The 138,751-nt window shown below is 41.1% G+C and overlaps 13 protein-coding genes and 1 long non-coding RNA gene across 22 annotated transcripts in view; 9 read left to right on the forward strand and 5 right to left on the reverse strand.

Moving 5' to 3' along the window:
* Positions 1-9,137, forward strand: part of LOC111228851 (G protein-coupled receptor kinase 5-like) — a 24,462-nt gene extending 15,325 nt beyond the window's left edge. Inside the window, exons 2-16 of the mRNA XM_022754946.1 lie at positions 40-135; positions 231-343; positions 4,501-4,578; positions 4,943-5,040; positions 5,235-5,327; positions 6,639-6,702; positions 6,817-6,957; positions 7,089-7,279; positions 7,411-7,448; positions 7,592-7,681; positions 7,775-7,983; positions 8,077-8,214; positions 8,442-8,579; positions 8,689-8,820; positions 8,917-9,137. Coding sequence (XP_022610667.1) covers positions 40-135; positions 231-343; positions 4,501-4,578; positions 4,943-5,040; positions 5,235-5,327; positions 6,639-6,702; positions 6,817-6,957; positions 7,089-7,279; positions 7,411-7,448; positions 7,592-7,681; positions 7,775-7,983; positions 8,077-8,214; positions 8,442-8,579; positions 8,689-8,820; positions 8,917-9,000 — 1,703 coding nt within the window. The 3' untranslated portion in view covers positions 9,001-9,137. The remainder of the gene's footprint in view (positions 1-39; positions 136-230; positions 344-4,500; positions 4,579-4,942; positions 5,041-5,234; positions 5,328-6,638; positions 6,703-6,816; positions 6,958-7,088; positions 7,280-7,410; positions 7,449-7,591; positions 7,682-7,774; positions 7,984-8,076; positions 8,215-8,441; positions 8,580-8,688; positions 8,821-8,916) is intronic.
* A 3,613-nt stretch (positions 9,138-12,750) lies between these two features.
* Positions 12,751-16,792, forward strand: star (steroidogenic acute regulatory protein). Its single transcript, XM_022754985.1, has 8 exons — positions 12,751-12,813; positions 14,841-14,929; positions 15,143-15,250; positions 15,400-15,530; positions 15,751-15,909; positions 16,025-16,209; positions 16,378-16,471; positions 16,655-16,792. The coding sequence occupies exons 2-8, from the start codon at positions 14,866-14,868 to the stop codon at positions 16,772-16,774; spliced, it is 861 nt and encodes a 286-aa protein (XP_022610706.1). The 5' UTR covers positions 12,751-12,813; positions 14,841-14,865; the 3' UTR covers positions 16,775-16,792.
* Positions 16,793-18,744: 1,952 nt separating this feature from the next.
* On the forward strand, positions 18,745-27,685 carry elmod3 (ELMO domain containing 3). The gene is made up of 13 exons (XM_022757405.1): positions 18,745-18,791; positions 20,226-21,035; positions 21,865-21,936; positions 22,040-22,114; positions 22,201-22,270; positions 22,642-22,704; positions 22,808-22,896; positions 23,400-23,523; positions 23,639-23,761; positions 24,031-24,161; positions 24,648-24,724; positions 24,848-24,975; positions 26,029-27,685. Exons 2-13 carry the CDS (start codon positions 21,000-21,002, stop codon positions 26,277-26,279), a joined length of 1,239 nt encoding a protein of 412 aa, XP_022613126.1. The 5' UTR covers positions 18,745-18,791; positions 20,226-20,999; the 3' UTR covers positions 26,280-27,685.
* Positions 27,686-34,653: 6,968 nt separating this feature from the next.
* On the forward strand, positions 34,654-47,738 carry LOC111231937 (inactive carboxypeptidase-like protein X2). Its single transcript, XM_022759227.1, has 22 exons — positions 34,654-35,508; positions 36,581-36,754; positions 36,848-36,910; positions 38,066-38,422; positions 40,326-40,400; positions 40,976-41,041; positions 41,371-41,454; positions 42,620-42,691; positions 42,795-42,904; positions 43,247-43,386; positions 43,495-43,579; positions 43,668-43,812; positions 43,938-44,026; positions 44,305-44,428; positions 44,753-44,949; positions 45,085-45,261; positions 45,522-45,685; positions 45,841-46,268; positions 46,387-46,526; positions 46,846-46,945; positions 47,062-47,228; positions 47,316-47,738. Exons 1-22 carry the CDS (start codon positions 35,259-35,261, stop codon positions 47,718-47,720), a joined length of 3,612 nt encoding a protein of 1,203 aa, XP_022614948.1. The 5' UTR covers positions 34,654-35,258; the 3' UTR covers positions 47,721-47,738.
* An 853-nt stretch (positions 47,739-48,591) lies between these two features.
* pold2 (DNA polymerase delta 2, accessory subunit) lies at positions 48,592-52,210 on the reverse strand. The gene is made up of 11 exons (XM_022759240.1): positions 51,874-52,210; positions 51,447-51,679; positions 51,229-51,350; positions 50,995-51,118; positions 50,789-50,903; positions 50,502-50,700; positions 50,292-50,372; positions 49,364-49,521; positions 49,129-49,256; positions 48,933-49,034; positions 48,592-48,766 (listed from the first exon to the last, which is right to left on the reverse strand). The coding sequence occupies exons 2-11, from the start codon at positions 51,670-51,672 to the stop codon at positions 48,606-48,608; spliced, it is 1,416 nt and encodes a 471-aa protein (XP_022614961.1). The 5' UTR covers positions 51,673-51,679; positions 51,874-52,210; the 3' UTR covers positions 48,592-48,605.
* A 97-nt stretch (positions 52,211-52,307) lies between these two features.
* nono (non-POU domain containing octamer binding) lies at positions 52,308-54,157 on the forward strand. The gene has a single exon (XM_022759252.1). The coding sequence runs from the start codon at positions 52,417-52,419 to the stop codon at positions 53,740-53,742; it is 1,326 nt and encodes a 441-aa protein (XP_022614973.1). The 5' UTR covers positions 52,308-52,416; the 3' UTR covers positions 53,743-54,157.
* A 4,795-nt stretch (positions 54,158-58,952) lies between these two features.
* npc1l1 (NPC1 like intracellular cholesterol transporter 1) lies at positions 58,953-70,067 on the forward strand. The gene is made up of 21 exons (XM_022751735.1): positions 58,953-59,108; positions 60,641-60,802; positions 60,964-61,875; positions 62,200-62,493; positions 62,585-62,808; positions 62,925-63,025; positions 63,125-63,297; positions 63,628-63,756; positions 64,542-64,724; positions 64,825-64,939; positions 65,122-65,387; positions 65,547-65,636; positions 65,729-65,919; positions 67,251-67,378; positions 67,496-67,625; positions 67,710-67,765; positions 67,861-68,011; positions 68,142-68,373; positions 68,811-68,924; positions 69,071-69,233; positions 69,329-70,067. The coding sequence occupies exons 1-21, from the start codon at positions 59,067-59,069 to the stop codon at positions 69,547-69,549; spliced, it is 4,077 nt and encodes a 1,358-aa protein (XP_022607456.1). The 5' UTR covers positions 58,953-59,066; the 3' UTR covers positions 69,550-70,067.
* Positions 70,068-71,502: 1,435 nt separating this feature from the next.
* On the reverse strand, positions 71,503-86,633 carry LOC111226513 (rapamycin-insensitive companion of mTOR-like). 3 transcript variants are annotated; one of them, XM_022751723.1, is made up of 32 exons: positions 86,529-86,633; positions 86,231-86,400; positions 85,806-85,873; positions 85,206-85,273; positions 85,012-85,094; positions 84,078-84,165; positions 83,726-83,816; positions 83,561-83,627; positions 83,219-83,299; positions 82,862-82,962; positions 82,400-82,565; positions 81,752-81,853; positions 81,619-81,665; positions 81,376-81,511; positions 81,060-81,259; positions 80,796-80,922; positions 80,436-80,600; positions 80,016-80,092; positions 79,832-79,910; positions 79,574-79,683; positions 79,377-79,464; positions 79,158-79,250; positions 78,926-79,032; positions 78,026-78,255; positions 76,779-77,886; positions 76,504-76,584; positions 74,982-75,241; positions 74,671-74,877; positions 74,425-74,577; positions 73,585-73,708; positions 73,338-73,476; positions 71,503-73,252 (listed from the first exon to the last, which is right to left on the reverse strand). In XM_022751723.1, exons 1-32 carry the CDS (start codon positions 86,563-86,565, stop codon positions 73,172-73,174), a joined length of 4,734 nt encoding a protein of 1,577 aa, XP_022607444.1. In that variant the 5' UTR covers positions 86,566-86,633; the 3' UTR covers positions 71,503-73,171. The 3 variants fall into 3 exon arrangements, with proteins under 3 accessions (XP_022607444.1, XP_022607436.1, XP_022607429.1); XM_022751715.1 differs by lacking the exon at positions 76,504-76,584; XM_022751708.1 differs by lacking the exon at positions 76,504-76,584 and having other exon boundaries at positions 74,982-75,289.
* Positions 86,634-95,399: 8,766 nt separating this feature from the next.
* LOC111231835 lies at positions 95,400-96,547 on the reverse strand. Its single transcript, XR_002665518.1, has 5 exons — positions 96,436-96,547; positions 96,192-96,282; positions 95,906-95,996; positions 95,680-95,802; positions 95,400-95,485 (listed from the first exon to the last, which is right to left on the reverse strand). It is a non-coding gene; the product is annotated as an uncharacterized LOC111231835 (long non-coding RNA).
* Positions 96,548-98,120: 1,573 nt separating this feature from the next.
* Positions 98,121-101,192, reverse strand: cunh5orf34 (chromosome unknown C5orf34 homolog). 2 transcript variants are annotated; one of them, XM_022757578.1, is made up of 11 exons: positions 100,928-101,192; positions 100,748-100,837; positions 100,285-100,656; positions 99,942-100,204; positions 99,736-99,834; positions 99,245-99,365; positions 98,991-99,082; positions 98,825-98,903; positions 98,636-98,721; positions 98,488-98,534; positions 98,121-98,354 (listed from the first exon to the last, which is right to left on the reverse strand). In XM_022757578.1, the coding sequence occupies exons 1-11, from the start codon at positions 101,132-101,134 to the stop codon at positions 98,173-98,175; spliced, it is 1,638 nt and encodes a 545-aa protein (XP_022613299.1). In that variant the 5' UTR covers positions 101,135-101,192; the 3' UTR covers positions 98,121-98,172. The 2 variants fall into 2 exon arrangements, with proteins under 2 accessions (XP_022613299.1, XP_022613307.1); XM_022757586.1 differs by lacking the exon at positions 100,748-100,837.
* A 1,337-nt stretch (positions 101,193-102,529) lies between these two features.
* Positions 102,530-109,433, forward strand: rnf34 (ring finger protein 34). Of its 3 annotated transcripts, XM_022751680.1 has the most exons (8): positions 102,530-102,673; positions 103,302-103,520; positions 104,501-104,887; positions 105,673-105,735; positions 106,095-106,296; positions 106,501-106,530; positions 106,744-106,785; positions 107,417-109,433. In XM_022751680.1, exons 1-8 carry the CDS (start codon positions 102,668-102,670, stop codon positions 107,602-107,604), a joined length of 1,137 nt encoding a protein of 378 aa, XP_022607401.1. In that variant the 5' UTR covers positions 102,530-102,667; the 3' UTR covers positions 107,605-109,433. The 3 variants fall into 3 exon arrangements, with proteins under 3 accessions (XP_022607401.1, XP_022607409.1, XP_022607417.1); XM_022751688.1 differs by lacking the exon at positions 106,744-106,785 and having other exon boundaries at positions 107,417-109,432; XM_022751696.1 differs by lacking the exon at positions 106,744-106,785 and having other exon boundaries at positions 103,306-103,520; positions 107,417-109,432.
* Positions 109,434-109,822: 389 nt separating this feature from the next.
* On the reverse strand, positions 109,823-120,886 carry LOC111226470 (lysine-specific demethylase 2B-like). Of its 4 annotated transcripts, XR_002665310.1 has the most exons (11): positions 120,772-120,886; positions 116,688-116,912; positions 116,333-116,476; positions 115,394-115,480; positions 114,718-115,002; positions 113,808-114,625; positions 113,447-113,610; positions 113,179-113,340; positions 112,570-112,788; positions 111,310-111,401; positions 111,057-111,140 (listed from the first exon to the last, which is right to left on the reverse strand). XR_002665310.1 is itself a non-coding variant. In XM_022751655.1 (10 exons), exons 1-10 carry the CDS (start codon positions 120,823-120,825, stop codon positions 110,959-110,961), a joined length of 2,337 nt encoding a protein of 778 aa, XP_022607376.1. In that variant the 5' UTR covers positions 120,826-120,886; the 3' UTR covers positions 109,823-110,958. The 4 variants fall into 4 exon arrangements, 3 of the variants coding, with proteins under 3 accessions (XP_022607376.1, XP_022607385.1, XP_022607368.1); XM_022751655.1 differs by lacking the exon at positions 111,310-111,401 and having other exon boundaries at positions 109,823-111,140; positions 116,688-116,909; XM_022751664.1 differs by lacking the exon at positions 111,310-111,401 and having other exon boundaries at positions 109,823-111,140; positions 114,718-114,993.
* Positions 120,887-123,592: 2,706 nt separating this feature from the next.
* On the forward strand, positions 123,593-128,182 carry LOC111230954 (calcium release-activated calcium channel protein 1-like). The gene is made up of 2 exons (XM_022757861.1): positions 123,593-123,980; positions 125,245-128,182. Exons 1-2 carry the CDS (start codon positions 123,867-123,869, stop codon positions 125,791-125,793), a joined length of 663 nt encoding a protein of 220 aa, XP_022613582.1. The 5' UTR covers positions 123,593-123,866; the 3' UTR covers positions 125,794-128,182.
* Positions 128,183-134,288: 6,106 nt separating this feature from the next.
* The window catches only part of LOC111227284 (histone-lysine N-methyltransferase SETD1B-A-like), an 8,437-nt gene continuing 3,974 nt past the window's right edge, over positions 134,289-138,751 (forward strand). The window contains exons 1-8 of the mRNA XM_022752716.1: positions 134,289-134,426; positions 134,570-134,668; positions 134,804-135,074; positions 135,168-135,280; positions 135,422-135,662; positions 136,740-137,317; positions 138,114-138,246; positions 138,340-138,751. The exon at positions 138,340-138,751 is cut by the window's right edge and continues 2 nt beyond it. Coding sequence (XP_022608437.1) covers positions 134,289-134,426; positions 134,570-134,668; positions 134,804-135,074; positions 135,168-135,280; positions 135,422-135,662; positions 136,740-137,317; positions 138,114-138,246; positions 138,340-138,751 — 1,985 coding nt within the window. The remainder of the gene's footprint in view (positions 134,427-134,569; positions 134,669-134,803; positions 135,075-135,167; positions 135,281-135,421; positions 135,663-136,739; positions 137,318-138,113; positions 138,247-138,339) is intronic.

Raw genomic sequence — 138,751 nt, forward strand, 5'->3', positions numbered from 1 at the left:
CACACCATTTTCACCTCTTGTGTTTCTTTGTTGCTACAGGTGGAGGAGGAAAGCGGAAAGGGAGGAGTAAAAAATGGAAGGAGATCCTTCGCTTCCCCCATATAAGCCAGTGCACTGAGCTCGGAAACAGCATCGGTATGTGTTTGTGTGTGCTCACCTGCATCTGAAGTGTGTACGTTTGTCCGCTGGCTGTGTTTTAAAGCATGTGTTCCCTTTTTCCCTTGTTGCAGAGAGGGACTATGTCTGCATCTGTGAGAAACAGCCCATTGGACGGCTTCTCTTCCGTCTTTACTGTGAGACCAGACCCAAACTGCAACGATGCATCCAGCTACTGGACGCAATGGTACACACATGCACGCACATCCACTGAGTGGGTGTCTTTTTACCAGAAGTTTGCCATTAGGAATCCCAGAGTATCCCCAAGAAAATTTTGGGAAAGGCAACAATCAATCATCTTTTTCCCTTTAGTAATCACAAAGTATTTATGAACAGAGCTTTTAACTCTTAATTGACCAATCATAGCTTAGTAACAAGGAACAGCAAGTTTGTTGGTTTTCAATAAGAGAGATACTTGATATTTCAAGCATGGTGGTAGAGCAATGTGTAAGGAATGGATTAAACAGTGACTAATGGTCAAGCCATTACCTAAATACGTTATTTTGTGGTGTTACATTTGAAAAATAACATCCACCCAACCCGAGGAACATCAACCCTCTGGCTGCCAAAATGGTATTAGCCTATATCATAGTGTAGATAAGTAACAGTGGCTCTGCCCTACTTCTTATTTGGTTTGGGGAAGTTTAGACTTCCACTCCAGTAAAACTTGCATCAGACAGTGCTACATTTGCCAAAGTAACACAATCTAATATGTTAGTGTTACCGTTACCATTTGGCAAAGTCATCGGTAATCCTCATCATCAAATAAAGTGAAGTATGCTTCACTTTCCTCTACGATATTATTATCAACTCTATTGTGTTGAAGCATACTGCTTGAAAATACAAACACCAAAGCATAAGTCCAAAGCATTAGTCTTCGACATGGATTATCAGCATGTGATGTTGACCTTCTGTCTGGGACATGTAGCATTAGCCTAAGTTTGTTTTTGTTTTTTTGAATTATACAAACATACAGTATATAGTGACCATGTGCATATATATTTCACATGACACTCATCCTAATGTGAATCATCTGGTAACATTAAAAAAGTTTTTCAACCAACTCGCAAAAGTTTAGTGTTAATGTTAGCTTAAGCTAGCTAGCTTCATCGGATGAAATATCAACTCGCAGCAGTTGTAACTTTGTCCGATAAAATCCACAGCTGTCAGATATTGTTTCAAAAAATGACTGTGAATTTTGAGCGGTAAATCTGCCATTATTGTAAAGTGCATAGGTACCATCATACGATGGAGACCCTGACAGGCGTAGCAGTAGTAACTAACGGGGAGGGGATCAGTGAATCTCCTATGTTCCCAGGTGTGGCAATGTTAAGAGTAGCGCAAAAAAAAAAAAAAAACTTTTTCCAGGACATATGCAGGTCTCTAAAACACACAGCCATCCACTTTTTCAGTGCACTCACTTTGATTACAACTTAGCCTGAAAGTATGCTGGCGCTGGGTCATGCAGCCAGAGGAGACAATTAAACTGAGTAGTGATTATTCAACCGCCCAGATCTCCCCCCCTCCACCCAGCTTGCTGCCCTGACCCCCCTTTCTGCCCTCCAATCTCACTCTCTGTGCGTCTAGACGGAATACCTCGCACATGACACATTTAAGTCTTTATCTATGCCCAGAATATCTTTGCGAGCATGCGACAGGGCAGAAAGGACAGCATTGTTTCCCACACTACCACCATCCAATCCCAGCACCCACCCAATCCCAATCCCCCTGACCCCCCTCTACCCCCCCACCCACCCACTCACCCACCCACACACACACAAACACACACACTCACACACACACTCACAGATCCCCATCCCTCCCTTCTTCTGCCCCCTTTCAACCACCCATCCATAAAAGTGAAAATCACCCACGACGAGGGGGAAACCACTCACAGGCGCTCATCCCAAACACATGTTGGAGCTAATTCTGCAGACCATGTGACGAAATCTGAGTCTGTTCTCAGTGTCGAGCATTATACTCACCACTTTACTGACAATAAACCAGGCCTGAGGGTGATTACAACCAGGCAGGTGCTTGTATTTCAAGTGATTAAATAACATGCGAGCCCTGTGCAGTTATGAGGTTTACTAGAAACAGTTTTATTATGTAACCTAGTCACCATACTTTAAAGACAGTAAGTAAACTAGTTTGATCCAATCAGAGAAATTTGTGAGTTATACAAGAAAAATTTGGGTTGTCTTTCTAAAGAAAACAAAACAAAGCAGAGGACGCCATGAGAAAGCATGGACACGACCATTCAGGAGGAAGAGGGAGATTATGTGAGTGTTGTGGGGACCTAAATCTGTTTACACAGTCACATTATGGGGACTTATATTCCTTATGGGGACAAAAAGCAGGTCCCCATAGTGTCAGTCATGCCAGTCTAAGATGAAGACATGGTTTAAGGTTAGGGTCAGGCAAATAGTAGTTATGTTTAAGTTTAGACCAAGTCTCCAGGAAATGAATGTAAGTAAGTGTGTGTGTGTGTGTGTGTGTGTGTGTGTGTGTGTGTGTGTGCGTGTGTGCATGTGTGTGCAATTTTATGTCTGCTTTTGTGTGTTGGATCCCCTCTGCTTCCAAAAGGCTAAAGGGGTGTCTTCTTTTCCCTTTGGCTGACCCCCCCCCCAACTGACAAAGGGTGGGAGTCAGACAGCTCATTTACACTCTGTGTGTATGTGTCTATGTGTATGTGTGATGTCTCTGGAGCCTCTGATAATAAAGCCTGGGTTAATCAACACTTGGCAGCAATCACAATTTACCTTTTGTCCCCCCCCCCCCCCCCCCCCCCCCCAATCATACTCTTGTATATATTTACCTTTGTATATACATCATGTGTGTATTGCCGGACTTCTTTGTGCTTTGTTCAGAAGTGTCAGTGACGCTGTGGCTTTTTAAAGCCTGTTTTCCTTAAGCCTCAGGCTTATGTGTGTATGTACTGTATATATACGTGTGTGTGTGTGTGTGTGTGTGTGTGTGTTTTGTAGTGGAAAGACGGTGACACTAGTGTGACACACTGTGACACTCCAGGACCTCAAGGAATCCCGCCGTGTTTACTGTGTGGTTGCCAGGCAACACAAGACCCTGTTGGAAAAAAAACACTGATAGAAGGAGTCGGGTCAGCGTGCAGCATGGGAGCCGTGTTGCTTCCTCCCTTTTTGAGAAGTTAAAAGTGCTGGCTACCAAATGCATCAGAGTGATTTTTACGTTGTTGCCTCTGCGATTCCAAAATGTCCAGCGTGTAACGGCCAAACCTGTTTGTGTCAGCGGCTACGTATGTTCAGACACGGGGGCCAAGAGCAGCATATGTTTATCTGAGATTGACAGCGACACACACAGAGTGAGAGGTGTATGTCTGAAGTGGCCTCATCGCCACTAAGCAGCAGCTTTTCTATCATACAAATAAAACAACCAATTTTTCATTTTCTTTTTTTTCTCATTAAAGGCGAGAGAGAATTTGATCCAAATTTGGCTTTTTAGTTTTTTCACAGCTGGAAAGCAGAGAGAGGGGGGAAGTTTAGTGTCTGGTTTTAGTCCTGAGACCTGATCCTAAATCATCATCATCAGTGTAATTGATTGCCCCTCTCTTTTGGGCTCTATATATTTAGTTGACTCTACTTGGCTTTTTATTTGTGGAACTTGGGAGAAGAGACAAGGTTTTTGTTTGTTATTTTATGTTACGTAATTTATGTTTTTCCTAATGAACGCTATTGTACTACTGCAGAAGTAGATTTGGTGTCTTATAAGTCCATCTGGACTTCACTTATCGCAAACTAAGAAGTCCCTCTTTGTAAAGGATTTATAAGTTGTAAAAATCTATTTTACTGTTATTTCTCTTTATCACTGATAAAGGTTAACCGGGCTTTTTAATAAGTAATCTGCAGTTACAAATGTTATTGAAGTCATTAGTGTACGCTGATGCTAGTTAATTAGTCTCCAATAAGGAACAAGTTTTAAAAAAATTAAATAAATCTTGGTCTGGATGCACTGAAGCTCCTTTCCAGAAGTTCAGAAAAACAGTCCATTGTTTGATCTTGAATTCCTGATGAATTAAAGAGATAAAAAAGTGTTGTGGTGGATAAACGCCGCCCCAGAAGTTGATTTTATTAATGTCTGATCTATAAAACAAAACCAATAATGCCCTTAGTTACAACTTATAAAGATTTTATTAAAGGTTATTCATTAGAAAGTGTCAACACATGCACATACTGTAACTACCAGTACAATACATGTGGCTCTTAAGGCATAAAATAAATCCATTACTTTCATTACATCTGTTCAAATTAATGAGACTGTATAATAGGAAGGACATTGTCAGTGACTCTGAGTTATTTTGTTATTTAGGAAGACTATGAGGTGACACCTGATGAAAAAAGAAAAAGCAGAGGAGACCAGATCATCAAGACTTTTCTCTCAAAACAAGTAAGTTTCTTTATCTGATACATTTACAAACCTCTGAACCTCCTGTATCTCACATTTTGTAGTAAAAGTGTATTTAGTGACCTTTCACAGTGATTAATGTTAAAACCTATGGACAGCAGACAATAATGTTGCATTACAAGGGTTCTCATAAGGGTGTAGTAATTCAATGAACACATTAAATGTTCAAAAATAACAATGTAATCTTTGCACAAAGCATTTGTACATAATGTACTGTTACTGCTCTGTGCTCTCTGAGGAGTTATGTATGTTTCTCCCTAGTTTGATTGGTGTGTGTAATAAAAGGTAATGTATTTGTCCATGTGTGCGTGTATGTCACTGTGTGTGTTTACATGTGTTGATGTAGTCACCTCAGCGTGTAGACATAGCAGAGGTTTTTGCAGACCAGTGCAGAGAGAACCTCGAGCTCAGTCCATGTAAGGAGATCTTCAGCAACTGCCGCAAGTGAGTTGCCGCTGTCTTTATTCCCTCTCACCTGTCTGCTGGACTCTCACCTGTTTCCCCTCTGCCCTGTTTTTTCTTTTTTTCTTACCTCATGTTATATATATATAACAAACAGATGAATTGGATCTGAGCTTGCATCTCATTCTCAGCTGTAACTGTGTTGTCTGAGCCTGCGGTGTTGTGTGTCTGACCAGGGCCGTTCATGACTACCTGAGTGGAGCTCCGTTCGAGGACTACCAGAACTCCATGTACTTTGACCGGTTCCTGCAGTGGAAGATGCTGGAGAGGTTGTTTGGAACTTTTTGTCTTTTTTTTTTTATTATTTAACACTAATTTCATGTATTGCCATGTATTCAACGTATCCAAATGCTGAAAGCACAGAGATGTCTTTTTACGGTTTAATTTATTTATACTTCACATCCTCTGATTGGTTCTAACTTCAGTCACTACATTCAAGTCTCAATACTCAACACCAATCATCTCAAGTGCAATTTGTTGAGCCCAAATCAGTCTCATGTACAAATGGAGTATAATATGATTGGGCTTAACAGTGTAGAACACCAATAATTATTTATTTTTCCCAAAAGTAGATATCATCATGCTTTCGTGTGTTTCTCTGTCCAGTGGTGGAATAAGTATAAGGTAAAAGTAGGAATACAAGTGTAAAAAAAAAATTAGGACAAGAATGATATCTCAGATTCTAAAACTTACCAAGTATAAGTAGTAGTATAAGTATTAAAATCAAAAGTAAAAGTCATCAAAAATTACTCCTTTTAAATGTTATGCTGTTATATGTAATATTATTTATTATTACAGGTGAATTTACTGTCGCAGTTACTGTCTAAGCAGCATTTTAATGTTGCGGCTGCTGCAGTTGAAACTAATTTTAACTACTTTTTTATTGTCAGGCAGTTCAACCTGTTACACTGTTTTATGTACTGGTCATATATTTTGTTTGTAAAAATATTAATGTGCAAAATGACTAGTAACTCTAGCTGTCAGAGAAATGTAGTGGAGAAAAAAAAGTACAATATTTACATAATGGAGCTGAAGTATAAAGTAGCATACTCAACTGAAGTACACGTACCTGAATAGTGCAGCACTTCAGTACATGTACTCAGTTACATTCAAGAATAACATTTCTAATACAATTATCAATCAATATTTAATCTTAGAAACAACAAACCCAAGAGCCGTCTAAAACCATAAAAATAACTAAGACCATTCTGCTCTGTGAAGCACAGATAACTCAACATTGTGCAACATTGTTGACATAAAAATATATATTAACACATGTAATAAATGTTGGAATAATTCACTCGTTCACTTCAGAGACTCTTCAGAGGAGTGTGATCTCTCCAGACGGGAAAATATTTTGTGCAAAGTGTATGTCAAAGGCAGTTAGAAGCAAACAGCCGGCTTTCAGAGCTGCCTTGATTGTATCCATGTCTGGAAAGTGAAATTGCGTCCAAGATGCCCCACCCTCTGTACAGGAAGCAGACTCAGGATGGTATTGAGTTCCGCAGATAATATCTCTGTCCTAATCGATAATATATGAGCGTCTATTAATGGATTTCCCTGTGTCTGTGTTCTGTCAGGCAACCAATCACTAAAGACACGTTCAGGCAGTACCGAGTGCTGGGGAAGGGGGGATTCGGAGAGGTAGGAGATACAGTTTATGGTGAAAGTGATACACATTGATGATGATGACGATGATGCTTAATATATTTTGATTTGAACGAACAGTAATATTTGAGATTTGTTTTTTTTTCTCAGGTGTGTGCCTGCCAGGTCAGAGCAACGGGGAAGATGTACGCCTGCAAGAAGCTGGAGAAGAAGAGGATAAAGAAGAGGAAAGGAGAGTCGATGGCACTCAACGAGAAGCAGATTTTAGAGAAAGTCAACAGTAGATTTGTTGTGAGTCAACATAAAAGACGAGTATTTGCAGCACAGTACGCTTCGATTATCTTGCAGTTGCTTCTGTTTTGTTGTCCGTTCCTTTGTCTGGCCACTTTTATACCATTTAACACGTTGCTCTCGTCCTCTAGGTGAGCTTAGCGTACGCATATGAGACCAAAGACGCTCTGTGTCTGGTGCTGACCATCATGAACGGTGGAGACCTGAAGTTTCACATCTACAACATGGGCACGCCGGGCTTTGATAAAGACAGGGTCCAGTTTTATGCTGCTCAAATCTGCTGTGGGCTCGAGCATCTCCACAGGGAATGTATCGTCTACAGGTAGCGCCGTAGTTATTACACAGTCTTAAGCACATGATCAAAAACATTTTTTCTTGAATTGCATTTGTGTGAGAATTGATACTGTTCTCGGACAAATTGCTTAACGCACTCACATGCTTTGTTGATCGTAGGGATCTGAAACCGGAGAATATCCTGTTAGATGACAATGGTGAGTTTTGGAAGCTTAGATTTCTGGTTACAGCAGTTTTTTGTTTCGATGCTGATACACAATTTCAAACTACAGTAACACTTCATAAACTGCTGAACTTTGTATAAATTCAATGTATCATACTCATCACTGTTTTGCTGCAGGACACATCCGTATTTCTGACCTGGGGCTGGCCATCAAAGTGCCTGAAGGAGAGCACATCAGAGGCAGGGTGGGAACTGTGGGTTACATGGGTAAGAAACACTGCAGTCAACATTTCCATGAGTAAACTTACCTGAGTGATTACAAGTTCTTAACCATAACAAACTGCTTCCCTTTCTCTCTAGCTCCGGAGGTGATAAACAATGAAAAGTACGGCATGAGTCCTGATTGGTGGGGGCTGGGCTGTCTTGTTTACGAGATGACCGCCGGACGATCGCCTTTCCGCGCCCGCAAAGAGCGGGTGAAACGGGAGGAGGTGGAGAGGAGGGTGCAGGAGGAAGAGGAGGAGTACAACGACAAGTTTACAGAGGACACTAAGGCCATCTGTAGAATGGTGAGGCTTGATTCGATGGGAAGATGTTTGTATGGAGGAAATGGATGAATGATATAACAGTTTCATGATTCATCTTTGCTTCTACTCACCCAGCTGCTGACCAAAGACCCTAAGCAGAGGCTGGGGTGCCAGGCGGACGGAGCAGCGGGTGTCAAGGCCCACTCGTTCTTCAAAAACATCAACTTCAAGAGGCTGGAGGCTGGGATAGTGGAGCCTCCCTTTGTGCCTGATGTGAGCGGTTCATATTACTGTACACACTGCATGTTTCAGTCAGTCCCACTGCTAAAATCTAGTGTGAAACTCTCAGTAAGGACGTTTACGCTAACCAAAATAATCCAAAATGGCCACTGCAGGAAGTAAACAGCAAGTTCCATGATTAGAAATTATCTATTTAGATAAACTTGTCTCCTGTTTTTTCTCCCAACCCCTTCTTTTCCGTGGTCATTGCCCTCTCCCAGCCTCGAGCAGTGTACTGTAAGGATGTGTTGGACATAGAGCAGTTCTCCACAGTCAAGGGAGTAAATTTGGACCAAACTGACAATGACTTCTACTCCAAATTTGCTACAGGCAGCGTTTCCATCCCATGGCAGAATGAGGTAAGTGTGTGCACTTAATATGACATGTTTAAATGCTCAGTGCAGATTGTATAACTGCTGGAAGAACTCACTTACCAAAGTTCACCAAATTTCCTCTCCTCTCCTCTAGATGATAGAAACTGAATGTTTCAGAGATTTGAATGTGTTTGGGCCTCAAGGGACCAGACCTCCAGATCTGGACTGGAATCAGCCACCAGAGCCGCCCAGACGCAGCCTGCTGGACAGGATCTTCAGGAGGCATGTAAGTGAACGCACACAGGCGTATCATAAACTTGCGCACATTCATACAAATTAACCCACACAAAACTCTCTCTCTCTTGCTTTTCCTCTGCTGCAGCACCAAGACGTGTCTATTTCCCACAGCCGTGTGCAGTCTTCCAGTGTAAACTCTGTGGACTCCATGTCCAACTCTGCCCCCTAGTGGCACATCGACAGTGTGGGAGCCACACACACAGACACACAAAGGGAAGGAGCTCTGAGGGGCTTCCCCGCTGCTGATTGGCCCACAGGCGGGGGCCTGAGCAGCAGCCGGAGACAGCCTGTCTAAAAGCCTAAATGGTCAGCCCATGGGGGGTGGTGGTGGGTGGGGTGGGGGGGGGCGCGGTGACCAGGCCCTGAGACCCTGGGCATTTGTAGTGGGATGGTCAATGTTGCGGAGGCGTTTGGAAATATTCGGACAAACCTAACTCACCCTCAGGATTGTTGGACTATAGAACAGAGCCACTGATGTTGATGAAAACAGAAAAAAAATAGAAAACAAGCTAATATTCAGGGGATCCACTGTATAATAAAGACCACCACAGGGAATAGAAGATGGGGTCTTAGTGAATTTTCTTTTTTTTTGTTTTTCCAGAAACTGAATTTCTTTTTCACTCGCTTTAGGTCCTTTACTTTCTGGCCTGTTATCTTGCACCAGTATCTCTTCATCTAATTACAGCCCTCCGAGCGTCACCATCTGTACAACTCATACTCACTAACTTATTCTTTCTCTGTATTTCCACCTCCCATACCTCAGATCACTCCTTAAACATTCAGAACACATCACCTCAACAACCTCAACACATAATGTACATTGCCTTGCGTACACTCAGGCCAAAGATTACAGTTTAGTTTTGTGATACTGTTGTCATGTCGATTTCCTGGTTTTTGAAGGTTTTTAGCCGTCGTTTAGAACCACAGGAGGATCAGAATGTGTGATCCGTTTTCTACACTTTCTCTAAATATGAGCCTGCAGACATATCATATTGCTTAAAGCACATATACAGTACATACATACGCAGTCAGATTGACGCACACACACGCACACACACACACACACACATACACACACACACGCACACACAGACTGAATTGTGAGAATCGTGTTGTGTTTTCATTGCATGGACAAGTGTAAGTATGGACAGCTGTATCCCTTTCGCTTCTGCATACCTCATTCCACTGATGTTAGCATCGTATACACACAGACGTCTCCCTTGGTTTACAGTGTCACTTTATATTTGACATTATGTGGAGTTTGAAAAACGAATTAATATGCTGTACAGAAACAAAAATATCTGCTTTTTTTTTTCTTCTTTTTTTTTTTTTTTTGCTCAATTTTCTGCACAGTCCCCGTTGAGTGGAGAGCAACACATGCACTCAGCCTGACTTACAATTTGCACAATTTAAAACAATGTCATGCTGTTTTGTCACCAAATGAAAAATGTTTTTACCTCTGATCATTAAGGCACATTATTGTATTGATATTCTTCACACAGGCCGGTTATTTTCTACATCCGAAACTAAAGTGTTCTTGCTCTCCCTTTGCCTTTTTTTTCCATTTAAAAGCTACTGCTGCATAGCCGTTGTTGTCATGTGTACAGGTTTTTTATATTTTTGCCCCCTTACACTTACTCTTAACGTACTCTTCAAATGCCTCACAAATCTAAAGGGTCTTCCTCTTGTGTTGTGTTCAACCATATTCAAAGACACAGGGTATCAACGGCTGCGTGGAACGTTTTATCCTATCTGAATTGTATTTAATCGGTCCAGTTCATTCATGTCCGAGCAGATGAGGAGGGGAGGAAGACACCAGAGGATCCTGCAAACACCACCGCAAAGAAGTGGCCTTCTCGCAGCGGCACAGCCATTTGAAAGGGAGGAAGAGCGCGGCCTCTTCTGCTTATTTTAAGAATGTGGTATTTTCTGTATTTGAGACAGTGAAAGATGGTCCATGCAGTAATTTTAATCATCCTTATAATCTCATGCAAGCCTGTTTTTTTTTTTTTTTTCTGCGTACTTGATATGGGAAAAAAAAAAAAAAAATCTGAATCAGACTGAAGTGCCTCCTTGTTAGCATGATCTCCCAGACAATGCCCACACAGACATCAGCACTTTGTTTATTCTCTGACTGTCATGCTCTGTTTGTTTCACAGGGGAACGCGTCAACACAAACACACACAGACTCACACAGTTTGCTGGAAGTGAAGGGAAGGAGGGGTGTTGAAGGGTGCAGGGAGGAGGGATTGGATGAATGAGGGAGTTTTCTTTCTTATTGTGATGTACAGCAAAGTGCTGAGTGCATGTGAAAGCCAAACCCACTGTGTCCTTCTAGTCCTAATAAACTCTGTGCTATAATTTGAGTACTCCACAGTTCGTCTGTCTCTTCTTTTTCCCCCGTCTCCTCAGTCCGTGTGACCACAGAACACTTCTTCCTTCATAGGCAAATACATCTTATTGATTAGAGATATTATGTTCCCACTCACAATTTTATTAAAGTTCCTCGTGTACATGGAACAGTAGACGCAAAGCTTTTATCTTTATAGGAATACAATAATGCTATAATCCAGTTTTGCAGTGGTATTGTCATACTGTAATAACATGGCCATTTAACTTTTCTTAAACATATTATTTAATTTTCTTCATAATGAGACCATTTGGATGCAGACACCCAGTGTTAAATTATCATTGTCATTGTTATTATTAGTATTAGTAGTAGTAGTAGTAGTATTTTACTTTTACTTTTCAGGGAAAACCATTCCACTTTTACCATAACCATGTTCTCCTACAGCCAAATACACATGAGCTTTGAATCTATAACTATGGTCCTAAGTAAAGGATTGGTTCCTTTGAACCTTTGAAGAGATTCCCTATGTGATTCGAGTGTAAGGGATGTGGTACGAAGTCCACAGTGTGAACCGTGTAAAAAAAAAACTCATCCAAAGCTGACATGAGGCCTCAGCAGTCAGTTAGACAAATCCATCACATTTACACTGTTTTTAGTACCAAATTCCCTCTTTGCCGTTACCATCCCTCCACCACAGCTCCACAAAGGGAATTTTACACTAGAAACGCTTTAACTGTTTATATATACTGCTTGTTTCAGCTGAAGTTCACAATGTACAGAGAGAGGACTGTGGGTCTTGTCCCCTCATCTCTTTCATTGAAATGTTTTGTTTGTTTTTGGTCACTAACGACAGGAGGAACAATTACTGCAACGAAAAGCTGTTTCATCGAACACGTGAGCGTGACAAAATGGTTTTAAGACTATGAGAGTCACTCACTGGTAAATCTATTAACTGAATAACTGAACATGTAGTCCAAGAAAATGATATTTTCATTACTTCATTAACCATGGAATTTGTAGTATATTAGACAGCCTTTGTGCAACCCCATGACATTGCTAAGGAATGCCCTCTCTGCCTGACTCAGATGGAATCATGGGGAAAAAAACAGAGGCGCCATAACAGGGAAATATTTGCAAAGGAGATATACACACAAACATTTGTCCTGAAGCCTTCTCGGTACTGAATAAACCTTTATTTAAATGCAATGCATTTGTCACAAAGCTACTGTGTCCCAGTGTGATCATCAACTCTAACAGGTTGGTAAGACTATAATATACATCAACATTCATGACAAAGTAATGATGACTTTGTCTGGCCATGGACATAACCTTCTTCGGGCTCTTAAACCCTCGCCAGGATCCACATTAGAGTAATACAGTTTGCTCCAGGACTGAAGCTCATTAAAACATAATGCTGCTCATGTCACATAGAGAACCAACAGAAACATATGACCCACTTTGTCTCAAAAAAAAGAGCTTTACAGAACAAGAGCCGTGGCTGAGTAACGGGTCAGATAGTACTAGGCCTGTGTGTTCCCATATTAAATGAGACAACTCACCCTGCAGAAGGCCAAAGGGACTGATGGATAGTTCCTGCCGTCTAGCCAGAGGGATGGGAGGTTGCAGGTTAAGGTGACTTCAGTCATTCTTTGCGATTCATTAATTTGTTCCTGTTTTCTCTGCGCTTCACTAATCAGATGGCCTGCTATACTCTGTTGACTGGTTTCCATTCCTGTGGTCATGTGCACTGTTGACTCTGAGAGCGTGCTTGACGTGCAGCTCGCTGAGGCAATATTGCTGTTAGATAGTTTGGATTTTGCTTAGGTGGAGTGAATAAGGTTGTCAAAACACTTGCCCAGCTTGATAAAACATGTTTGTTACGGATCGCACTGCGTCATTTGACGATTAAGCGAGCCCGTTGGATAAACTTCCAGAGGGTGATTCAGTCTCACTGACAATGAGGCTGAAGCAGAATCATGTAGCTGATGTTTGGATGGCAGCATTATGAAATGTGATGTGTTTGACGAGTCTAACCACCATGGAAAAACTGATAGGGCTGCTTTTGAGAAATATTAACCCCACTGAGAAGAAACTATATTGACTGAGCATATTGTCACAATGCCCTGTTGTCTTTTTGCACATAAGAAAACACGAGCAGTATGTGATGTTTAAGTTAGGGATCCTCAAGGGAAGGTGGCTACCAACACTCACATTGCACCTTACAGTACAGTAGTTTCTAGATTCACTGTGTTAACACCAATGTTTTATTAAAACTGGCTTTACTTCCTCCCACAGACCCCACTGCTGTACTCTATTTGTAATGATGAAAATAAAAATAATGATAATAATTGCAAAATCAATCAATTCTTCCCTTTAAATATTTGGGTTTTTTTCTTCTGATCTCATCAAAACCCAATACATAGGAATCTACTGAAGTAGTAAAACCTTCACTTTGCAACAAACTGGTCAAAAGGTCATACATTACAGAAATTATAAGACATTATTATCACACCAAATAAGTACATATTTAATGTTCTTATATTGGCTATGCAGGAGCAAATATACAGTTTATCACTATTATTTGCCAGAAAGTCATTCACTGACAAGACATGCACAGTATGTTAGGGTAAATTGTAATGTGACCCATGTTTGGGGTCAGTTAGACTCCGAATTACCTGAGCTGACCTAAACTGTTATCAAAGTCCAATGACTGATGAGAAATCCAAAATAACTGAAAGTAATGTCAACACCAATCACTGAAATAAAGCATATAAAAATCCATTGTATCTAAACCTGTTGTTCAGATGATCTGAGACTCTAAATACAATGTCATGCATTCATTTCTGTGGCTGACTTTTGAAACATATGAAAATCATTGTAAGCAACTTTTCAAGGCTAGGGAAATACAATATCAAGGCGATAAAACAATGTTAAGTTGTTATTTGTTTGGGTCTTTTTGAGATGCTAACAAGAGCCTACAGTCCCCAGGATGCTAAACAGAACATTATGATTAATGACTGGTCATTTCCACTCAGTGATAATGACAATTGAGATGCATACCTCATACCAAGATATCAATCATTAAGGGGGAAGAAACAAGCCAAACTGGATGGAATTTTTTTTTTGCCCTTAAATTCCACAGTGAGTGTTTAGGCTGCAATGGACCATGAAGGGATGGATGAGTCACTCAGGGTCTCTCCCTATGACCTTTGTTTTGGACTCTCTCATCACTGTAGAGAGGCTGTTTCTGTCGCCCACTGCTACGGGAATGTGTGTGTGTGTGTGTGTGTGTGTGTGTGTGTGTGTGTGTGTGTGTGTGTGTGTGAGTGAGGCAGTGGGCCTGGGCACTGGACGTTATCTGACACAGTGTTTGTGAGATTCTGAGACAGGCTCGTCATGTCCGTGAAGCAACCTTGGTGACATGGCCGTTGGTACAGTGAGGTGATGTGTGTGTTTATCTACGTGGTGATAGCACGGCGGCCTTGTGTGCAGTGCTCTTATATATACAGACACTCTGAAGCGGCTACAGACAGAAATCCAAATTCCTCTCTACAGCACTCTCAGCCGTTCGGCCACTTCTTTCAAGAACATTTACAGCTCAGCCAGATTTTGAATCTTTGTGATCTACTTGATTTCATAGTTTCTCTGTTCTCTTAAAGCTGCTATAAACTCCTGTAAAAGAAAATGCTGCCTGCAACCTTCAAACTGTGCGCTGGCATCTCCTACCGGCATATGAGAAACATGACAGGTGAGTGAGAGAATCTGGTTTGGACAAACATTTAAACCTGTTGCCTTGGCCTAGTTTTCTCCCTGTTTTACATTATGCTCAAAAATGCACATTTCCCTCACGGAGTTGTGCATGGGGCTGAATGAATGGATAAAGACGGAGCCTTATGCTCTCTTATTATTTTCTTCTCTTGTGATTTCCTTTCTTTTGATGCATTTTTCCTGCATCTTCCAGGTTTGAGGAAGAATGCCATGGTGGCCATTCACCATGAACTCAACAGACTGGCAGGCCCAGGCCCCAGTAACTGGATCAGCCAAGTTCGCAGACGAAGCTCCCTTCTCAGTGAGTTGTCACACACGGTTATACACACAGATACACATAATGCAAGACTCTATATGACATGTAACACTAGTATTTCATCCTAGAAATACAGTAACATAATTGTGGGAAGTTAACAGACATGATTCACTGAGTCGCCGCTCTGTTTTAAGGCTCTCGGATTAAAGAGGAGGATGGATACAGCGAGGAGGAGATGTCTTATGTGAAGCAAGGTGAGAATGCACTGCAGAAGGCCATCGGCATCCTCAGCGAGCAGGACGGCTGGACCATAGAAACTGTAGCTGTGAGTATTGAGACAGCACCCACATAGTAGAATAACAGTTCAGTGAAGTATGAAGTAATTTCAAAAGACATGGCTGTTGCTACTTTGCCAGGTTGATTAAAGGTGTGCATCTCATGATTTACAGTTTGAGTGGGATGTGACACATCTGAATCTGTATGTTGTTTCAAATTTGAAAGAAGACACTTGAAGACTTCCTGTGCTTGTTTCCACCCTCCCACAGGCAAACGGAGACAAAGTCCTGAGTAAGGTGTTGCCTGACATTGGGAAGGTGTTCAAGCTGGAGGTGATGCTGGAGCAACATCCTGAAAATCTTTATGAAGAGCTTGTGGGGAACATGGAGCAAATGGGCGAGTGGAACCCTAATGTCAAACAGGTCAAGGTAAGAGAGTTGCAGCCCCAGGAGTTGGAAAATGAATGGGGATTACTTTTTTGAAACATAAACTGACAGCGTCTATCCGAGACCATTTGTATAATTTCACAATGGGATCCCGCAGATCCTTCAAAAGATCGGCCAGGACACAATGGTGACCCACGAGGTTTCGGCAGAGACACCCGGCAATGTGGTGGGACCGAGGGATTTTGTCAGCGTCCGTTGCGCCAAACGCAGAGGCTCCACCTGCTTCCTGGCTGGAATGTCCACCCAGCACCCAAGAATGCCCGAGCAGAGGGGTGTAGTCAGGTGAGTGCAGGGGAGTCACCAGTAGGGGAAAGTAATTTACCTTTTATGATATGTGTGAGCATCGATGTGTCTGTATGGAGAAATGAATGGATATAGAGCAATCAGGCTACTTGTGTGCAGTAGATGGATGGATATACTGCACCTCATACTGATCTTTGCATTTTTCAGGGCGGAGAATGGGCCTACCTGTATAGTTATGAAGCCGTGTGCTGAAGACCCAAATAAGACCAAGTTCACCTGGTTACTAAGTATAGATCTGAAGGTACATTACTCCCATGACTTTATTTCCTACTGTAACCACAGTGGGATTTGCAATGAAATTTATTCAAGAGCTAAAAGTCAAAACTGTATATATATATATATATATATATATAAAAAACAGCACCTAAATATTATGGCATCCAATCTAACACTTGCTTTGTCTATGTCTCTTTGTCGTACACAGGGCTGGATCCCAAAGACAATCATACACAAAGTGCTCTCTCAGACGCAGGTGGACTTTGCCAACCACCTCAGGCAAAGGATGGCTAATAATGTTTCTATGGAGATGGCTCATGCCTGCTGACACAAGATGCCTCTTGAGCTTTGGCACAGTGCACTCAACAGTGGCAGAAAAGCAACCACTGCTCATTAAAAAATCATATAAATCTGCTTGTAACTGCTGAAAAAAACCCCAAGAAAATCCAGAGAGTATTAAGGAGGTCAGATGAAGATGATGCTTGTGTGAGATCTTAGGAAAATCTGAGCACAAATGTTGGTTTAATTTTGCAAATCTGTGTTTTTCTTGCCCCTATGAATAGAAACTCTGTCATGAGATTTTGCATCGCCAACACCAATCTTACACATTGTGTGCCTTGATTGTTTCTGACACATTCATCCACATCACTCCTCTCCACCTTGGCCATAAAACATGTAACACAAATGGCACATTGTTTCCTTCTGATAACACCTCAGTTATTGTCCCCTCCCTGTGCTGTGAAATTGAACTTTTATGTCAGTGTTTTATTTATTTATTGATGTTGCACTGACACGTTACTTTACAGTGACTGCCATGTGAATAAATGATTGCAATGTCACTGATATTTATGTTTTTATGTTTCTATTATGCTGTTGGATATAGAGAGAAGCAGTTTGGCGAATGATTACTCTGTCCTATCCTGATGTATAACAACTTAAATAAAAGCTCATAAAATATTTCAGTGCTTGCTTAACTGCAAAGATAAAGACTGAAAACACAGTCCATATGCACACTTTGAATATGACATCTATTCTATCCCCATAGGAAAAAAATACACAAAAGCAAAACAAAAAACTGAACAGAAAACATAAAACTCACCTTGGAAACTACACAGCAGTTGCACAATGATTCCACTTCAACAGGGAGGAGATGGATGAATTTGAAGGTTATTTTTTAAACCGTGAAAAATTTAGTTCATAAAAAAATGTCTTTTTGTTGCTTGATGGGTTTTCAGACTGACAGTCTGCCAGAATGAGCAGGTGTTTGGCCATTCAGATGTGTGAGGAGTCCAGCAGCGAGCAGTCCAGTGCGAGCCAGCAGCACATTCCCCGAGATCAAGTAACGGCGGATCTCATCCCAAACAGGAAATCTGTCCTCCATTATTGCCAGTTGTGTAACATTTTTCCTATTTTGTGAAGCCTTAATCGATCCAAAATGTTTTGCAACAGCTTGGATGCATTGCAGACTGCAGGGGCCAAGATTAGTTAAGCTGACGAGTTGAGGCCTCACTCTCCGTCTCACATGATTTAGTTGGCCGCAATATTTTCACCAGCACTATTTCAGATTAATGTCGCCCAATTATGTCATACCATTAAGGCCTGAAGGAAATTTCTGAGGTGAAATAGGAAGTTATGGCTGGCTGTAACCTGTGAACTGTGGTAGCTCTGTTTTTCACTTTTTACCATAGGCTTTTAGAGAGCAAAACAAAAAAACAAAACACAAACTTCAGCAGAATAGTTCCAAGAGCTGGCCTGCATAATGCAAAACAAACATTTTTTTCCTTGAAAGAATGTTCCAGAGGGTAATAATTGACATCTGCTTGAAATCCCTCAAAATCTGAACATAAGCAGATGTGAGGAGAGTTGTAGCCACTCAGAGATCTTGTTTCGTTATTTATGTAATGAGAGGAGTGGAGAAACTCTGGGGTAGGAAAGGGAAGATTATCCAGTGCAGATAAGTTTACCAGGAAGACAAAACAAACTATCAGGCAGTCTTATTGAATCCTTGGAACTGATGGGAGCCTTGATTAAATTTTTCTATTATTGGTCTTTTCATAATTATCATATTCATAATTTGTATCAAAGAGAAAAAAAAGAGACTTTTTACAGTATTTTGAGCAAAGGAGAGTATCTGTGCTGATAGGAGGTGTAGACAGAAAAGGAGGTCACAGGCAGCTTGCTCTACAATAGTCTACAATACGAGGAGAGAGAGAGCAAAAGCAATGACGTAATGAGGCTAGAGTCCGACAGGAAACCACAATTCCCAAGATGCACTTGAAATTACCGTGGCCACTGGACGGGGGAAGGGAAGCTGAGATTGGAGGGAGAAACAATCAGAAACTGAGGTACTTTTAAAATGCTTCATATCGCATAATATTCTCGGACAGGCCGCAGCATGTAATGTTTTGTAGCGTATTTGATATACCTTAAAGCCAAAAGTAGATTTATCCGTATGTTGCTGTCGTATTTGGGGACAGACTCCATCCCCGTTACAGTTCAATAGAGCTACGGCTAGCCCGTTAGTTAGCCTGACAGCTGGCTTTTCTTGTGCTAGCCAGGTCTCAACTACTTAACTGCACTTGAAATTCAAGACATGAATCTTTTAGCTCTGTGCTGCAAATGTAGGTCGGCTTGCACGCAGTATGTGCGGGCGTTGCATTGTCGGTTTGAGACGAAGCTGTAGCTGCGTCTTTGTGCCTGCGGGGTTGCTATCTGACATATTGCTAGCTTGTTGGTTGCTACAGATAATGTTAGCTAGCTGACGTTAGGCTGCTGCTGTAGCTGTCAAAGCGGCGATGTGTAACAGTAAACTGTCAACTGACAAAGAAAAGACTTGGTCCCTTCATTTTGCGATTTCGTCTCGACACTGTGCTCGTACTCTGCAGAGCTTTACTTTAACACTCGCGTGCAACGAATTTATGGCATTTTACTTGGGTAAAAGTAGCAATACCACTTATAGAAATACTGTTTTACAAGTAAAAGTCATGCATTGAAAGTGTCGCTTAAATGACAGTACCAAAGCTTGAAAAAAAAAAGGTACTCTATTCAGAAAAAATTACCCTGTTAATTATTATTATCGCGTTTATTGTTGGAGCTATTATTTGACTATTTGATGTAGCCTACTGTTTGGTTGAATCTACAACAATGCATCCATAAGCTCATTATAAATTATGTAAGTGAAATAAAAATCATAAAAAGTGAATTGTGGTGTATTAGAAGTATAAAGTAGCATGGTTACAGTAGAGTACGAGTACCTCAAATTTGTATTTAAGGACAGTATTGGATAAATGTACTTATTTACTCTACAACAGTGAGTTTAGGTTGCTGTGCCAAGAAATAACTTACAAAAACAATATTACAAGACAACACTTTGAGGCAATAAAGCTTATAGACCTTTTTCACAGCAGACATTTTAGCTTGCTGTAGTAGGAAAACCACAGGTGTAACTGATAACATGAAACACGACTGCATTCCATTTAAATAAACCAGTTCCAGGGTCCTGATATTGTGCATGCTGGCTCACTGGCATGATTTACAGGGACACTTGATGGAGCAGAGCCATAGTAACACAATTTGGTTTAGCTTTTCCTACTATGACAAGTCAGAGTGTGTGAAAAAGGTCTATAGTTGCATATTTAGAAATTTTGAGATTATACCCATATTTTGCTCCACATTTTATGTTTTATGTCCCCATGTAGGTGCTATTTCATTTTTGTTGACCATTTACATATGTTTATTAACTTTGTATCGTTGATAATCGTTTTTGTTCTAATTTTCAGATATTGTGTACACATGACAGCCCCTCCTCAGGACTCTGGTCATACAGGAAGTCTATCCATGATCCACATCTCACTGGATGCCTGCAGCTTTGGATGTGTGCTGCTGTTTCATATGAGGCTGAAGACATAACACAGCTTTGATGCAAGCAAATTAAACTGCGCCTGTACTGGTACCTCTAGGTCAGTACTGGATTTGTCTTGAGTGCCAAAGTAATGAAGTGTCTTGGACAGGGAGAACCCAGCCCTGAAAAGCAATGTCATCATCCATCTTCAGTGTACCTCTGATGGGGCTGAGGAGTGAACCCACTGGCCGAGCAGATCTGTGGAGGAGAGGAAGGAGGCAAGTTTCCAGGAAACTTGTGTATTGATGGATAACCATTTCCTCTGGTCAGCACTTGTAGACGGATACCTGCACATTCCTCTCTGTGTACACTTTCAAGGTTAGACTTTGGAGTGGCTAATAAAACCAGTGTCCCATCAAAACCACACAATCACCGCTATTACACAGAAACAGAGAATATGATGTGCACAACATGGATTTCTTTCACCAGTGACAGTTTTGTGATATCATACTGATGACTGTGGACGTTGAGTTCTCTGTGTTTATGAGGAGATAATGAGAAAGTCTTAGATACTTGCAGTCACTGCAAATGTGCACTACGGAAACCATGGTGGTCCTTGCATTAGCTCCTCAGCCCAGCTCAGTCCAAGACTTCAGAAGTCTGTAGAGGCCAGGATCAGGAACACGCTCGCCAACCAACACACTCATATGCAATGGAAGAAGACATTGATGTCACATCCCATACTGAGGTAACATTATTTCACCTTTGATCCTAGTGTTTTAACAGTTTAATCTCATTCCAGTGTATGGGTTTACAGCAATGTAACACCATTAAAACAAAACAGCAACACCTGCTTTGTTGGTCAACAAAATGGAAGTAGGTACTATCTGACCGCTGTTGCCATATTCATGTAGTCACCCTCAGGGATAAATGTTCCCTTCCTGCTCTGCAATCTTGTTTAATGTTAAACAATTTAGAGCTCATTTGTTTAAGCAGTTCTGTCACATGTGTTTAACTTAAGACCTAAGGTCAATAGTTCTCCCTCCGCTTTAGCTGTAATCTCTGGTCTGGCTTGGCATGTTTCCATGGTGGCAGCTGACAGGGCATTTCCTTATCCACGGCTTTGTTTTCTAGCCGTAACATTACCTCTTGCACCCTGGCCTCTATCCTACTGTATTGCTACTTTTGTAAACACTTGAATAAATATGTCCCCTTCTTCGCTAAATGCAGCATGACAGGGCAAAGGAAGTTTTCTTTAAAGGCAGTGCACCCTTGAATTACCTGATTCTTAATGCGTAAATCTACCAATGCAGAAAGCATCCTAATAAGGCTGAAGAACTGAAGTGTTTGCAAGTGTGCAAGTTCTGAGATTTAATTTTGGCATGTTGTACTTAATATTTTTTAACAAATGTGCATTAGATTTCAGGCATGCCAAGATTAAAAAAAACAAACAAAAAAAAAAAAATGAGGTGTGCAGTGATAATGGGTTAACTGTCTTAAATGGAGTGAAAGGTGCACTATTTTTATATTGTGTACATGCCTGACGCATCTGCTCTGTGTGGCTGCCCTTCTGTTAGGGTCTGAATGGTTTGTCCCATGAATGTAAACCATTAGATGAGATCACCAATGGACACTCCAATCATAAGCCTGTGAGTACAGCAAAAAAAAAAAAAACTCTTGTCATTGTAATTTGTTTTTCCTACTAAGTCTTTTATGTAGAAATTCCCTCATAAAGCCTTTTTTTCTTCACAGGTCATGAATGGACTGATTATTGGTCATAATGTCAAAGACCACACCAACGGCAGCGCACCGCTCAGATCCCTGCCGGTAAATACATTTCATTCTTAGTTTACACTTTAACCCACGTAACTTCTCTTTCATGTAAGGTAATCCATTTCTTGGTTATTGTCCAGATTTCAGCACTAAAGCAGAATGGTCTTCTGCAGACCCTGGCAGCTGGAGGGGACCAGCCTAAGCCTACAGGTAACACACACATACTCTCACACAGTCTCTCTTTTGTCTCACATCCTCTTCCCTCAGGAATTTGTTGGTGTATCCTAGATACCAGGCAGCTGTTGCAGGTAAAACCTCCCTCAGGAGTGAAGGTTGTCTGCTTGGAGGAAGCGCAGAGTCTCAGTTGCACTCGGGGTGATGCAGGTCTTTTAGAGAGGAAGGATTTATGACTGGAGAATGAACTGGATGGGTGTCGGCCATTGCACCATAGCTCATTGGCTGAGTAGATGCTCATCCCCTTTGAGTGCTATAGCCAGTGAAATTAGTGTGTGGAAAAGCGTGTGAAACTATTGAGTGAATGACTTTGTTTTCATCCCTCAACTTTGTGATTTTTTTAACAGAGGAAAATGTGGAGTTGGAAAAGGCCAGACAGGAGTGGGATGCTCTGGAGAATGTCCAACCAGGTCAGATGCATTTTGTTGTTTCACCTGTTTGCTTCAAAATTAAGTTGACCTGGTTAATTTGTTTTTTTGTCTGCAAGTAAATTTTTTATGTAATATCCCCCAGCTCTCACTGAGGACTCGACCCCAACCCCACTCATCTCCTTCAATGAAGCCCTGCAGTACTTCCAGACCACAGACCTCGGGGACTTGCTAGTAAGAAATGCTACATACCAATAATAGCCATGTCCCAAATAATAGCAGTGAATGTGGTCTATTTACATTACAATTACTTATATGAGAAATTCAGCACAACGTACATTTATTTTATATTAGTAAAACAACATTGTCATGTAAAAATCTCCCAGGGGTGAGAAGGGAACTTTTATTTTGAAACAAACAGAGGAAGTGGAGTTTGCAAAACAGCAGACACAGGCAGCAGGAAATTAGCAAAATAACAGGAAAGAAGAGCAAATCAGAAAGAGAGATTTGACTCAAATACAGATCTGGTGAGTGAGGTAGAGAATTTAAAGGGTTGTATGTGGGTGAGAGAGAGAGAAATAGTGAAATAGTGGCTTCCAACAGCAGGAAAACTGCATCCAGAGATATATCAGTGAAAATCAAGTAAATTAAATGTGGATTTTTGTGGAAGAATTTTATTGAAAGCCAACTATAATTTTAAAGTTGTATTGTATTTTTGCCATCCCTTCTATCTGTAGAAGAACATCCAGCCAACCATTCGCAGGACAGGTCTGGCCGCTATCACACACTTCCTCTTCGGACCTCCACGACTGCACCGGGAACTCTTGGAGGAGAGGGATCTGGTTTTTGCCATTGCACAGTGTGAGTGTGTGTTTGCAAGGCCTGTTTATGTAATGATCCTACCTGGTGTAAAACTGATGAGCTTTTAATAAACCACTGATTTTCACTTTTGCATATTTGTGTGTGTTCTCTATAGGCCCTGTGGACAACAGCCAAACAGTCCACATGCGTGTCCTGCAGACCATTTATAAGAGGCTGATCGGCAGCAGGCTGGACTGTCCTCGCTATGGAGCGCACTGGGAAAACATCGGCTTTCAGGGTAAGACACTACTGGTCCTTAATTTCACAATGTAATAGATTGTAATTGTTAAGAAATTGTAAGGTTTACAAATAAAGACTAGTATTAAATGTTTCTCTAAATAAATACATCAATTAATCAAAATAAATGGCTCTGAGGCCATTGAGTAATTCTATTGTTTCTACTTTAGAAAAGAAAATCTATTTATCCAAAATAATTGACAGTTCACACCAAACTATAAATATGTGTTGTTGTATCATGTCTTTGTTGGTTTGTTTTCTGTACTGCAGGTACAGACCCGGCCACTGACCTACGTGGCACTGGTTTCCTGGGACTGATGCATACTCTGTACTTTGTGATGGACCCAGAAACTCTGCCTTTGGCTAGAGACATCTACAAGCTATCACAACACCCTACACAGGTATACTGCAAAAACTCAGATCTCAAAAACATGAAAAAAGGCAGTTTAATGGGGGAAATATTACTTAATATACACAATATTATCTGCCAAGAGAACAGGGAAATTACATCGCCAAGATTTGTTAAAGCAAGTATAAATAAGCGTGAAACAAGTGGTCACCAGGTGCCAGAGTCAGTAAATGTGTGCATGCACGAATGTGCTTTATTTAACAGACGTGTTTTAATTGTATGTGTCATTTTGGACAACTGATTCAGGAATCAGATTTCACCAATCCTTCAGAGAGTCATTGAAACTTCTCCCACTCCAGGTGTGCTGCTTTGTAGTTGACCCTGACCTTCGTCCTCACTGCATAGGGAACTAGAGCAATTTCCCCTCAGAGATCAATAAAGTCGACTACAAGACACGCATGTTTCAGGACTTCTTCTTGTGGTCTTTTTAAGTATTCCATGGGGACCTAAGTTTCCTTGTGTATTTCCTTTGGTTTAGAACTTTCCATTCAGTGTGATGTCAATCAACATGACCCGCATCGCTCTGCAAGTACTCAGAGAGGAAGCCTTGTCCAAGTGAGTCACTGGTCCTCAGTTATTGTTTGACCAAATCTTCTGGAGTATGTATGTGGTATATTGTCTATTATTCACACGGCATCTCTTCACACCAACACTCCTCTCTGTCTTTGGTCATACCAGGGAGTGCAATCGTCGTCAGCAAGTGGTTGGTGTGCTGAATGAGTTCTACGTTGCCACGTATCTGCACCTGTACCAACTGTGGAAGACCCAACAGAAGACCATTGCTGACTCTGGCTTTGTACTAAAAGGTAAAGAAAATGGTGGATATTTCTACTATTACTGAACACGTAGAAATCCTTGTTCATTCATTTGTAATGATATCATTCTGTTGCAGATGTATTGTACTGGAATGACAGTGTTTCATGTACTATTTTTGTGATTTGATCAGTAAAAGTGAACTCCAACAATTCTTCAAATTCCAATAAATTCAAATAATCAATCAAATAATAATCAAAGCTTTTTGTGGCTCCAGAGTGAGCTGTATGAAATCAGATAAATAGACTCAAATGACATTACCTGAGTCAGCGACAGTTGGGTCTAAAGACTCAAAGTTAGAAAATGAAAAAATGTGGGGCTGTGGAGTAAGAAAGAAGTGAATTTACTAGGCTACATTAACCACTACTAGCATAACACGCATGAATCTCCAACTGAACTGTTAGCAGAGGAGTTGCATTATGGGTAATGTTGGTGCAAGATTTTGACAGAGAAGAGTGTGTGGAATAAATATATATTAAAATGGACGGATGACGCTCTGATATCTGTCCATTAAATGTAAGGCTACATCCAGCGGCTGGTTAGCTAAGATTATCCCAAAGACTGAAAATGGAAAAACGGCTAGCCTGTCTCTGTCAGCAGGTAAAAAACATCTGCCTGAAAAACAACAAAACTGAAATGTAAAAACGGCAGGTTTATCTACCTGCCCGAGAACGAGACCTGTACATAACCCCTGACACCGTATAGATGTACGAGATATAATGTGATAGTAATGAGTGTTAGAGTTGCTGCTAGGCTGATCTTGTTACTATTTTGTTAAGAGCCAGGCTGGCCATTTCCCCTGTTTCCAGTCTTTGTGCTAAACTAAGATAACCAGCTACTGGCTTTGGTTTCATATTTAATTGACAGATATGTGAGTGGTATTGGTCTTCTCATCTAAATCTTAGCAAGAAAGTGAATAGTAGAATAGTAGATTTCCCAAAATGTCAAACTCTTCCTTTAGAACATGAGTCACATTGATATGAATTACCAACACAGATTGTCATCCCGGCATGAGTCCCACAATTTCTGTGTTTCTAACCCTATAGAAGTGGAGCTGTTTGCCAAAAAGAACCCCAAGCAGATGCTGCGCCGACTAGAGGTCTTCCTGAAAGAGAGGCGGGCAGGTGGAATCCCCCGTGGGACGTCGTCAGACCCTCAGGCCCAACAGCCTTCTCCCAGCCTGGGGGAGCGAGCGGCCAGAGCCGGGGCGGGACAGGGAAGCAAGGGAAAGGAGATGCACTTCACAGGAGTGTGTGATCTACCGCCAGACATGGAGGGAGAGGCCAGACTCATCTAAGCTAGACTCTGTGTGAGTGTGCGTGTGTGCGTGTGAGCAATCCTGCTTGTGAGTATATCTATTAGTGTATTTGCAAGTGGCTTACTCAGCTAGAAGAAGAACCCCACCAGACCCTGATCTAGGACCTCCTCTCTAGACCTTTTCAAACACTTCCACTCCTTCCATTGATGCTGGGGTGCTGCACTTTTGATCAGATTATGCTTGGGGGTCTCTCAGAGTTATATTTGACTTTTTTTTTTTATTTATTTATTTTTTTTTAAACAGATAACATAGAACAGTCAAATATAAAGAGCTGATGCAGGTCAGAAACACAAGATGTCACAAAAACAACAAGAAAGTGAATGTTTGCACTTTTCTGTGGATTTAGTAGCCAAATCAATAGCTGCCAAATTCTTGTGGATAAACTCTACCTGCCTAGAAATCCAAAACATACACACTTGACTTGTTTTCCAAGGATCTCTGAGTCAGGTTATGTTAGCATTGCAGAGAGGGAGAGAAAGCATGGAGCGGCTTTTTTAAAAGGCTTGGCTATTTGTCTCACTCCAAGATACTGCTCCTTCACATGAGTATGCTTACAGCCCATAATGCAACTGAAAGGCAGCATTGTTAGGCATATTGTTAAGCGCTCTGTTAACTAAGTGAAAAAATGAACCAGTTCCAAGCCCTTCTATAGAGCAAACATGAGTAGGTTTTCTCTCGGCATGAGTTGGGGGATAGAAAACCGAGAGGGCTTACAGCAGATTTTGAGCGGGGAGTAGAAATTGCAAGTATACGCTGTTGTCAAAAATCTTACTCAGTAGACTTTGAATGCAGCTTGCTTTGAAGGTCTAATCACTTTGCATTCTCTATCAGAGTGTGAAAGAAATATACGTTATGTGAAAGATGTGAAAGATGTACAAGAATGGACCCTCAGTCCGGATGTGTGGAGGTATAGCCAGTTGTTGGTGTACTCATAGTGTCTGTTGCCAGGGGTGTGATAGACTAGGTCCAGAGCTCCCACTTAATATGGGGGAATATATTTTAAATAATTTTAAAAAATAACTATGTTAGTCCTTTCTGAAGGGACAGCTGTCATAACTTCACAGTTATGTATAAAAGCACTTCAGAATTTTGTTGTTCAACTGATGGCTGAGTGACCGTGAGAAGGATTTTTAACACTGTTGAATTCCTCCTAAACATCTGAAAGTCTTCTGACTTCTCAACTTGTCACGGTTAAAGCCAAGGAGACACTTCATAACAGAGTCTGGGTGCTTGGCTTGGTCCCGGCTAAAGTCAAAGGTCTGGTATGAGCTTTCTCTACATTCCGTTACAAAGCATGTGATTGTAATTTTTTTGACCAGTTAGAAATTTATTCCTGTGTGCGTGTTTGGTGTGTGTGTGTGTGTGTGTGTGTGTGTGTGTGTGTGTGTGTGTGTGTGGCACGCCGCGCGCGCGCTTGTGTGTGTGTGTGTGCGTGTGTGCGTGTGTGGGTGTGCGTGTGTGTGTGTGTGTGTGTGTGTGTGTGTGTGCAAGCTTGCTTGTGTGTGTGGTGAAGTGAATGAGCTGATATTGATGAAGGGTGCCTCTCCTAGGAGATGTATGGTACAGTATGCAATCCCAGCTCTTACTCAATGATAATCAAAACGATAGTGCTGTGTGACGATAGAAATCGTTCCTAACTTCAGGGTTTGTGTGCTTGTGCAATTAAGTGTGAGTGTGAGCGTGTGTGTGTTGTATGACAGGAACTGACTACAGATGGGGTGCTTTCCTCTGCACACAATAAGCCAGCTTTACTAAGTACTTGATCCATCAAGCTGCAAAGACGGTACTTTTGTCATTTTAAAAATGGTACATAACATTGCTGAAGATTTGTCTTAAAACAAAGAACACATTCTTTGGTTTGCTTTTTTAAAAGCCAGATGTTGGTTCTGGACACAGCTGGTTTCAGCGGCTCTGTGGCCTGGAATGGGTAGAGCTCCTCAGCAAAGCTGGTTCCTGCTCTGTGCTAATGTGAAACCGTCTCCCATCGTCGTAGTCTCAATCTGTAGCATGTTCAGGTAGCACTAGTACTGTAGCATCCTATAGCCTCCTCCTCTTCGTAAAGCTTGTTGATGTCATGTCTCAGTTACAGTCTGTAGTGTCAATGAGTGAGCAAACTGTTACTACTATAGCACATTCATGTCATATTTTCATTAAGCCTCCTTCAGTAGACACACGTTAAGGTGGCACAGTGTATGTTTTGCAGAGATTTGGGATAGGCTTGACATGTTATTGAGCTCAACCTTGTCTTCTAAGAAGGTGACGGTAAAAACAGTGCCTACATCCAGTGCAGCCATGTGGGGTAGAACGCTGGTTGGTCCTCGCCTCCTTTTTTTTTTTTTTTTAATTCGTTCGAGCCACCGTGCCACAGTAGACTTCCTCCATTCATGTAACGCAGTAAACAGAGTTGTTGTGACCCCTAAAACATGCAGGCCTAATAGATATATACACAAACAACACAGGCATGTAAATTTTCAATGTCAACATCTTCTCAAATGAATTGTTCTTTGCCATCTCCGTTCTCCACCTTATAACTTCAAAAACGAGCTGATGTAGTTTTGCCAATTGTTTGCGAGTGTTTTGATTGATCAGGAAATTTTGCACTGTTGTAGATCTTTGATAGTATGTGTGACGTATGCAAGAGGAAACAGGCCATCTTCAATAGCCATAATGTTCATTATCGCCCACCTCATGAAACAGGCTTCGTAGAGTCAGATTCCCCTCCTCGCTCTAAAAAATTGCACCATGGATATGATCTCGCATTTAGTTTTATTAAATTTTAAACTGAGGAGCAGTACAGTGTATGTAAATCAGGAAGTTTGTATATAGAGAATTAATGATTGTAACTGTATGATTGTCTGTAGGGCATTATACTGAAACACATTGCTTACCTCAAGACTTGAGACAAATCTCTCCTTTCTCTCTCCTGATGTTTGTTTGGCCTCTCAGTCAGACACCATCTTTTTATGTTTCCTTGTACCTAGGCCTTCTCTCATACCAATTGGACATGTTATATAATGTATATTCAACACCTGAAGCACTACGTAATAACAAACTAACACAAAAGCTGGTCAATGTTATGTGTATTCTATTTAAAGACACATTTATAGACACTATATAGGCCCACACATGCTCTGATGCACATCTGCAGATAAAAAACAAACCCCTTTTTAAAACGACCTATAATTGGCTGATGTTTACCATGTTGAAATAAGCTGGTTTTCTTGTGGCTTCAGTGATAGTACAGTATACTTTTGCTGTGTTTAAGTGTTTGATGTCAGGAAAACACTCAGAAACAATCCTGTCTTCACAGCTACAGTCACAAGCAAACTGTTCAATATATGATTGTAAAGATATAGGCTTGATTAGCAGTCATAATACTGTGTATGCTTTGACCTTGGTATATATTCAGTATCCAAACAAGGCCTGATTTATCCTCTCATATTACCAAAAGTTATATTTTCAGCAGTTGTAATAGATCATATTCTTATGCGTTGATCATCATTTGGAATCTCCTCAGTTGTGAAACCAGAACCAAGAGAGAAAAAAAACAAAAAAAAAAAAAAACAAACAAAAAAAAACAAAACACGGGTTCTTGCGGGATGTCGTATGCTCTGAGAGGTGTGCTCTGAAGTTCTGCTTCCTACAGCAGCAGCTCGGCAAATACAATCACTTCTCTCAATATCCTGCGCTTTATATGAAGGTGTTTTACTGTTGCTGTCGTCGTCATGTCCCTCAGAGCATTTTATGACTGTACCTTGATTGTAGAAGCCCTATTTTATACTGAGAGTTATTTCAGAATACAGTATGTGCTGTTGTACATTAAATGTATTGTATGGAGAAAGCTAAATAAATGCTGTTTAAAAACTATATGTTCTTCTGTGAAATCACTGAATCCACCTTGACTTTCTAATAAATCTAATGAATAATTGTACTGGCGTGTGATGTGCCCCTTACATATATACTATTCTATACTACATAGTAATTGTACACATACAGATTTTCATAGGATACTGTTTTTCCCAGTTAGTATAAAATACAAATCTATGTACTTGACAGTTTTGTACTAACAAAAAATGATGCAAGCGCAAAAATGGACATCAGTTAAACAGAGAGGGAGAACCAAATGTTTTCCAAAAGATTTAATACTTATTTTTTGTTAGAGTTAAAAGTTTTTCTATTTGAAATAATTTAAAACACAAAATAATTTTAATTTTACAGATTAATGTTTTTGATAAACTAATTGATTGTTTCACTTTTTTTTTCTTTTACTGTCGGCAGCTCCTGCCTTTGTGTAATGCACTGTTCATGTACTATACATCAACTGCACAGAAACCAGGGGTGGTATTATGCATTTTGACATTTTTGAGTACAAAAGTACAAAAATTGCTCAGAATTACCATGTAGTTTGGAAATCAGGGCACTATGGTTTGTAGTGGGAATTCAGCTTTTCTTTTATTCAGCCACTAGAGTGCACACTTTAATAGATCCACAACTGTGAGCTGTGAGCAAACATACCACATTCTACAGGTGCCACATTATTCACATGGTGTTTATGTATTGCAGTATAGTAAAATACCCTCATGTACACAAATAATCTGTCAACGCTTTTCTATACAGTGGTAAAAGCTCAAATTTGATTTATATACTACCTTACGCTCCCAACTACTTGCCAGTACTTCCTGTGCAGTGTCAGCTAATTCCTGTGAAATTTAAACCTGATCCTTATTTGTTCTTCCTTTGGTTGTTTAGTTTTAAGTGAACCTCATGAGTTCCTCTGGTACAGCATCATTAGGGCTGAGCACCCATATTGGCACGCTGTGTAGACACTGTTTAAACTCCTAAATTACTTAGACGTAACTGAAACACAACTATAATACCGACTCATTCTAGTACAATGTTGAAATATTTGCAATTGACCAGAGGAAGGGGGACTTTGGTTGTGGGTCAACAAAGTTTGGGATGCCTCCAAAGAAATCTTGGTGCTGCGCGTTTCTACATCTGTGCTTAATCAGACTCATGGCTCCAGTCCCACAGTGCCAGATGACTGTGCTGTGGTGGACCTGCTGAATCACAGCACACACAGGATGGAAAAATATTTCAGCCAACTTTTTTTATCTCTAATCTGAGTCAAAATCACAGTTCCATAAGTTATTTTTCATAACTGCTAATAGTTTTGCGCACTGTCTGTGCTTGTATTAGCTTTATGTAACGTGCACGTAGTTTCAGTGAAGAGACAAGGCACAACTTCAGTTATACGACTCAGGAGCCCTTTAAAATGTTAATAATGCAAATGACAGAAAGCGTCATGTATCAGATCCTCCTGGAGTGTTGAGGCGTCTGGGTGCCCAGTGAGAATAAAGAGAAATGAGCAGGACGGAGTTTTATAAATCTGTTTCCATTTGTACCTAGTGAGCCTGCTGGATTACAGCATTTTTCTCTCACTCTCGCCTCCCCTCCCCCAACTCCTCTCTTTCTCTCTCTTCCTCTCTCTCTGATGTCATTGTTTCCTGCCCAGTAGATGCTGACGCTCAGCTCAAGGCTGTGTGTCCAGACCCTAAACTTAATGCATACTGCTCTGCTTATGCTGACCTATAGGAATTTACAGATACAAATAAAAGTGATGTCAGGTCCATTAAAACCCAAGTCTATAAAGTGTCCTGGTTGCTGTTATCTGCATTGCAGTTAAACCATGTGTAAGTGTGTGAGTGGCCATTGTGAACAGATGTAAGTTACTTTTAGGCCTCCAGTGCTCATGGTCACTGTCAATCTTTATCATTATCATCTGTGGTATCTTTTCTGGATTTGCTGACAGCCAAAATATGCTCAATCTTCTTAGAAGAAAGTCACCACCACTCACTCTGATATACTGTGTGAACAGAAGTCATTTGAGTGACATGGGAGGATTGGAGTTTATATCTTCATGTCCTTGATTGGTCATTTTTGCATCAGTTTGTACATACTCCCATACTTGTGCAAAGACAGAAGAAGTATTTGGATCCTTTACTCAAGTATGAGTAGCAGCACCAAGCTGTGAAAATACAATATTACAAGTTACATTCCTCCATTCAAAACTATACTAAAGTAAAAGTATGAAAGTATTAATAGCAAAATGTAAGCACTATAAGAAAAAGTACTGAGTGTTATAATGTTTATAGGATCAGTGTCAAGTGTATTCTACCTCTTACTTCACCACATTTATTTGACAGCTATAGTTACTTTACAATTCAAGATTTTACATACATAACATGACACATTGTTATAGATTAAACTTCTCAACATTATATAAAATACGTACATAAAATTAGCTTGATATTGACCAACTTCAACTGTAAAATACTACTCACACATTGATGCATCAATAACAATAATCCAGTAATATAATAGTAAAATATTTGCAGGGGCTCTTTACAGGGGCCATAATACATATTTTTATTTTTCAATGAAAGACCTTTACTTGTAATGGGGTATTTTTACAGAGTGGTACTGCCACATTTCTACAGGAAAGAGATGAAAAAGCTCATAAAACACATAAAACACACTGTTGATCAGTTCAGTGCACCTAGACCAGTAGCTAGTGTGGCTAATGTTAGCTAACGACTGTTGTTGCTGTGTCACTGACATTCCTGACTCAGCTCAATAACTTTAGGACTCTTCTCTACTTGTGCTACTTTTACACTACATTTTACAATACTACATTCTACAACTATTGCTGTAATTGCCACTTAATGCCACAGTTGTCTGTTCAGCAAAGGTGACTTAGGATTGCTTTAAAGTGCTTTAAACTACTGGTCATACCAGACCAAATACGGTAAGGCTGTAGTGGCAAAATTCCTGTGTGTACTGAACTGAACTAAGCTGCATTTCATTGCTTACAACTTTAACTTTTCAATTGTAAAAGGAAGAATGTGTTATTTCTAATTTCAACAGTCTCACTTTAATGTAGCCAGAGATGAGACATTTCTTGTCTTACCTTACTATAGCTTCTTCTAACTCATGTCCTGTGAGTAAATAATTGAAGTGATTCACATATTGTTTTCCATGCATTCATTAGGTTTTATTATTTGGTCTTAGTATTTCCCACAATTTCTTTCTGTATTGTGAAATAGCTTTGGTGAAAAAAAGAAAAGGCATTTTCCAGCTAGCTCCCCTGTGTATGTCTGTGTCCTTGCCAGCTGAAAAAGGCCTCTGCTTGACCTTACTGTAGTCTGAATGATTTGCTGCATTCTTCACAACCATAGTCATATCCCTCATAGATAGCTGCAAAACAGTTTTCTTAAAATCAAATCCTCCACAGTCTGTTTTCCTTTTAATGGAAAATTTCTGTTTTACTGTCTTCACTGTCTGAGTGAATGAACTGAATTATTTTACCAGGTATGTGTCTTTGCACGCACTTGGATGTTTTCTCCTGTGTGCATGTGTCTGTCTTGTCTGAAAATATGCTCAGTTTGAACCCCATTCATAGGGAATCGGTCTGATGACTGAGCAGAGTTAATAGGACTTCAATGGGCTGTACAGTGTTTTGATTACGCTGCTTTATTTAAACATCAGACATTTCTGGATAATAAACCTCCTCTCATGGAAGAGTGCAGGTGATGATGGATTCTTTTGGAAAACTGGGGCAAAAACTTGAGATGAGGTCATTGCATTTTGTGAAGTGTGTGCATAAGCAGGGTAACATGACGTCTTTTTCTCAGACTGATGTTTTACTCTAGGTTCATTTTCTTTTTCCTTCTTCCATTTTTTATGAATTGAACATGTGATAATACACAATCAGACTTTGTTGGATTCTGTGGAGGTTTCACTTAAAATGTTGTCATTTCTGTCTAAAATCTTCACCTGGAGTTCAAAATAAACAACACGTCCAGCATTTGAAGGCCCTGACAGGCTCTCCAAACAGAGGAGGAGGAAGACTGGGGTTAGGCAAAGAAAACACCAAATTTTAAAAGATTATATGCTCAAACTATTCTCCCATCCTGTGAGTGTGTGAGTGTGTGCTCCTCCATGGCCCCCTTGTCTACCATAACTTTTTCTCCAGACAGGAGAAAGCGAGCTACGCAGCACCCTGAGGAAAGAATGACTGAGCACCACAGAGACGAGATGGAAAGCAAAGATTCACTCCCAACTAAAACAAGTCCTAGACTGAGAAAAGAATTTATGTTCTACTCCTGCTTGTTTTCATTTTCTCTGAATTGCTCTCTCTGATGATAAGTACTGTTCAATTTTGTTAACACACATACACATACAAAGGAAAATCCCTATCCTCCCCTTTTAGCCCCTCTCTCCTCCTCCTCGTGTGGAATTCTGTGTCTGAGGAGTCACTCCTCTCTCCTGCTGTTCTGCTCATTGGTGAGTCTGCAGGGCGAGAGCTCTCCACCGAGGAATTCAACAGGAACTGCAGACGAAAAGGAGCTGGCTTCTTTCCCTAACACAGGAGGTGTAAATCCTGCAGTCTGAGGCCTCACCTGGCCTCTCTTATTGTCCCCCCTATCATCTTCTGTCTGAGCCCTGCACCTGTTCTGACTCGTCAGCCAGGTGAGGGGGATCCTCTGGCGTTCCGCTATTTTTTCAGCTGACCATAGCTGCAGGGCAATTAGGAACCCAGTCTATTCATTTGACTGGACTGCCTCTTTGCTCTGTATCTCTCTCTCTCTCTCTCTCTCTCTGTCTCTCTCTATAACCCACCTCCCTTCCCTCCCTGCCTATCCCTACCCCCCTCCCACTCCATCTCTGTCTAGCTCAGTCTGAGTCTGATTGACACTGTGGCTGTGGGGACTTGTGGAGCCACAGAGATTTCCCTGCTGGAGTTAAAGTGTGGATCACATGGAAAGGACACAGGGGAGGAAAGGGTGAAATATAAATCTTGTGGAGGATTGAGGAACTGGGTTGAGCGTTGGACGGCTGAGATAGAGAAACAAAAACTCCAAACCAAAGGATTCTGCAGTTGGAAGAGCAGCAGGTATGAAAAGCCAGACTGTGGTTGTGTCTGTGGCTCTGCTGGCCCTGTGCTGCCTGCTGATACCCAGAGGAGGGGAGAGTGCTGGGGGGATAGTTTCTCTCCGGCAGCCTGAAGGGGAAAATCAGGCAGGGGATCAGCTGCGAGACGAGTCCCTGGATGACCCAGAAAGTGAGCAAGGACTTGCAGAGGACCCACACCCACTGGGAAGCAGCAGCAAGGTCAAGAGAGACACAGAGGAGTCTGCGCAGGCAGGTGAGTGGAAAAACTTCACATTTTAACTATAGAAATACAGATATATTACACAGACAAGACTTCACAGCTGTTCAGGTGTGGTCTTGAGTTGTGACACGATGTGAACACAAACACACACCCATTTGTTCTGTGACAGCTCCAACAGGCATGGGAAAGTCCAAGTGCTCATCTGTCCACAACTACACAGCAGGGAATAAACTGGGCAAAAGGGATTTTACACACTCCAGACAAGAGAAGAAGAAGCATCTTGCAGACAGATTTTTATGATACTGACCTTTTCCCTGCCTCTGTTGCTGTAACTCTGCATGATTAATGCTCACTCTGGTGTACATTCAAGCTGAAAGAATGGGTTTCAATGACTAATACACATTAGTGATAAGCCTATTTTCTTTTCTTTCCTTCCGACTAAACTTCACATGTAATACACATCAGTCCAAACTAGCTCTTTAATGAGTCCCACTGATGGGTTTATTCTTTTGTGGTAAGATGTTGCTGAGGTGAGAGTGATATGTTTATTGAATATCTGGACAGATTTTGTCATTAAAACGGAACTGTGGTTAATGGAACACAACTAATGGAAAGAAAGAGAAGTGTTTTCCATGAAAGTGCCTCAGGACTTCAGACAGCCTCAGAAGGAAATACTAATGGACCTCAAGCAACCACTGAAATGCATCTGGCTGTCTGGATTTCCCCCCGGCTGTGTTGCGTGTTGACATCGTAGGAAAGAAATAACTGCAAAATCTCAGATGCATTGCTTATAAAGGATACACACAAAAATACAGACCATAATACATGAGCTTTGAGTTTTACTTTGGTACGCAATATGAAAGTGCTTTCATCGATTAATAAATTGTGATCTAATTGGTATTGGCAGATTGTGACCTGCAAAGACACTGTTGGTCTCTATTACTTGATGATAAGGGACTTGTCTGAGAGGGAATTAAGAAAAAAGATAATAATTTACTGTACACACATACTTTTAGTGTATTTGCTTAATTTGCTTCGAACCAAAAGTTGACTGAATGAGCTTTGGAAAATTTCTTTCTGCTCTTGTTTTTCCTCATCTTTCCAGGTATTTCGGGCAGAGTGAGGAGAGCACCAGAGGAAGGAAAAAAGAAGAAGAAGGACAAGAAGAAGAACAAAGAGCCAAAGGACCCCAACGCCACCAAAAAGCCCAAAACTGACAAGAAGGGAAAGAAGAAGGACAGGCAGACAACAACCACAACTCTACCACCAACCACCACAGGTGAGGACATGACGGAGCAGTGAGCTAAGTCTGAACTTGAATGACTCGGACTTGAATGAATGTTGTTGACCTTGTGTCTGTTTGGTGCCTCAGCGATCCCGACTGAACCGCCCACTGAACCTGAGCCATACACCGACTACCCCTATCCTGATGTTGGTGAGTGACACACACTTAGGAACTGTATGAAAATGACTGGGCTGGGGAGGGGGGTAAAATCTTCCATTTCAGTTTGTAGATTTGCAAGCCCCCCCATAGCCTCATTAATATTCTGTTACCCTACCCATGAAAAAAACTGCAACAGTCTCCCCTTAATATCAATATAAAATATAGTACAGGGTACAACCCTTTCCACCAAAAAGCCAAAGCATGAAGAATTTAAAGGGGAACTCCACCCATGTCACACATCAAAGTTTGTTTACTGGTCTTACTGCTGTATAAAAGTCATTTAAAGCCAGTTGTGGGTCCAGTAGGAGCTCCAGACTCAAATCTGATTAAGAATGTGAGTCAGTGTCAGTTGGGACTAAAGACTACAAGTTTGAAAATAAGAAATGTGGAGGTGAGGGGTTAGAAAGAAGTGATTTTTAGCAGACCTCTGTAACCCACTCCTCATGTGGGCTTAAAGCTACCAGCTCGAGTGTACATTAGCTGCTACTAGCGTAACACGTCCAAATCTCTGACTTACTTGTGGGTAATGTAGGTGTCAGATTTCATTTAGAAGAAGAATTTGTGGAATAAATAAGACAATATCTCTGGTTCTGTTGCATTGATGTTGTTTATTTTTTTAAACAGTCCATTGTGTATCCAACAATGTTGTACCCGTGTTATGCTAAATTGGTGGAGTACTTTAGGATGCTTTAATTAAATTAAACCTTAATGTGTTTGTGAAATAATGACCATTTTATGTGCAAAAATAGAAGTGGAATTAGCTTGAAATTTATCACAAACATAACAAAAGGCTGAAGATGAATCATAATACGGTCCTCCTACTACTACATTTATTATGATGTGTAAATAAATCCCTGAAACTGAGACATGTCCTCTGCTTCTTGCAAAGTACGCCTCCATCAAACCTCCCCTTCAGCTGACCTTCCTTTCACGTGTAGTTTCCGTACAGTATCTTAGAAATGTTAGGTGCTGTACAGGAGGTCATTCTGTTTGTAGTTTTGCATATTTCAGTCATTCCCCATTTAAAAACATAAATAGTGTAAAATAAAGGTAAATATAAATGCAAGCTTGAAAACCATACAAAATATTTTTGTCCAGACATTTGAGCCTGCCATCAGTCAGTTTTTCCATCTGTTTCTCCGTCAGACAATGATTACTGGAAACCGGACGATGACTACTGGGAGGTTGATCCCACACCATCCAGGCCTCAGCCTGAGACTGAGACCACAGATCTTCCATATGATGACTGGAAGCTAGAGGAGGAAGACCCAGCCGCTCCTGTAACAGATGCCTACGAAGACTACTGGAAACCAGATGAGAAAGAGCCGTCCACCACAGTGCCAGATGCCTACGACGACTATTGGAAACCAGACGAGAAAGAACCATATCCTCCTGTGACTGATAACTATGATGCTTACTGGGAAGAAGTGGAACCAACGCCTCCTGCTCCTGAGGTTGATGGGAAAGCTGGGACAGATGACAATGATTACTGGGATGCCACATGTATGTCTAAGTCTTTGTTTTTCTCTGCTTTGTTTTGATCCAGGATGTTTGTGGGGTGACAGTTTATGAAACACGAATAGGATGTGATGAAACTGTAATGATCTCTGTGGGGAAATCACTGGGGGTCATTGCAACAACAAAGAAAAAAGATCTGAGTACAGATTGAATTAGGGTTCAACCAAAGTGATGGTTTTGAAATTTGATTTTGATAAAGACAACCACAATTTACTCAACTTTAGGACCAACTAGATGTGTCAACTCAGTTTAAGAACATATACTGTTTATATAATGGAGTTGAGACTTTGGTGCATGCCACTGGCAAGCATACACTGAAAGGCTAACCCAAGGCTAATTTATTTGCTGGCTAATTAGCTAGTTAACGAGCTAAGATAACAAGCCAGGTATGGTGAGTGCAGACATCAAGCCAGACCTGCTAAGTAGTGCTAATATATACTGGAATTTCACTCACCTCAAAAAACATCACAGACTTCCTTATGTTGGGATAGTCTATTAGCCGCACAGCAAGCCATATTATTAGTACGATATTTGCATAAAAAATCAACCAAGAGGTCACATTCAGTTACTCGAATTAGCTGAGGTGGTGCCTTGCAGAGAGCTAGCTGACTGTGATGGCCCCCACCTCTCAATGTGGCCACACCCTCAATTATGAGTAACTTTAAGCCCTAATCAAATTTAAATGTGTGAGTTATGTATAAATTCACCCCCCATACAGTTGTCATGAAGGGGGGAAGTTAACTGTAGAGACTAAAACTGTTTTGTTACTAGCCTGTAAACTGTTATTTTCTGCTGTTGGGCATTTTAACATGACAGTCTATGAGAACTTACTTTTTGCAGCCAACCTCAAGTGGCAATTGGAGGAACTGCAGTTTTAGGCACTTCTGTGTTAGCTTCAGAGTTTGTCACTTACTTTTACTGTTTTGCCGACAGCCACATCCAAACCTGAATCAATAGATCCTGGCTTTTTAATTTTGATCAGAGACATCATGTAACTCTGTCACATGTAGAAATAGTTACATAAACCTTAAATTAGTGGAAAGATGGCTTTCTGGAGAATTTTAACCCGAACACGGTGCATTCTGGGTAGTGGTTATGCAATAAGTTAACAATGCTTCTAACATCTTGATTAATGATCAGCTGGATATTTGTCAACACAATCACCATGTAGTTTCTAAAAATGGCTCCACATACTAAAGAACACAAGATAACAGAACTGTTGTAACATTGTGAAGAACAGTTTGTGATAAATCACAAATTATTATGATATCTGATATATATGATATATATCACTCACTGTTGTTGAAGCAAGAGACTGGCTTGGTTCATTTCCACAACTGAAATTTTTACCAAATTGTTTTTTTTCTTCCTTTGAACAACTTGCAATCCACAGTCTTTTTTACAGTGAAAAAAAAAGGCAGCGTCTGTGAGTCTGTGGCAACAGAGGGTAATTCATTGACATCCAGTGGCTGAAACTGAAGACATAATCTTCCAAATACAGCCCCCTGATAATCTCAACAGATTGTTGTACCCTTTTCAAACAAGGCTGAATAACTAATACCATGCAGACTTCATGCTGAAAACATTTACGACCGTTGCTATCTCTTCCAGCCTCCGACCACCTGAAGTCAGCAGTGACTTAACAGATTTTTCCACAGGATCAGATGCTGGAAACAGTGTGTCGTTCGGTTCTGTGACACTCGTCTGGACCGGACCGGACGTGCTCTCATTACTCTGTGTTTCCAGCATATGTACTGTACCTCTGTTCATCCAGCATTTCCACTGACCCATCACGATGCCTTTTCTATTACATTCTCCTGTTTCTCAGTCGGCTTCTGACACAAATAATCCCTTTGTTTGACCTTCTCATTTCTTTCCACTCTTGCAGTTGAGGTGCCAGATAATCTTCCATTCCCTGATGGTAAAGAGGTCAGCCCTGAAATCATAGTAGAAACTCTACCAGGTAACTGCTGTCACTCAGACATGTTAGAAATTCAATCAATCAGTTTGTCAATTTTCCAATCAGCCAGTTAACATGTTAGAAATCCCCACCTAAAGTTGAGATGCACAATGAAATGTCCATACCATCTGTGCCTTTAGGCCGGGAGCAGATGAGAAATCATGAGTGATTCAGCACATGGGAATAACATTGTAGTGTGTCTGTGAACTAACCTGCCCTACTTTTCAAACAGGAGTGGATGGGTTTGCTTGGTTCCACACAGTCAACAAAATTTTCCATAGTTTTGTTGTGGAGTTTAAAAAAAAAGCAGCCCTGTCTTCAGATTACAACCGTGTTATGATTCTTGTAAATGTAAATTAAAGGTTTAACAACTTAATTACGTGGTGGGTGTTGCAGTGGCATCCAAACAGAGAACACTTGTTGTGGTTGAATAAGCCAGGGCTGTAATAACCTGTAAAACTTTGCAGATTAAATCATGTAATCTCATAAAATCTCACTTTTAATGTGGCGGTGCCTGTGAGTGACTGGCTGAATCGTCTGACTTCATGTTCGTTTTTTTGTTTTTGTTTTTTACACAGAGGAGCCCACAGCTACTTCTCCCTATGAAGGGACGTGGTATGATGACTACGATGAATATGGAATGAGTATGGGAGAACACACACTCTCACACACACACACACACACACACACACACACACACACACACACACACACACACACACACAAATACAAATGTTTTATATCAGCTCTGCTAGTTAAGCTGAAGTGAGGCTTCTGCCAACAAAGTAAACAATATAGAAAAGAGATAAACAGCAGCCAGGTCATTTATAAAAGTTCCATTGTGAGATTTTTACTGTTTATGGTTCCTAATGTCTTACGAAAACTCAGAAGTACCAGGATATACACTGCTGTACATGGGGCTGGTGTGTTTATATTGCTATAAAATTGTTCATGATTTTCTTATTTTCCACAGGGAGAAAAGAAGATGAGACTGATGAAAAATGGATAGAGAAAGAGAGAGAGAGAGCCAAAAAGGAGAGAGAGAGGGAAGAGAAAGGTAAGGAAACTCAGATGTGGGTTCTTATATAACGCTACTCTGCACTCTCATGTCAGCCTACATGAGATAGTGTAGTTGCCAAAGCAAAGAACATGGGCTGTGACCTAAGTGCCAAAGTAGTAACAGATAACAGCTCAAAGGTGCTCGCTCACTCCCTTGGATCACATTTCTGTTTATAAGGGAATGCAGATGTGATTTCCCACCATACTAATATCAGCAGGCCTTTGGTACTTGCTTTAACTTGCATGACAGGAACAAAAGTTCATACTTCCAAAACAAAATGGAGATTAGGCCTGTAAAAAAAAAAAAGTTGAGAAATCTCTTGTGAACAGGACTGAAAGCAAAGAGGGTGAGAGGGGGAGGTGATGAACCGCATGCAGTGGATTAGTGTGAGTGATAAAGAAAAGAGACAACAGGGGAGAGGATGTTGTAATGTAGGAGTCTTAAGTATTCACATCACATTCAGCTTTTTTTTTTTTTTTGCCACGTGTCTGCTGTGTGCAGTGAGGTTGGGCTGGTGGCTGAGGAGTCGAGCCTGGAGCCGATGATATATAACACTGTCGGGACTGGTGTCAATAGGGCACTTCCTGTGTGCGCGGATCACTGCAGATCTGGGTTTAAAGTGAAAAGCATTTTTAGCTAACTTGGAGCTTAAGTTTAGAGATGTTTCTGAGGCTTGTAACCTCATGTGTAGCACCGAAACACAAAAGCAGATGTGTGTCTGCACATGCATGTGTCGTGTGTTAATGTGTGTATCTTTATTTGCGCTTGTGCAGAGAAAGAGAGAAGTGCAGTAGGTGGGTGAGCTTATGACAATGTGTCCCACTGTCAGAAAGACTTCTGGCAGTCATACTATAAACTAATAAATAATGATAGTGATAGATGGGGTTCTTCTTCAATAGTAAGCTCTCTGGGTCAAGATGATCTGAGTTTGATCAGAGCACACTCAGACTTCGGAGGAAACTCACAACATCTGGGGGGTGTTTTTGTTTCTTTTACTGCTCTCCAGCTCTCAGGTCCTCTTGGGGATTCTTGGCAAATAACATTTTCATAATAATGATGAGTTCCTAGATCATTTCTGGGCAGAGAGAGAGAGAGAGAAAAATATTCAGCCAAGACAGTGCAATTTATTTGACATTAAGACTGTTTTTCTGATCTCTGCCAGAGAGAGCGCAGAAGCTGAAGGAGGCGGAGGAGCGGGCCAGGAACAGACCACGTGTCTTCAAAGAGCCAAAGAGTAAGTCAACATATTTTTAATACTGGAGAACATTGTATAAGCTTTGCTAATACAATTAACCTGACGTTTGATTTTCTCTGTCGTGTGTCTGTGTACGTGGCAGAGTGTCCTCCCCTGGGGATGGAGTCCCACAAGATCGAGTCAGACCAGCTTTCAGCCTCCTCTATGTCTCAGTATAGTTTTTCCCCTCAGAGGGCGCGCCTCAACATGCAGGTACACAATCAGACAAGGACTCCGCTGGTCTGAATACTTATATACACCACAGCCATCACTTACATACTGCCAGGCCTTGAAATAAACACCAGCCACGTGTTGGAAAATAATAACTGCTATTACAAAGTCTGTCACTTCCAGCAGCTGCTTTGAAAGTTTATGTTACAGTCTACTTTTTTAGCAGCTAAGTAATTAGATCAGCTGATAAATGTTTTTACTCCAAGCTATCACAGCATCTGTAATGTGTGTGCAGAGTATACATTTACACAAAGGTAGATATGCAGTTTGTGTCACTCAGTCAAAGGACCCAGCAGCATGTGCTCTGGCCTCTGTGGTTCCCAGGGCTCTGACGATGAGGATGACATGAGAGGTGGAGCGTGGTGTGCAAACTCAGAGGACAGAATCCACTGGTTTGAGATAGATGCTCGCAGGGGGACAGAGTTCACCGGAGTCATTACTCAGGGACGAGACTCCTTGAATGAGTAAGACACACACACACACACACACACACACATATATATAAACACATGAATGCAATTCATCTTCCGTTCCTAAATTCAACATGTTGCCCGCATGTTGTCTTGTTGCAGGGGCGACTTCGTGACGTCCTACTTCCTGGCTTTCAGCAATGACAGCAGAGAATGGACCACCATCCATGATGGATACGCTGACTGGGTGAGTTCAGCATAAATCATCTCACTACCCTGGGCACCATGTATGATGTCTCCTCCCTCTTTCCCTGACTCACTTTCCTCTCGTCCAGTTGTTCTTCGGAAACAGTGATAAGGACACTCCAGTGATGAACCAGTTGGCAGAGCCTGTGCTGGCCCGCTACATCCGGATCATCCCCCAGAGCTGGAACGGCTCTCTGTGCATGAGGCTGGAGGTCCTAGGCTGCCCCCTGCCTGGTGAGCTTCACACACACACGCACGACCGCACGCACGCACACACGCACACACGCACACGCACACACACACACACACACACACACTAAAACAAACAAAATTAATAATCCATTTTTATTGCCTCACAGATCCAGTTGACATTCAGTACAGGCAAAATGAAGTGACTCCAGTGGATTACTTGGAGTTCAAACATCACAGCTACTCAGAGATGGTTGCAGTGAGTATCCCTGCACACGGGCCCCTGAACGTCTTCCACAGGAAACCCTCAGCTGTTTTTCAGACGTCTAAAACAAAACAATTTCCCAGGAACAATTAAACCCTGAGCGAGCTGCTTTAATCTATTTTAATGTAAAATGATATTAAAACCCCCGCAGAGGGCCTCTTTCTCTTTCTCTCACAGTTAGGCATTTCAACCACTAGAGGGCAATCCATGAGCCGTCTCATAAATAATGTGTAAATATAATGATACAGTTTCCTGTTTCCATCATCTCACAGCTTATGAAGTCAGTGAATGAGGAGTGTCCCAACATCACCAGCATCTACAGCCTGGGCCGCAGTTCCAAGGGACTGGAAATCATGGCCATGGTCATCTCTGGCAACCCGACAGAGCACGAAATAGGTGGGAATATGTTTAAATGACCATGAAACAGGCAGATAGAACTGATTTGTTAAATTGCTTGTATTGTATTGTATTTCATTATGCACTAACAATAGCAAAATGAAATCCTAAAAGCATGTTTTCATTCCAAGCAGATGTAATACCAGCTGTTTTCTCTCAGACTTTCTGAACCTGAAAAGCTGATTGGTTGAAATTTAAACCTGAGGAGTGTTGGATCTCGGTGGCACCACCCGTGATTCCAGGAAATCCTAATAAACACCAGGTGGAAGTCAGCAGATTATGGTTAACAGACAAACAGCTACAGTCTCCTCCGTCTGTCTGCAGGTGAGCCGGAATTTCGCTTCACGGCAGGTCTCCATGGAAACGAGGCGGTGGGTCGGGAGATGCTTCTGCTTCTTATGCAGTACCTGTGCAAAGAGTACAAAGACAGAAACCCCAGAGCCCAGCAGTTGGTGGAGGGAATACGCATCCACCTGGTGCCCTCGCTCAACCCTGATGGACACGAAGAAGCTTTTAAAGCCGTGAGTGAAACAACTTTAGTTTCTAATTAAGAGGCAAAAAGAGAAACAAACAGGAAATGACAGTGATTTGTAGTGCACTTGTGGTCTTAAATGATTTAGCCGAACCTGTCCTTTATCCAATTTCTCCTTCTGCAGGGATCAGAGCTGAGCAGCTGGACCACCGGACACTACACTGAGAACGGTTTTGACATCTTCCAGAACTTCCCTGACCTGAACAGCATCCTGTGGGATGCTGAAGATAAGGGCATGGTGCCCAAACTCACCCCCAACCATCACGTAGCCATACCAGAGAACTTTGAGGCCAACAGCTCGGTAAGGAGAAGTCGCTAATCAAACATGCTGAGGAATAAGACCTCCAGATCTGGACTGTTCAGAGGACAACAGCAAAAAATCTATAATATTTCAAAATACACTGTGCTTTCAAGTGTTTTTTTTTTTTTTTACTATGAAATGCTTCTACAAGACCTTTGATTTCTTATAAAAGTGTATTTGATGGCAAAAATGAGTGTATACTGTTCTTAAATGGGGCTTCCCTCCACTATTTGGGTGATCCCAATCTTCTTTTCCTCCAGATTGCTGTGGAAACCAGGGCCATAATCTCCTGGATGAAAAGCCATCCATTTGTGTTGGGTGCAAACTTCCAGGGCGGGGAGACAATTGTGGCCTATCCTTATGACAGCTTGCGTCTCAACAAGCCTGACCAGAGCCAGAAACCCCACAGCCGCAAGAAGAGACAGTACGACTGAACTCTCTCCAGCTCCCTCTCTGTTCTTTTCTTGTTCCCCTGCATTACACACATTTATTTCCTAAATTCTCACTTTTCCTCCTCCTCCTTTCTCCTGCTGTGGTTACAATCAAGTGAAATAGATCATCTAGAATAATTTCTTACAGGTATGAGGAAGAAGGTTTTGATGTGACGGAGTGGGGAAGGGGCTACCAGGAGGAGCCAGAGGAAGACTGGAGAAGTAGGGGATACTCGGAGCCAGAGGAAGACAGGAGGGGTCAAGGCTATGAGCATGGCTACGAGCATGGCTACGACCACGGCTACGACCACGGCTATGACCAGAGTTACAACCAAGGTTACGGCCACAGAGAGGAAGAGGAGGACGACACAGGAAGAAGCGCCGGCTACCAGTACGCTGAGCCTGAGGATGAGCCTCGGGTGATTGCTGATGAATCCCTCTTCAGGTGGCTGGCTGTCTCCTACGCCTCCACACACCTGACCATGACGCACAACTACCACGGCTCCTGCCACGGAGGCAACTCAGCAGGGGGGCAGGGCATTGTCAACCGGGCCAAATGGAAGCCAATCACAGGCAGTAAGTAGAGGCCTGTGGGGTTAGTTTAACTGTCTGCATATGTTTATAACACACCCTGGTGGACAATTTGTGCATTGCAAGCTCTGAGGTTAATGTTTGTGCGTGTACTTCCCTCTAGGTATGAATGACTTCAGCTACCTGCACACCAACTGTTTTGAGCTGTCCATATTCCTGGGCTGTGATAAGTTCCCTCATCAGAGTGAGTTGGCGTATGAGTGGGAGAAGAACAGAGAGGCGATGCTCATCTTCATGGAGCAGGTCTGTAGCACACACTTACACTTACTCACAGCATACAGACATGAACATGCTGAAGAATTGCTTTTATTTACCCTCAGCATTACTCAGTTACTCTGCTTTAAGTAACACTTGGTCAAAAGTAACACCTCCTACAGTATGTGTAATTATATTTGGCCAATGTGAACAGCACAATAAGACAACCTGACCAGTTCAATTTACCAACCAAGCCCTTTCATATCTAGTGGGATGGTTTTATGGATGGGAATCTCAGTCCATCCTATCATTCAGCCCGCTGCGTTGACCACCCCTCTCAGCCACCGTATTCTCCCTCTCTGTCTAGGTGCATCGTGGCATCAGGGGCATCGTGAAGGATCAGCAGGGGAACCCCATTGCAAACGCCACTGTGTCTGTAGAGGGGATAAACCATGACGTCACCACAGGTCTGAAGAAACACCTCCACTCTATTCCCATTCCTGAGGCTCATCATATGTTTTAAGTTTTTAGTACCCTCTGCCCTTAAAACAAAATGTTGTTTGTCCCCTCCTTTCAATTGTAGCTCCAACAGGAGACTACTGGAGGATGCTGAACCCAGGGGAGTACCGTGTGACGGCTCGAGCTGAGGGCTTCTCCCCTGTGACAAAACTCTGTGTGGTGGGTTATCAGTCAGGAGCGACCGCCTGCACCTTCAACCTGGCCAAGTCCAACTGGGACCGCATTAAACAGGTAAGGCCTTGCCATCCTGACCTGACCACCCCCTCAATACATGTCATTCTAGTACTTAAAAAAAGCAATGTCTCAATTTATCTGCAGATCATGGCCCTCCATGGAAACAAGCCAATTCGACTCAGCTACAGCAACAACAGAGTACAGTATCCCTCAGTTGTTAACGGCAACAGGCATGTGGTTGACAGCAACAATGGGTATTCACAGAATTCACGACTCAGCGCTGAGCGGCAGAGGAGGCTCAGGATAGCTCGTCTCCGTCGCCTTCGGCAACAGAGATTAATGAGGCTAAGATCGACGACGTTACCCCCGACGACAACAACAACAACAACCACCACCACCACCACCACCACCACAATTCCCACAACACCAGAGACCACCACATCCTGGTACGACTCGTGGCTCATAATGGAGGGACAGTCCTCAACACCTGGCGGGTTCACAGACTCCATCCTGGATTATAACTACGAGTACAAGATCGATGACTATTAAACCAAACACACACACACACACACAGCCTGTTTCTGTAAACAACCGTCCTCTCCTACTTGTAGTTCTCACTGCCTTGTTGTACTTGGAGCAGGTTGATAAAAAAAAATGTTTAAAAAAAATCACGAGGAGTCCTGTCTTTGTATGACATATAAGCAATGGGAATGTACAGAATATTAACTCTATTAATTGTATAAAGATAGTGTATCTATTACTTAACACTTGAAACATTGCCTCTTCACAGAAACTGACCCCATTAATGAAAGGTATCATTTCAGTTTGACAGTTCACACTGTGTTTTTCTTGACTCATTATTCTGTCTTTTTTTTTTTCTTATGAAATGTTTATTGTGGATGCACATTACAAAAAAAAAATGTCATGACATTTTTTTTTAACTTCAGAGCTGAATTATTTACAGTCTTCAACCATGGCAGAAATATTTTTTTTATAGTATGAACAGTCGCTAAAAAGGTGTGTAAAGCATTTATTAACAGTTGGTAACAGAGTCAGAGGAGGGAAAGTGTCTTCTGTCACACAGCTGGGGTAGAAGAGTTATTTTTCAAATAAAGGCTTGTTAATACAAAACGCTTGTGTTCTTTTTTGTCAGCACTTTCTGTGAACACTGATTTCTATCTATATCAGTGCTGTTTATGTTTTACAATCCTATTCAGAAAGCTCACCTTAGAAGGAAACATTATAATAAACCTTATAAGGCCATTTTAACAGCAATTTGTTGACCTTCATGATACCAGACAGCAATAGGACTGTAATTGCTGGCCCCATGTGGGTTTGATTGTCTCTAGTCTTGTCTACAGTTTTGTCTCTAGTCAATACATGAGTAGTGTCCAAGAAGTCTCAGCATGTTGTACTGTGTGTGGATATGGACCCTCAGTGACTGATGTTCATTTCACTTTCCTCATCCTCGTCAACGGAGAAGGCAGAGAAGCTGACTGGCTCACATTCAAGAGTGCGTAAATTGACCAGGCATGCTGTTTGGGTGCTGCTGAAATCTGGGACAGTAACCAACAGGACTTCCTGGCCGTCAGCACCTGGCAGGAACAGAAGAAGAAATACACTGACACAAGAGTGGAAGGGAGGGAAACAGTTCAAATGGAATACGTCTGAAATAATGTAAATATTTTATCCATTTGGAGTGTAAAGAAAGACCATAGCGATCACCCAACAAGTTTCTTAATGAAGACATTACACACTGACCTTTGATGAGCTTGGACTCAAAGGTTGGGGCGTTGCCACTGAAGTAAACATGGGGACACTCTTCAAAGATGAAAGGGTCTTTTTGGTAAAATGGGTAACAACCTGACACAAAATGTAAAGAAAGCAGTGTGAATAACTTGAAGCCATATCAGCCAGAAAATGTGTGTTTTATCCTGCATCAACCTGTCTGACTAACCGAGAGTATCAGGTGCAGTAGGGGCCAGGTGTCTGAGCCGCAGCGTTTCCTCCAGTATTTCCAGGTGACTGTCCATGCTGCTGTACTTTTGAATGTCAGACACATTCTGGCCTGATGTGCCCAGGAACCTTTAGTGGAAACAAACGAAAACAGAGTCCTAAGCATATCTGCACACTAACTTTAGATTAAACGTTAAATTCGAGAAGGCAGAGTGCATGTGTGTGGTGGGGCTCACCTCACTCCGTCAAAGTTAGCCTGGTATGGATTGGATGCCAGCTGTAGAGTGGGGTACACTGAGGACAGGGGGAACATGCAGCGATGGAGAGGCTGCTGCGGGAGAGTGTAGTTGGTGGGGTCATATTGGCCCGGCATTACATCCACAGGAACAGAGGCCTGGAACAGCATGAGGGAGTGACACATAACATTAGAGACCATAATGTTACCTCAGTGGTACTCTGAACTTACAAGTAAAGTCATATTTTCTGTCATACCCTAAAAACTTAAGGTAAAGTTTTTACCTTTTCCCCCAGACTCATACTAGCTCTTCCTTAACTTCAAACACCACTTTCTTTGCACTTCTCTCATTTCTTTATCAACTTATCTGGCGCTATCTGATTAATCCTTTTGTCTGCAAAACATCCCAAAACAGTCATCTGTCCATCTTGATGTCAACTCATTTTATATAATTCTAAACAAAATTGTGAAAATAAAATGAAAATATACACTCAGTTCCCCCTGGCTAAAACTAATGTAGTCTAATGCAACAGTCCAGTAATAAATCCTCCTCTGTAAAGGTTATAATATTTAGTTTGTGTTGAAACTGTTTCAGAGAGGTGTTGATTCAGCTTTGTGGTAATTTTGGAAGCTGCAGTTTATGGTGCTGTTGAACTGTGTTGTGTTATCTGGACAGGTGTTTCCATTATTTTGTCCACTCCATTCATATCAATGAGAGGAGGCTGAATAAGGACAAACTGCAGCCTCCAAAACAACCATAAAGTTAGCAACAAATCAACACCTCTCTGAAACAGTTGCAACACAAACTGAACATTATAACCTTCATGAGAGTTGGATTTATTACAAGGTTTTAGCTAGGTGGACATAAATAAACTTCCAACTGAGTGTAAGTACACACATACAACCTCACAGAGCAGATGTAGACTCACCACCAGCTGAAGCAGCAGCTCATCCAACAGACGAATGGCCTCCACGCTTCCAGCCTGAGTCTTCTTGGTGAGATATTTAGCCTGAAAACAGAAGGAGGGTAAAACAGTACTTGATATATTTGTACATCGATATCTGTTCTCTTCTTTACCTAAACAGTAAGACTATAGACATAATCAAACGTGTGTCAAGGTTAAATAAGTTCCAGTCACCTTCGTTGATGCATCCTTGTCTTGGGTACTTTGGCTCAGGAGGTTTCCAGCCAGTAGGACCCTGGAAATTGTCGCTGCGCCACTCTGCTCCCCCTGGTCACCAAGCTGACCGGTTACCATGTCAACCAGCAACTGCAGCCCCAGCATGCTGTCGGCATGAGTACTGCCAAGACCAAGTCCTGAGGCCAGAAGCACAAACCTGAATGAAGACAGACAAGGCCATTAGCATCTCTGATCACAGAAGGCTGGTATTTAAGTTCTGTAGGTGTATGTGTGTGTGGGTTCACCTGTCTGAGCTGAGCGCAGGTCTTGCTGTCTGCAAAGGGAGATCAGCTGTGCAAAAGTCCTCAACTGTGAACTTCCCATCGTTCCTCTCAGCTCCATATATTGCAACAATGCTTCCTGAGGGAGAAAACAGAAAATGGCATGACGTACAAGAGACATGTCCAGAGACGATTTGATCATCATGTGACATCCTGAAAAGAAACCTGACCTGTCACACACTTGTCTCTGTCGATTTTGCCCTCTAGTTTAATCCTCTGGAGCTCATCCTCCAGAATCAGCTCATCCGTTTCACTGATGTATTTGGCTCGTGCAGGCTGGGGCAGCAGGTTGTGCTAAAAGAGAAAGGCAAACATAAAGATGGTACATGATACTTCCCAGAGAGCTGATTTCATTTCACCTATGATTCAGGGGGTCAGCTGGTGAATTCATCATGTGTGCCAACCTCTTCGCTGATCTCTTTCAGAATAGATGGCTGCAAGTCCATACGCTTGAACAAGGTGCCCACAATGCAACACTGCTCTCCTGTCTGAAGATCACACAACTTCCTGATAAGCACATCTGATCCTGGCCGAGACAGAAAAAGACAAACAGATGAGAAAACGCATGAACATAACAGAAAAGGCTCCTCGGGTGTGGGTTTAAAACATGTCCTGAGCTTACCCCACTTCTGCTGGGCTCTCTCTGACAGCAGCGGCCTCATCTGCATGAGTCGTGCTGCGTAAATATGAGCATACTGCCGACTGAAACTTCTATCCCCAATTCTGTAGCGCTCGGAGCAGGGACTGTAGGCCAGCGACATCCTCTCAAACACCGGCCCCTGGTCATCGGAGGCAGGGCGGCAGAGCAGAGAGGAGCCCTCCTTCTGGGCGCTGAGGTCGGAAAACATGACTGTCCTGAAGCAGCGACAGAGGAGAGATTAGCAGAAATGCATCTTCTTCGTTACATGCACACTTTATAACTGTCCTCTCGTTTATGAAGTGATTTTAACAGGCTAGCAGGTCCAGGTTTTAGCCAGGCGTAAATGACAGCATGTCAAAACATGTCGACTGTCGGTGTATCGGTAATCAAACAGATTTAACAACCTTACCCTTGAAGGACGAAAGTCAAGCTTCAGCTGTTGCCAGTCTTAAATTGGGATTTAAGTTATATTTTACGCTCGTTCTCTTTCTCTTTATATTTTGTTCCTTGTGAGAGAGCCAAAGAAGCAATTCCCGCGAAATCACCCGCTCAACATCGCCGGAGTTTTCAAGGCTATTCTCGCGAGAGGAAAATAGGCTGTTGGAGAACTGCAGCAACCAACACAAAAACCAAACGTACCGCAAACCTTAATGGCAACGACCTAAGCCTACATCAGTTTTAACAGGCAAGGATACATGCTGATCGTGAATGATATAACATAAAAAATAAAATAAAAATAGACCAGTCTTTTTTGTTATTTTTCTCGCACCGTCGCACAGAGACTACGTCACGAAGTTATATACGTACGTCGCACAGAGGTGAAGTCACAATAGCGTCGCGGCATCACGCAGCCTCGCCATTTTCGCAGCTCTTTGTGCGCCACTGTCTGCTAAGAGTTTGCGTCTTTTTATTGAGCGGTTCATCGTCTCGGGTTTGAATTCTGTTGCCAAAAATGCAAGGAAACAAAGGCCCCCAGCAGAACCACGGCCTCAACCGCCCGGGTGACCAGAAAAAACCTGGAGGAACAAACACCAACGGCCAGCAACCTGAGCCGAGCGAGCATACCAACATCAATGAGGCCTTAACCCTAGACCTGCACAGCTTCAGGAAACCCGGGGAGAAGACCTTCACACAGCGAAGCAGGCTGTTTGTAGGAAACCTCCCAACTGGAGTAACCGAGGAGGAAATTGAGAAGCTGTTCTCCAAGTACGGGAAGGCCAGTGAGATCTTTGTCAACAAGGAAAGAGGCTTCGGCTTCATCCGGCTGGAGACCAGGATCATAGCAGAGATCGCCAGAGCCGAGCTGGATGATACTCTGTTCAGGGGCAGACCCATACGGGTGAGGTTTGCAACACACGGTGCTGCTTTATCTGTGAAGAATTTGCCAGAGTTTGTGTCCAACGAGCTGCTGGAGGAGGCCTTCGCTGTGTTTGGTCAGATAGAAAGAGCTGTGGTCATAGTGGATGACAGAGGGAGGCCTACAGGGAAAGGAATAGTGGAGTACACCTCAAAGCCAGCTGCAAGAAAAGCTCTGGATAAGTGCAGTGATGGTGCCTATCTTCTCACAGCTTTTCCTCGCCCTGTTACAGTGGAACCTATGGATCAGATGGATGAAGAGGAGGGACTGTCAGAAAAGATCATAAACAAAAACCAGCAATATCACAAAGAGCGTGAGCAGCCACCTCGGTTTGCTCAGCCAGGCTCCTTTGAGTACGAGTATGCCATGCGCTGGAAAGCCCTGATGGAGATGGAGAAGCAGCAGTACGAAATGGTGGACCGCAACATGAAAGAGGCTCAGGAGAAGCTGGAGGCCGAGATGGAGGCGGCCAGACACGAGCATCAGGTGATGCTGATGAGGCAGGACCTGCTGAGGCGGCAGGAGGAGCTGCGGAGGATGGAGGAGCTCCACAGTCAGGAGGTGCAGAAGAGGAAACAGGCTGAGCTCCGACAGGAGGAGGAACGCCGGAGGAGAGAAGAGGAGATGAGGATGCGCAACGAAGAGATGATAAAGAGGCAGCAGGAGGGCTTCAGAGGCAACTTCTCTGAAAATAGGGAGCAAGACATAAGGATGCATATGGCCGGCCATGGGATGCCCATGAACAGGAACTCTCTGGGTGGTAATTCTGGTCCTGCTGGTGCTTCTGGCATGGCTGCTGAGAATGCTTCAATGATGCCGGGGCCGGGAAACAACAACATGACCGGAGGAGGTCAGGGTGGCTTCCCCAGAGGCCTTCCTGGGCCTGGAGACTATGGACCTAATAAGCAACGCAGATTTTGAATCACATCTAATTTTTTTCCATTTTCATACTCACTGTATTTTGAAGTTCAGGTAGTGAGCGTTACTTTTGAACTTTGAAAACTGTTGCATGTGTTTTTTGTTTTTTTGGGTTTTTTTTACTTTTTATTTGTACTTTTGAATTATGTTTTAGTACTAAAATGTCCAAACTCTCCAAATGAGCCATGTGTTTTACATTATTTCTCACATTAATGTATTTTTCATAGGGATAGGAAATGTTTTTGTCCTGGATATGTTAACTTTTCTGGAATAAATTCGTGATTCCCTAAAATATTTTTGTTTTATTCAGAATAGACAGATACTCATGATCTTTAAATGTCTTTCAAAGCAGCGTTGAACCAAATATTTCACCAACTCTGTTAGCTCAGTTTATTCATAAAACTGACTAAATCAAGATATTTTTTTCTCCATGATGGTTTCACATAGTGTTTCTCTCTCTTCAGTCAGTGCTTCATCACTGTTCTCAATTGGATTCATGTTGCTGATTCGAATATTGATTTTAATTAATAGAGTGGCAAGGACCTAAAACCTGATTCCAAGGCAGCATATGATGTCACCTAAGAAATGATCTCAGTAGAGTCGGGTAAATACGGTGCAGAAATTCATGAAAAGTAAAGTGTAAACAATTCAAACTCATGTCTTGTTTGAAGCTGTAGTTATACTTTGCTTTTCAACACAGCTGCAGCTAATGAAGTGAACCTGGAAGTCTGAATAGGGAAAGTTAATAAGCATAATTTGACAGTAATGTTGGGGTTATCATTGTCAATACCTGCTGAAGTGAGTAGCTAAAATTCAGGCCTTTTTTGTAGCTGCTGTGATACATTTGTGGAAAGGTTCAGTTGGCTACACAGTGATGTCTCTTCCATTCACATCTTATGATATTTCACAGCAGGAAAGAACAGGTGTAGTTAATATTGATAATGTCTGTAATACATTAAGATGTGTATGTTATGGCTCACTGGGACCCAAGGGAACAGAGCCATAATTCATGTTTTTAATGACACCTGAGCCACCTCCCTGTAACGCTCCCTGGTTTTTATTGACGACTGACTCCTTGGGAAATTCACTAACTGCCGTACTAGACAGACAGTGATTCATCCTCCATCTAACCCAAAATAAAGCTCATGCCCACACAGTCTAAAGTGACACGGAGGGTAGTGACACCTGCATATCTACACAGTGACAACAACCACTGCATACAAGAACATTGTCCTGAAATGTCACAACTCACTGTGCCTAGCCCAGATTAATGAGACAAAGAGAAGAGGGTGGACCCTTATATCCAACTTAAAGAACAGGATGGATTAGGCTCTCCTTCAAAATAATACAGGTAGCGTCATATAAGCTGTCAGTCATGCAGAGGGAAGCTAGAGTTTCATGTACACCTCTGTGACTTGCTTAATTTACTCTTTACACTTCAAAGGTCAAAGTTCATCAATCGCAGAAGGGAAAAACACAAGTATTTAGTTTCTGTTTCAGCTTGCTCCCGGTGCTGATTTCAGTACCGATCCATAGCCATGTCAGCTGTCCATCACGTACATCAGGCTTCCGTGTTTGAGTTTCATGAGGAGACCCCTCCCCCATCTAGTGACCTTTCGAGATGAAACCCAAATAAAAAAATACCATGCAGAGAAAGTCTGGTTTGTAAACAAGGGCTAAGTTGATGGAAGCGGACTGAAACTTTTGGCTTGCATAATAACTAAACAGTTGCAGCATGCTTGTGTCAGACTAGTGCAGTTAAAAGACTCAGGTTATGTGATCATATTCTGTGTTGTGAAGGAGCATCAACAGTTTCACATGAATGATTTCGAGTCACTAGTGGTTGAGCTTCTGCTCAGTACAAACTTCTATACAAAAAGTTGAAGGATGAGATAAAGTCAGGGTTGTGTTAGTGTGAAATAGAGAATCAAAAGCAGTAGCTTATAGTTGATCGTCTTGAATATCAAAACATCCAACTGTTAAATGCTGTGTCACCCTCCCTATTATGACAGACAGCCTGATGGTAATTGCAGATATTTAAGGCTCCTCCTGTCTCCATCACGCCAAGGGTTTATATCCAATCAGGCAGGTTTCAGCTGATAGCCAAGATCTTTCTGAGGAAACTATCCTTCACCCGTGCTGGAGTCCAAAAAGTCAAGATAATCAGCTTGCTCCACTACCCAGCCAGCACAATAAATAATCGTTGACAAGGACTCAGTCATAAAGAGGGAAAAGTGTGTGTTATCTGGAGGTGAGATCAGCAAAAATGGTTTAAACTATCTGCACCTTGGAGGAGAGACAGCAAGACATTTTTCTACAGCTCTCTCTGTGTAAGGTGTGTCTTTAATTTCATCAATCATGAATCTGAGGCTTTCAAGCCCCCACTCATGAAAAGCATGATGATTTAGCAGATTTAACATGTAGAATCATGTATGCACAACTGCTTTATAATCAAAAACGTGTATGATTATATAAAAATAATACATGTAAGACTAAATAGATTTGACCATGCAGCATAGTATTGTCAATGTTTGTAATCAGTGTAGATAAAGATTGTTTTTTTTTCTACCTGCCAGGATCTCTGCAGATAAATTAGTATAGTTTGTTTAATATTAAGTCTTGTGTTTGAATCTGTGTTTCTAATTGCACTCACATTCATCCTTTATGTAATTTGACAGGAGAAAATGCTAAGCAGTATATGCACATAACGTTTAACTGGTCATATTTCTGTCTCATTATCAAATACTACAGTTATAACATACAAATATGCATTGCAATAGAAGTAAAATACATTTTTTCTAACAAATAAAGATGTCATAATTATGTGATGGCCTCATGTTGCACTTGGTCTAGGTACATGAATTTAATTGAGTAATAACATCATGAGTTCAGTTTCATGAACCTATAATATGCTTTCCATTAACCTTAATCTAATTACTTATTCTAATTATTCTATTCAATTTTATTTATTTTCTCACTAATAACAATAAAAACTGTGCTTGTGTCTGCCATTCATCCAGCATTCTTTGAAACTCTTGAAAACCCAGTAAAAGATTTGGATTGTGCTCAAAATCTTATCTTGAAATACTTCAGCAACAGTTATCAAATTGTATTTTTTTTATTTGTTTTATTCTCAGTCCACTTTGATGAAGATTTAATTACAGCAAGACAACAGGAACAACAATAGGAAGTCCTCTTTCAGCTAAAAAAAAATACATCATGAAAAACAGAGCAACCGAAATGACCATAGCATTAAATTCATATTTCTCTGACCATCTGAACAAAAATGTGACATTATCAGGGTCAACATAACAAATACAGTATTTATGCTGTTTTTACATGCTGTCAGAGAAATATGGATTTAATGCTGTGGTTATTTTTGTTGCTCTGTTTTTAGTCCTGTTTGTATCTGCAAGGCTATCACATTGTATTCATCAGTCTGGTCTCCTGTCAATGTGTCAAACATCTGTATTTCCTTTATCAGATCATTCAGGTGAGTGGTTCTACATAAAAGGTTTTCCCTCATACACTTTTTCATACTTGTGTCCTCTCTTCTAGGAACAACTGGTGCTCAGTTTAAAAAAGGTGAATTACCAACATTACTTAAAAATATTACAGTATGCATCAAATAATCTAATAAAGCACTGTACAGAACTCCTTACAGAAGTTGTGACCCTTGTGTTGTTTTACAATACATGTTGCTTTTGTGCGTTGAAGAGAGCTGACGTCTAAATTGTTTGCAGAAAACACAGTCTGTTATTTTTGAAGTTGTTCTTCATTCTTGATACCAAAATGTGTGAATAATTTTTTTGTTTTTTTACCAAAAAGATCATCATGTGATTTTACAAAAATATATTTTATTTCACATTTAAAACTATATCATATACATTAATATTAAATTGAAGTCCAGACTGTCTAATCTAATTAGCCTGTGGTTTCCTATCCTAGCATATCTTAATGCAGATCCAAACCTAGAATATGATCCTGGCATATTCTTTCAGACATACAGAAGCTTACTGAATTTTAGCTAATATAAAAAAATTTGTTATGAATGGCCCTTTTATAGCCTACAGTATGTGAAGATAGGCGCTCATAAAGAACAGGTGCGAGAACACGCTGTAACTCTCAAGGTTATGTAAAGATGATAAAACAAGTGAGAATATAATAATTAAGACATGAAGAAAAACAAAATAAAAAAATTATTTATTTACAGAAGAGCAGGGTAAAATACCTTGAATACATGAATGAAGCTTGCTCATATTATCATTTCAGTTGTGCACAGCCACTGTTAGGGTACTTTCTCCTAGTGCAAATTGATAAACGATAGATAAATAGATACTCATGCTGATAAACCACAAGATTTTACCTCTGGATTTGAATAATGTGAACTGCAGAGTATAGCAGTTTTTGGTGTTACAAAATTCTGTATGTTGCCGTAACTTATCAGGATATGAAAGAACAAAGAACATCACCATATCTGCCCCATTTCTTCTTGTCTTTTTTACCATCTCTGTTTATCACAAATTCAAATGCTCATGCACCTTCGCCCTGATGGCTCCGATGCTCTGATGATCCTGTTGAGCCTTTGCTGTCAGGCTTTATCTCAGCTCTGACCTTGACATGCGATAACAACATTAATTGCAACGCTGATCTTAGATGGTAGGAAGTGATCCAGGAGGTGATTAGTCATGTTGTCTTGGCATGACGGTCTGCTACCATCTACATTATCGGAATGAAATTAGTCAGGGACATTAGCAGATAGTCTCTCTAGTAGTATACTCTACTTTACACATTTGTGGCATAAACTGCCCTAACAACAATAAAAAAAAAAACATCATATTTGCTGCTGGCTTTGATCAGATTTATGTGATCCAGGGCAACCAATCCCAATATGTTAATCTGTCTTTAACAGAAACGCCAACGGGACACACATAAATGAAGAACTGGGTGTGGTGGTTGTTATGGATCTTCTTGTAGTTTCTGCCTTCTGCTTTGGATATCCCCGGCAACCCTATCAGTCTCTCCTTTGTTAATTATCAGACAGAGAAATTGATCATCCGTAGCTGTGATAGGCCAGCCACCACATCAGACCAGATAAGAAAAGTGAGACATCACTGGAGTGGTGACGTTGGGCAAGTCATGATTTTTTCTCGTTCCCCAACCCTACCACTGTACCACTGGATAGACAGACAGACGATAGCAGAGAGAGGACTTCAGTACCACAGAGCACCTCTGTCACCGTCTTACTTTGTCTAATGTATCTTCCAACAGGACAACACTGATTAATATACACTCCATTTTGCTGTACCTTAGGACCCTCAGGAATCATGGTGTATGTCACAGCTCTGATCGCTTTTCTGACTTGTATGGTAAGTTGGTCTGGTCATTTTTCTTTGTTAGGGAACTCTTACCTGATAGGTTTGTAACAGTGTACTGTAATATGTATATACTGCACCCTTTCACCTAACCTCACATTACTTCATTCTCATACTCCAGTAAAATACTTAAAAACCTTAAAACTAGAAAAAACTTTATAAGTCTTTACAAGGATATGATCTGTGACCAGGATTGAAAAGTAGAGGAATACGTACAATTGCTTTTGTTATTTCAATACTAAATAAATGTAATCACTCACAGATAATATCATGGTTAAACTGTAATTATTCATACTAGAATTTGTTTTGACAGTCAAGTAGCATAAATGTCAAAGCAAAAACAATATTCCAGTGCTTTGCCACACCTTAGTATCCAAAGTCAACATTATAGGGAAGTGTTCATACAGGAAGCAAAGACCCCAAATTGTGTCAGATAAAGCATGTTCTATGGGTTTAAGTGCAATGTTACAGAAGATGTTAAATGCCTAAATAAAAAGCCAATATTCCAATTGCACGTATGCCTATATGAAAATGAAATATATATTACAATGTGTGTTGTATTTCACTTTATTTCTTTGCTTTGTGTTTATTTAGGCATTTTACATCTCCCATTCAACATGTTCTAATGAAATAATACAAATTATATTTGAGTTAAATAATGAAATGTAACCTGGTATTGATCTTTTAAAAATGACAATGCAATGAAAATGGTTTGGGTTGATGTCTTAAGAGTGAACATGACATATAATGTAAATCATACTCAGATTAATGAATGCACGCTGTCATAAATTATAAATTGTACATTTTACTTAAAATAAATAATAAAAAAGAAATAATTTAATTTAGTACATGTTCCAGGAGTCTACATTGTGGTTGGCTGACCATTTTTCAAGTAATTTTATTTATAGATTACATTTGAACAATTGCCAACCATAGTGATTTGGATGGATGTTACATGGATGTTAAAAAAATAAAGTTAAAATAAAAAGATGGGGTTTAAGTCTAGTTTTAAAATACCAATGGAAGGGGAAGGCCTGGAGGTGAGGGCAAACAGTTGTCCATTTATTTTACTAGTTTAAATGTGTAATTAATTAATTATTAATTATTTTTTGGATATTGTAATCAGCCTTGAACATATTTGAAATTGAACATTTTATTGTTCTTGCAAGGTGACATTAAGTAGCTGACATAGCAAGACACCGTGCAGCTATAAAGTTGTTATGACTCTATTAATACGTTTATGGGTTATTACATTAAGGTCTTAAGAGACGTACTGATGGTGAACTAAACAAACTTAATCAAATGTTGTTTTTTTAATATCATCCTAAACCTTTTATCTATGGTAATTACAGTGTGTTAACTCTACATATGTAGATAGATACAGAGTAAGGCCAAAACACTGTACATAATATACATCAAAATGACATGTAGAGAGCGTGTTAGCAGAAACAGCATTTAAATGTTTCGTCCTTTCTTCTAGTTGTCACCAGTGTGCTTAATATTTAACATCTCTGTCTTCCACACAGGTGCTGTCGGAGGCCCAACACCAGCCTGGCTACTGCTCTTTCTATGATGAGTGTGGTCGTAACCCGTCGGTAGGAGAGTCCCTCATTCCTCCTATTGTCCCCTGTCTCGACTACAGCCGTGCCCGACCAGTCACAGGACAACACTACAGGAAACTTAAACAGGTCTGTTTACACTGCTTAATGTTTAACTGAAGTGGTAACAGGGATGTATAAAAGCATTGTAGAGTAGGACTATTCTTAGTCTTCGTCATCTACTCTTAGAAAATTATTTTATGTATTCAGTTCATTGTTTTTGAGTAAAATAGTGCCTGTTCTCACTGCAGGTGTGTCCCATTCTGGACCGTGGTGAGGGCAACACGTTCGCCTGCTGTTCCCTCAAACAGCTGTCATCCCTGGAAATGAGTCTGACCCTGTCCAAGGCTGTGCTGGTCCGCTGCCCCTCCTGCGCTGAGAACTTTGCCCACCTGCACTGCATCAACACCTGCAGCCCCAACCAGAGCCAGACGGTAAAAGTCACAGAGGTCATGAACATCACCTCCAATAACAGGACAAGGGAGGCCGTGGTTGGTTACCAGGCATTCCTCAGCACCACCTTTACAGATGCCTCCTTCCAGTCTTGTAAAAATGTCAGGATCCCCGCCACAGGAGGCTTCGCCATCGCCACCATGTGTGGTCGGTATGGCGCCAAGCTGTGCAACCCCCAGCGCTGGTATGACTTCCAGGGAGACTCCAGTAACGGCCTGGCTCCTCTGGACATCGACTTCAAGCTGATAAAAGAGGGAGACACTGAGGGAGTACCAGAGGGTGTGATTCCCTACAATGGACGTGCTCTGAAGTGTAATGAGACCACACCATCAGGAGGTCAAGTCTGCTCCTGCCAGGACTGCCAAGAGTCGTGTCCGAGTGTGCCACCTCTACCATTGCCCCCCAGCCCCTTCAGCCTGTTCGGGACAGACGGCTTCCTTGTGGTTTCTATCATCTTACTCTGTCTCCTGATATTTGCCTTCCTGTTTTACATCTCTGTCTCTTGCGTGTTGAAGTCTAAGAAAAAAGAGGATGAAGAGAAAGGAAAGAGGAAGAAGAAAGGCAAAGACCAGAACAGTAATGATGTGACTCAGCAGGTTGTTGATCCATCAGAGGTGACGTGGGCTGACAAGAACAGCCTGGCAGCTCAAGCTTTCCTGAGCTCAGAGTTTCAGCGTTGGGGAACCCTCATGGCCACTTATCCCCTAACGGTAAGTATTTTCAACCAGCAAAAGTAGAGTACATGACAGCAGGTACTTCCTATTGTTTTACTTGACGAGTTAAAAGCCACTGTGTTTAGAATTTCTGACTTTGTTGTATGAAACAGACGCACTGAGAAGAACAGACTGAAAGCCAAGTTCACAAACTTCACTGGCATTGTCTCATTTTTCTGCAAAAAATAACCATCTGAATAATTTAAAACATAAACATCTTCAAATTGTACACACACTGACTTTAAAAGTTTGTCAGACAGATGAAGAAGATACAGTATGTCTCAATAGTTAACATTTCATCTTATTTCATCTTCATTCAAGGTGCTTCTGCTGTCAGCTGGAGTCGTAGTTGCTTTCTCTGCTGGCCTCAAATCCATTGAGCTCACCACCGACCCGGTGGAGCTGTGGTCTGCTACCAACAGCCGGGCACGCCTGGAGAAAGATTTCCATGACACACACTTTGACCCCTTCTTCAGGACGAACCAGCTGATCTTGACAGCTCCACAAAGAAAAGGCCACATTTATGATTCTTTGTTGTTTGGACCCCAGAACTTCAGTGGGCTTGTTTCAAAGGATCTCGTCATTGAGCTGCTGGAGCTCCAGACACGAATACGGGTAAAGAGCCCAGAATCAGAGCTGACAGTTGACAATGTTTGCAAATGCTCGTGATATTGTTTTGTCACACTGATGCCTCTTGTTTTGTTAGGACATCGAGTTCTGGTCAGAGGATCTGAACCGCACTGCAAGTCTGAAGGATGTTTGCTTCGCACCGCTGAATCCATCCAACCCCTCCCTGACCGACTGTGCAGTCAACAGTTTGCCACAGTACTTCCAGAACAGCGTGGACAACATTAACGCTAAGGTGAACATGACAGAGCTGGGAGTGACCAAAGAGGTGGACTGGAGAGACCACTTGATCTACTGCCTCAAGTAAGGATTCATCAAACGTCATTTCAAATCAAACAAAAAAAAAAAAAAACCCACATTGATCTACAGTTTCTCAGTGACTTAAACATAACTTTGTTCTTCTTCCCTCTCTTCTCAAGCTCTCCCCTGTCCTTCAAAGACATCACTGATTTAGATATGAGCTGCATGGCCGACTATGGAGCTCCAGTCTTCCCCTTTCTGGCTGTGGGAGGCTATGAGGGTGAGTCACTTTCAGCATCATCTTTTACATCTTTCACAATACCTGTACAATCAACACAAAAAGGCACTAACTCGCTTGAACGTGTCTTGCTGTTCCCAGATGATGACTACACCAATGCCGAGGCTTTCATCTTGACCTTCTCCCTTAACAACTTTGCTCGCGGCAACCCCAAGTTTAAAGTGGCCATGCAGTGGGAGAAAGAGTTTCTTAAAATTGTCCAAGAGTACAAGAACAGCCCTGACGCCAATTTCACCTTTGCATACATGGCAGAGGTACAGTAAACTACCAGAACTGACAGAACACATCATTCATGTTTCACATTGTAGAAAATGTTCATTTTCCCTGGTAGCCTAGGATGTAAGACCCTGACTATGTAATCTTGTCTCTGGTTTGAGCCTGTCCAGGGACCTTTGTTGCTATTAGAACCAAAAATACTCCAAAAAAATAAAAAATAAAAAATCAGTGACATGCTGATAAAGACCTGCAGTCACAGCTTTTCCAAGGGGCGGGTTAAGTTCTCACCTCTTTTTTTCTCTCGTCATTATCTTAACTCTTAAGCCCCTAATCCTTGACTTCTCTCTCCCCCCTGGATTTGTCCACAGAGGTCACTGGAGGATGAGATTAATCGGACCACAGCAGAGGATATCCCCATCTTTATGATCAGCTATGCTGTAATCTTTGTTTACATTGCTGTCGCACTAGGGGAGTACTCTTCATGGAAACGCATACTGGTAAGACTTCACACACAGTAATGTCTACCTGTATAATGACACAGTATCTCACATCGCTTAAGTTTTTTAGCCACACAAAAGGGATTGTCAGTCCACCACTTTGGTCCGAATATCTCAACAACTATTGGTTGAATTGCCATACATTTTTATACACACATTCATGGTTCCCAGATGATGAATCACAATGACTTTCGTTATCCTCTGACTTTTCCTCTGGCACCACCCGCAGGTTGACATTTGTGGTTTTAAGTTAAATGTATTGACAACTACACTCGAAATTCCTCAGCTGCACTTTGTGTTAAGGTTAGATTTACTAATTACTCAGTGTTAGCATGCTGACATTCTATACTAAGCTAGTGAGTATTGTAAACAATATGCTTACCCAGACATCAGCATGTTAGCTGGTCATTGGGACCATGTTAACATGCTGGTGCAGCCTTACAGAGGTATTAGCATGGCTGTAGACTATTAGTCCTGTTAAGCTGCTGTTACATAACTTTGTTTTACTCTAAAACAGAGGTGTACGACATGTGCCTGGGATATGATAAGCCTCCACCAAGAAAGTAAAATTGATGAAACAGTACTTATCACATATATGATAAGGAGAAACTGCAGTAGTATAGCTATCTCAGCTGTATAGTGCTTATCTTGACAGTGAAGTACATAAGGTTTATTGGCCATGAAGTTGTACATTTAGAAGGGACAATACAGCAAAGAGATATGAGGAACAGAAAAGGTTCACTAAGTTGAATTTACATCTGGAGTCTTATCTCTGTGCCCTCAAGGTGGACTCCAAGTTCCTGGTGGGTCTGGGTGGGATCCTGGTCGTCGCCTGTTCCGTCCTGGCTTCCATGGGCTTCTACTCCTGGATCGGCATCCCCTCCTCACTGGTCATCCTGCAGGTCGTGCCCTTCCTGGTGCTCGCTGTAGGAGCTGACAACATCTTCATCTTTGTTCTGGAGTACCAGGTTTGTATATTTGTGTGCACCGTGAGTGTATAATATTAATCATTCTCAAAGATATGGACATCATTTTTAGTGATGTTGCCCAACTCTTCCTTCCTTCCAGAGAGATGTACGGAGGCCTGGAGAGAAGAGAGAGGAGCAGATTGGTCGTGTCCTTGGAAACGTAGCTCCCAGCATGCTGCTGTGCAGTCTCTCTGAGTCTGTCTGCTTCTTTCTAGGTAGGGACATTAATTATATTTTTTAGTCTTTAATAAAAACTACATGAACAAAGTGCAGCAGGTGGCACTGGCATATTAAAAGGCTTCACTTCAGTCCAATTCCGTGTAAATACAGTGTGTAGGAAGGGACCACTGAGCTTCCATACAATGTGTTAACTTCTAACCCTGTTCTGCTACCCAAGGGGCCCTGTCCACCATGCCAGCAGTCAAGTCCTTTGCTCTGTACGCTGCTCTGGCTGTGCTCATGGACTTCATCCTCCAGATGACGGCCTTTGTGGCACTGTTGTCCTTGGATGCCCGGCGCCAAGACAACAACCACTGTGAACTGCTCTGTTGTGTTAAAGTGTCAACCCAGCGTCCCAACAAGCCAAACGAGGGCTTTCTGCTGCCTTTCATGAGAAAATACTACGCCCCTGTCCTACTGCACCGCTTCACCAGGATCATAGTGGTAAAGCTAGTAGCAACTTAAGACAGATTGACTGTTACTCTCAACCTGTGACCTCTTAGGTGCCTAAAATAAAATAAAACCCGAAGTTAGAGGGTCATACTTTTTCTTGTGTTTTAACTGGATATTTGTTGAATAAGTTCTGTCATGTGTTCTCTCCAGATGTTGGTTTTCATCTTCATGCTCTGTGGATCCCTGTTCCTCATGTTTAATGTCAAAGTTGGTCTGGATCAGGAGCTGGCTATGCCTAAGGTCAGTAAGCAGTGCTTCATAAGTATAAATGAATGCCTGCACGCTTTCTTTTTCAAAGTAACCTTACAAACATTATTCTGTTCTTGTTGCAGGGCTCTTATATGTTGGACTATTTCCATTACCTGTACAAATACTTCGAAGTCGGAGTCCCTGTTTACTTTGTAACAAAAAGGGGCTTTAACTTCAACACTGTGGAGGGCATGAATGGAGTCTGCTCCAGCGTGGGCTGTGATCAGTTCTCACTAACCCAGAAGATCCAGTACGCCACCAATTACCCTGAAAGGTGAGTCAGCGAGTCCAGACTTTTTATGGTCTGGACAGGAGAAAATGTAGAAAGTGTTGCTGCTCAACTCTGCATCAACCAACTCCTCAGTCAGAGGAGTGAAGACAGATTTTCTGTCTTTGTTTTTTACGTCATCATCATTTTTCAATGACAGATCCTTGAACCTGCTGATATCACAGTAGCAACCTCTTGCATACTAGCCAATCAGATTAGTTAATGATAAACTAAGTTACATGAATGCCGCAGAGCAGATAAAAGGTGCCTCTAACTGATTGTACCATGAAGAGAGAGCAAACATACAAAGTATTCACTATAATTACGGTAATTAATGGGAGCAAGTAAAAACTCCTGGTGCATTTTTCCAGTTAACTATCCCGCAGTGTAGTATAAATCTTTTCCACCAAAAGATAACATAGATATATGAATTATAATTATATAAATTAAGCTCTACTTATACATACAGTAGGAACAATGATATTACCCAGTGTTCACTGTGATATATCTGAAAACGTTGTCATCATGATATAAAGTATCCCTATCAAATAACTTGAAGGGGAACATGACCATTGGATGGATTATAAACAACAACACAATTTTGTTTCCTTGAGATAAGCGCACTTATCATTAGTATTATCAGAAGCTTGCTGGCAAACAACAACTCCTTTCATAAAAGGGAAATTCGGCAGAATTTCCGTATCATATATGAAAGTGTTTAGTAAGGGTTTAGTGTAAAAATTTTGCTAAAATCAGTTTTTGTACAGATTTAACAAATGAGATGTATCATGTTAATCAGTGAGCTTTAAAAGGTGCTGGTGGGTGGATTTTGTGACCTTTGGACAGAGACAGGCTAGCTGTTTCCAATCTTTATGGTAAGCTAAACTAACCAGCTGCTGGCTGTAGCTTCATATTTACAGCACTCATGGTATCATACATTTGAACTGTCAGCAAATCCCATGAAAACACAATCAAACTTTTGTCTGTGTGGCCAAAGCCTGGTTTAGCTTGCATGTTGATCCGCAGCTGAAATTGGTCCCCAGCAAATCCACTATTTACTTATGTTTGAGTAGTGTTTGCTAAAAAACTACAGTTCCTGGATGTTTTAGGAAATTGAGACTTTTAAGGAAATTAAAACTATATAGTGGTGACCTGACTTTACAGATTTACATGAAGGATTTTATGTAAATATTAATGGACAGATTAATGCACTGTTGTTTTTGGTCTATTCATGAGATTTGGTTATAAGAAAAATATAGAATACCAGTAGTCCCGTCCTTTAACATGGACACTTGTATCCTGGCCTTTCTTTAACCCGCTGATGATGTGATCTGTAGATCCTACTTGGCTATTCCTGCAAACTCTTGGGTGGATGATTTCATCGACTGGCTGAACCCTGGATCCAAATGTTGTCGTCTGTACACCATCGGCCCAAATAGTGGAAAGTTCTGTCCTGCAAGTCAATGTGAGAATCACTGATGCGATAACACCACATTAACACAGCCTTCTCTACTGTGAATTTTCTTATCTGATGAAAGATATTACCCTTGTTGTATTAACACACTCTGCTCCATCTCAACAGCTGGTCTTTACTGTCTACGTAAGTGTATGGCTACTCCTCCAAATGGCGTCCTCAGGCCCAGCGTGGAAAAATTCAACCGCTTCCTCCCTGACTTCCTGGGTAACAGGCCTGACCTGCAGTGCCCCAAAGGGTGTGTATCGTAGCCACACACATACACAGAAAGACATGACAACATGAAAACAGCATTCTCACTGCTTCTCTTCTCTTCCAACAGTGGTTTAGGGGCCTATGACAAGGCCGTGGTGAAAGACGAGAATGGAGAAATTATAGGTAAGTCATCTCAAAGCAGTCAAATATGTTACTGTATATTCATTTAAACAGAAATGATGATAGTGAATGAACTTTTTCCCCCCCTATGTTCCCAGCCTCTCGGTTCATGGCTTACCACACACCTTTAACCAACTCTCAGGAGTACACTGCTGCGCTGCGGATGGCCAGAGAGCTAGCTCACAACATCACCTTGAGCATGAGGAAAATACCAGGCACCTCACCTGACTTTGAAGTATTCCCTTACACGTATGTACTTTTTATTCCCAAACTCCTTCATGTCCCCTCCCTCTACAGCGCTGACGATGGGTAGTTTCTTTTGATTATATGGAATCGGCCATTAAATCTAAGCAGCACTTTGCTTTTCTCCTTCTTCCAGGGTGACTAATGTATTTTACGAGCAGTACCTGACTATTGTGCCAGAGGGACTCTTCAACATCTCCCTGTGTCTGCTGCCCACCTTTGTGGTGTGCTGCCTGCTGCTGGGTTTGGACCTCCGCTCTGGTCTGCTCAACCTGATCACCATAATCATGATCGTCGTGGATACTGTTGGCGTCATGACACTGTGGGGCATCGATTACAACGCAGTGGCCCTTATCAATCTGGTCACGGTAAGGACACGTCTGTAATGGGGATTAAAGGGGAACTCCACCAATTTTAGAAATGAAGTTCATTTAGTCATCATGATGAGCCTGTGAAGACAGTTATATAAATGTCAGAATTTTATATTTTTACCATGTCCTGTAGACATGAATCTGAGATGTTATACTTTATTTTACATTTTTATATCATCACTATTATGTTTCATAGCCTCATTGTGATTTATTTACCTATAGTGCATGCAGATTTATTTAACACTGTCTTATCTTTGATATGCACAAGTGAGATTATAGCCTATCCTCTCAGTGTTAATTACTGCTTATTAAAATATTATTATAGTATGACAAACATGAGCAGAAACATTGCTTTCAGTGTGTAAACAATAATTGGGAATTATTAGATGGTTATTTCCTACTTTATGAACTTACATTCTCTGTGTGGTTTGCAGGCGGTGGGCATCTCTGTGGAGTTTGTGTCACATATGACAAGATCCTTTGCTCTCAGCACCCAGACCACACATGTGGAAAGAGCTAAGGAGGCCACAGCAAATATGGGCAGCGCGGTATGTAAAAACAGACACTCACAAATTTAAAGAGAAAAAAATCAGGGAATTAAACATTCATTTTTAATGGCACACAGTTAATTGTATAAATATCCACACACACTAACTGCTGTGTGAGTTAAACATTTTTATTTTTTACCCTGAAGGTATTTGCCGGTGTGGCTATGACCAACTTACCAGGCATCCTTGTGCTGGCGTTTGCCAAAGCGCAGCTCATCCAGATCTTCTTCTTCCGGTTAAATCTGATCATCACACTTCTGGGGATGGCGCATGGACTCATATTCCTCCCTGTGCTGCTCAGTTACTTTGGTATGCACTTTATTTTCTGGATAATTTTCTATGCAACAGAGGGCACCAATGAAATTGCGAAACACAGACTAAATCTACATGTTTTCTTTTCTCAGGCCCTGGTGTGAATAAGGCGGTGCTGCTGCAGCTCCAGCAGGACAAAGCAAAGGCCAACCAGGAGCTGGAGATGAGGAAACAAGCCTATGATAACCTGAACTATGAAGACAATGAGATGAAACAGGATCCAGATTTGAACTCCTCAAAGTACGTCACAGACGCCAGCACACCTTCAGAAATGATGGAAAACCAAAAGGAGGAGAGGATCGACCCTTTCTGAGCACCAGCAACAAACTGTTGATGAGCAAATACCCCTGTATCAAACTGCACAAGGATGGACACAGGAAAGAACAGATAGCAAACAAAGAGTCGGGTATTTGTCTCTTCCATATGGAAATTATTAACTTAACTATGTACCTCAATCAGAAATGGATCGGTGGGACTGTTGACAACAACACAAAGTTGTGCAATATTTCTGAGCAATGCACGAGCGGACTGCAATGAGAGTCAACCTTCTTGTCTGAGCAAATGAAAAACTACACGTGTCTCTTCACAAGTGTTGCCGCTGAGCAAGATTTGTTTTTCAATTGAGGAATTATCTGACAGGACAGGAAGTTGACAGATGTTCTTGAATTTTGTATTTTTTTTTATTGACTGTAATTATTTTGTGTGTGAATACTTCACATTAGTACTGTTTCGAGCGATTTAAAATGACTCACACTCCAGCATTTCATAGGATAGTTTCTTCAAATGCAGTATGATGCTATTGCTGTAAAATGTGCAATCAAGTTTTTATTACGTGAATAAATATCCTTATTGAAAACATTTGGCGTGTTAGTTTTCTGTGATAGGTCTTTATGAATTTGCAAACAGTGAATGCTGGCTGTGTAGAAATATTTACTTGGTCATCATGTTTTTAATTTACTGTTTCAGTGTGCAAATCACATGCACACACTTTATTTATTCAGGAGTCCAACATTATAACTGTGATTTCTGTCTCCCAACGACTCACAACATTGTAGAATGCTCTCTTTGAAATTTCTGTTTTATTACATTAGGAAAAGATTTTCTTACATACTGAAGAATTAACTCCAATTTCCTGTCTTCCATCAGGTCCCAAACGCTCCTGTCTAGCATTTCAAAGGCAAGACAAGAGAGATCATTGAACCTGAAATTCTCGATGAATCTTACGATGTTATTTTTCTCTGGGTCTACATTGCCTCCAGCATCGCCACTTCCCTTTGAATGGTTGGATCGTCGCTGTCCTTGTGGATTGTGACTGCCACCATTTCGGCCGTGATCATGTTGAAACACTATATTTATTAATGATATTAATATTGAATTTTATATAAATATATCCTATATTAATATATATACTGTATATAACTAAATTATAGAATAATATTAAGTGATTGATTGATTGATTAATGAATTAATAATATCATCATCATCTTATTATCCTCTTTGCTGCATGTCATCCCTTCTGTCTCCCCTGCTTTTCCTGTTACTCGCCTCTTAATTATTATTATTATTTTTTTTTTTATCTCCATGTGATCACTTTGCTTTCAGGCAGATAAGGTCCTTATCTCACTTTGCACTGGGTCTGACTTCATGACAAAAAGGTTTGGTTTTAATCATGAGAAATATTATCCTGTTGTTTTTCCATAGGCTGCCCCACAAAGAGCAGGGCTGGTGTCTTCCGAGCCTGTTCTTGACTTGGAGCATCCTGCTCGACATGTTCCCACCATTTGTTTTCTCTGGATCGTGCAGACTCTGTACATACATGTACCTACTGTACCAAAGTGGGACTTGTCACACTACAGGTGTGTTTGGGTGTCCTATGTATTGTTAAAATTGTCATAAAATATGAAAATTAAGTCTTGAAGTTTTATGAAAGCAGGAAACAATCTTAACAACAAATCTAACGACAATGTCATAGATACTAAGGGTAAGTCTGTAAGGTGACAGTTTATTGCCCATTTTGCATGTTTCTACGCTTAGAAAGGTTTTTAAATTATGAAATTCAGCATTCCTACAGCTAAAGTAATTCAACTATATGATAATCTCCATCCTAAAAACATCTTGAGCCAATCTAAATGTGATTTTTTTCAAAGCCACAGCTGAAACAGAATATTTCTGCAGTTTCAGACAGAAAGACATCATATCAAATCTTACAAATTAAAAAAAAAAATGTTTTTAAAAAGAGGAAAGATATCTCAAATATCTTGGGTATTTCAAATTTTGTTTTATTAACAATGCATCCCTTTGATAGGATTGTATGTTTCTTTAGGTCATCAATGCCCCCCAAAACATACTGTACACATTATACAAGGGAAACCACGATTCAGGCAAAAAAAAAAAAGAAAAAAGAAAAAAAACTTTTTAAATTATAATACAGTCTTGAGGAAAAAATATAAATAACTTTTTTTCTTCTCTGGTTGAGCTCACTCTATGGTACAGACATATAATAAATAGATCGGATCTGACATCACTCAGCTGATCTATGAATCATCTCTCTATGAGTCCATTTTTGTAGCAGCATTATAGCAAAAACAAGCCAATGGAAACAGAGATCCCTGTTTCCCTGGAAACCTTTTACAAATCCTTAAGTCATCGCACCCCCTCCCCCCCATCTCAGCCAATGACAGACAGTGATATTGCATTGTGGAAACAGTTGAGGGGTAATTATATTTCTACAATGTAATGGCAGCATGTAATGGCAACCTATTTTTTTCTTAAAGTTTTACAAGCAAGAAACGCGTTAAGGTGACGTTACAACTTTGCCATGCTTGTTGCACATGCAGTGGAGGTGAAGCACAGAGGTAAGAAGGCATAGAGTCGGGTAGCTGCTGGGCTTATGCAGGTTTTGGAAACGTCTGTGAGCAGAGTTTGGTACTAAATCTGTAATGATTCATTCTACAGATAACTTGTACAACCGAGCATTTCTCCAAAGATCAACCCGCCTCCTGAGAAGCTTACTAATAATGCAATGGCTGAAGAAAAACATTAAAGGTCCTAAGGAAGTAAAGGATGGCATAAACTAGCATTAAATCGCATGCTATTCTCCTCGTGTACTGTGTAAGGGTGGTATAGATAGTGCTTTAGAAAATACAATACTAGTGATGTTTGATTGTCTGAGATACAAGAAATAGAAAAGTAATTGGCTGTCTGTGCTGACAAGAGGCTACAGGTTGTAGGAAGTGGTGAGGCAAGAGAAGCAAAAGCACATATCTGGCTAGAACAGATCACAGGTCAGGGTGGAATATAAACCAGGAAGGCTCCAGATACGTTTTTTTAAAAACAGTAGGACTCCTCTGTAGTGTTTTATTTCGTAAGGAGAAGAGAACGCAGGGTCCGAGGAATCACTGGGTAGACACAACAACATGCCTTATTCATTTCATTACAGGAAAACACCACCTCTGGAAAGAGATAAAATGTTGATAGATTTTTTTCTTTTTTTCTTATTTTCTTTTAAAACACAGCGTGAGTCTTTGTCTTAATGATCCAGCTTGTCCTTAAGCATTATGTTGATGTATTATTGAGTGTTGCTCAAGATTGCCAACCCCATCTGAAAACAGTATTTGGTTAAACTGCTCCCCCTTTTTCCTGTTAAAAAAAAAAAAAAAAAAAAGTCTGAGACAGCATTAGGCGTGTCGGGTTAAATTTTGTGTACAGATACTGACGTCCTTTGTTTCCAGCTCGTATTTGCTAGAAGAAAGGTGAGCGACGACCACCTCCTCCTCATCCTTGGCTACGGTATTCTGTTTTGAGCAACAGAAGCATGCCAAACGTTTCCCCATCCTAACAGCCATAACTTAATTTCTCTCAGTTTTGCGTTCGTTCCATGTTTGTAGGGTGGCAGGACCGGTACTGTGCAGGGAACACAGAAGCAGGGAGGATGATCAGGATTCTGTAGGAGGGTCAACATCCTCTTCGACAGGTTTTGGTAGTTTTGTCAGGATTGCCTCTGCTTCCTCATACATCTGAAAAAGAGGGAAAATGATTGAGTGCATGGGATATATGTAGAGTTTCAGCAAATGTAGGGGAGGAGCTGGTATGACGTCTTACTGGCATGAATTGCACGTCCTGGAAGAGTTCCTGTATGAAACGTCTTGAGGTCAAGCGAAACATACAGTGAGCTAAGAGGTGAGAAACCTCAGAGTACAGGCAGATGTCATCAAACGCATATGAAAACTTCTCCTTTATCCTAAAGAGAGGGGGGAAATTTTAGAGGCCATAAAAAAACAACTTCTACTTTTCTGCAACTGAAGATGCATCACAGAAAATGTATGTCTAATAAGGAAAAGAGCTTTACGTCAGTAGTCCTGTTTCGTGGCCTTTGGTTCCTACAGAGGAGCTGAGGTTGATGATGAGACGGAGCACCTCCTTCCTCAGCAAGACTCGAGAGGCGGGGCCGTCTTCTGATATCGCTTTTCCACCTGAAGGACACAAATGAATATTCAATATTGACCACAATAAATACTATGAATATTATTATTCTTAGTTTATCTTCATTTTCTTTCTCAACATAGTGGTTTGTTCTTGTCAGGTGTGCGTTACCTCTGCCAAGGAGGTTACGTTTTCACCCATGTCTGTCTGTTGGTTTTTTTTTTGTTTATTTTTGAGCACGATTACACAAAAACTTGAACCAAACTTGGTGTAGGGAAGGAAGAACCTATTCAATTATAATGCAGATCCGTAAGAGCTAGACAGACATGTGTAGTATTGTTTGGCCTTGGTGGAGGTATGGGCTCCACTGAATACCATTCTACTTAACTCTGTAAATAAAAATACTTAATTTTTCAGCCATTTTCAAAAAATCGAACGTAACCCAAAACAAACGAGGCTGTTCATCTGATGCTCATGAAATTTGGTTAAAAAAAAGTTAAATGAATTAATCAAATACTAAAAAGGGGACTGTGAGGAACCAATTACACTGACGATGGATTATTCCAATTAATATTTCATTCACACATTTCAGCCTTGTGGTGGTGACCATAAAACTGAATTCAATATGGTGCAAATATCAAACTCATTTTGTTGTTGAACTGAAGTTCTAAATATTGAAAAGTTTTAATGAAAAGTTAAGGGAACAGAACACTAATTTAAGGATTTTTTTTAAACATGATATCCTGTGTGTTGTAGTTAGTCTTACCGATGACGATGTCACCAGGTGTGGGCGTGCTACAGATAGAGCCTTGTGACACAGCAGCGTCGCTGCAGCCTGACACCCCAGAGAACTTGGACTGAGGCATCACCTCCAGACGATGGCCACTCTGGCCTCCCCATGACGGGAAGTCGACATAGTCTGTTAGAGGAAAAAAAAAGAGCACTTGTTATATTCTGCTCGGAGTTTAGAGTATGTCCATGTGAATGACTGAATGTGTGTGTGTCGACTCACCCGTCCGAGGGTGTGTGCTGTTGATCTGTGGCTGTGTGGGGTATCCGAGGACCATCGATCCAACACAGTAGAGGCAGTTTTCTTCAGTGTGATCCTGCAGTCCCGTCTCCTCTGAACCCACCGTGTGGTTCTGGCTGTCACCTCGGCAAACAATCAGCTCAGAGATACTGAACTGCTGCTTTAGTACTGGGATAGCAGGGCGATCACCTAAAGAGGGAACAACCATGGTAAAAAAACAAACACACTTAGATCAACCAATCTGTTTCAAAATCTCACAAATGTCATTTAATATGACATGAAGTTGCATTTACCATCTCCATCGCCGAAGAGGAAACGTTTTCGCTCTTCAGACGGCGGGCTGATCCTCTGCTGAAAGTAGGCCGAGTCTCTGATGTGGAACATATCGTTGATGTCCATGGGCAGTGCTAGGCCAATGTAGTCATCGTTGCACCCAAAGGTGGCACTAGAGACCATGGAGCGCACTGAAGAGCAGCGGTGAAGGGTGCTTTGGTTGATGGGACTGAGTAGCTCCTCTTTATCCAGAGAGGCGAAGCTCAGAGCTTTCAGAAACCTAGGGAGGGCAAGAGGAGAGGTGCGTGAGAGGATCCGGGGGGAGAGGCTGGGACAGAAAAAGGAACATGGGGAGTAAGTGAAAAAAATGTTGGATAAAAGCACAGAGACAGAGACTTAGTGAGCAGAGAGTGAGAGGGATGTTGGGATCACAACAGGCTCTAGAGCCCGACATACTGTAGAATCAGGGCAGCAGCTACAGGTGAACTCACAGCAGAGGACATGTGTCGATCCAAAGTGTGACAGGTAATGCCAAAATAAAACACCCAATGACCAGCTGTCTATAGCGTCACACTGCAAAACATCACGCAAAAGGCCAAAGTTCATACGAAGGGTAAAAAAATGATTGTGTTCTTCATTGGGATAAAAAGTTTTAGAGTCCGTCAGTATGGCCTAAAATTTAAATAACTACACATTTTAATACTAGACAAAACTAATATGTATATCACAGTATGTTTGTTTTTTCAAGTCAATCAACATAAAATTAATCGCCAGCTATTTGGAAAATTTACTAATGGCTTGACTTATTTTTTTTCTTGCAAAAACTCTCAACATTCGCTGATTCAAATTTCTAAGCTGTGAGGATCTGCTGTTTTATATCAGCTTGGCCTCTACAAACTTGTGAAACTTTACCATTTCCTGACACTTTGTAATTAATCCAAACTATTTACACTGTTGGTTCAGACAACACAAACTATTTGAATGTGTTACCTGTAATACACATTTATCAGTTTTAATTTTTTTTCCCTCATAATTTCTATGGAATGGGATTTAAATGCCAAGCAAGGCTGAAGCAAACCTGAAATTTTAAGTTATTATCAATCAACTATTATGAGTAAGATATTTCACAGTGAATGTGAAGAGACAGTTTAATACGTAGTTTAATATACAGTGAGAGTTAAGAGCTCTCTAAAGCACACTCTTAAACATTCCTCACCATCACTGACATGTTTCCTCATCTTTTGGTCCCAGGTTAATTTCTCCATCCACCTTTTTATTAATGAACAATTAAACAGTATAAACACTATATCTATGGCATCTACCTCTACCTCTACCTCTAAGAAGGGTCAGAACTCCAAGGGTCGGGAACAACCAGTGACCGACCACACTTACTACACTACAGGGATACAGGAGTCAGAGCAGTGGCAAAACAACTGTAGGCGTAGAGTTGCTACTGAAGTAAAAGCAGCAAGGACACATTTGTCTGGATTGGTGCTAGAAGCTACATCTCTACTAAGGACGACACTGGGTCAGTCCACCCACCACGGTACGAATGTTCTGGACAGTCTGCGGTATGGGCTTAAGACGCTGGGTTCTGGACACGTGCCTCTCCTATCTGATATCCTGACAGACATAGTAGAAAGTGCACAAAAAACATGATCACACCTGTCATTGCCGAGGTAGACACAAACCAAAATCTACCCCAGGTACACAGCTGCTGAGGCTACAGATGGAGGATGAGTGAACACACATCTTTCTGATCATGCAACAACAAACATTTAAAAAAAAAAAAAAAAAAGCTGCGATGGCTGACTTACCTGCGAGGTGTTAATCTAGAGTCCAGGCTGCCGGTCTTCATAGTGATAGTGTCGGTGAACAGCACGTCTTTGGCGGGCGAAGCCAGCGCTTCACTGTGAGACAAAGACGGGTGTATCCTCTGCTGCTGCAGCCTCTTCAACGTGGCATAGCCCAGTGCGTCTCTTGGGCTGGTGTACATGAAGCTACAGTCAGCCAGGCTCTTGATGGTGGTTACTGAAGGAGATTTAAGAGACTGAGCTCGGCGAGGGAGAGTGTGTGAGGAGCCGGGAGGTACCAGAGAGACAGTGGAGGACTTTGACATTGACATGTGGTTGGTCTGAGCCTGGGGGGTGAGGGAGGAGAGCGTTTTGACAGTCTTGGCAGACACCACTGTGTTGAGGCTCACACAGTCAGAGGAGTCCGGTTCAGGTTCGGGATGCTCTGGGTTTCCAACAGTCTCCCTGGAGGGGCTGGAGCTCATGGAGCTGATGCCGCTGGTTGTGGTGTCTGTGTTAAAGCTCTGACTGCGGCTTTTAAATTGCGTACCTCCGCCGCCTCCTCCACCACTTCCCACGTTGCCTCCACTGGAAGAGGAGCCACCATCTCCTCCTGCCAGACGCTCTCGGCTGCTTTGCTCCCTCTCTCGGCTGGGGTGCTCAACAGCCCCGTGCCCTCCTAGACCACTTAGTCCCAGGCCTGAGCCTCCTCCCCTAGCCAGCCTTCCATCCACAAGGTGCTCCTCAGAGCCCCCCCTGTTCCCGACAAAGGAAGTCTCCAGGCTCACTGTGGGACTCTTCTGCATTCCTCTGCCATTAAACACAGGGGCGAAGACGTCCCCCTGGTTTGGGCTGTAGACTGACGGTTCTGTCACCGTCCTGTTCCGCCTCATACTCCCTGTCTTGAGTTCAGTTGGGGTGCGAGAGCCTGACGGGGTCTTGGGGTCACTGGTGGAGCGCAGCTTCTTGCTAGGAAGGGACAGGGAATTGAGGAGGCGGGTGCGAACAAAGCGTGTGGAGGCCAGGATGGTGAAGGGGCTGCGGTCCTTGACTGGTTTGGGGTGTAGATAGAAAGAGGGCTCGTCTGACTGGTCCAGAGCATCACACTTGTCATCGTCCAGGATGTACATGTCTGAAAGCACAAAGAGTGAATTAAGAACACAGAGGTACATACGGCAAAGAGGGCTAATGTCATAATTATCATAATTGCCACCAAAAACACCTGATTACTATAATGGTGGAACCACGTAAACAAAACTTGTCCTACGTACTTGGCTGAGACTCGCTCTCGCTGTTGTGGCGCGAGCTGGTGGATTCAGAGTTCAGACTGAGCGTGCTCGGCACTGAGGACAGTTCAGAGGTCAGCTGTGTGTCAACTTCATCTGGAGTGACAGGCCACAATGTCCTGCGACTGTGTCTGACCGCATCCCAACCGTACTGCTTCAGCACCTCACAACCCTGCCTGGTCTTAGAGATCACACCCAGCACATAAACACATGTCCTGTGGATGGGAGAGGATGGTTAGTAAACATACCACTGAGTTCTGCTTTTCATTTATTTGTTTTGTTGGAGAGATCTTTGAGGTCAACATAGTTAAATGGACTGCATGTATAATGCAGTTAATTAAATCTAGTTCAATAATAGGCAAATATCCTGTTTTAACATTTTGAGGGCAGCTGAAGTCAAAATCTTCATTTCACAATAGTTTGGGGACCTTAACCAAATTCTTGACACTGAGTGAGTGAGTATTTCCCACAGCACTGTTGGGATAGCAAAGCTGGTGTTAAATTTGCTGAAAATGCCTATAGTACTCTGAATACTTCTTTATATATAATGGAAATGATTTTTAAAATATAGGGCATTATATTTTAAAATGCAGAAATCCAGGTGAAAAATTAAATATTTCTCGCTAATCTACAGCATAATACGCATCTTTTATTGCATTTTTCTCTTCTCTATTTATTACTGCAATTATATTTTGAGCTGCCCTCATCACCAACCTGTTTTCTGTGAACACTGTGTTCTTGAAGAAGAAAACAAAACAACTTCTAAGTGCATGGGGACAAAACAATCTGGGTAAACATCAGTTTAAACCTGTGTACTTAAAAAAAAAAAATCAAATGTGGGTATTTTTTGGCGACAACTGGAAAAACTGTAAATGATAATCTTACCCTCGTACTGACAGCACCTCACAGTGCTGAGCCAATGTGAGGATGTCAGGGATGACATTCTCCTCCTGCAGGAGATTCAGACCCCAGTTTGAAGAACCAATGTTGCCCTGCGTGGGACAAAAAACAACACACATTACCAAGGCCATCTCTTTGTAACTATTATTATATTATTATTAATAATAATATAGTATCAGGAAAACTGAAGTGACATAAAAAGATAGGTGTTGCTGACCAGTGCCCAGAGAGCAGCCTTCAGCTGTTTAATGCCTTCCCAGGTGTCCAGCATCGGGGAGCGAACTGTGTAGCTGAGGTCAGGAACCACACTCTGGTAAAGACAGAAAAAGACAGAGAGCTAAATATGGACAACCGGCTGCTCCCCAGAGAAACAGGAGAAGGAAATTAAAAAGGAAGAAAAAACGCAGTGCTGTGCTGTTAAAGAGAAAGTCTTTACCTGAGCCTCCAAAAGATGACAGCCTGTCTTATCATGGACCAGCTGACCATACAAGTGCACTGGGAGATATACATTTGGTCTTTGTAACCTGGAGACACAACAAGAGAAATTAGAAAAACACATATTGTAGCACATCCTGTGGCATGTGAGCTACTGCTGACCAAGAATTCATACAGTCTTTAAGTCCAGCTTCTCACCTTTGGTTGCTGCGTCTGACGTAGTTGTCTCCATCAACAGGTTTGCGGTAGGTTGTTAGTGCTTCGTTGAGCTGCTCCTCTATCAGGTCCACATACTTAAGGTTGTATTCCTGCAAACCATAATACATTTAGGTCACAGAGTAAAACTAAAATGTATGTTAGATGGTGGACTTATTATAATCTTTTAGATAAATGAATAACACAAATCATTAGTGAGTGGATTGCAAATCAGTAACAATACTAATATCCTGGTAATACCTTCTGCCATTTATCCAGCTGTTTGCTGACGTAACCCCTCTCATTGAGGTAGGAGAAGCCTTTAGGAATGGACAGGAACCTAAACAGCAGAAATAAGATGTATAGTGAATTTAAGAGGTGATGTAAATGTGTAAAATACTTTCAGCCATGTGAGGTGAGCAGTGCTGATGCGATGAACACTCACCTGAGGAGCAGCAGGAGGCCTTTGTCTCCCAGGTGGGATAGAGCTGGTTTCAGCTGGATTAGAGCATGAAGGTTGGCCTGTGAAGCAGCACGACATAACAAGTCAGACAGCAGGAAAGATGGACACACAACGCCACCGTAAAGAGACAAGAAAACACACCAACAGCTCATGTCCAAGTGAATCAATATCCACTAAACTTATCCGAGTAAAATCTGATTTCTTTCTATAGTGTTCTTTGAGAGACGGCTGCATTTCCATGTGCTGACTCGACTGTCAATTAAAACTGACCATTCATGTATGTTCCAATACAACGCCCTGCTTTACATTCAGTTAGTCTCTCACACTTTCACATATGAGCTGCACAGTAGAGCCACAGCCTTCTCCTGTGCTGACTGTGCTTTTTGAAGTGATGCATGTCACCTTATCCTCGCAGGCTTCATCCAGTATGTCCAGGGCCTCCATGGACACCGCCTTGCTGTGGTCGTGAAGCTGCGTGACCAGCAGTTCCATGCCCCAGCTACTGAAGAACTCCACGCCCGCACGCAGCAGCACACGGAGGTGTTTGGTGGCATACAGCCGACATGTCTGCTCAGTCAGACAAGAAGCATTGTGGGAGGAAGAGGGGGCATGGTTATTGCAGTTCTTGTAGAGAGACACTGGTTTTCAGTATATTCTGTACTTGCAGCATTTAGCTCAGACTAACTACAGTTTTTGGACCACAGATGATTAAAAGGAAAGCATGTTCCAGAGGTGTTTCTAATGTGTTTGTGGCTGTCTTACATCAGTAGCAGCAGTGAGGATCTTGGAGAGGATCACTCTGGCTAGACCATCTCTGCTGTAATCCAGTGTGGATACAGCAAGTTTCAGCACAGCGTCCTGGTTCTTCACAGAGCACAGATTCAGCAGGCTGCAAATACAAAAAAACAAGCACAGACGTCACACTGAGATGTCAGAGGGACCTTAATCGTCAAAAGAACCAACACGTCTGAGATTCGTACACACGGGAAAGCTCAGAAAAGCTGTCAGGTTTTTCTGTTCACTCACCACTGAAACAGGCCACATTTCTCCAGCAGTTTGACTCCCTGTGGGTGAGCAGAGAGTGTCCCCAGGAAGAGGAAGTAGTGTTGGCTGAGTGTGGTGAGCAGGCCGTTACTCTGCAGACAGCGCTCGGGCTTCAGTCCTGAGGACGAGGAGAGCCATGACACCATGTCCTTCACCAGGTCCTCCAGGTAACCCTGGCCATCCTGAGGGAGAGAAAGAAAGAGAGAGTTGAGAGGAGAGGCAAGTTAGTGACTAAGATAAATGACTAAGGTAAAAACAGGAATGTGCATGTTTGTGTGTTCATGCACACCTCTCTAACCTCATCTGAGTCCATGAGGAACTCAACAAACTGACAACCAACCACAGTCAGTTGTCTGGCTTTTACGTGATCCAGCGCCAGCCCTGCGTACAGTTTACTACTGGGCTTATAAAAGTACAGCAGCCTCCGCACAAACCTGCATCACACAGACAACAAAGAAGTGTTTAACACAAGATGTCAGAAGAGCACGGCAAACTACTTAAAATGTTGCAGTGGGTTTGTGATGATATGAAGGGGTCTTACTTGTGCATCTGTTCATCTTTGTTGTTCCTGAGGTTTACATTTGGCCACTGGGAGAGAAAAACAACATTTAAACATTAGACAGGGAAAAGAAGTTCACAATGGAGTCTGTGGTGCTACATGAGAACAGCCTGACCTTAAGGATGGTGGCAATAAGCAACCAGTTCCACTCCAGGTTCTGCTTGTGGTTGAGAATGTGACTGTCTCTCAGGTTCATCATCAGAGCTTCTTCTGTGTCCTGAGAGGCAGAAAACATTGATTTTACAGTATGAAAAACAGGAATACGTAGCTGTTGACGTTTTTCACTGTGCAAAGTAAGAAGCACTTATCATTGTGAATTTTTGTGCTTAACCAAAATTGTAATCATTTTATTTATTTACCTCATCTGCTTTGGTGAAATAAAATGGAAGCAGTTAACTTCATCCAAGCTCCCTCATTCACACATTGTATCTTGCAGCAGCATTCAGTGAACAAATTGAAGCCAATTGCTGAATAACTAACAGCTTGCTTTACAAACTTTCCAACCTCCAAACTACATCCAGGTCATTCTTGGATGAAAAACTATAACATCTCAATAAAACCATTTTGAAGGTTTTCTTTTTTCATTTGTGATGAAAGCTACTGTATCTGTTTCCCCCTTTTCAGCATTTGTGCTCAGCCAAGTCAGGAAACAGTAAATAATGCCTGTGGGTAGGATAGCAAATATACTGCTAAACTACCTTAATATTTTGCTGCGGCACCGAGGGTCTAGAATCTAGAATCTGAAAAGCACGTTCATGTTTACCTTAATGACATAGATGTCCCTGTGGACACGCGAGTGCGACTCTCTGCGGTTATGGGAAGACACAGACTTGCGGATGATGTGGTCCAGGTAAAGGCTGTGTGGTTTCAAACCTTTCTTCTTCTTCTCATGGAAACGCTTCAGATTGTTGACTGCTGCACTCGCCCGACTGGAACATACATATAAACATACATATATGTTTTTATCCATCAAAAATTTGGTTTTGGATTTGCAAATTTGAACTCATTGATGATATTTGTGTTCTGTTTTGTCTTCACAGTTCACAAAGAGCACTACTGATCAGAGAGAGAGATATATGCATTTGTACAGAAAATGATTTTTCTTTTGAGAAGAGAAGCAGACGTGTGTGTGTGTGTGTGTGTGTGTGTGTGTGTGTGTGTGTGTGTGTGTGTGTGTGTGTGTGTGTGTGTGTGTGTGTGTGTGTGTGTAACAAAGTGTACTCACAGTCGTTTCTCCTGGGAGATGTCAAAAGAGGCTGCCATGTTGATGAGGGTGGGAAGGCAGTGCAGGTGGTGACTGTGGGAATGAGGAAGGATGGTGTTTGCCTAAACAGCAGAGAAGCGGGTGGAGAAAAAAGCAAAGATGCATTTCGCAATTAGAATCACAGTAAGCAGTAACTCGGTCATAGCAGGCATTTGAAAATACACAAATCTTTAGTTGTTTATTTTTCAGTGACACACAAGCACAAACTATTAGGGCTTTGTCAGTGTGCTAGATTTCAAGAGGCAAAATAATATTTTCTTTTTCCAGTTTTCCAAAATATGCCGTGTGTCACAGATACTTTCCCAATGTTTATATTACCATGTGTAGAAGTTCTCCCAACAGGATGGTTGCTCTGATAGCGAGCTGGTCATCGCTACTAGTCACAACTTCAACAAGACCCTACAAAGACAAGAGGAAGGGGAGAGAGAAGGTTATGGCTTCATAGAAACATTCACACCATAAAGCTGCTGTGCAGAAGTGTTACACAAAAACGTGGTGTAAAATTGTAATAGAATACAATCAGAGACACCAGGATGTGGTATACTCCTGAAAAACGTTCAAGCCAAATACTGATTGCCACTTTATTAGTAGTTAAGTGCCAACTGTAATATTAATCGGTCCCTTGGTGCAAAGGTCTAAAAAAACACTGTATCAACTCACCTCTAACAGCCCACTGGTGATAAAGGCAGACAGGACAAATCCCAGGTAGTTGTCCATCAGATCGGGCCTTAATGAAGCAAACAGAAAAAAATATTAATAATATTATGGCTCGTGTAAACGATGGACTGACAGTTTAGTCAACCTGTTCCTGTACTATTCTCTCACCTTGAGCGGGCCCGATGGGGTAAGATGACTTTGGCCTCAGCAGCAACAAACCCATCAGAGAGTCTCCAGGTGTCCTGGAACCTGGCAGGGTCTGAGGTCAAAAAGAGCAAAGATTAGTTTATACTGTGTGTGAATAAAATATGTACTTATTTTTAGGTTCTTAAAGCACCACAGTATTTTAGTGAAAAAAACCTTTGGGGTATGCTTTTAGTCATGACTGTTTAAGGCCACGTAGCCAAACTATAATTGCATATTAAGTATTGCATGTAGAAACACCCAAATTAGTAGATACTAAAATACTGGGAGGGAGTATAAAAATTCATTTTGAAGATACAAAAGATGCTTCACTTACCAACACTGAGAAGAGCTTCCGTGAAGTCTTGAGTTACAATGGGCACAGGGAGCCTGAATATCTCATATAACACCTCCAACAAGCCTTTCTGCAGGGAAAATCAGATACACAAACGTTTGATATGGCACAAAGTACATTAAGCAGTGCTGGAAAGAGCACTTCCAATATCCTAATGTTACTGCTGTGTAACACAATGCTCTAAAGGCTTAAGGGAGCCTTAAGCTGCTTTCACACATGCACGGCAACCCTGAACCTATCTAGGCATTACCCTGAGGAGCCGTATGTGAGAACACAAATGTCCAAATCAGTTGGACCTGACATTAAATGGACTTTACCCTGCCAGCTCCCTAGCACAAAGTCTGTGTAATGTCCGATTGAGCCGGTCATTGTCCGAAGAATTCACAGCGCGCAACTTGGTGCATTGATGACGTTTCTATCCTGTCATCCGTGGCCTAAACCAAACTGAGTGTTTCCAGTAGGTGAGAACACACCTGACACACAAATTCTCCTGTTGTGTGCTACATGTGTGAAAGGGCAACTCTGGACAATGACCGGAGAGTCAGGTTAACATGAGAAAATGGCTCTAGTTTCACTCTGAAGCCACAGGAAAGAGAATAATAACATCTGCAAGCACTAGATCTGTTGATTTGATTTGATCAGTCTGTGCCATGACTAATATATCTCACTCTGTGCTTTGATACTCTGACTCCAACCAGACACAAGTGAAAGCCTGTTTGGTTACCTGCAGCTACAGTAAAATGAAAGCTGATGGGACAAAAGCTTCACAGGCAAGAGATTTACACTTCAGTGAAGTCTTGGTTGCTACGGTAGCAAACAAAAGCTGTAAACTGCTTGTAAATCTACAAACGTCCTTGTTCTCCAAGACTTTTTTTTTTTTTTTAAATATTTGGTATGCAGCTGTTTCAATACTCACCCTAACTTCCATATTTGGTATGCAAAGTAAGCCAATTAAAGATTGGATTCCAGGATTTCCGGCCTTGCATAGGTTGATAATCCCTGAGTAAGAAAAAGAGACAAAGGGACACATTCAATTCATGATACCCTCAGAATGAAAACAGATTTAATATAAAACAAACTATTCACAGACAATTATCACTACATCCTTACCAGACCAGGAGCGAAAGGCGGCCACTATGGCCATTCTACTAGACAAGAAACGGGCCTCTCTGTCCTCCCTGAGAACATGAAAACACACACACACATTAATAACAGCACCGGCACCGTGTTCCATACACACAACATCATTATGATCTCTCTAAGCACTGAAAAGCATTTTACAAAGGTTGAAACTACACCACAAAGGCAAAACATCAAAAGAAGTCAAAAGAGAATCAATAAAAGATCTTTTTATGTAAAAGCAAATCTTTCAGAGTCATTTAAAGGATTGTGGCGACTTAGCCTGCTTTACCTCCTCAGGCAAGTCATTCTGGAGTCAAGCAGCCCTGATAACAAGGGTCATATCACAAAAACACTATACAAACCCTCAACGTTCTCGACGCATGGTGTTACCAATATAGGATTACAGCAAACAGTAAACAGAGAGAAATGTCAAAACACTATCTTTTTGTTTCTACTCTCACAGTAACACTCTTCATACCCCCCTCTCCACACACACACACGCACGCACACACACACAGACAGACACAGACACAGACACAGACACACACACACACACAGACAGACACAGACACACAGACACACACTCACTTGAGTTGCCCTTCAGCCGTGTCTGCATTGTGACGGTAGTGAAAATCTGTGAAAGGGGCGAGGATTTGCTGGAGGATAACACAAACACACATACACAAAAGATGGATGAGCACAAAATACAACAGACCTATTAAGTGTAATTAAGTGGAAGCATTCTTAAATATTCCCACTGAACACCTTGAAGTGATAACTGACCTGCTATAGATCTCATACAACATGCGGATGTAATGACTGCTGTGAGGAGATGCCTCTGTCCCAGGTGTCTGTTTACAGACAATGAGGCTTTGGAGAAATGTTGTAACTGATTACTCTAAGCTCCATGGGAAAGAGACAGCCAACCTACAGTTAATCCTGACTGGAATGACTCCCAGCACACTGGCTCATTTATTAACAGTGGCTTCCTCTGAACCTGTGTCTGTGTGTACCTCCAGCTCGACGTCAATGCGCACGTACTGACGGGTACGTGGGTGGTTGAGTAGGTGGAGGATGGTGGTGATCAGTGCTTCGTTGATGCGACTCAGCTGACAGTCAATCACACTCTTCAGGATGGTGCTGAGGCCTCCTCGTTTGGCCACCACCTCTGGGTTCTTCAGGGCTGCACATGCAACAAGTCAGCAACAAAGAAATATTAGAGGCTTTTTATTCTTCTTTCTCCCAAATTACATATTTTACAAGGTTTTGTCTGCAAATGCAGCAACTTCCTGATGGGGGCCAGGCACTCACCTAACTCGCATACAATGGCAATGGCCGCACGGACCATACGGTCTCTCTCCTGTAGTCCATCAGTGCCCACAGCAATTAGAGAGTTTGCGATAGAGGTGGGGAACAGCATTGCATTGACAGTGATAATCTACAGGGGGAGGGAGAGGAGAGAAACATGAGTCATCAAACAAGTCTGGACAAACAGAGGCAAAATATAACTACAATGTTTTTTATGGCAGCTTTCACTTTTTCTAGGTCTCAGAAAAGGAGGATCAGTTTTAGAAATGCAAAAGCAGTGCCTCAATGTATTCTGAGGATCTCAAAACTTACAATATAAGAAGTGATAGCAGAAATGAATTTTATAAGAGGCCAGGCTATATGTCATGAGCAAAGGGGTTATGTTACTGCCTGTATGGCCAATAGTTCTTTCCTGAAACCAGAGCCTGATGCTGTGTGTGTGTGTGTGTGTGTGTGTGTGTGTGTGTGTGTAGAAGGTTTACAGTAAACTACAGAAAGAGCTATAAATAACCTCGCCTGCAGACTCGTGCAAAGTGACCACACTTTGACACTGCTGTTAACCCAATGATCTTTCTGGTGGCTCTGTTCTGGCGCTAAGGCTGAGCTGTGAGGACAGAGGGTAAATTCCCCTTCGTGATATGACACTGACTCTACAAATTAATGGCTGTGGATGAATGGTAATTAAAAATATATATATTATCTCACCTTTCGTACTAGTCTCAGAGCCTGAGTCCTCTCCCCTTCATTGCTCTGTTGGATGTCAATGCATCTGAAACAACACAGAAATATTAGTAGTCATGCCCTTTTCTTTTTACCACAGTAGGTGTGAAAGTGTGAACAAAAGAAAAACTAAGTATAACTAAAGCATAATGCTTCAAAGAACCTTGTAAATTTCTGAATAAATCAAGTGACTTGCTGTAAAAAGGAATATGCTTTAAAAGTCAGCCAGACAGCACTTGTCCATGACTGGTCAAAGCGGGAGCTCACCTGGCTATTAAATAGTCAACCTGCAGTCTGAGGACCTTCTGCAGCACGCTGGTGTCTCTGATGAGGTAGCGGAGCGCCCGCAACCCTGCAGCACGCACTTCCTTGGCCTCATTCAGAAGAGCTAGTCGCAGACTAAGGGTTAAAAATCACACACTTAGATGAGTCCAAAAAATTGACATGACAAAAGATTTACTAACACTTTACAAACTATTGTTATTTTCTTAATTCTTTCATAAGCATGATGATTTCTGATGCTTTTCAAAATCAGAAGAATCTAATTAATGTTCCAAATGCAAAAATCCCAACCGATTATCCACCGGGCCTAACTTACTAACAGTTTCACTTGGCTGAATAAATAACATTTCCATGAATTGGAAAATGAACACATCAATAAAAAGTGCACTGTGTACAATCAGTAACGACTGGTGGCTGACAACACTTACCAAACGATGATTTCTTCGTGTGTAAACCCAAAGTTTTCCTCACGGTGGCCAATGCTGCATAGCAGCTATAACACAGAAATAGAGCCAAAAATAAATGATTTTAATTCATAATAGGATTGCATTAACATGACTTTTAGGATAAACATAAGCCGAGCACAGTCATTATAATGCCTTGGTATTTCGAGTGGAGTTCAATGTCTCCAAAATGGTACCATCCTTCACCTGAGACACCCACTGTTTAACAATGTTTGAGTCAAAGAAGCAACAAACTAACAAACAGCACACTATCCTGCAGCCATGCCAATGTGTTTGTTGTAGTGTTCCACTTGTCTGTTACACATTGACGTGTTTAGAACAGATGAATCTTGAATGGATAATGTTATGTTTTCACGGGTGGTAGATGGAGGTTATGATTACAGAAGCATTGGTACAACACATTCACAGGTCCAGTAGTTGGTGTTGGCTTTCGTTACCTCCACCATTTGTTGTTTATGAGTGCGCGTGCGTGTATGTTTTGGATATATGAAACTAGAGGGTGAGAACACAAGGTAAGCAATAGGTTGACTGACTCTGTTGGGGTCTTCGCCCCCACAGACTCACTATTTTCTCCTGTTTTTGTGTACCCCACCACCAGTCCTGGCAATAGACCCTGTCTTCAGCATATATATCCAATTTTAGCAGTTCCTTCACCACTGGTCCTCCATCATTAACAGGGGCCCACACACAGCTGGTGTATACAAGATTCATATTTTATATACACAAATGCAGTTCATGATTAAATGCTATTGTGTACATAAAATTTGAATACATCTTGTGTACAGAAGTCTTAACTTACAGTTGTAGTCAGGCCAAGGCAAGGACAAGGCTAACAACAGCACAGTCCAGAAAACTCATTATAAGCACAAAGCAATGAGCTCTAAATGTAAATGATGCTGCCATTTTGGAGCTGCCACCTTTCCTATGGGTACCCTGAGGCACCAACAAAGCAGCGCTACTCCATCACAGTAGCTCAGCCTACCTCTGCCTATCCCGATGCAGCATCAATAGGGGAGCCGATGAGTAAATTCTGCTGGTAATTTATGTGTGAACTGTTTCTTAAAACTGGACATAAATCCTCTCTCTCCTTCATCATAAACCACAGAGCAGAGCAGTAGGAGAGATGGAGCAGGATGGGATGGGTGAACATGGTGAGTAGGGGGTTGTTTTAAACCAGCTGTGATGTCAGAGCCCAGGCAGGCAGGAGGGGAGGGGGAGAGAGGAGATGGGGAGAGGGGCATGTGACACTGTCCGGGGGGGATTAGGTCACCCTCACTGTCCTGGAACCCTTATAAGGAATCAGAGGCATGGTGCTTTAACAGACGTATACACACAGACACACACACGTCATGGCTATTACCCTCCTGTCGGTTGTAAACAAGAGAGTTCGTGTACGGATTACAGACACACTACTCAGGCCCACACTCAGCCATCAGCCCACTACAGTGCCAGCTGCGCAGTTTTCTGAGGGTGAACACACATTGACGCCAGCAAGCGGTCAATATATGTCCATGACAGTCAGAAGGGGTTTACGGGAGCAGGTTACTCAGCAGAAATCAGCAAACGTCTAAACGTCTAATGCCCAAGGCTGGTGAATTGGACAGTGATGAAGAAATGGGCTGGACAATCCACAATGGCGTGATGGTGAGCAAAAAGAATGTGCTCAGAGCACAAAAAACTGTAAGTTTCCCCCTCATACTTAGCTCTGAGTGTTACAAGTCATTTTCTACACCCCGTTATTTCTGTTCAAAATAACAGGAAGGCTCAAGACTATTCCTGTATGTGTTGGGTCAAAGGCAGAAAAACACCCTGGAGAGGTCACTGGACCATCACAGGGCTGACACAAGGCATGTCAACACAAAGAAAAACACTCAAGTCTAAAAATACTGCTTATATGTTAAAGAAACTTCCATCTGAAAAGTTCTATCTGCAGTGAAACGCCAAAAGAATACAAAAACATTTAAATCTCTTATTTTTCCTTCTTTTTCCATTTGCAAACAATAAATCTGTGTATAGTTACAGTATTATAGTACAGTTATCAGCTGCTGATAAGCGGGACACACAGCACTTGTTCTGAATTTCAGTTTAGCTGCACACAATTTAGTTGGTCTCGTGGCATTTGAGAAATTTGGAATTTACAAACTGTACAGTATGTACCAGAAAATATTCACTTTGACCGTCCACATCACAGTGACAAATTAGAATAGAAAATAGAATAGATTTGGAAAAAAAAGAGATTTTAGAACTGAGAGTGTCTCAGGTTCATAAGAACAATAACCAGACATTAAAAATCTCAGATTTCAAAGTCAGAGTGCTGCTCTTGATGCACATTAGGTCAGAGTGCTTTCCCATCCCTAGAGCTCCTGTTACATTCACTGTCAGCATCACAATGACAGGCACAGCTAGGCCTGCTGGCAGCAACACCCAAGAGGAGAGGATCAAGGAGAGGTCAGTGGTGACATGACGACAGAGGAGGGGGAGCATGGTTAGTCAGTCTTTGCAGGCAATCTTTGAACAGTGAGTCAACCTTCTTGAAAAGCTGTATGTTTGTATCCGCACCTTTAACTGGTTTTTCATGTTGGTTTTTGGGAGATAATAACCTTGCAACTTTATTACTTTCATTAATTCTCAGTGTTGTCAAGACTGCCTCCAAGTAACAAATAAAACCTTGAGGCAAAAGCATCACAACTTGACAGCGTTACCTTTATGAAGTTATTCAGGTGGCCCAGTTTTCGCATGTTACTGACTCCGTGCGGTTTGGCCACATTTTGAAGGATTTCACGGAAGTTTTCTGATGGTTCTGCAGGAGAACAAAGAGGAAATACAATGTAACTAAGACAAGCATTAAGCCATATTGCCACAATAACAGTCGATGAACCGTATTTGATATGTTGCAGGAAGGAAGTTGGTTTAGCTGGTCAAACTAAATTAGTGTGTACAGTCAAAACAAGGTCTAGCCAGTAAAAGCAAGACTTGAGCAGGGAAGTGTTTTTCGTTTTCAGTTCCTTCCAGCTATTATGTAAAAACAGAGTAAACAAGCTCCAGATACTTCATTTCAACAAAAAGATAAATGCTGAAAAAACAATGAATACACCAGCTTAATAAATCCCATATAATATTATCTCCTCCTTTCTCCAAACTTGACAAGAGGAATAACTAGATTAATTTTCAATCTGTCAAATAAAAGCAGCTAACAGTATTAGTCAAAATATTGGAGTAGAGAGAACAAAATGTACAAATGTTCTTTTATCCATGAGAGAAAACTAGTAAACCAGTATTATTTACTCTGTGATATTAGATTTGATAAAATTAAACAAGCACTGACAAGCATTTTCAGCCAATATTAGAGTAAGATATACTGTTGCATAAATGTATCAGCTATAGCCTGAGGTCAATTAATTGACATATACATATGCAATAGTCTCAAATTTTGGACAAGTTTGAGCCTGTGTAACATTTAAGAATGTGCATACGAGAAAAACATCTGACATGAACCCTACATGATGATTTTGAGCATGATGATGTTGGAAGTCTTAGGCACAGACATGGTTTAGTCCTCAGTGTTAAGATTGCCAAGAATTCATGTGACAAACCACAATAATGTTTTGACCCACTTTCCCTGACCTGAAATTAAACTTTGAGGTTGACCAATATCCTACATATACTATATTTTGCAAATCCGTGATAAAACAGCTGACAGATTAGGTGCACCCCCCATCCACCCCCACCCCATCCCTCATGTCAATGGGACTATCATACTGTTGCCTTTTAATGTTTAATTCATCTTACATTCTAGGTGCAAAATAACCCTGTTACAATTGTACTTAAACCATTCGAGGACAGAGAGCTGGTACGTAGTGTTGCTGTTGGAGGAGTAGCTCTGACCAGCCTGAGCAGCTGTGTATCAGTGCCACTAGAAAAAACCACCCTGCGCACCCTGTGTTGTCTAATTGCTACTTAGCTAACAGCCCTGAAACCCAATTTCTCCTACAGCCAGCGATGACCAACGCATGCCTATAGCACTTATGGCTGGTTGGCTAAATAACAGGCTATCTTGCCCACTCACACTAACCAAAACAACAGAGCGTCGTCATGGCTGGTTAGCTGTGGCAGCTAGCTAACGCTAACTCTGCTAGTTAGTTAGCTCGCTGCCGCCTCTTATTATGATATCGCTGGCGATGCTATTAGACGAAACAGAATAGGGAAAGTACAACATAGCAACAGTACTGACAGGACAAGTGCACAGACGAACTGGATTTTCACTTCACGGGGCTAGTGTCTGCAGAAATGCCCCTCATCCATTTTGAACAATAATCGCTTTCAGGGTGATGTGATGAAGCCTCTGCTTACCTCTGGTCAGATCCAGCGGTACGTTCTCCTCCCCGCTGTCATTCCGACCTGTCAGAAACACACACCGCGCACATGGTGAGGGATCACGCCAAGGTCATCACATGCCTGAGAAAATCTATTTTTGCAATATCCCGCTATTACAGATACTGCTGAATCGAGTTTTTCACGCTTACCTCGCATCCGAAGACTCCGGATAGGACGGCCGCGGAAGCTGGCCGCCATGTTTCCAGGAACATACACAACACCGGAAACTTCGCGGCTTCTCGCGAGACAACAGACAACGAAGGGGGAAGGGGGAAGGGGGAAGGTGGGGTGTTTGGCGGCACAGGCGCAGCACACCTCCCGCAGACCTGAGATCAGCTGCATCCCCTTTAATCCCCGCCTAATCTTATCAGACATAAAAAAAAAAAAAAAACATACATCTGCCCTGGCGACTGCATCATGGTCAAAGAGGAGAGAGCTATTTATTAATATTATACATAATATACATATTATGTATAATATAATTATTGTATATTTACAACACATTATTTATAAGCAGCTAGTCATTGGATAGTTTGGTTTTTCATTGCATATATAAGAGCATTTAAAATAGAGGTCAAAATAATCTTCACCACACCCAATCATTCATTTATTGTTGAAGAATAAAAAGTAACATTCATTGACAGAAAATGTATGCATGAACAATGAACAAACAACCAGTTACATATAGAGTCAAGTTGCTTAAATAAATGCTGATAAGTAAACATTTTTCTTCAACCAATTTATCTACCAGCCAACACACCCACTGAAGAGAAATAGCATTTGTCCACATTTTACGAAGCAAGTCACCATTGCACTTGTAACTCCTCTAAAGCTGCAGCTACAATAGGTTGAAACATTAGATCTAACAAAACCATGTATCATCATAATGAATCTTCACTGACCATGCTTTCTGATCAAGAAAATGCACAATAATTCAAATAGTGAATGGTCAATAAAAGGTATGAATAATGATGATCACCGCATCATTGTAGATTAGTTGATCTCATAGATACTGTCTGCAGAAAAAAAATATTATTAACATAAGTAAAGGTAGAATTACTTCAGTGCAAAATATACCCCATTATAAAATGCTGCATTCAAAAGTAAAAGTAGGGCTTACAGAGTTACTACCAATTCAATGTAAGTACAATATCAAAAGTAAACATCCTTATTATACAGAATGTCCTCTTTTATAATGTTATATTACTATGAATATTACATTATTGTTTTATTTTTCCTGATGCCTAAATGTGTATGCAATATTTTAATGTTACAGCTCATCATGGTAAATTGAAAATAATTAATTAAAGTAAGTAATTAAAAAAACTTCCCACTTGTATGGCTTAAAATTAACAATGAGTCATGTTTTTATAAAATCATCATATGTAATTTTTTTAATGTAAAATCATAGTCTGCATAGTGACTAGTAAATAATACAGATGTAAAATAAAAATGTATTTGAATAAAAAGTAAATACAGAAGCAAAATGCATTCACATGAGAGAAAATGTTTGCCCTATTTTCCTGAATTAGTGAGATTATTATCTCAGTACTCTGTGTTTTTTTCAGTATTCTGAGAAAAATGGGGCAAACATTTTTTCCTCATGTGAATGCATTGTGCTTTTGTAAAACATTTCCCTCCCTCAACATTGCAAATAAGGACAATACTTACGTACATTTACACCACAGCTCGTGGTGGCATTTTGAGTCATCAGAACACACCTTCATTAAAGTTGTCATAAATATCAAGCCTGTAAATAATAATAAAAAATTTAAATACTGTCACACAGACACAGACATTATATGGTGCAGCAGTTGGCTAAAATAATGTATTTGTAGCAAGCCAAAGTGAAAAACTAAAGTAAAAAAAATCACTGGAAAGATTTCTAAATCTATACTTCTGAGTCACAACATGTATTTATTTCATCCACATTATTACCCATTAAAAGACAGTGGAGGACTGTGGGAATCAACATCAACATACAGGTCATCTAAAGGCACAGAGAAAATTAGTGTTTAGTGTCACTGTGACACCCACAGTGGTTTGTACAGCATGTAGGAGCAAAAATATATTTGGTAAAAAGGTTCAGATAACAGACATATTTACCTCTATCTGTGGTTAGTTGTGGCAGAAGAGAAACTCTGATGAGAGAAGAGAAAAAAAAGCTTTACGAAGATGCAGTTTGGTGTGGTTTAAACAGGTCTGAAGAATGTAGTTGACTGACTCCCAGACTCAATAAAAGTGTGTATTATAAGACATTAGGTAGAATTAGTTGAATTGGATTATGTTTGATCAAATTAGTTTACACAGATTTTCAAGGCTTCAACTGCAAAACCAGCATAAGTTATTATAGTTGCAATAATCACATTTACCACTAGGTGTCACCCAAACGCTGACTTCTTTTTACTTTCAATACATCCCACTATGGTCTCCACTGTAATGGCTGCACAAATCCAAAACATAGAGAAATAGTACAACCTTGACTTTGGATTATCCAGCTCATCATAAAGGTTATCGTCCTCAACTATTTCAAAAATGGGAAATCAACAGTCAGGACTACATGGAGGGCTTATTATCATATTCATATATATCAATCAATGAATTAAATGATTGAAAAGCAATATAAGAAACTTGCCATTTTGCTCGTTTAGCTCACTAAAAAATGAGACAGTGTGTAAAATCAACAAAAGATAATATGTGTGACTGATTCTATCTTTCAAGATGTTCATGAAGTGTTTCAGAGACGTAATGTCATACCTATAAGCTGGTGCCCCAATGTCATCATAAACCTCTGACTCATACTGGTAAGACATAGACCCAGGCCCCTCCTCCTCTTTGTGAGGATGGACTTTATCAATAGACTCAGTCCTCACATAGTCTTCTGAAAGAAAATATGAGCACATATCAGCAGAGCTCACTGCTTGGACTTGTTAGTGCACATGTATCACCATCACTCCTCTACATATTGTAACTGTTAGTGAGCGCAGGACGTCTGTTAGCGACTTATTTCCTACCTGTATTGTGAATGATCCGTCCTTTATCCAGAGAGAAGTCAGGTTTTGCTCTTTTAAAATCAAGATGTGCCTTTCCCCTCTTGACTAGAGGAGCAGGTCCTTTCATCTAGTTGAGGATAAGGAGATATAAGTTATGAGTCTGTTGTTTTTTACTTGATCTCTGTTACTAAAGTGTTTGCGGTTTGCTCTGCACAATGCATTATATTACTGGTGTCACAATGGCTATGTATCTACACGTGTTGGCATATTTATTTTAAAAAACTAAATCCAGTGTGCAGGTTTTTTTTTTTTTGCTTTTACCTTGACCACCATCATTGTGTCTTTGTGCCTCTGCTCTTTGGCTTCCTGTTGTTTCAGTTTTTTTTTCTCCTCTTTCTTGGCTCGTCTTTTCATTTCCTCTGAGTTTATGGTTCCTTTTGGTTCCTGATTAACATAATTATCACTGGATCAAAACCTATATCAAAGACACCATTTTGACAGAAAGTGTAAACTTTATACAATACACACATTTACTGACACCACTTACTGCCTGTTTCTCATCTGTGACTTCACCATGGTTTGTGTCCCCTTCTCTATTTCTTTTTTGATGTTTTATAAATCTCTCTGATTGTTGCATCCTTTGGAAAGATAAAAATGATATATCCACATATACACTGTTACCAGTTCAGTAGATTCAAAATTAAATCTACAACACAATCAAAAGTATAGCAAGTAGAATACTTTCTAAAGCCACTAGGAACCGCGTGTACCTGCATATCTCATTATGTCAATCTAAAGCATTATAAAACAGTAGCTCTAATATGGATACTTACAAAATAGCTGCAAGGTTGGGTGGTGGCTTCAAATGTAGAGGTGGAGGGGTAGGTGAAGGAGCAACATGATGTGGTATCTTCATCCTTGGTCCTGCCACACAAAGATATCATTTTTATTTAACTCTCTATTACGGAGCATTCTGCCACTGTTTCCAAATTTTAACATTTTAATATTTGAATAAGCAATAACCATGTGGGAATGATGATTTTCTTAAGTCACATTGCATTTAAAACTGTGTCTCACCGTCATTCAAAGCTTTTCTGTTCCTTCTAAACTGATGAATGTCAACATTTGGAGGTCTCTCAGGTTTCTGAGGAGGGCTTCCCAGAACGAGCACAGGAGGAAGCCTCTTCTTAGGAACAGAGGGGTCACTGCTCTGTCTTTCAAGTTTACTTTGAGTTCTTACAGGTTTTGGTTTCTGTGTTTTAAGGAGACTTCCCTTGAAGTCAGGCTCAGGAGTGTGGGAGCTATGGGTTATGATTGCAGCACCTGATAGATCTCCCATCAGAGCAGCTATTCTGGATTTAACAGAGGATTCAGCGCAGACCTTTTCTTTGAGTGCCAGTTTACTGGTAGCATCTGGCATAGAGCCGTGACGTACAGCCATGAGACCCCACGTGTGTGACTCTCTTTTCTGTACAGAGGATGGTGAAAGAATTTCTGTTCAGAGCTTGTTCTTACTTTCACTCTTTTCTGTTACCACTTATTTGAAAAGGGAAAAAAGAGGAAATCAGTCATTACAGATTTACATCAGATTGTTAAAAATATTATTAAAAGACAAGTTACAACAAATGTTTGTAACATATATTAACATAAATAATAAAATTGAATGCATACTTCTGGATGCAAAAATAACCTCACAACAAAAATGTAAGAATTTTTCATAACATGGCTTGAAAAATTTGTCAGAAATCACTCACCTGATCTTTGTGCGCAAACATAAGCGTGTCTCTGTGTGTGTGTCCTTCTAGTTTGTGTGCCACAGGAATGCTCCACCTATAAAAGGAAGTATTTGACACTGAGTGAAAAAAGGCAACACTTGTCTGCACGGTGTGATTAAAAGACTGTAAGATACACCAAAGAAGTAAAGTTATACTGTTTATTAAAGTTATATGATTTAAATTGATAGATAAGATTTCTTAAACCCTGTGTCATTACTGACTCCATAGGTTTTGGTATTGGTGAGACTTTGTGTCTTTTTCCTGAGGAGGAATTTGAACATGGATGTAGGTACAGTTCTTTCCAGCTGCTCTTTCTTTTGCTGTAACTTATTGAGAAATTTGCCATTTGCCAAGTAGAGTGTATTTACATAAATGGCCTTCCCTCCTTCATCTTTCAATGTGATTTCTGAAAACACGGAAAGGTCAACTACAATGGCAGGCGTTTTATGATGTTGAGTCCTTATGTGGATCAAAACTACTGTCTACTGTTATTTAGTAACTTTTAGGAGCATGAAATAAAACATTTCTAGCCCTCTCTGAGCTGTCAACACTGCCCTAATATTATACATATATACATATTTCACCTGTGGTATATGGTTAAACACAAGACCACAGCTTGCATGTATAGTGACCTACATTCCACCCACACACCTAAAATTAAACCCAATTTATAATCCAGTAATATCGAAACCTTTGTCACGGCAAGACTTTTTCTTATCAGTCACAACCTGTACACGGTAACCACGCACCATATTCGTCATATGTTTAGGAAGGAAATGTCAAAATGTTAAAGTTATTTTGCACCATTGCAAATTCTTATCTCAGACCTTGACAGGAAGGGACCGTGTGGTGATAAAAACGTTGTAATGGCTTCTATGTTTGTTCATTTGGCAGGTAAATACAACCAACTGAATTCAATTAAATGACAAAGAACTTTGCAACACCATTACATAAAGATACATTTTTATTTGAGTATCTGTACATAACGGTAAACCCGATTTACATTTTTACAGTCAAGCTCATATCTCGTATCACTCTTTCAAGTGAGTGTGGTTGCAGAAATGAGAGCATCAATGTCCTGTATGGCTCTGGATGTCCTCTGAAGAGCCTCAGCAATGGAGCTCTCATCCACTGGTTCATGAGTCTCCTCTTCTGCAGAACTATGTTGCAGCTCCGCCCACCGTTTCTCACTTCTTTTGAGTTGGCTGTTCTCCAGAAGAACTGGGCACAGGATGTTAAAGAGCATGCAAAATCATCCTCAACATAAACGTGGCTAATTTGCAAAATCTCACAACAAAAATCACTATTCATAACCACAACGTTTTCGTGCCGTCATCTACAAGTTAAAGGATACAGTTGAACCGTTTTATCTTCTCCAGTTCCGCAGCTACAAGATCTGACCTGAAGTGAATGGATGATCACATGGACATTGCATACAAACTGTTAATACAGCATCCAACTTTCAATAGTGTAATACTAAAGGAGTGAAAAATTTTACTGACCAACTTTCTACTGTCATGTGATGCTCGACAGGTGCAGGATTGGACAGATATTCCTCAAGCATCGGTGGTTTAGAAAAACATCTGCCCTGCAAACAAAATAATACATCATTATTATTATCATCTTAGAAGCATGAATCCTGTACAAATACTATAGATATAAACAGCTATAGCAATATCAGCAGGGACTACTTCTTTGGCTTCTTGCAAGCAGCTGGGTGTGGCAGGGAGCTTCAGCGATTGCTTCGTCTGGTCGTAGCAAGTGAGGATCCTGTAAAACAGTGATGTGATGACTGGAGACTTAAATAAAGTAAAACCATGACATTCATCAGACATCGCGATGAAGGTGGTAGCTTACCTGCTTGCACGACTCACAATAGAGCATATAGAGTAAACCTGTCCGCATACATCCGGTGGAAGGCTGTTCAGATGGTATGATAGCTCTTTCACCTGTGAGATGGACACGATCAAATACTTCGGCATTGTGCACTTATGCATGCAAGAGACAAGATTGGCTTTTTATTGTAGTTTCCAAAAGACGGTGACCTGCTATTCTTTTGATGTAGTGGATTATTTTATGTGACAGCTACAAGATGAAAGACTTAAACTGACCCGCCCTGACTGGAGCTCACGTTGGTGATGGGTAAAATAAGTGCTAAGGACTCCGTTAGACCGGATCACTGAACCGTCTCCTGGGGAAACCTCTATGACTGAGACTGCTCCGTTCAGTATCCTACACAAGAGAGGATACTGGTACAGGTTATAGGTAAACACAGTGTAGCTGTATATATTATTCATCACTCAAATAAGTAGGTTAACATAAAACAAAAATCACATTCTATACATGACAAGTTTGAAAATATGCACCTAAAAAGGACTTTTCCTCCTGTTTTTGCCTTCACAAAATAAAATATAGCTAAATAAAAAATCACTTTGTATGATAAGTTTGCATGCTTATTCTGTGTATCAAATATACACAACTTTCAATGCTTCATTTGTAGAAAGCGATGAGTTCTACTGGCATGTTTTGAAAATAACCTATAGAACAGAGGTTTTCTTTTAGAGTCAAGATCTTTAAGGTGCTTGAAAACTTGCAATCCTACCTGTAAGTGACTCCTTGACACCACATCACTTTCACCAGCTCTGTTGCAAGGTCTTGATCTGACTGTTCTTTTTTGGTCAGGGGGTCTTTACTCTTCCACCTTAAAGTAAGGAAGTTTGGGGTTTAAGTGATTTAAGTAAGGAAGCTTAAATCAGTCACTGAGCATTGTTAAATAGTGCCCTATGTGCTTCTTATTAATCAACAAACCTGTGCCTGTGAGGTGATGGACACGTGAGAGGTAGCGCCTCAGGTAGGTGAGACCTTCTCTCTTCACTAAATATGTCAGACATATTTATTCTCCTGCCCGCCTGGGCAGAATCACCAGTTCCCTCGGGTCCGACAGCTTTAAGTTTAGAGAAACAAGCCGTCCAGTGATGACGAGCCAAGGAGAGAGGGTAAGACCACATGGGGGCGTAAGCAAAGCAGGAGTGATGCTGGACCACTGTGGTGGATTGGTACATCTCCCCTGGCTGGGAAAGGAAGAGATGAGAAATGAAATAGTTCATCAAAGATGAGATGTTAGCACAGGAATATTTCTAAGAAGGATTACCTTTGGCTGAGAAGTGCTGGTAATCCGAGGAGAACAAGACCTTGATCTAGTCGACTCATTCCATCTTTCTCTTCCCTGATGAACCTCTTTGGTCTCGTTATTGGTGGTCTGACGGATGAGATTGTTTACCTGCTGCTGACTGCCCGGCCCACCATCAGGATCTCTGCTGGAACACTGCACGCTGCTTTGCTGATTCTGAGTCTGACTGAGGCTGCACGTGAACTCAACGGAGAATTCTTCACCTGATGGCGAGAGCATCAGCGCAGCTCGGCCCTCCTCAGATCTGATGATGGTCTCACCACCAGGCCTGAGCTCTGCTTCACAGGAAGACCGCTCAGGCCACTGCACGTCTGAGTCAATGCTGAAAAAAGGCTGCAGGAGGAGATGGAAAAAACTATTTAGATGCAGACATCTTTGCACAATTTGAGGGACTGACAGTGGACTAGGAAGTAACTCTTAGTACCTTCCTGTGTTCAGCAGGGATGAGTTCCTCTGGCAGATATGGTTGACTTGCATGTTTGTTCCTAAAAGCCAATGCAGCTACCATCAACTCCTGCAAAATGACATCAGCGCGCTGAATACAATGGGGTTGCGCTAATGCAGTTGCTGTAACTCAGAAGCCAACCGTGACAAGACACCATACCTTGTATGTGCTGATGGTGAACCTCGTCCTCTGTCGGACCCTCTCCCTAGGCTGCAGAGGATGGCCGGAGGGGTCCGTGGCTTTCACCAGCAGGAATTCACAGCCGCACGGCGACAGTTGCAACTGGGATCCGTTTACGTAGCGAACATCCACCGACTCGTCCTCATACATGATCATCAAACTGACACCGGCGTCGGTTTCCATCATTAAATGGGAACAATCTACTTTTCCTGGGTCGCGCTGAAAAACTCAAAACCTGCGTCGGTCAACGTCATCATGTGGAGACGTTTGTTGTTGGCGCGCTCACCGAGAGGGAGAAGGAGAGAGCCGGACCGGAAGTGCCATTATCAGTTTTTTGATGTTTTGTTTAATAATCATATACTTTGTTGCCAGTGTACAAACCATGTACACGTACAATGAAAACATTAAATTGTAAGGAATACAATAAATTAACACAGGGTAACAACAAAAATTAAAAGTAAAGTAAATAAACGCAGTTTTCATATCCTAACATTTTTTAAAAATCATCTTGCATTTAGCCTATGTATATAGAATCTGACCTTTAGACAAATATGATCATAAAATATATGCTTTCACCCAATATGAGTGTCAACCAAAGCACAGCACAAGCATTAGATATTGTAGTGACATGGGCAGAATTATTAGGTTTTATATTTTGTGTGACAAAAAAAATATTTTTTAAAGCATTACAGATTGAGCTCTTGTTATAGAACAAGGCTTGGTGGTTCCTGGGGCTTGGGTTTAACAAGACAATGGCATGGAGAGTTGAAGGTTTGTGAGAAAGGGGATAGCTGCAAAATGTGAGAAAGTTATAATTGTTTTTTGATGTCTGGTTTTGATGTGACTGGGGAGGTGAAAGAGAAACATGAGTCATAATGCTGTATATGCCGATAGGATGCATGGCATGACCCAGCATGCTTCGTTTAGACTATATATTGCAGGAAGCTAATAACCAGCCACAATCTTTTTGTCAGATGGAAGAAATCACATTGATATTATTTTTTATAATTATGCTTATAAGATATTTTGGTGAGGGATGGGGAATGACATGCATCAAATGTCCCCAACTACACTTTAACTGGGATCATTGCAGTTCAAGGCACCCTGAAATTATTCTTTTAAATCTATACACAGTTGTTGACCAGGCAATAGCAATGATGTTAGAAACATGAAACCCCAAATAGGAAGTTTTATTTGGATTTTTTATGTTGAACTTTTATTTCCCAACCTGAAGGACTAAATGTTAATGTTTCAAAACCTTCCAGTGCTAGGGATTGGTGGAAAATAGTGAACCTTTTTATTTTGTTTGATTAAAAAATACTTTAATCTTAGTATATTGAATCTACAAATACTGAAGGCAAAAATATTCTAGATCAGTAGTTTTTACTTTATTTAAAGCACTCTTTAAGGCACCTTATATAATGTAACTATCCAATAGCACATGACCTCAATATGGTCCCCTGGTACTGGAGACTGGGAAGTGGACTGCACTCAGTTCTGTATGTGGCCTGTGGGGGCAGCAATTCAGTGCCGCTGCGTCGAGACCACCGCAGCATCAGAGACAAGAAGAAGCAGTGGCAGTGGCTGTGCTCGGGGCACGATCGTAGCTCTCATCACACCGAGACGCATTCAGGCAGTTCAGCGAAAATAGGAGACGGTCCGTATTGCAATGGTTACACCGTCAGTCTGTTCTTTCACAGTAGACACGCCGGAGCTGCAATGAAGGTGCATTTTTTTCTTTACATAATCTCTCTTCCAATTTTTGTCCTGCTTAGTGTTATAGCTGCCAGCTAATGTTAGCTAATGCAACGCAAGCTTCTTGTCGCTGTGTCTCCGGAGCTACCGTTATGTTTCCCAGCCTGTGTTAGCTAATTATCAAAACGGCAACTCTGACAGTGGTCTGTCACCAAACATCAACTTGACATTAATGTTCTACATGAACTTATTTAGGTAAATTAATTTTCTTATTGAAGATTTTGTTTAGTTGTTTTATCCGCTGTCTTGCAACGTTGACGTTAGCTGCTCATCTAAATATTTTAACTATGTAGCTAGCTTAATTATGTATTTGTGTTGTGGTAGTTGTAGCTGCTTGCTCCTCCTGTCTGCACATCTTGCTTTGTGCTTTATTGTCTTAAACTAGCACTGTGGGGTGAAGGCTTTTAATAATTTCATCTATAATTAACACCCATATGTAGTTTCTATAGAGAACGCAGGATATGTTTCTGTGGTAACCATCAGTACAAATGTTGCTGTTGCACCCATTCATGTTAAATGTCGTGTCAGTAACTGCTGCATCAACAACATTAATGTGAAGAGAGGAAATACTGAAGTAAAGGTGTTTTGTGACTGTCAGGCAGGGGCCTCGTCCATGTGGGCTTCATGCTGTGGTCTGCTGAATGAAGTCATGGGTACTGGGGCCGTCAGAGGCCAGCAGCCAGGGTTTGGGGCCGGTGCTGGACCCTTCAGATTTGCCCCCAGTGCGGGATATTCCACATACCCGCCCACCAGCTCAGGGAGTCCCAGTCTTGTATGCAAGGCCTGTGGCCAGGCCTTCTCAGTCTTCAGGAGGAAGGTAGGTGCCTGGGTGCTCTGTGTGATGCCAGTACATGTCAATAGGTCTGCTCACTTAATGAGGAGGAAAAAGGGCATGTGTTGAAGCAGAGGGGGATATTAAATGAATATTTTAGTCAGAAGTACTAATTACTGACTGTACCTGGCTGTGGAGTAATCTAGTTTTTGGCATGTAGATTGATGGAATGTCTTTATGCACATCTACATTTGTAATCAGTCTTCATATTTTAATGCTGTTTGGCCAATGGACTTAAAATAAAGATTGAAATGAATCAAAGCCCATGTCTTAAACCATTTCTTTTTTATTTTTTTAGAGTATCCTTGAGTCTTGTAAATTGTAAAGAGGTTGTTTTCTTGCAAAGTATAATTAGCCACAGTTTCTAAATTGCTGGAACAATATTTAGCTGTGTGGAGAATTTAATTTACACCCAGAGGCAACTCATTTTTATTGAAAATGCTGTGCCGTTCTAGCTGATTTCAGAGACAGATGGACAACATACTGGTTCTGTGATATCATCCTCACTGATGTTCATGTATGGCTCACAGGGTCTCATTCTGTCTGAACCCTGTGCTTCACTCACTCATCGTGCCAGTTTAATCCCACGTCTTGCATTTATTACTGTTTGATGTTTGTCACTTAAAAGAAATGAGCTGTCTCCTGTGTCTGTGCCTGGAGAGGTAGAACAGATGTGAGTGATTGAAAAATGCAGGGAAGGTCTATTGGCATGGATATGCTTTCCAGTGATCTATTAAATGTTGTCTGTCCACTTAACTGTCTCCCTGTTTTTTCTGAAATATCACAGGTTATTGTCAAAAAACTATAAATAAAGGGCAGATAGATATTTGGTCACATTTTTCAGTCTTATGCATCATTCTGATACGAGGGATTTTTGGCAGTAACACATGGTAGAAGGTGTGCATAAATCACTAATTGCCTAATTTCCATCATCTTGTTTTCTTTTCACTCTATTTCTTCACTAGTATATTTGCTGCGACTGCAAGAAGAGCTTCTGCTCGCTGTGCTCCGTGCTTCAGGAGAATCTTCGCGTTTGTGCCACATGTCACTTGCTGAAAGCGACAGCCTTTCAGCGGCCTCGGCTCATGCGTTTACGAGTGAAGGACCTGCGTCAGTACTTGCTACTCCGTAACATCCCCACCGATACCTGCAGGGAAAAGGAAGACCTGGTGGACTTGGTGCTCTGTCACCAAGGCATTGAGGAAGAGGAGGACCCTGACACGGGCAGCCTCCACTCGCGTTCCCTGTATACGCCAACCCCTTCTACCACACGATCTGCCTCTGAGCTGTCTGCTTTCGTCGCCTCTCAGGAGGAGCCGCTCAGCAGGAGTGATAGTTCTGATACCAACCAGGTCAGGGCTGACTTTGAAATATGTAGTATTTTTAATAACATCAAAATCAAACCGTATCCCTGTAACATGCTGAGATATAGACGTATAGCTGCTAGCCTCTCAGTTTTGTGGCTAGTCATTACATGGCCCCTCTTGTTTGCTTGTAAAACTCAATTTGTGGGTAAAATAATTAACATGGTTGGTGAAAGTTTGGATTTTACAGATTTACTGTAGATCATTTACTGTCAGATGTTACAGATCTGTAGGCACAAAGATTGGATTTCCGAGGAGTCTACTGTGTTTTTCCACAGCTCTTTAGGTTGTTTGGGGAGATTTTAGTGCATTATGTCATCAGTTGAGGGAGACTATTTGCTGAGCTGCTATAAATGAGTCTAAGGGAACCACTTGACATGTCACCACACACAAATATAGAAACAAAGTGTTGAAGTGAGGTTTATTTTTCACCTTTTCAGACTTGCTGGCTTTACTACAGTTTGTTAGCCAGCCAAAAGGAAACTGATTGGGATTCTAGAAAGCAGAGAGGCAAAAAGTAAAAGAAAGAATAAGTGCCGCAACTGGCGATGAAATGGGAGCTCAGTTCCAAACAGCCAGGATCCACTATAAATACTTGTACTTGGCCTGCTTAGGGAGCAATAAGCTTTTCTATGAATGGAAGGGACGAGACATTGTTGTTCCTAAGGTATCAATGAGCTGTCTGAAGTGCCTAATCCTAATCCTCAATTAGCTGGCTTGTTCTTTGCATATAGTGCAAACTAATGTTTGTTGTTGCTGTTGTTGTGTTGCAGGATATAGGCGACGCCACATCGGTGTCTCTCCTCAACTTGGATCCCAGTGAACACACTCCTGAGGTGATCAGATTTCCTACAATCATTTTGAAATTATTTATATATTATATTATATACATTTCATTTCTGTTGCTGAATGTTGATGCAGTGCAAGGAATCCAATGCAAGGGTTGAAAATGAGATGCTAATGCTTAGAACTTCTTGGCTGGATCTGAAACTGCTTTCTCTCCTCCTGCAAAAACTGCAGTTTCTTGCAGATTGCAGGATTCAATATACTTCAGATTTTCCAATTACAGTCAGAGTGCTTATTGTACAAAAGAAGCAGTAATAAATAAAACCATCTATGATAGGGAGGCTGAAATCCAGAAAAAAAGAGTTTTCTGTACAAAAAGTATAATTTAGTGGTTCTTCTGATCCTTTAGGTGAGTCCTCAGACGCGACGTCGGGCCAGAGCGTCTCTCTCAGACATCTCCAGCTTGAGGGACATTGAGGGCCTGTCTGTCAGGCAGCTGAAGGAGATCCTGGCCAGGAACTTTGTCAACTATTCAGGGTGCTGTGAGAAGTGGGAACTGGTGGAGCGTGTCAGCAGACTGTACAGAGAGACAGAGGAAAACAGGAAATCATGTGGGTATTAAATACTGTGCATAGAGATGACTGTTGGCAGTTTTCTTATTATTTATTAGTTGATAGGTATGAAAAATCTAAATTTTATTATAGAATATGTGAAGTCAAGTAGAGAGTGTATATAGATATAAGCTGCCATTGAAGTATTCAGTACTTGCCTGTATTTACTGTGCACTGAGTGATAGTCTGATTTCTCTCTTGCAGTGGAAAATGTGAGCAGTACTGTAACCACAGGTAAAATGTCACCCATCTGTTTGAACTGCCCTAGATGTTGGTACTGTATACCACATCCTGTTTTTACCCATATAAACCTAATATCTTTCTTCTTCTGATGATGGTGCCTACACTGATCACATGTAGACACAAGCAGACTCATTCAAATGAGTTTAGTCATTCAGTATGATGATCCAATTTTTTCTCGCTTGCTTTACTCCTCCCACACTTAAGTGGTGGCCTTCCCCCCTCCAATCTGCAACGGTGCCATCGGAGGTAAGGCTTATGGATTCCTCACCACCGTTGCCGTGGTCACACATAACCATCTGTGACACGCCACTCCATCGTATGAACAGTATCACATCTACATCACATCTGTCTTCATCATGAACCTGTGCTCATTTGTTATCCAATCCTTTCTTTGTGAAAATCCCTACATGTGCTTTTTCACTGAAAATGAATGTTCACTTACTCCATTTAAGAACTTAAATATTTCAGTTTCATTTGTCATGCTCCAGGAATATTGATCCACCGTGAGATCAATCTCCCAAGGTCATCTGTTCATGTGTTCAACATGTGAAGCTAATTATACTGAGAACTGCAGTATGTTAGCTGTGTACATTCACTCCCTTACCAGCACACCCTCAGTGATAAAGACTTTGTGGTTGCCATAGAAACATCTTGACACATAGCCACAACAGGCATTGACATTTTTCAGGAGATTGTGTGCATGACCTGACCAAGATAAGGCACACTGGATAAGATGAGGTGTTTTATTAAGCTGCTGGGTATTTTGCTGCCCCCTTGTCTCTCCCCAGTGCATGTTTTTTTTTTTTCCTCCATTGTGTTTAAAGCAGTTCTTTAACATTTCCAGTCACTTCTCTGTGTCTCTGTCTGTCTCTTACAGACGGTGAGAAGGGTCCGCTGACGATCCACGACGACAACCTCTGCAGGATCTGCATGGACGCCATGATCGACTGCGTTCTCCTGGAGTGCGGTCACATGGTCACCTGCACGAAGTGTGGCAAGAGGATGAACGAGTGCCCGATCTGCAGGCAGTACGTCGTGAGGGCCGTGCACGTCTTCAAGTCCTAATGCACCAACTGCAACGCCGCAGCACCTGCTTCAGAGCAGCAGCAGCTCAGATTGAGACTGTACCTTAATTCAACCATGCAGCTCATAACTTTGGAATCCCCAAAAGACTTATTTTGTGGATGTTTCATGTTTGTATTCACATTATTTGCACATTGAAATATTATGAGAAATGTGTTTTTCTTAAGACTTTGACTCTTTGGTTTAACCAGTGGGCAGAGCATAGGATCGTACCCTCCTGTGAGTCATTCCTCGAGTAAACATATCTCTAATCTGTCTTCATTCCTTAGTGTCTATTTTGCTTTTCTTACAGTTTTTCAACACAAAGAATGTGTGGCATTCAGTCACGTGCAGTCTTATTAAACACAACACATCACCCTCAGATCTGCCTATAAACTGTAGCTGGCACTCGACTGCTGAGTATTCTTTAGAGGACATCTCTTTACAACTGCTGCAAGCTAATACATATCTTAGTAACACCGAGGACGGACACATACTGAACCTGAGCACACGAGAGTTAGGTGCCAAATAATGGGTCACGCACTCATGCTTCTCACCCATCTTCTTTTTCCCTCGACTGTGTTGGCCAGTGTGTGGCTGGTAATTGTTAGCACGTTTAAACAGAAAGCACTTTGTTCACTGTGTGTGTTAAGGCACCACTGCTCACAACCAAATTCAAACCAGTAATAGTGACTAAGGTGTACTACTGATTGAAAACTTGTCCGAACCTCAGCTTGACTGATGGGGTTTTGAATGCCAGTAACTTTAGGTTAGTGAGAAAAACTAAATAGAAATCACTGAACTTGTTTTCTTTTGAAGTTTAACTCAGTGTTACTCAGCCCACAGATGAGTAGGTGCTCTGCCACTGTGATTCAAGGACACCGATGACTGATAATGGTGATTTATGATGAAAGTCGATGTGTTATTTATTTCACCATATTCACCTATTTTGTTATAAAAAAAAGAGCTTATTGCAATGCATTACATGTTGAAACGACCATACAAACTCTGTCATTACAGCAATAGCTGACCTCTGCTGTCACCTCTGTCTTTAGTGGAGATGCAAGACAAAAACCGGTGCTAACTCATCCAACCATCTTCCCTGTTTCCAAGCTGAACTGTGGATGTGAAACTCTGAATGTTTTTGTTTTTGTTGTTGTCGTATATTGTTGGGAGTGGAATGAAGTGTCTTAATGCGTTTTAGTTGATTTTCTCTCACGTAGGAGTAATATATTGAACTAACTATTCAAAGACATAGCGATGAGTTTACTGACACCTGTGGTATAGAAAGTATATAGAAATAATGACTTGCTAATGTACATTTGCATATATTGATCCATATGAGATGTATATATCTATATTTTTTTCCATTTGATTTAAATTGCGTAATATCAGATTATTGAAATGTCCCTGGGATTGGGTTAGTTTATTATTACAGAGTTACGTTTTCCTGTCAAGTGGTTTCAAATATGTTTAATCTGCATAGTTTTGCTTGAACTATCTGTCCCTCTTGAACCAGAGCATGACAAGAACCTGTATGACACTGGTTATGTTATATCCTCCATCTTCCCCATCTCTAAAACTCAATTTGCTGGTTTTTATTTCACCTTATCCTGCTCATTTAGAAGTATCCAGCTCTCTACTGTACCCACATAAAGTCAACATTGCTGCTATCACAGTAAAGACGTCCTCTACAATCACGAATAGTAACGGAGCAAGTTGCACTTTTCCTTTAGAGAGGGTGTAATTGTGTGCAAGGTTTTGTCTTTGTATTTGGGAATGTTGAACTTTTTATTTTGGTAATTAAAGATTTTAATTAAAGTCTGTTTTTGTATACTCATGCATCCCAAACAGTGTCCCTGTATTATCTTGGATAAATAATTCAGTTAGTGCAGAAGAGATCATTTGATTAATTTATCAACACAAAATTATCAGTTTTGCTTTTTTTTTTTTTTTACAATTTACAATTTAAAAACTTTACATTGGGAAATTGTGTGGGGCTTTCTTAAAGGCAAAATACAAAAAATAGGGAAGAAACCTGCTAATTAGTATATATACATACACATAATTTATTTGGTCCATCAAGCTCTTATTCACACTGAAGCCATAACCTATGACGAGGTGTCACATGGCTCATTTTAAGCAGTTACAGGACAAGAAAACATGAATCCTGGCATCTTTCACTTCCATAAGAATATGACTAAGAAAAGTGAAGACTCAGTGATAGTACAAATGAAATTCTTTTAATGCATATTAGCACTTAGTTTTTGGATTTACAAATATAAACATTATCACATTCACTTGAGGTGATAGCAGATTACAGCACAACACCCAAAATACACACAACACCAAGTGTATGGAGTTTATTTTTAAATGTATGCAAATGAGTTATTTGCAAAGGTCTTAATTAGTTGCTTATATAAACCTGTATAGAGGACCAGATATGCTGGGTTGACTGCATTATACAAAGTCTGTCAGGTAAGTTGTCAGTCACGTTTGCTGTGACTGTCAAATTCCTGCTTCTGGCTTTTGGGTGTTAAAGCCGCCGACTGGGTGCTGCAACAGGCTCAAACCACCCCGATAAATTATTGGCAAGCATTTTGAACCATCTCTGAGACATCCACGTCAAATTACTGAATAAATGAATAAATACAAACTGGAATAAAAAAAACAAAAAAAAAAACAACAACAATAAATTAATGTTGAAATGTTCATGAAAACCCCATCAAATACCAACACTCAACAGCTCATAAAGGTATTAAGATAACTGAAGACATGGGGGTGTAACAGGAATATGAAATTTGTTTACTCTGTTTTATCATTGTTGAAATACATTCTAAATATTTGGGAAGTATTTATGATAATTTAGTCAGATATTTATTACTGTACATGTTCTTTTTTTTCCCTCTGATACTGAGGTTACATTGATGTCCAATACAGATTTTGGCACATAGGAGACACTTGTATGAAGGCAAACTGAGGGAGGTTCCCATGCCGTACAGTCTCTCTGTGATATTTAGCTCCTGAGACACTGTAAACTCATGAAATGGTGCTTGTATAAAAATACTGTGTTTTCAAATATTTAAAGATTAAAAATAAACAACCCAACCATCAATTACAAGCACATCTTTATAAAAGTAAACTCTCAACACAAGTACATGCATGACGCTCGCTCTTTGTCCGTCCAGTGAATGTTTATCATCCATCTAAGTTCTCCATCCAGAAATCCGCCTCTCATTTCACTTTGTCTACCGTGACACTGACTCAGAGACTTATCATAGGGACCAGTTTAAAAAGAAAATAATTGTTCCATTAAGTGCAAAGACAGTTTTTCAATCATTTTTTTCCTGTTAGAAACTAGCTTGTCTTCTGCAGCAGTTTGTCCTCTTTCAGTCTAAATGGTACGCTCACAGACATCTCTGCGATGAACCTTTCGCAGGCCGTCTTGGTCACCTGCTTGCAGAAGCGAAGGTCTATCTGACAGATGCTTCCACAGCGCTTGAAAAAGTTTAGGGAATGGTCTGTGACCCGGTTGCAAACTAAAATAAAACAGAGAGAACAAAAATCAGTCACAAGTCTGATATCTAAAAAGGGATGTGCATAGAAAAAGACACTGCAAATCATTTAGTTTTCACGTCTTTTCTTGATGCATAACGTTAAATACAAGATCTTGAAGCATGTAGATTATGTAAGTAGGACACACTTAACTCTTAAACAGTCCTGTCTTTTCATGGGCTCTACTGAACCCGGCCCCAGTCGGCAGACTCGGTTCATTTACAACTCACAATGATGGCAAGCAGCTAAAAAATTACAGAATTACAGAAAGATTTTAAAATGTGTCAGCATTTGAAAAAGTTTAAAGTAGGTTGGAGCTTGAACTATTTTAGAATTGCCTGCAAAAGGAAAATGTTATTTTTCATTTTCTTAATTTATTCCCCCAAAGCAACCCACACAGGTATTTTCAGTTACTATACCTCTTCTGAGGACTGTGTGCGTGATTGTCAGCTCTCTGTCAGTCATTCTTATTGGGACCTTATAGCTCCGCCCATCCTAAACAGATGTCTAATCAACTAAAATACTGAAAACACATGTGTGGGACAGAACACTTCAAGAAGTGATTTATTAGTTCAAAATGTTCTGAAAAATGTCCAGTGGCGTTTATATTCACTCATCTTTTTGGAATTTATTTATTTGTCTTAATCTCAGTGTTCAATTAATTTCTGTTTCTGATACGTCATCAGTGTCGACGTGTAATGTTTTGGATCAGTGAAATATTCTGTGATTACAATCAGATGTGATATACTTTCTTTGCCTTCAATGGTCAATTGTGCTTACACTGTCTATAGTGAGACAGTGCTCCATGAGATTAAATGAGCACAGCCTTGTACTTCTTCTCTCTGCCTATCCAGGAACCAGACTGTTAATTAGTTGCCCGTGGCAGTAATTTAAATACCATCTGTGAAACAGCAAGAGCCATTCGTTCGCTTGTCTTTTGTGGCTTTTCAGTGGAAGATGTTTCAGGGTCCTGGTATTGTGTATGCTGGCTCTGTATCACACTGTCATTGCTTACTAAGACACTTGAATAGGACATTGGATGTTATTAGTAACACCTGCACTTTTCCTAGTAAAACAAGATAAAATCTCTTTTGTGAAATATACCTATTTTGTGTGGCCTTTCCTTTTTCTATTGGAAACTGAGGTACATGCGGCTTTTCCAAAGTTTACATTTGCAGATTTGCTTTTGGTCTTTACACTCTGGTTACAACACATTATCTGTTGCAGACTGCAGGGATTACTGAAGATGTCATTCACACTAACTGATCATTGGGACTGGTTTCCTGCAAAGCCGTGACTTGAGTGGCCACCCAGCAAAAGCATGTAGCTTCACACTGCGTCACATCTGTATGTAATTACCACCCAGAAACTCTCGCAATTGTGCCTGTGTATTCTTAAAGTCCCAGTTCTCACCAGAGAGGTTGATTTCTGTGAGAGAGTCTCTGGTCGTGGTTCCTGCTGCTGTCAGTAGGTTGACTGACTGGTCGTTGATATGGTTGCAGTAGCTCAGGTCGAGTCTGGACAGCAAAGGCATCTGCCGACTGATCAGACGTAATGACGTGTCGGTGATGTCCAGCCCCGCCAGCCGCAGGTCCTCCACATTCCGCAGCTTGCAGCGGTTATCCAGTTGACCTGTCAGTCAGTCGCATAAAGAACATCATGTTCACATTCTTACTTGCAATCAACTTTATTTTTAAAGCTATGTTTTAGTCCTAAGACCTGAAAGCTAAAGGAGGTATGAGGAAAAATAATGTTGATGCTCGTCTTTGACTAAAAATCATCTCTCTTTACAGAAGAAGAGCAATAATGAGTATGAACTGAGTAGGTAATGTACAAAGTTAACCACTATGACTGATCCACCACCTACACACACAAACCTTAACTGAGTTTTTCCCCAAAAATTTTAACCCTTATGTAACCAGTAGCTACATTAATGTTACATGTTATATCATAGCATGGGGGCTACAGTGGGTCAACAAAGCACAAGCGCTACCACGGATGGAGGTTTTATTCCTGAGTTACCTGGTCTGTTGTCTGTGGGGGGTGAGAGGAGGTCCCTCATCTGCGCGTCTTTAAGTCCCTCCACCCACTGGACATCCAGGGTGCGCAGCAGAGGGCAGCTGGAGGTGCAGAGCGCAGATACAGCAGCCCAAGAACACCCTGATAACTTTAACACTCGCAGACCTAAAAGACACAGCAGCACTTTAAAAACTGATGCAGAACAAGTCAAAAAAAAAAAAAAGAGGAAATTTTTCCTTGTTAATGGCTCAAGAATCACCGAGTTAGATACCTGGCAATCTATTAATAAGCCAGCTTAATTGCTTCTTGGAAATGTTGGTCCAGCTGAGGTCAAGGGAAACTGGCTGTCGGCGGATAATCCCGCTTAGCATGAGTGGAGTGATGGAGGTGCAGCGGTTCAAATCGATCCTCATCCAAAGTCTCTTGTCACAACACCTAGACATCAGAGACAAAAATTTGTATTGCATGTTATAAGCTCTCAAAAAAAAGAAAAAACAAGCTCTAATTGTCTTTCACACTTAAAAAGGAAAAATTTGTGCATTCTGTGCAGCACTATTTTTCTTTTGCAATGTCTGTGATGTTGAACATAAAAAATGTAAACATGCTATTTTAAGTGTGTGCTGTGCATTTACCATCTGTTCCACGTCTTGCAAACTCTCATGCACACACACAGCTCCTGGTGTGTGAGATAGCCAAAGATCTTCATCCAGACCTCGCGCTGTATGACGTGTGTTTTACCATCTTTTAGAGGCAGTCTGTCAGGAGGCGGGCTTATCGGAGGTGGCCGAATGACGTGCCGCTCCATTTGGACACACTTGGGAGGGGAGCGTGGGGGCACCGGCCGGTTGGTTGGGGTGCTCCTGTTGAAGCCTAGTGGAGTGATCTGACTCGGGTAGAAGTGGCGCAGCTCCCACGGGGTCCCATTCATCTCTTTGGTCTTGAGGTGGGGCCTCTGATCCCCGAGTTCATTGCCGTTGCGAAACAACCTTTTGGGTTCCTCGTTTTCCGTCTCCGGCTCCACCTTGAGGGGTTGGCGGTTCTCGTTGGCCAGGCAGTCCTCCGTCTTCTGGATTTCCTGATTCAGTGCTTTGCTCAGTTCTCGGCTCAGCTCCCTGTTAGGTAAACGGCGCTTACGGCGAGCTTTTGGACGAGGACCTTTTTCCTGGGTCTCGCTTCCGCCCTCACTGCTGGGGCCAGCCTGCGGAGAGCTGCAGTGAGACTGGTCACTGTCTCCAATGGGTGTTTTAATGCAGGGATTCAAAAGTTCATTCTTGGAGTCCTTGTCATCCCGTTCGTCTTCAGCATCTCCAAAACGCCCTTTCCTCTCTACACCACTCCGGAAGTGAAGCTCCCTTCCTTCTTCATCCTCCTCCTCATATGCGTCTTCGTCCTCCTCTTCTGTCTTGATTTGGTGCAGAAGTTTAGAAAAATAAGGATCATCTGACTTTTCCTGGATGAAAAAAATAACAAGTTGTATTAAACCAAAACACTGTTTATTGATTTAAAAAAACATATATGAGGTACTCTGTAAATGATACAAACCTTCTTCCTCACACTGAGATCCTCTTCCTCATCGTCCTCAAACAGCTTCCTCTTCTTCCTCAGTTTGTCCTCAGGCCTGGGCCTGGGCAGGCTGCTTGGGGAGAGCAGTGGTGGCTGTCGGAGAGACTCCTCCGGCCTGTACCTGGGTGTTTCCTCTCTGTCTGGTCTCCTCTTGGCTGCAGAAGAAGCGTCTCCCTCCTCCTTCACAGGCTTCTGTTCCCTCAGCAGAGAGCCAGGGAGGTTGGAGGCGTACTTAAAGCCTGGACCCCTTTTTTGCTTCAATACCAAAGGGGACAAAAATTGCGAAACAACTTTATACCTTTTGTCTAAAGTGACAAGGAAAACCAACTGTGCTCAATGTGTAGCTACGGTTTAATAAATTCATCACTGGAGCCAAAACAAAAAAAACATGTAGTATGTATGTGGTTTCCTGCTTCTGTGACAAACACAGTCACATGTGAATTACTTTCACAAACTACAAGAGTATAAACAGGAAGTGGCTGAAGACACAAACTGAAATAAAGAAAGTAATAGGGAAATAACAAAACAGCTATTAGCTATGATTAATACCCAAACTCTTTATTAGTAATTCTGTCTGAAAACACACATAAAACACACACACTTATTGAGCTGTTACTAAATCCAAATACTCTAACTCACACATATCTGTACTCACTTTTCCACTTTTCCCAGCATGGTTGCATTTGGGACATTCCCAGCAGTTAGGCAGTTCATCGTTCACCACTCCAGACGCATCGCTCACCTGACAGAACCACAAAGAAAATGAGCTGGATTTCAACGTGACCAACGAGCTTTAACGGATTCCTATGTACAGTTTGTTTGACACAAACAAGACTAGGGAAGTGAAAGTGAATGTTGTGACGTGTCCCTGTTAGGCAGGTCAGTTCAATTTAACTCAGCCACTGGCAACATACAGACTCTTGCTTCATACATTGAGTAGAAAAGAGAAGTAAAGTTAAAGACTCCTACTTGAGGATCTTAAAAATGCACCTCTGAATGTTTGTCTCAATTCTTATACATAATGTATAGATCTGGAAAAAAAGATTTAGAATATTTTAATTGTTGCATGATGCAAAACAACTAGACGGTGCATGTTTAAAAAACTGGTTTGACTAAGCCTATGCTAGCAATGACCTGTTGTGTTTTTGACATAGCAGTTACAAACAGGGTGTGTGCTGCTTTACATTTTTCTGCCTTTACCTCATGAAATGTCTTTAATGCTGAAACTAGTAAAGTCTATGTTCACACATCCTTTCAGGGCAACGAGTTCAACTTTTGCTCATTAGTCAATGTTTTTATGCCTCATGACTCATTTTCTTCAACATGTGGTGGGAGTCAAATCCTCAAACATGATACCGTCATGCTTGAGCCATAAAAACTTCTGAATCACAGTGTATTCAGAGTTATATAAACGACAACATTCCCATATCCAGTTACCTTCAGTGAGTACAGTCCAACTGTCTGAGTCACTCACTCACATTATGTTTCGATGACCTGGGATTGCTGACACAATGCTTAAACACAGATGAGTCAGTGTGTGAATGACTTGACTGAGGTCGAGTTGTTCAACTATTCCCAGCCCAGCCCTCTGTACCTTGAGGCAGTGTGGATGGACGATCTCGTTGCAGATGGAGCACTCCATCAGCATGAAGTTGAACTTGTCCTCTTCCTCCTCCAGGGTGTCCTCCTTCCCTGCCTCTTTACACACCACACACACTGCCGTGTGGGGCAGGACGGGCTGCATGGAGCAAGACCAAACCACAAACAAGGAATAAACACATTTAACATCAATGAACCATGTTATGAGTTATGTGTATTTTTTCAGAAGAGACACTGTGATAGCTAACACAATTTCAATTTCTAAATCTTTCTTTAAACTGATAAATGTAGCATATGCTTTCTAAAAATAAAAAAAAATTGTAATATCTACAGTTCTACTATTGACTCACCGCGATGCATTGTCTCATAATGCAGGACTGTTTCATGCGCCCTGGCCCTCCAAACTTCTTCATGTCCTTGCAGAAGTGACACTCTCCACACTCGGTTCGGAGGCACGCCTCGCACTTTCGGCAGCGTGTCCTCCTGCGTCTGGCGCCAGATGAGCTGCGGTTGGACGGCAGCTTAACGGCTGACGACGTCCCCATCTTGGGCTTTGGTCGGTTGGCAGCCCGCTGCTGGAAGACAAATAGTGAGAGTGAAAGTGAGACAAAGGTGGGAAAATTAGGAGACCCTCTGTCTGTAGGGGGTGACAAGTTTGTACCTGGAAACAATATTTGTGTCTTTAAGAAAGATAATGAGTGTAATATACTGTTTATAAGACAGCTTGTCTGTATTGAGGTTTGTATTAATTATGCCCGATAATGTTGCATCAGCACAATACTGATTTCTTTTTTTTCTTTTTTTAGGCATAATAAGTAGGCTGTTCCTGCTGCTGTGTGACAAGTCTTAGAAACTGGCTACAACAAGGAATTCAAAATTGGCTAACCCTTTGCTAACCCTTGATAAAAAAAAAAAACAACAGGGAAGCGCTCAAGGATCCACCCTCTGGGGAAAATTAAAGATCAAACATGCTTTCTATGTTTGAGTTGAAGGGATTTTACAACTCTGCCAGAGAATAGAGACACAAGGAAACAGGTACTAAGAAATGGTTGTTTTTACAAATCTGCATCAAGCAATTACTTTCATAACTGATTAGTCATTTTGTCTACAAAATGTCAGAAAATAGTGAAAAAGGCCTGTTGACAGGTCAAGGTGACATCTCCAACTGTCTTGTCTGACTGTCTGTCTGTTTGTCCAACCAATGGCCAAAACCATAAGATATTCAGTTTACTGTCACATATGCCAAAGAAGAGTATCAACATTTCAAACATTTAAGAAGCTAGGAACAGCAAATGTTTGGTATTTTTGCCAACAAAAAAAAAGACTCAAACAATTATTTTTAGTATCAATTAATCTGATGATCACCTTCTCAATTAACAGATCAATTGTTTAGACTGTAAAATATCAGAAAATTGCGAAAAAATAAGCTAAGCTCAAGGTGACATCTTTAAATGTTCAGTTTACAAAGATACAAATCAGCGGATAGCAGCAAATCTTCACATTTGACAAGCTGGAACCAACAAATGTTTGATATCATGTTCTGAAAATAATTTGTATGGTCAATCAATTATGAAAATAGTTGGAGATTAATTTTCCGTTGCTTGGGTAATCAATTAATCAACTAAATTTTTCAGCTATGGATAACAGAATCTAAGATGGCATCAAATGAAACCATTGTGGAAATGATCAGATCCAAACCTGCCCCACAGCTGCCACTTCTTGTGTTCTACTTCTTGGTGAATTACGCATATATTGTATGTGTGACTCATAGGAGTAAATGAAAGAAAAGGTAACGTGATGATTAAACTCATCTTACAAGTTCATAAGGGGAAAAGACACTCAGCACCCCCACACACATACACACGTGCACACATACACACACACACACATACCATCACCAGTCAGCTTTGAAACAATGACCCTAAATTCACATTTGTAATTTTCTCACATTTATTTTTACTCTCTTGCCTGTTGCCATGGCAGGATTGTGAAGTACTGTGAAAATAAGACAAATCATAGACCATTACAGTGATTCTTGTTCTAGTAGGAGAGGTTACCTTGGCAACACATTGGCCTTGCTGGTGGCAACTGTTTGAATATAGGACTGCAAGAGATGGATAAAAATAAGCTCACAGTGGAGGTTATGATTTAGTGTGAGCCTGTGAGCACTTTCCCAGTGTCATTTATTCTCATTCCATAACTGGTAAATACACGGCTGCCCACATATTACTGATAAATGTAGCTCTTTGAACAGTTATCACTCAGTTCATATTTATTTAATTTATTTATTTAACATTAGTATTTTATTAAATAGCTTTCAAGCACATGTTGATTTCATTTCTGGATATCAGTGCTGGAGCTCTATGGACATGTGAAACAGGCAAAACAAGACAGATATAAAACAAGATATTCCAGGCTAACGACAATCTAGACTAATGCTTTCTGAATGATACTACCTACAAAGAGAGGAGAAACCAGCCATGAATCTGTTGACTGTGAAAAAATAACCTACTCAGTATGTTATTAATGTTGCCCTGATTTTGTCAGGACATCCTCATAACAAGATGTTCCTTCATGTTTACCAAAAACTGTCCTAGCACCTTTTTCCTCAGGAGGATTTTTGAAAGGCTTGTTTTTGAAATCTACAGTTTTATATCACTGAGTGTCTTTTAAATTGTATGTTTCTTTTTCTCCCCAACACAATAGGTTGTTCATTGTCTGCTGTTGCTGATGGACAATTTGTTCAAAACATGGCTAAATCCATCTGACAGCTTTCCATAAATCCATCTCACTATGGAAATACAGGAGGTTGACATCAAAGACAGGACTGGTGCTGCTGCTGCTGCTGCTGCAGAGGTAGCTGTGACTGTCAACGTCACACTGTGTTTTTTAGTTCAGCTGCCTCATTATTTTCCTGACCTTTGTCTGACACAACTGCTTTTGTAATAGCTTACCTAAGTCAGGTTTGCAGTGCCTCTGAACAAAGCGTCCGATGAATTAAAGTGGCTATGCAAAGTTCTGATCACAACAAATAGTTGACGTTTCATTCACTGACTTAACACCTCTGACCTCAGCTGGTGGCATCAAAGTGTGGCTACACCCAATTCAAAGCAGTCACTTTGCAGAGCGGGATCGCCAAAGCAACTACCACCTGACCCGTCTTTACTGTAACTCGGTGCAGTAATATGTCAGGAATTTGGGATTGGTTGCTGAGGCCTGTGAACAAAAACATGGCCTATATTCTGAGCGCAGTCTTCTGACTCAGCTTCAACGTGGATTTCAGTGGGAGGCAGTCACAAGGCTCATCATCTGCTGCTCATGTACAGTGGTCCTTAACACAGATAAAAGTGTGTGTTATTGTCTCTGAGATGTGTCACAACAGAAGGGGCCAAAATGTCCTCTCTGATGAGGAAGTGTTAATGGATATTGTGGGTATAAACATTGTGTAAGAACAAGGAGCTGACTGTAGTGTCAACACTTCTCACATTTCTCCTGAATAATACAGGCTAAATGTCTAATGGAGCTCAGTTAGAAAACATTCATGCTGTGGACCCTACTTATAGATGGACGTAATATCACATGCAAACTTTGTCCTTAGGAACCTCATGATACAATATGTTGAGTGTGACATCTAACTTAAATCATCAGCATTCTATAGTCCTCCTTCTGGTGGGAAACATGTGGACAAAACACAGCTGAAATCAAACCAACCATAATTTTGCCAGAGGTTTGAGGGGGTCACTGGACCCCGGTTTGGGAACCCAACAGAAGCAGAGCCACTTCATTGTTCCCTCTCCCCATCCCCCTCCTCAGTCCCTGCTCCAACAACATTTTGCCTAAAGCCTCCTTAAAGGCACAGAGTGGTGGGGCAAGTTTAGGAAGTATGAGGAAATTAATCGCAAGCAAAGCAGTTATGGGACGTTAGTGTACACGAGTAAATCACAGCTTTTTACCAGCATGAAGTTGGATGGCCTTACAGCTAATGGAGTACACTGAGGTTCTGGCCACCGCCACGGATTTATAACATTACTGGATGAAAGTGCTCTGTGTTAAGAGGTGGTCAGTACAAAATGGGTCAGTTGTGGCTAACATGATAGATGGTGTCCAAGGAGGAGAGGACACGGTGTGTTTGGACAATCAGGGTATCAATTCAGATAAGCAGTCCGACTCTATTTAACTGTAATATGTATTTAATGTTTAGCTAGGTGTTCATCTCTATAACCTGGTTAACTGTTGAATAAGGTTTAAAGGACCTTTCTCCTTTCAACTCGACTAAAATACAGAGAAGAAGAGAAGCGGGTGAAAACCAAAACGTTAACCTGAAGCAACTGAAGAAAAAAAACGTTCAGCTTATAAAAGGCTTCCTTTCACATAGCTCACTAAAACAACACACGCATACAGAGAGGTCACATTATGAAATGTAAGAGCTCTGACCTGCTCAGACTCTGAATCATATTCCTCGTCGTCTCCGCTCAATGACAAGGCCATGGTTCCTCTCTCTCATCGTTTGTGAACAGCACAGAAAACTAACATGGCTGAACAAGGCTCCTCCAGCTCACCCCCCCCCCAACCGTCCCTCCTCCACAGCGACACAAGCAGCTGCTAGCTATGCTCACTGTGCCGCCTTCATGAACTATGGGAAACACTAACTTCCCGCTTACTTAATCCACCGACAGCATTCAGTCTACCGAACATCAGTCGAGCGTGAAAGCAATACGAGTCATTAAACTCATCCTTGAAATTAAAAATAGTATTTTAAATTAGACATACAACATAAGACAAAAGGTTCGGTATATATAAAGTTTTGTCACTGTATAGCGTCGCAGAGAACTTGCCGTACGTTGCAACGGTTATTGACTTGGGTGTTAAATGCAGCATCAACGCAACAGGAAATGAAGATAAGCGGACAAGACAAGAGCGTTCACTCCTTCGCATGTCTGTATTTGTTTCTGCTGGTTTTTTGTGGGGCTTGTGGTGACAGTACCGGTTAATTTTTTCAAATGTTAATTGTATTTATTTAAAATCTTAATCCCCAAAGTCTCAGTAGGTTACTAGTTGTTTTATACTCAAGTGCCCCCCCTTTAAAACCTCTGGGGTTAGGTTTGGTGTCAGTAATGATTATTCATGCTTTCTACATGTTACAGCTTGATGGCCAAACAGTGAAGTGACCTTTGACGGGCAAAGGACAAAGTCAGTCACCTGATCTCATTTCACCTGAGCAGGTGTTATAGGTGAGGTCAAGGCCAAGAGCTGAAGATGGCTGCAGCACATTTATCATAAGTAGGCTATTACAAGTGTCTACTGATGTCTATGAGTTACAGACCTCAGCATTGATTGCACGAGATTTGCCACCAGATATTAAACATGTTGATATTGGTTTATAGTCCAATATATTTTATTTCTGTGAAAATGAAAACATTTACAATCAGCGCACTCACCCTGTTCATCTGATGTTGATAAATACTCTCAAACTAAAGGCTACAGTCAGTACTTTACCTTTGCTTAATTTCAGATCTAATGCACTTGAGTACAGAGCCAACATACCAAGAGATGTGTCACTGACTCACTCAGGGCTGGACTGTATGATATAATGATAGTGATTTAATAGTGAATCATGTAAAAGCCACTCTGTTTATAGTTTGAAGATGTCAAACTTTGGCGGCATCTGGTGGTAGAGTATCAAGAATGAGACAAGCAGCTTGTGCAGTGGAGCAACTACATTACAACTATGTCAAAGAAATGTCCATGTAAAGGAGAATTTAATGTTTTTTTCATGAAAAGTGATGTGAAGTGATATAAAAAGTGATTTTTTTTCCTCTAAATTTACTGCTATTATTTTATCTAATAGAGGGTATGTTGATGTTACACACGCTCTCTTACTGCTGCACTGTGTTTGTCGGAAGGGCCCATTAATATTTCTGCCTCTGACCCCTTCAGATTCTGGTGAATCTTGACTAAATCTAAACTGTGATAGATGGTTTGAACTCACAAGAGGAATTGCAATACATTATATGAGAGAGTAGCAGATCTCTTGACAAAGTTGTGTGTGGCAGTGAGATCAGATTTCAATGTGCTCAAAATTAGAATTGGAAATGGTACACGTCTGGTTTCATGAGGGACAGTTATATGCCTGTTATGGTTAATCTGTGAATAATGCACAAAATGCACTTCTTCTATAGGCCTATCTCTGTAGTGACTGGGGTTTTTCCTAGGGTAATGGGAAACATGTGCATGCATCTGTGTTTGCACACACAGAAAAGCAAACATAAAACACAATGTGTTTTCTATACTTTTTGATATTATACTGTAATCATAAATTTCCATCTCTGCTTCTTCTTCTATTTTGTGCTTGTCAGTCCTCATGTGGTGAAGGACTGCTATGATGTTCTACTCCAGCTTTTGTCATTTACTGTCTCCATAGGGGCACCAGAAGCTTCTTTATTATTCAGCCACTGTCCAAACAGAACTGAACCAGATTATAGAGAGATGCTTATTAACATTAAAGTCTGCATGTATTCTCTGCTGTTGATTTGTGGGATTAAGTAGTGGTTACTTTGTTTGTTCTGTTGTGTCTAGTGTTCAGAAGTGTGAACTTACACAGGAAGGCCTGCAAAACCTCATCAGTAAAACAACCTAAAAGTAACAAAAGGACCTGCTAGTTCTGTGTTTAGACAGTTCAAACTGTCTTTTAGCTTTATTGTATTTTTAACTTTAATTGAATGGTATATCTGGGAGTTGGTGCCTGCAGTCTTGTATTTACCTTAATTATTGCCAAATAGATATATTGGCGTATTTCAATGAGGAGACAATTAATATTAATGAGCTATTAAGTAATATCACAATGTAACAGAAAATAGGCACTAATAAATAATTGTCAGTATTGTGGCGTACATAAACACACTATTTTGTAACTTTTTCTTTCTCGATGGCGATAACAACTAAGAAAATGTACACCACCAGACTTCACATAGATTTGTGTTTTGTTTTTGTTTTGTTTATTTGCTTAATTTTAATCTCTGGTCTGAGATCAGTTTCCGCAGTTTCATTAAAAAACTGCTGACAGTAAATGCAGGAAACACTGTCACTCAAACATATACAACTGTGGGCGTCAGTAGCAATATGACACGAGATGTTACACTAAAGTGGATTACGCACTTTGGGTTTATGGATTGGGTTGACATATTATTCGTATAGGGAAATACTTTTCAGCTTCATCATGAACATTGTCTGTTACTGGCGCAAGGAGGCGAGCTCATGCGGCTCTTGAGTAGAGCATTGGATTGTGGGTATCTTGTGTTTCCTGATAGACTCTGACAGACAGTCAGCTGCTGCAGGAAAGTTTTGACATAGTTTTATAGCTCTCTGTATCTAGAGATAATCATATGTTATCGTGTTGGAACCTCATTCCCTCTGTGCGCTTTTCATCGGACATCGATTATCATACTGTAAATCAATCCGCTTTATAGCTTTATGTTTATTTAAAAAAGAAAAAAAAAGAAAAAGACCGGTCACTTGGAAGAACTTTCGGAATGAGTTTGAACGAGCACTCTTTGCAGGCTCTGTCATGGAGAAAACTCTACTTGAGTCGAGCCAAATTAAAAGCCACCAGCCGCACTTCAGCTCTGTTGTCGGGCTTCGCAATGGTGAGTTCGCCTTGACTCGGCTGGTTCTTGTTACAGTGTTAACTGCATGAATACACGCTCAGTTTAGGCCATCGGCATGTACCGCAGATACGTGACGCAGATTATTGTTTTCAAGGGCTGCGTCGCTCCTGCCACTAAAACAGGCCTTAATGACGGCTGCTGTGCGCTGATATGAACTATCAACGACGGGCTTGTTTCCGTGAGGACACTGAGCAGCGAACGTGAAAACAAAAAGGTCACAACATCAGAAACAAAGGGTGGTCAGTGGGTTTAGTCAGGTGTGCCTTTGCGTGAGATATCTCTCACGATGCAACAGTGCAGCACTAACGGACCAAGTGAAATAAGCAGTTTGTGTAAACTTCATAGGGCTTGCCACACAACTTCAAATCCGGGTTATCTTCCGCGATAACAATTACACCACACAGCAGCACTTGCTGAGGCATCCACACACATTTTTCAACATACACATCAACACTACTTTAATAACTTGTGCAAATATTTTTCTTTGAAATTGAATAAAAAAAAAAGCAATAATTCTAATGCCATTACAATAATCAACAGTACACATTAAAGATTTATTGTGTATGCAATTACACAGCATGTCATGCATTATCATACAATATAATGTTATAGTAATAATTTTCTCAGCCTTTAAAAACCTCTTACAAAAAGGTCTACATGCACATTCTTTCATTTACACCTACCACTGTATATACCAGACATTATATAATAACAGACACAACTCAGCTCATTAGAATGACAACTAGGTCTATTTGTGAAAAAGTCTGTACTCTTTGTCATATGTTTGGATCATCAGATGTTGTTTAATATTCAGTAAAACACCACAGCTGAGAACATTTTTATTGTTACTTTTCATTTGGTTAATAAACTGCACATAGCTGCCTTTGCTGTATGGTGGAGATAGGGACAGATAGGGAGTGAGAGGGAGGGAGGGATCAAAATGACCATTATTAGGTATTTTACATTTTACTGCATCTAGTGAAATCAAACTGTCCCCACTGAGAGATCCTTGGTTGGCCTTGGATCTCATTGTGGAAAGCAATGCACATTCACAGTGCATGTACTGTAAACATAACAGTCTTATTTACTGTATTATTGATCCAGAACAGTACTACAGTGCAGGATTATTTGCACAGTTGATGGTTTATATTAAGCTAGTAGGTGGAGCAGAATAGATTTCCAGTGGTGTATTAGCCCTTGACAGTTGCTGTGTTGCAAACCCTTTCCTGTTTGATTTCCCCAGGTTGCCATGGTGGAGGTGCAGCTGGAGCGGGATTACACATATCCTCCAGGGCTGCTTATAGCCTTCAGCGCCTGCACCACGGTTCTGGTTGCAGTGCACCTCTTTGCCCTCATGATCAGCACCTGCATCCTCCCTAACCTTGAGGCCGTCAGCAACGTTCACAACCTCAACTCTGTCAACGAGTCTCCCCATGAGCGCATGCACCGCCACATAGAACTGGCCTGGGCTTTCTCCACAGTCATCGGCACCCTCCTCTTCCTCACAGAGGTGATGCTCTTGTGCTGGGTGAAGTTCTTGCCCCTCAAAAGCAACAAAGAAGAAAACAACGGCACCATAAGTTCTGGTGAGGCCGCAGCCATCGCTTCCACTTGCATCATGGTGCCGTTTGGAATTGTTTTTATTGTGTTCGCTGTCCACTTTTACCGCACACTCGTTAGTCACAAAACGGACCGACAGATCCGAGAGCTGGAGCAGGTCATTCGGCTCCAGAACCAGCTGGATCACAGGGCTGAAAATGACGACCTGAAGGCGGCTGTTCATTTCCCTTGATTATAGCCAATCAGCATACAACTACAGTGGACATTCAGCAGTGCTTTTATTGTGAAATCTCCTCTTAAAGCTTTATTTTTAATGTTTATAAACTGTGCTCAGATGCCCTTTTTTTTTTTTTTCGAAATTGCAATCTTCATCTATCGAGTGTTGCAGTCCACTTTTGGATAATGCATGTTCACCAACTGCTACACATTAGATATTAGTAAAATAGTTTTACTTTTCACTTGAAGGTAAATCATTTGCTCTCAGGCACTAACATTTAAGTGGCTTGCAACATGACATATCATATCGTATTATAACATTACACATTTTAAGGCTGAAGTCTCTAAAGAACTTTGTAATGTAAAAAATGTACTACATAATAATGAATAATAAGTTGTTGTTTAGTTGTAAACAATGGTAGAAAACAGGACTTAATTTCTTAGGATTTAAAATCTTATTAAGATCCATGTCTTGATCCAAACAATGGCCCTAAATTAAAGGTACACTTCCTTGTTTGAATGTGAGTTAACACGGCCAGAACTTCTTCACAATATTCATATAAAAGATGTCTGGTCTTAGTCCAGGTAGATGCTTCAGTGGTGCTGTTCTTTCTGTGGTTTTTATTTCAGTAATTAACTGGTCTATTGAAGCCATCAAACTTAAGTTTATTCTGTGCTGCTGATGGTTTACTGTAAAACTTGTCGCCATAGCAGCATCCACCTGAGGCTTTGTAGGGAGCATTACCAAGCCTATATTGTCAACACAGATGTTCATATTCAAGATTTGAATTGTCTGAATGAAATATCAGTTATATTAGAATCACTGCTTCCTTTAAAACCAAAATTATGGAACAAGTTGCATCCTTATTAAATATTTACCAAGATTTTTCAGTCAGCATAGGAAAATTAAGCTTTGAGCAAAACATTGTTTAGATATTTAACAAAAGAAATATGACATATTAATGTTAAAATACATCAGTATTCATGTGTTATCTGAGGCAAAAGGAACTTCTCTTAAAAATAAATACTGGTCAGGGAATGCTTTTAACCAAATTGTGGTATTACAGTGCACATATTTTTATAGCAAGGGTTTGGTGGGAATCAAAGTGAATATTTAAGGGCAGCATATTGAGCCGGATGGTTACGTCTGTGTTTAAGACTCATTGTTCTTTTCTCAGAGGAGTCATTCTCTAGGAAACACAATCTCGGGTAAAAGTTTGAGAAATTCGCTCGATCTCATGTTGCTTTTGCAATTCTAACATATTGTAATCCAAAGAATATTTACTGGTTTTGAAGAAGCATTTTTAAATGTGTTATTACAAAGCATGCGTGTATTGGAACTGTGTCTAAATTTATATGTTTTGTACTTTTCATAGTTTACAAGTTTGAGCATGATCACTTTTAGGTTGTAGATTTTTTAAGGTGTGGAACATAGAGTGTGTTGTTTTTGTCCTGTGGCACATTGTTGAATTGTTCTACACGTGTTTGACAGTTTACTTAACTTTTCTCTTGTTGTTAGCTTAAAATTAGTACATAAACTCAAAAGAAGAAATGTGTGCACACGGCATGTTTAATACTGCCATGATATTTGAAAATTTTCATATCCCAAAATATGAATCCCTAAATATGTTGAATTAGCAAAAAACAACATGAGAATATTTGAATATATTGAAATATTTGAAAAAAAAATGTGTTTTGTCTTTTGGTCAGCAAACACAGTACAACCATTTCTAATCTATGCCATAAACATGAATTTGAATATGTCTCATGTGATTTATATTGTAACATAATACCAAGGTAATGCAGCAGTCATTAGTGCCATGCCAGTTTTGTCTGTATTAGCCACCCCCTATACGTGTTTCATGATGAGTCATGGTAATGTAATATCATCTGTAGACCACAAGCTCCCTAAATTTGGATTCAAATTCTCCTGTGCAGATAGTAATATCTCTGGGCCATGTCGCAGAGAACAAGGAGCCTTGAGGGGTTAGTAACTCACAGACTGTTTAGTAAAATGATCATTACCCTTCTCCACACTGTTGATGGTGTTTCTTTATGACTTTGTTACAGGAACTAAATAGACAGGTTAATGCAGATCGACTGCACACACTCTGGGACACTTGTGATAGGAATATTCTCCATGTGCCTTCTTTAAACACAGATCAATGCAAGCAAAGGCAAGTTTCTTTGGTTCATTATTGTGGTTTATTTATTTAACCCAGTGTATGGTAATGTATATAGACAGGTTCCACTGCTTGTGTGAATGCACAGCTTCAAAGTGAATTATCAGCAAATACTGTATTTTGAAGTTTTACTTATGTGTGGTGTTAGCAGCTCAAGAAGCTGCAGCTTTTTCACCTGGTAAGTCTCTCCAGGACATTTGTTGCCAGTTTGAATAAAACACATTTAAGATGATATGTCAGTGTTTTATTTTTATTTGTATATTTGCATTAATAGAAAACAAAAACAGTAAAAATAAACAAACCTATTTTCGCAGACAAATGTATTTTAAACCAGGAAGTAAAGAGTGAACCCACACAGGAAATGTGTCCGATCATGCACTTTCAGTGTAGCCTACGCTTGTCAGCCAGTCAGAGCCATGAGTGCGCATCACAAGGGACAAGGGACACAAACTCCCCGCTGTCTGACTTTTTCCTGTGCTCTTGTGGCCATTAGTCCTTGTTTTGTTCCTTCTCTGAATAAGTCGTCCACATTTCCCCGGTATTTGGCAGAGCCTCCAGGTTCAGCACAGCACAGATTTTCCTTCTCGCTTCTTCACCCTGTCAGAAAAAGAGTTTTATTCCCACAGATATGTTACTTTCCAATGAGTTCTACCCTGTGATTACACACTAATATTGCTTCACAAAAGTAATCCTAACTACACATAGGTAACAGCAAATGGTCAGTGACAACTGTACAGTTGCACTCCACTGTGAGTCTCTCACCTCTGGAAAGACTCCTTTAGTATAAACTGTGAGTAGCAAGGTTTTCCCACAACCCCTTTCTCCAACAATAACAACCTTGAATTCTTCTTGCTGACTGGTGTTTCCTGCTTGCTCCTTATCCTTTCTGGGTCATGTTTTTTGGAGAGACAGATGGGGATGGATGCTTCCAGTGAACTGCTGGTCCTGGCAGTGTATATTGTGTGCTGTAGAGATAACCGAGCAATAAGCTGCTGTAGAAGCCCTGAAGGAAGGCTGGATTACTTACAAGTCAGTTGAACTGGATTACCAGACACTACACTATGCAACTCATCTGCAATCCTTTCCTATGGAGACGCAAAATTCCAGTAAGGTGACATTTTTTATCTTGTGCACACAAAATGATTCATGATAAATTCGTATGAAGCTCTAACGACTTAAGATGCACACAGTCACCACATAATGGTGCTGTTTGCGCCTCTTAATGTTGTGAAATCAAGACATTTTAGGTAGACATTTTATTTGTGAAAATGCAAAAAATTGAGATTTCACAGCTTTTTTCATGTCACGACCACGTTGGACCAGGTCCAGGTCAAAAACCATGATATATAGACAGGTCAAATCTGGAAAAAAAATTCAAAAACTTATCTTGTATGTTGTTTTGCCTCCAAGGTCCCATTAGCCCATCCAGTCCTGCTGAGATGGAATAATACCATTCGTGTTAGTTTGTGGCAATTTGATGAAATGCAACTTTTCATTCATTTTTATTGACAGTCATATTTGATATTTCATTTTCTCCGCTCTCCTTTTTGTCCTTTTCTTTTCTCATCTCTTCAGTCTCTCTGTCTTCTTTAATTGTGTCTTCTTCTCTCCTCTTACTGAAAAAAAACAAATACAGACAAGGGAGAATAATAGTTAAATCCTCAGAGAATAACAGTGATCAAATTGATTATTCACAAGTATCATTTAATGTATATATGAAATAAACTGATATTTACCTTGTTGACTGAGAGAGTTCACATCATGTTGCCCTCCTACCTCCTCTCCTCTCCTTTTTTCTCATCTCATTAAAATGTATTTTTTCTTCATCTCTTCACGTCTTTTCTTCTTTAGTTGTTTCTCCTCTGTAAAAATAAAAGGCAGATAAAAAGGAGTAATAGTTAAAAACGTCAAATAACTTATGAACAGATCAAGAGAAATCTGAACTTTATAAAACCTGGTAAAAACAGCAGATAAACTGATATTTACCTTTTTGACTGAGAGGGTTCATACGTCATATTGCCCTCCCACCTCCTCTCCTCTCCTCTCCTCCTCTCCTCTCCTCTCCTCTCCTCTCCTTCCCCTCTCCCATCATCCCTCTAAAAGGAAAATTAAACACAAGCAGATTGTAGTTAAAAACTTTAGAAATCAGGTCAAAAGAGATTTAATTTATCACTACATAAAATCTGAACATGTAATATATTTACCTTTACATGAGAGGGTTCACATGTCTTATTGCCCTCCCACCTCCTCTCCTTTATTCTTGTTTTCTTGTCTCTTTTTAATGTCCTCATCTCTTCATGTGTCTTTTCTTCTTTCATTTTTTCTTCTCTCCTCTTCCTGAAAAAAAAAAAACTACAGACAAGAGACGATAATTGAATCTTCAGAGAATAACAGTGAACAGAGGGATTATTGAAGAGTATTATTTATATGAAATAGAATTGAAATTTACCTTTTTGACTGAGAGGGTTCACATGTCATATTCCCTCCAACCTCCTCTCCTCTCCTCCTCCTCTCCTCTCCCATCATCCCTCTAAAAGGAAAATTAAACACAAGCAGATTGTAGTTAAAAACTTTAGAAATCAGGTCAAAAGATGTTTAATTCATCACTGCATAAAATCTGATAATAAATAATGAAATATTTACCTTTACATGAGAGGGTTCACACGTCATGTTGCCCTCCCTCCTTCACTCCTCTTCTCTCCTCTCCTTCTCTCCTCCTCTGTTCTCCTCTCCTCCTCCACTCCTCCGCTCCTCTCCTCTCCTCCACTCCTCCCACGCTCTCCTCCACTCCTCTCCTCTCTTATCCTCTGCTCTTCTCCTCTCCTGTTATTGAGGACCCCTGCTCTGAAGTCCCTGTCACTGGAGACTCCTGTTGGTCGAGGGTGGGCGTCGACAGACATATGAACCCCCTTGACATGGTGTCGCCATCCTTTTCTTTTTCTGACACAGAGGAGGTTCACTGGGAGGTCGAAACACGTTGGAGGTTCACGCTATCCCTCCCAGAAAACACTCGCTCCATGCAGACACCCTGCCTGAGTCATGGTGCAGCAACAAGAACATCACACTTACCAGAGCACTGACCCTTAATCTAAAGCAATATAATATCATTCAATTTCATTCAAATCAATTAAATCAATGAAATAGATTCAAAGCAACTCAATTAAATTCGGATTAAATTGATACAAAGTAATTCAATTTAAAGCAATTGAATTCAGTGAAATTCAAATTAATTCAAAGAAATTAAATTCAAAGAAATTCAAAGAAATTCAAAGAAATTCAAAGCAATTCGATTCAAATTGATAATTGATTCAAAGAAATTCAATTCAGATGCATTCAATGTAATTAAAATCAAATTGATTCAAAGAAACTCAGAGAAATTAAGACACATTTGATTCAAATGCATTCAATTCAAAGAAATTCAGTTCAAATGAAATAATTATGGCGCTTACCTGGAGACTTACCTTGAGGATTGGCCTCAGACTGTAAATAAAACTTTTTAAAAGGTCTCTTGCGTCCCATGCTGTCATAAGGCTCCCTCCTTTCCATAAGAAGCCTGACGTTCCTCGCCCAGTCCGGCTCAGGGTGGCTCCCAAACAGCCCAGGCTCACTGGATGACTGGGGTGACTGAGGTCCTGCAGGAGGGCACGCCGCCAGAGGCTCGGTGGGTGTCTTCAGTGGCTCAGGAGGGCACGCCGCCGTAGGCTCAGTGGGTGTCACAACAGCCTGGGAGGAGGAGCCAGAGTGTGAGGGTGCGGGGCCAAGCGGGGATCCAGGGGAGGAACCAGATGGGGAGCCATGTGGGGATCCACTGTTGGAGGCTGGTGCTGGGACCCTACGGCGGATGATCCGTGGGATGTTTGGCTGGGTGGGGCTTGGAACGAGGTCCGTTGTCGAGGTGTAGCGGTGCTCCATCTGAAGGTGGAAACAAATACAACCTTCAGACGCTCCACATCACATAAACAAACCATGAACCGTTTACCCATAATTACTTCATGGAAATGTCATCACATCATTGAAGTAGCACAATGCATTAACACTCACAATAAAATTCTAAAAATAAGTTATGCATTAAATTATGCTCAGGACAAAGTGCACGAGTACTTAAGGTAAACACAAATAGGTGAGTGTTACTAGTGAAAGAGGCCTTAAAGTAGGAGCACCAATAAAGTGTACACAACACAGTTTATTGTAACATTACTGAATACATGTTAATGGCAAAATTGAATCAGATTCTACTTGTGAAAACTGATTAAACAGATTAATTATTTATCATTAATAATAATTAATAATAATAATGAACATGTTTTAGTTCATATTTGCTCCTCATTTGTAACTATACACAATAGTAGGGTATAAGTTAACCATACACAACTATATATAACGTTATCTCACGTCTTTCTTGAAAAAAGTCCTCTTGTCAGTGACAGCAGGTCGTTAGGTGATGTCCAGGTGCAAAAAAATCGCAGGTGGATGTCTCCTTTTCAACGAAATCGTCGAGTGAAAGTCGAAATGCCTGTTTTTTCTGATTGATGGACGGTTGTTTACTTTCAAATTGATGATGAGGTCCAAATGATGCACCTGGAAACCAAACAGGGCGACCATGGAACGTTCATGTCCGTTCTAATAACAGTCACATACCTGGACAGGTTTCCTCCATCAACATGGCGACGTCCGGACAAAAAGGAACAGAGTTCAAACCCATATTTAAGTTTACAACGTTGACCACTCCTCCCACCTGTCTGTTATAGACAGATTGCTGTCAATCATCATATGGACCACTCTGTATGAGTGTGGCTGATGTGCGCAGCCTTGCTATGATTTTATATGCAAATCAAAAAGCCAGTAATGTGATATGTAGACCACAGTAGAAAAGATGATCTTGTATGTTCTCTTGCCAAGTTCCCATTAGCCCATCCAGTCCTTCTAAACTGAAATAGGCTAACACCGTTTGTGTTAGTGTGTGATAATTTGATTAAACACATCTTTACTAGAAACATCATAAAGCATTTAATGTAGAAACCTGGTCTAGCATGTGCACAAAATTAGGCCTAAAAATGATGTACATATGTGCAAAGTCCCATATACTGAATTTATTTGAGACACATGACCCTGCATAGGGATCAACAACAAACAAATGGTCCGCTCATTGCGGACCATTTGTTGGAAAGATAATTGCAAATAATATGTTAGATAATATAAACAATATAAAAATAATGTATGAATTGTGACATGAAAAGGATGTGGGCACTGACCTAGTCCTATACAGCTTTATGACATCTGGGCCAGCTGTTTTACAGTTCTTCTCTTGTTTTGATGCATCTTTATTAACAACAGGCCCAGATTTGAGGGAAAAACACCACTGAAAATGAAATATTTTCTGCAGTTTTTTAACTTCTCCATATGAGCACATCATAGATGGACAACTGTAATCTCTCTGCAGATTTTCCCAACTCACATTATGCACAGCCTTATGTGCATACTTTTACCTTTACATTACCTACAGTATATATCTGCATTTCATATATACTCTCTTTGCTCCTGTCTTTTGGCAAATGCCAGGTAAACAACCTAGTGTGGTCCTTCATATGTGACTATACTGAGTATGGAGTCAGCAGTTATCAAACCTCTGTGAAGTCTGTATACTTTGTTAGGTGTTTTACAAACCGTGTTTCCTACGTGATACTTGTAGGAAAAGTAAAGGGAACTGTGCAAAGAGAATATGAGTGTATTTGAAGCTGTGATCATTGCATAACTGCATTTGCAGAAATGCATCAATTCAATGGAGAAATATTGTCTCTGAAAATGAATTTACTCCTTGTAGACAAGTTCAGCTTAAATTAAATGTAGTTTAGCTTTGTTGCACTTTATAACACTGTCTGTAAAGCAACAACTCTTTTGTTTGAGGTTACAACGCCGCCTCTTTTCAGTACAAACTTTACAATTTGTGTGCTCTTCCGCCTCGCCAAAGGGTCTATATTTCATCCCTGTCTGCTGGCGGATGGATCTGTCATCCAACCTGGGCGACGTCAACGAAAATCATAACAGCTTTTCCACAATGTTGCTCCATCAAAGGATAAAACTTTGGTACAGGTGAGCGAAATACAGAATATTTTTATAGATTTAACTTGGATTAATTAGATAATGTTTCATTTGACAACCTGTTATATTTTAGAAAGGGATAACGTTACAGGTGATCCTCTCCATCACCTGTTGGGGCGTGTTAACCTGCAGTGGAGGACTAATGTAAGCTAGCTAACAGCTTTACCTTGCTACTAAATGACAGCGTAGCGGTGTTTACCTGTTTTATTTACAGGTTTTGACGAATGTAATGGAAAGCGAAAAACAAACTACTGAGAGAGAGACGCCGCCTCAGCCCTGGAGAAGTTGCAAGTTGATTATTGACCCTGCATTGACAAAAGGACTGTACAAAGTGTACCGTTATGATGGACAATACTTTAACATACCCGTGAGCATTTTTAAATATCTCTTTATTGCCTGTCTCTTATAAATAATAGCATTTAAGTATATTTTCCCGCTATAACGTTGTTCCAAACAGGCGTATATCTTTTCCATTATAAGGATGGGTGTTGTTTACCTCAACAGGTTGAGGACTTAGGTCTGTTTCCTGTTGATACTGTCAGAGATCCTCGCATCTGCCGCCTGTGGAGCAAAAGCCATAAGAGTGACCTTTCAGTGCCTAAATTTAAGGTAATTTTTTTATCGTCAACATAATGGTAATAATTAACAATTAATAAAATACTACTACTACTAGTACTAATATGATATAAATAAAAATAGTAATAATGATAATAATAGTAATAGTTGTTTTTGTTGTCTTTTCAGGTTGATGAATGGTATGTCGGCCCTGTTCCTCCCAAAGAAGTGACATTTTCCAGGTTGAATGACAATGTCAGGGAGGCCTTCTTGACTAATATGTGCAAAAAATATGGGAATATTGAAGAAGTGGAAATATTCTACAATCCTAAAAACAGGAAACACTTAGGGATCGCAAAGGTTATCTTCGACACAGTGCGGGCTGCAAAAGGCGCTGTCCAGCACCTCCATCAGACGTCAGTGATGGGAAATGTTATTCATGTGGAAATTGATCCTAAAGGTAAAGCTGATATAAGGAATACCTTGCATTTATATATGGTGAAAGTGTAATAGTTGAATGTGTTGACTAACTGTAATATGTAACCTTCCTCAGGGGAAAACAGGGCGCGATATCTCCAGCTCCTCTTACGTGGCCTTTATACTCCTTGGACGTTGCCAGTGGGCAGCAGTGAACAAGCTCTTCAAAGCTTGATCAACAGTTTGCTGGTAAACATTTTAAAGCTGCTTGTAGTGGTTTGATCATCAAGGTGGTTGTCTATTCAGTATTTATAAACCGGCTGTGAAATGAATGTGGATAATATTTCCCAGTTGTTTTCATGTTTTCTCTGTATTATGTATGTCTTACAGGCCAGTGCAGCCACACAGCGACAGGGAAGTGTCTCCAGCCCCACCAGCATTGCTACACCTCTCTCTCTGGACACAGCCTACTCCAGTATTTGGCAGGATACGCCTTGCAGCTTTGGGCTTACACCACATTCTCAGGGAACCCCCCACACTCCCTGCTTTTCTGCGACTCCTCTCTCCCAGGACTCTTGCTACTCCAGTCTTCAGGCGACTCCGGTGCTCCAGTTGGAGCCTTCAACCTATAGTGTTCACAAACCTCTAAGACGAGAGCTCTGCCATCGCACACCCGCGAGGTATCATAGGAGATCTGGTGAAGTCTCAGATGTCAGCTTAATTTTGAAGCATTGCCAACCACAGCCACCACACACCCTCTCTACCCAAATACAAACTAGCAGCCAGCAGCTTGCACTGTGGGGTCACAGTGCACAATCCTCCACTCACAATGATACACAACCTTCCTTTAACCTTGCTTCCCCCGGTCAAGAGTCCAGAGACGTGGTCATTGATGCCTCTAAGACTTTACCTCTGAACTGTAACTCTGTCAGCATCCTGAGCATTAATTTCAAATCTGACCAGCAGACAGCAGCGTCCTTCCCCCCTGACGACCACGCATGCATAACAGACTTATCTCCATCTGCTGTAAACTGTTTCTCCAGCAGCCCCCAAGCAGAGGTAGAAAGTTTGGACTCCCGCATTGAAAATTTGCTGATAAACAGCCACAGCACTGACCCCTCATACTTTGATAGAAAGACTTTGCAGGCTGATGTGCACTTTCAGGACAGCCCAACTTCACCTTGCTCAGCTAATAACTCCCCTCTCTCAGATGACTCACTTGTTTGCACTTTGATTTCTCCTGGACCACTCGCAGGCAGCAACCAGCAATCCAACAATGATCTGGTCCATGTCAGTCTAACATCTCTCAGCGAAAATGAAGATGATGAAACTACTCAAGCTGTTTTGTTTCTTAAAAGAAACTCCCTATCTCCCACTCCATCTTATCCCACGCATTTCGAAAGGAGGGCGCACATAAACAACGAAAAAGATGCAGAAAGTTTCCAGTCATTATCTGTTCCAAAGGTAATTCTCTAGATCTCTACACACATCCTAATAAGAAAAGTAGTAGTTATTGTCTATTTAAAAGTGTTTCTGTTGTGCTATAATTCATCCACTGAGATTTCTCTGCATCATACTCAGGAGCATCATGCAGCAGATGAGGATGAGGAGCAAACAATCAACAGACAATCTGGAGCTCTGACACCGACAACAGACATCTCTCTTCCTCATTCCCTGTCATTTTCTTCTCAACACCTTACCCCAAAAGCTCCTCCTGCCATTCCACCAGTCACCCCTTTCCCTTTCCCCATCCCACCCTTTCCTCCATCTATTCCACCGGTCCCCCCTCGCCTGCCAAATGGCACCATCCCCATCCCACCTCCAAGCTGGATCCCCCCTCCTGGCCATCACATCCGCATACCCATTCCTCCTCCTCCTATTCAACCTCCTCCTTCTATTCCTCCCCCACCCCTTTTTATGGGACCCCCTCCACCTTTGATGGTGCCGCCCTCTGTCCCACCTCCCATGCACTCGTACCCCTTACCCATGCAGCCTGAAGGCCGTTTGGATAAGGGGAATCCTCCGAAGCATGGCAGTGCACCTTTACCATTCCCTCGACCACCCTGGCCCGCTCCACCTTTTCCCAGGTTTAACCCCTTTGTGCCACCACCAGACTACACGGTTGTGCGGGAAGACCCTCACAAGGTCACAGCAGAAAAAGTTTTAGAAGTCCTCATGGATGAGCTGAAGTCAATCATTAAGAAGGACATTACACGTAGAATGATTGAAGGAGTGGCTTTCAAGGCATTTGAGGACTGGTGGGACTGTCAGGAGAAGAAAACAAAGGTAAGTTCTTCACATTGGTCAATGAAACCACATTTATTTTCTGTGTCCTTTGCAACATTTTAATGGCAGTACACTTTTGGACTCAGTAACTTTATTATTTTTGTTGTTTTATTCATAAGATACAAGTTTCTCCTTTGAAAAGTGGATCAGGAAGTGTGGAAGAGACGAAGAAACAAATAAATCCCCTCAGTCACATCAGTGGCCAGGGCAAAAAGCCTCCACTACCGTCCTTCAAGGTAAACTACTCTGCTCAGTGTACTATGAAACACACCAGCATTTAACCTCTGAGAGACACATAATTTCATGTAATGTAAAATGACTTATTGTTATGCAGGTAAAAAGGAAAAGAGCTGATGATAGTGCTACTATAAAAGAGACAGAAAATGTGTCGTCCTCTACGCATGAAAATTCTGGTCAGTGTTTTTAATGCACCTAACCCTCATATACTATATGTTAACTTCTCCACCTGTCTATTCTCAACTAAAGCTTGATCAGCTATGTTTCTCTCTTCCACGGAGCTTTAGATGTGAAACAGGGGGATGACACAGTGAGACAGAAACGCAGACACGCAAGACCACATGAGCTTGACAGTGATGATGATGATGATGATGTTGAAGGGAAAGAAGCGGCTAACCCAATTCAAGATGAAGAAATGACATCAGATAAAGCTGAGGATATTGTGCCAGATGACGATGCTCCTCAAAACCTGGTGAATAGGAATTTTTTTTAACTCTGAATTGCAGTGTGGTGCCTCTACTTTGCTATCAGTTTTTTAATAGAAAACTTTTTTATTTAGTGTGACAGAGATCATGATGATGATGATGACAGTAATCATCCTGAAGAAGAAAACAAAGTGGCACAAAAACACGTGGAGGATCAAGTAGCCGTCATCTCCCACATTAGTGATGGAGCGCAGTGCTCAGATGGCGGTAGGTCTTAATGTAATTTAGTTGAAACGCTGAGAGTTAATGAAGAATCACGTACCTATGAGTGAATATTTTGGTTTCTGTTTTCAACTACAGATAGTTTTTCAGAGAGCTGCTCCTCAGGGGAAAGCGAGTACTCGTCGGACTTTGACTCCTCGGACTCGTTATTCTCGGAGAGCTTTGAGGACTCGTCCTCCTCGAACCTCAGTCCCGAAGATGAAGACATGGAGAAGGACGACGAGGACGACAGGAGTGTCGAGTGTATAGTGATATTGTCAGATGAAGAGTCAATGGAGCTTGGGCCTCCCCTTAACTCTGCCGCCCCGCTAACCCCTGGTGCTCAGCTAGATCTGTGCATGCAGGACTGGTCAGACCCATTTCAAAGGGGGGAAAGAGAAGAGAGCCAGTACACATCCTGTCAACAACACACCTGTGACATGGATGCCTTGATGGAGCTCCAACCAAGAGAACCCCAGGACCTACAGCCTCCGTCACCTCTAGGACTTCC

The sequence above is a fragment of the Seriola dumerili genome, unplaced genomic scaffold (genome assembly GCF_002260705.1).
Source record: "Seriola dumerili isolate Sdu_G_001 unplaced genomic scaffold, Sdu_1.0 BDQW01000017.1, whole genome shotgun sequence".
NCBI lineage: Eukaryota > Metazoa > Chordata > Actinopteri > Carangiformes > Carangidae > Seriola > Seriola dumerili.

Bases quoted from the DNA above. Each gene is read 5' to 3' on its own strand.
- rnf34 (XM_022751680.1), top strand. The intron at 105,736-106,094 runs GTGATCAGATTT...CTGATCCTTTAG, and splicing joins CCAGTGAACACACTCCTGAG to GTGAGTCCTCAGACGCGACG. The intron at 106,531-106,743 runs GTAAAATGTCAC...CCCACACTTAAG, and splicing joins GAGCAGTACTGTAACCACAG to TGGTGGCCTTCCCCCCTCCA.
- npc1l1 (XM_022751735.1), top strand. From the start codon at position 59,067: ATGGTGTATGTCACAGCTCTGATCGCTTTTCTGACTTGTATG. The intron at 59,109-60,640 runs GTAAGTTGGTCT...TCTTCCACACAG, and splicing joins TCGCTTTTCTGACTTGTATG to GTGCTGTCGGAGGCCCAACA. The intron at 64,725-64,824 runs GTTTGTATATTT...CCTTCCTTCCAG, and splicing joins TCTTTGTTCTGGAGTACCAG to AGAGATGTACGGAGGCCTGG.
- cunh5orf34 (XM_022757578.1), bottom strand. From the start codon at position 101,134: ATGATGGAAACCGACGCCGGTGTCAGTTTGATGATCATGTATGAGGAC. The intron at 99,083-99,244 runs GTCAGTTTAAGT...TCCATCTCACAG, and splicing joins GTGAGCTCCAGTCAGGGCGG to GTGAAAGAGCTATCATACCA. The intron at 98,722-98,824 runs GTAGTCCCTGCT...TTTTGTTTGCAG, and splicing joins GCTTGCAAGAAGCCAAAGAA to GGCAGATGTTTTTCTAAACC.
- pold2 (XM_022759240.1), bottom strand. From the start codon at position 51,672: ATGTTTTCCGACCTCAGCGCCCAGAAGGAGGGCTCCTCTCTGCTCTGC. The intron at 50,904-50,994 runs GTCAGGTTTCTT...TTTCTCCCTCAG, and splicing joins CAGAGACAAGTGTGTGACAG to GAAGCATTGTTGCAATATAT. The intron at 49,035-49,128 runs GTTAGTCAGACA...ATTTTGTGTCAG, and splicing joins TACTGCACCTGATACTCTCG to GTTGTTACCCATTTTACCAA.
- LOC111226470 (XM_022751647.1), bottom strand. From the start codon at position 120,825: ATGGCCTTGTCATTGAGCGGAGACGACGAGGAATATGATTCAGAGTCT. The intron at 115,481-116,332 runs GTACAGAGGGCT...TGGTTCTGTCAG, and splicing joins TCCATCCACACTGCCTCAAG to GTGAGCGATGCGTCTGGAGT. The intron at 113,341-113,446 runs GTATCTAACTCG...TGTGTCTTTTAG, and splicing joins GCTTATTAATAGATTGCCAG to GTCTGCGAGTGTTAAAGTTA.
- LOC111231937 (XM_022759227.1), top strand. From the start codon at position 35,259: ATGAAAAGCCAGACTGTGGTTGTGTCTGTGGCTCTGCTGGCCCTGTGC. The intron at 41,042-41,370 runs GTATGGGAGAAC...TATTTTCCACAG, and splicing joins CTACGATGAATATGGAATGA to GGAGAAAAGAAGATGAGACT. The intron at 46,946-47,061 runs GTCTGAAGAAAC...TTTCAATTGTAG, and splicing joins AAACCATGACGTCACCACAG to CTCCAACAGGAGACTACTGG.
- elmod3 (XM_022757405.1), top strand. From the start codon at position 21,000: ATGGAAGAAGACATTGATGTCACATCCCATACTGAG. The intron at 22,897-23,399 runs GTAAGAAATGCT...TTCTATCTGTAG, and splicing joins CAGACCTCGGGGACTTGCTA to AAGAACATCCAGCCAACCAT. The intron at 23,762-24,030 runs GTAAGACACTAC...TCTGTACTGCAG, and splicing joins GGAAAACATCGGCTTTCAGG to GTACAGACCCGGCCACTGAC.
- star (XM_022754985.1), top strand. From the start codon at position 14,866: ATGCTGCCTGCAACCTTCAAACTGTGCGCTGGCATCTCCTACCGGCAT. The intron at 16,210-16,377 runs GTGAGTGCAGGG...TGCATTTTTCAG, and splicing joins GAGCAGAGGGGTGTAGTCAG to GGCGGAGAATGGGCCTACCT. The intron at 16,472-16,654 runs GTACATTACTCC...TGTCGTACACAG, and splicing joins TACTAAGTATAGATCTGAAG to GGCTGGATCCCAAAGACAAT.
- LOC111230954 (XM_022757861.1), top strand. From the start codon at position 123,867: ATGAGTTTGAACGAGCACTCTTTGCAGGCTCTGTCATGGAGAAAACTC. The intron at 123,981-125,244 runs GTGAGTTCGCCT...TGATTTCCCCAG, and splicing joins TGTTGTCGGGCTTCGCAATG to GTTGCCATGGTGGAGGTGCA.
- LOC111226513 (XM_022751723.1), bottom strand. From the start codon at position 86,565: ATGGTCCGTGCGGCCATTGCCATTGTATGCGAGTTAG. The intron at 85,874-86,230 runs GTACACACAGAC...GTTATCCTCCAG, and splicing joins GCATTGACGTCGAGCTGGAG to CAAATCCTCGCCCCTTTCAC. The intron at 81,260-81,375 runs GTTAGAGAGGTG...TCTCTCCCTCAG, and splicing joins TCCTCATGGACTCAGATGAG to GATGGCCAGGGTTACCTGGA.
- nono (XM_022759252.1), top strand. From the start codon at position 52,417: ATGCAAGGAAACAAAGGCCCCCAGCAGAACCACGGCCTCAACCGCCCG.